This window comes from Cavia porcellus, unplaced genomic scaffold (genome assembly GCF_034190915.1).
Source record: "Cavia porcellus strain 051 isolate PalLab524CR breed Dunkin Hartley unplaced genomic scaffold, mCavPor4.1 scaffold_8, whole genome shotgun sequence".
In the NCBI taxonomy this organism is placed as follows: Eukaryota; Metazoa; Chordata; class Mammalia; order Rodentia; family Caviidae; genus Cavia; species Cavia porcellus.
Window position 1 is genome coordinate 16,193,002 of NW_026947491.1, and position 141,367 is coordinate 16,334,368.

Genomic DNA, 141,367 nt, shown 5'->3' on the forward strand with positions numbered 1-141,367 from the left:
CAGCTTAGCTACACCAGGGGGTGGATTGCGACCTACACTTACAGACTGAGTGCTTCAGATAGAGCTCCATCCTCACTCTGTGCCTCTCTTCTTGCTTTTAATGTGATGCTTAGGGACAGTGAGAAAATTCCGAAATCTGCATTTCCACCAAGGATGTTTTGAGTTCATCTAACACTACAAACTTTATTGACCTCTTTATAATTGCTTTTTTATTGCTCCTGTGCTGTGATAATGAGTATGGTTGCAACTTGTCACTCTGTAGCAGTTTGTGTTTTGGTGGAAATGGTGATTGCACAGCCTAGACTTCTCCTGTGACCTGCAAGATCAGAGTCCTGTGTAATTCATTACAAAACAGTGGGTTTCAGCAGGATGGGGTGGCGACAGTGGGCACAGAGCCCAGATGGAAGAAATCTTAACTTCTGGATGGTAGAGCAGCTGTCAGCTGGCAGGTAGCACAGCCAGCATTGATGCCGAGAGCTAAGAGTGAACACTTTGACATATTAGAGATGGGAGCAGAGACCACAACTAAACACTTACAAAGCTAAGAGTGTTCATGATCTCATTGATTTTTCATAACTTTTGGATCTGGCCCACCAGCAAAGGCACAAGGCCCCTCAGCATGAACAAACATAAAAAGAGGTTAATGAGGAGACATAAAGTTAACTAAAGCAGCGATGACGGGACCAAAAGTTCTATTTTTGTCATCTGAATGTGAAATTTGATTTTAGGAAGCTTTCTGTGATTTGATGCTTTAGCTTGCTTTTGAGACAAAATAAGACTGTTCAAAGGCAATTTAAAAAAAAAGTATTTTAGAACATAAAAGTCAGCGTCTATAACACAAGTGCCTTTAGTTCTAGCCAGTGGCTCCCCAGGTTTCGGAGGGGAAGAGCCTCAGCCTGAGACGGTGTGCAAGAGCTGTCCCACCCCACCCCACCGTCTGCACCTCAATACCACATGCAGCCCCTGGCTCACTGTACCTCATGGCTCCTTTGAGGCCTGGACCCCAACAGCAGACTGCACCCAAGAGCGCCTCTGAGCACCTTGTAGACTAGCAGCAGTGACCCCGTGGCATGCTGTGGGCCACGCGTTATGTTGGAAGCCCCCCAACATGGGGCTTCCAATCCCCATGGGATTTATAAACCATCGAGGCTGCAAACTTGCTCTTGGAAGGGCTAGGCGTGAGGCTTGGGGGAGGGGAGCTTGCCGAGCACGCATGGGTCCATCCACAGTACTGGGGAAACACAGACAGGGTACCCTGGGGCCCCAGACTTGCTGACCACCGTCTCCTGTGAGGCTGGGGAACTGCAGCACAGGGGTCTCCAGAGCCTTGGGGCACAGTTTTGTGCTTTGCATCCCATGATGAATATTGACATCACAAGTGCCTTGGCCTCTGGGGACATCAGGGGACTCTGCCCCTCCACTCGGGTATGTGGACCAGGCCACTGTCACTGAGGAGGAAGGACCGACAGCAGACTACTGTGATGAGGTTCAGCTGCTGGCTTCTGGCTTGTTCCCCCCAGGATTCCTCTAGCACTCCCGAGGTGCTCACCTAACATCATCTCTTCAGACTCAAAGGGCAGGGGGTGTCCCTTGGGTGCTGAGTCTGCCAAGCTGCAGCTGCAATCTCTGTGCAGGGAGCTGCCCTGGGGTTTCCAGCATTTTAAGTATTCATGCTCTGGGTTTCTCTAGGAGAGAAGCTGTGTGATCCTGAAGCTGTGTGATTCACTTCTCTCGGTGCCTGGTCCCATAGTGCACCCCATCTTCCTGCAAATGGCTGGACTTGATTCTTCTTTACAACAGCGTAATTACAGAGCAAAAGGAGAAACCTCTGATAGGAAATAGGGTGAGAGATGGAAAAAGGGAAAACAGAGGGAGGGCGGGTAGGGGATGGGTGAAGAATTAGAATGTGTTACGCACATGTACCAAACATGTCTGGGTAAAAATAAAAATTAAAGACTGTCTTATTTGCCAGCCTCACATCCTCCTGCCTGTCCCACATTTGTGTCTGAAATGAATTAACTTGATTGACTATTTAATAGCTTCACATAAAATTATGCAAGGGAACAGTGGGTCAGCCACCTAAATATCTAATTTAATGGTAAGTCAACATTAATTTGTATTTCTGGACTGTCAGGAAGGCTGATTGAAAAGGAGGCTTAGGCATGAAAATCGAAGAGGATTACAGATGGAGATGAGGTTTTGAACATTCGTGTGTTAGGATGTTTGTATATAATATAGGGGGCTTGACAGGGGAAAATACTCTCAATAGGAACTAGTGGAAGAGAGAAGAGTAATTCAAGGACTTGAAAAATAGTCTGGGCAAACAGGCTGGGAACCACGGCCCCAGCAACAGAAGCAGTGCAGGGCACAGTTTCCTAAAGGCCAGTTGTGTCTGGACCCAGCACCCAGCTGAGAATTGAAGAATCAGAAGAGGACTTCACTGGGAGGAGTGTGCGGCCGTGCCCAGGTCTGGAACCTGCCGTGTGGAGAATGCTTTAATGACCAGTTCATAGCTCAGGAGTTGCACCGCTTAGTTCCATTTTCTGTATTGCTGTCCTGAAAGGTGAGATTGGTGAGCGGCCTTTGTGAGGGCTGGATGGTCATCTGACAGGGGAGACGGTTCCTGTGCTCCTGTGCCCAAGAATGACACTTATTTGAACCTGAAATATCAAAATCCCCCAGTTTTGGGCTCAAGAGATAGGAGGGGAGGGGAAAAGCCAGTCAGCAGGCACTAGGATACCTGGAAAAGGAAAAACAAGTCTGGGGTGGGATTGCACAGGGGAGCGGTGACAGCGTGACGCAGTGCATGTCACTGAAAGCCTAGAAGAAAGGATTCTGAACATTTTCACTGGGTAGAACTGGTGTCTGAGGAGACAGACATGCTGACACACTTTGTAAATGTATCTAAATATCCCATGGCTGCCTATAACTATGTGCAATTTTTGTGTCAAAAAATAAATAAGAAGTTAAAATCCTAAGATCCCTATTACTATTGTGATGTCGGGCAGATTCATCTTCTGCCTGAGTTTTATCCCTCCAAACCATGGGGGCACCAGAGGCTGTGGATGTAGGAGGATGAAAGAACCTGAAGTGAGTGATCCCTGGGGAACACATGGCGGCACTTCCTGGGCCAACAGGAAGTGAAAGTTAGCATACTGGTAGATAAGTTCCAGGACCCATGGTGAGAAAGTCATGAAAATTGAATTATCTTAGAGTGTGGCCCACCTGCATGCTTTGTGGGAGAGTGAGTGAAGGGCCGTCGAAGCAGAAATAGCATTGCACATGGCAAACAGGCAAGAAGGGGCCACGCAGGGTACCACAGCAGATGAGGCCAGCTCGGCTGGAGCTCAGCTCATGAGGGTGTAGGGACTTCCAGAGCTATGAGGGCAGTGGGGGAAAGGAAACCCTGGGGGTGGGAGATACCTTCCTGGTGTCTTCACAGCAGGGCATCGTTCCAGAGCTTGGAACCAGGTATCCCCCAGTGGGGCCACTGCCCCTCATACATGTACAGAGTTGGGGACCCACAAACTCCTTCCTGCTGCAGGAGAGGCCCCCACCCTAGCCTCAGACCCTGAGCTGGTCACACCCCCCAGAGTCAGGTGTCTGTGCATCTGCATGAGGCATGGAGCACAGTGCCCATGGTGGCCTTGCCAGCCTGTGAGGCCCTTTGTCACAGATGCCACACAAGTGACCCCAACCTGTGGATCTGACCTAAAGCTCTGCAGAAGGCGATGACCCATCTCAGTGTCAGCACTGTCCTGAGCAGCAGGCTGGGCAGGTGGCCTCTCATCCCTTCACAGCATGAAGGTGGGCCCTGGGGGCCTCTTCCTGTCTCTGGTCTTCTAGGGAAAAACTGTAAGTCTGTGGCAGTTAAATCTAGAAGATGAGCTTCCTATTCTGGAGTCCCATTGCCCCCTGTCCCCTTCACCCTTGCTGTGGCCCTTGCCTGGTTCCAGCTCAGGGCTGGAGTGGTGAGGCAGGAGATTCACAGTCTCCTGGAAGATGTCTCATTATAATGCCACCCTAGGCAGTCATTTGCTCTCTTTTCTCTTACAGGATAAAATTCTCCTTTCATCCTTGGTTATAACCCATGGCTCCTCTGCTTGTTAATTTTTAAGGAAAAAGACTAAAATCTGATGACATGATTTCTCTGTCAATATGAATTCTAAAAGAAAAGGAAACACAATATACTTTTTGCACTAGAAATTTTTGGATCTTCTTATAACAGATAGGGAAGAATACAGTGGCTTCCTACAGGGCCACTTTAAGTGGCCTTATTCCATATCTGCCATATTCCAGGAAATGAGACAGAAATTTTGGGGATACTAGATTAATATGATTAGTGCAAAAATGATATCTGTCTAGGTGATGGAATATGACTGTTATTGAACTGACATGACATTGAACAATATGTCTAAAAGATTTGCTAAACTGGTTTCATTGTTCTGTGGTCCTATCGTGTAAAGCAGGAGTTTGTGCTATACCTAAAACATCAAAGAGGAGAACTGAGCAGACAAAGGCCACAAAGCTTGTCACCTAGAGGACCCTAACACCACCATAGATAATTCCAAGAGGAGTAAGTCCCAGCCTGTTCCACAGTAAAGCTGATTTTTTATTTTTAAAATACTTCCTGCAATAAAGAAAATTAAAAAACAGTTCAGTCAAATGCTCCCATATGTTTCGAGCACACCAAAACCAATGGTTTTTTTTTTTTTTTTTTTTTTTGTATTTGACTTGTTCAACAATCATTTGACCAGTTAGCCTTTATTGAAGCATCAATCAAGTAGATCCTCCAGGATCAGAATTTAGCAGCAATTATTTGTGTATGTGTTTTTCACTGTGCACAATATAGTGGTAGATCTGGGATTAAACATCTAGTTACAGTATCACTCAGAACTAGGCCATTGGTTTTTCTGTTGCAGGGACCAACACTCACAGTTTAAGGAAGAGAGGTTTATTTGGCTTACGGTTTCAGGGGATGTGGTCCATGGTAAACTGCCCCAAGGCAGGAGCATTATGGCAGAAGAGTGTGGTGGACCAAAGCTGCTTAATGCATGGCGACAGGAAGCAGAGTGGAGAACAGTGCCAAGAAGAAGAGGCAGGGACCAGATACAGAGTTCAGGTTCACCTCTCTGTGACCACCCAGACACTCAGAACTGAGCCCCTACAATCTCTCTCAGGATGTGGTGAGGAGTTTCCTTACTGCGCACTTTCACAGGAACCTCTGCTTTGCATCAGGTCTCAAAGTCCAAGCAGCCATGGACTGAAACCTGGGCAACCGTGAACCCAGAAAAGCCTTCCATTTTTTAAAGTTGTTTTTCTGAAGTTTTTTTGTCACAGGGAAGGAAACTGACTAACTCACATCCTACATAGAATTTTGTTGATTGCTGAGTAGATTCTGCTTGTGTTTCAGCCATTTTTCAACTGGATAATTGGTCTTTTTATTATTATAAAATCTTTGTGAATATTAGAATATTTAGGACTTTATGATATTAACATACTTGACATTTTCTCACTTTTTGTGAATGCTGTGACTTTTAAGATAATAAGTTATAGATTTTGATTTTTTCACTTTAGTTATAGTTGGAAGCATCCTCCAATTCTGACACCATGTGAAAGCATTTTCAAGTATTTTTCTGGTGTTTAGTTTTTACATTTAAATATTTGATACCAAAATAAGTTACTATGTTATAAATTGTGACATATTCAACTTTTTAAAAATTAAAAAAATATGTGTGTGTGTGTGTGTGTGTGTGTGTTTTAGTACAAATTAGAGGGTTTTTAATACTCTGCTTTTCCTTGAAATTAGAAATTCCTGGCCTCACCAATATTTTTGTTATTTCCATGCACAGAACATTAAGATACAAAGGAAAATAGGTTGGAAGTTAGCAGAATTTTCTCCCTATTCGCTAATTCTCGTGAGTGATTTCATCGGTGGAACCATTGTGAAATTATAGAGAAAAGTGAAAATACACCATCAAGGCCTTGGACTCCAGTGCCCTGCTGTGGGATGGCTGGTCTTGTTTGGGGAGACAGCTGCGGCACCCCCTTACTCAGGAGGGGGCGCTCAAGGATGACGCTGGCTCCAGACACAGGAATCATTATGGCAGTGGGACTGGCACTGTTGCCCGCTGTCACCACGGGACACCACAGAAGCACAGGCATGGACAGGCACAGACAGCAGTGCTGTCAGGGAGTTTATGACCCTATTAGGCTCTTGGTGTCCTGAACAGAGACTTCAGGGCACACAAAGGGAGACGTGAGAGCCCCGATTTCTGAGCTGAGACCCGCTCCTCAGGGTGCAGTGGGCAGTGAGGAGAAACCGGGGGTCACGACCTCTGTGCAGTTCCCGCAGGGTGGGGTGGGTTTGGAACCGGCGCTCCAATCAGGGGTACGGGAAAGGAGTAGCTTTGACCCTATGTGGGCCTTTGAGGCGCTGTCACGGCCCCCGAAACCCACTGGGAGTGTCAAAATCAGAATGTAAATGAGATTACAGTTACCCATAAGTGAGTCGGGGGCCCTGTGGGTTGTTAGGATATTCTACAGCACATGGCACCCAGGGCATAGCTTAACCCTTAGAGCTGGGCGGGAGGTGGGGGCTTAGGGCTGGGACCGACCTTTGGTCAGAAGTCACAGGAATCCTTGGCTAATAGATTGGACAAGGTGTCTCCTAAAAAGAGAGGACGGGTGTGGGACTCGGGATCTAACACGACTCCACGCTCAAGGCTCCTGGGCACTGCACATGGAGCCAATCAGAAAACAGTGTTCTCTGTCCTTCATTGTAATCTGGGATAATCTCAGGACCAATCAGAAATGGTGTTCTCTAACCCTCATTTACATATGGGCAGGACCAATAAGAAAACACTTCGTATTAAAAAAAAAAAAAAAAAAAAGGAAAAGAAAACACTTCGTTTACACCTGAGGGAGCTCTAGTGAATTTTTGACAGGACACTGTCCTGGTGCTACAGTCACTGGAGGTGGGGCCAACCCAGGCAGTTTGGATTCTAAAGAGCCCTTGCACTTACCCCTTGGGCACCGTGAGCCTTTCCACGGCCCACCCTGTCTTGCACATGGTGCTTCTTCCCTTTCCTGTCTTCAATTTGCCTACACCCACATGGCCTTCTTTGCTTGTCCTGTCCAATTCTATTTTCAGGGTGCAAAGACCTGGACAGGCGTTCCCTGGGGGCCCCATCAGGTAACCACGCTCGTCGCGGTCTCTGGAGACCCCTAGAAGCCTAGCGTGCAGTGCCCCTCTTGTCTTTCTCAGCTGTGGTCCAGCTCTTGGAGCCAGGCACTGGCTGTGGGTTTTGGAAAAATGCTTCCTGTTTTTCCCTCTGCCCTCAGGCCGCTTCTTCCAGGAGGCCTCCTCTGTCCCTCACGTGGACAGCTGCTGCGTGTTGGGCAGAAGAAGCCGAGCACCAGGGGCTGCAGGCTGATGGGTCCCATGTGTCCTGAGGCCAGCACAGATGGCCTGTGTGTCCCTGAGCACTGGTGGTACCAAGCTGCAGGGGGCAGAGACCCCAAAGGCATCTGTGTGCAATACTCTTCTACGCCATTTTCTGGAAATCTTGATCACTGAAACTTTCTTGAAAAGACCCCAGGATCCTACTCCGCAGGCTACCCGGGAAGGAGATGGGGCGAGTTTAGCATCTAGAATGAGAATAACCGTAAAGAACTCTAAACGCTTGTGTTACATAAAATCCGATGAATCATTAATGATTCCCAACAACACCCAATATCAAAGGAATTCGTGATCACTTTTAGGAGATACTAGGGAAACAACTCATGACTTGGAAAATGGAAGAAAGGAAGAATAAAGCATTTATTTTGCTTTTTGTATAAAAACTGTACCTCTGGGCAACCAAATCCTTGATAAGGAGGATTCTTTTTTCTGTGGAATTATTTCAGCTAACTTAGGAAAAGAATGGAGATGTTAAAACATTGTTTATTTTTTACTCATGAGTAATTTATGGACCTCCTTAGTGGTTACCAATCAATCCTCAATCAGTCACCTTCCTAGAAACACCCAGGGTAAATTTGGAGAAATATTTTGATCTCTTAACTCATCAGAAATACAGGGAACAGATGAAATATGTTTTAAAAAAATTAAACTTCAGAGCTGCGAACCCCAAAACTAGCCAATAAGATTCTAAATGGCCAATGACTCCACCTCTTTATCAAATAAATGGTGAGGGAAATTGCAAAAGAAAATGATGGATGAGCTCAGGAGATTCTCCAGGCAGAACTATTGGTGTAACTTTCTCAGATTCTGCTTTAAATGCACAGACCATCTAAAACTGTCTCAGCTCTGCCAGGACAGTTGTAGAAAAATGAAGGATGGCTGGGTGGTGACAGTATTCACTGGCCTGTGGTTTAGAGACAGTGTAAGGACTTTTTGTTTGAACTTTCTTTGTGTATTTCTTTTTAATCCATGCACGTTTGGAGCACATCATGGCTACGTCCTCATGTGGAATTGGTGCAAACACATAACATGTCATAGTTCTGTTTTCATCCCCTCATCCCTTTTCCCTTCTCTGCCTCTGCCTTGCTCCATCCCATGGGACTCCTTCCCATGTGAGAGAGATCAGTATCCCGGGGCTGGTGACTGGGAGGAAGGTACTCCCTAAGGACCACCCCGCCCACTCTGGGAGCCATCAGCTGAGGCCTCTTGACCACCCTGCATCCCTGTGTCCTGCTGGAGACCCCACAATTAGCATTTTCCTTCTGTTCACTACTCTTTCAGAGCGGAGGGAACTCTGGGACCCCAGACCACCCCGCAGACCATACAGAGATACAAATTGATTTCCTGCCTTATATGGGAAGTCTTTCATCTGTTGGTCAGAAATATGGACAATCATTCACTGCCATTCTCAAAAGAAAAAATGTTTAATCAAAGAAAAAAGTTCATAAATATAGCTCCAACCAACTTGAAAGACTACCGCACAGACAGTTAAATAGTTTACAGATTTATTTCTTTATAAATCGACATGAAATTATTATTTTTTCCAACTGCATTCCAAAATTGGCAGGTTTTTAAGAGGCAGCTATTTCAATGAGGAGTGGTTCAGGTTGTTAATACTGCATAATGTGTTTTGTGCAACTTTAAAATGGAACAGAAAAGTACATTGTAATTTAATTTGACCACATATGCATGAAGCCTTCAAGAAAAAGAAAATTTCTTGCAGTCTTGACAGGGGTCCTTCTCAGCAGTAGAGCTGCAGAAAGGCTCCTTTTGGCTCTGAATGGAGAAGTTTTCATTAGAGGGGTTTGTCGTTTGGATCTGGGGTGCTCCCCAAAGCCTTGAGGGGAAAAGTATGGAAGGTGATTGAATCATGAGGGCATCATACTCATCAGTGGAAGGAAAGAAGGAAGGAAGAAAGAAGGAAAGATAGGATTCAAACATTAATTACTACTTAAGAGTAGACAGGACTAATTCAATTATTTTTTTTTGTACCAAGGATCAAACTCACAACCTCCTGCTTACCAGGTAAAAGCTTTAGCCACTGGGCTAAATCCCGGCCCCCAATTCAATGACAGATTCTACCAGCTTAAGCAAATACATGCTAGCACATGTTGTGTTTTAGATGCCATCCTATCAGTGAGAGATGATTGATGTATCCATGATCACAGTGTTAATAGCATATTAATCTATTATCTCTGTCACAGGCAGATCTCATGTTAATTGGTTTTTCCCAAGGTCCCAGTGGAGGAGGCACACTTGACTCAAGTCTCACGAGTGCCTTCCAGGTGAAGGGCAGGGAAGGAGACACACGGGGATGCCTTCCTCCCTCTGAGGGCAGTGAGGAGGGGGCATGTGCCTCCCTGGGCAGGGCAGGAGAGGAAAAGTAGTGTGCTGAGGGTTGGCATGGGTCAGACATGATAAGTGTTGACTTTGGGGAAGATCCAAAAGTCCCATAGGGCGAGATCTGGTGACTAAGGTGGATGAGGACACAGTGTCATGGTTTTACAAGTTCACCTTTCTGCTCAGTGGTGCCGGGCAGCACCACTCACTGTATCTGTGATCATACCTAATAAAGACCCTCGGGAAAGAGGACTCCAGAGTTGCTGCAGAAAGCAGCAAGGATGATGGGATGGGTGAGTTGGAAGCAAGGGGGAGGATTTTGAGGGGGAATTTCTGGTAATGTATTTATAGCTATAATACTTTTTTATTAAAAACCCATTCACCATATATTTTGATCACCTGTGTGTCTCACCTGCCTGTCTTCTTGTGAGGTTGTCATGTCACCCCTCCTGGCTCTTCGCAAAGCAGCAATACAACAAGGACCTCATTAGCCCTGTACTTGGGTGAAAACAATTTTATGTTTACTTTGCTGGCCATAAAAGTGGAAGTGATGTCTTTCTATCTTTCAAAGTTTTACTTTATGTGGTTATTTGTAAGGTAATTTTGCTTCAAGTATAATTGCTTTATGGATTAATTATCACAATGATCATATGAATATTTAATACGACTTTATGATGTTTACAGAGAGTTTCTTGAAAATTAGCTTCCATGTATTAATGGGCAAATGTGAATAATTTATATTTGCAAATGTGGTTTGACTTTTATTAGCAACAAGTCCTGGGAAATATGTTATCATGACTGAAAATGGGAGCATGGGGAGTCAGTCAAAGGAAGTCTCTGTTTTTATACAAATATTCAAACAGTTTAAATGTCTGAAAATCACTGAGGTGAAATCTCTTTCCTGGTTGATATTTTGGAGTTTCTTTTTTTTTTTTTTAACCATCACTGTTCCATTTCTAGGTCTGGATGTCCTAACAGTGGTTGGGCCTGCGTGTGTCAGGATTCCCGCAAGTTTTAGTGACAGATTTCAGCGCAATGAGCCCCTGACAGGCCAAGACTGGAGGTCTTGATTCCAGTGCTTGGCTCCCACCAACACTTGCGTGCGAGCCTTCTAATGATTTCCATAAGAAGAGGCAGGGTTCATTTGCCTGAGGCTCATTTGCATAGTGAAGATGCCAGGCTGCTCTGTTCCTTGCCTTCTAAATGCTGGAAACTGCTTAGTTTGGGGGAGTCTGCCTGCTGTCAGAGGCCCTGGGATACCTGCTGCATCTCCCCACAACACCATCTCCCTGTAACCCTCTGTGTCCATAGCCTTTGATGCAAAGAAGGTGCTTCTGGCTCTCTGTGAGTCTGAGTCCCTTACTAGTAGTTCATTTTGTTCGAGCACTGTCTTAGTCACTTTCCCATGTCTGGGACAGAATACCCAATACAAACATAAACAAGGAGGGACTTATTTTGGCTCATGCCTCAGTCGGTGGCTGGCTGGTTCCAATGTAGGAAGAGCATGGCAGAGGGCCTGGCAGAGGAGAGCTGCTCACCTCATGGTGCACAGGAAGCAGAGTATGGAGGGGCTGGGGAGGAGCCGTAGACTAAGCCTTTCCAGGTCACGTCCATAGTGATCCCTTTCTTCCATCAGGCCCCAGCTCCTAACAAGTCAGCAGTGAAACCCCATGATCCAGTCACCTTCCAAAGCCTCCCTTTTGATCTCCTGAGCCTTTAGGGGACATCCAGATAGAACCATTATGACCATCATTCATTTGCTACTCTCACCTTACTGGGTAGCACTAGTGGTGCTGGATACATGGTGTCTACTCCAGGCTGCACTAAGGTGAGTGCTCAGCCCAGGTATGTGGACCCCAAGCAACAGGGCCTCCTCCTGTTCCACCCACTCACCTCTCCCTGTGGTGGCAGCTGTCTGCAGACAGAAGGGGCTAAGCCTGAAACACGGCCAGGTGGGGTTGGTGTCCAGGGTCCATTCTTTTAACTTCAGGCTCCCTGCTGTCACAAGCCCAGCTCCCAGCACAAGCAGGAGATGAAAGGGTCTGGAGCCAGAGTCCTGAACCTACAACAGCCATGTTCAGGGTCACAGACTTCAAAGGAGGACAGGCAAGTGCCTGGGACTCACATAGGAAACCACCCTGTGCTCAATGGCTTTTACCATTTTTAGAACATTTTAGAGGCTTCGTACTTCATAAGCAGCTGCAGTGCAATCTTTCTTCCTACTTCACGTATCACAGCCTCTGCACTGACCATGCAGTCATCTCAAGGCCCATAGCAGGAAGGGCAGATGTAGGGGTCTGCTGTCCTGCACACAGGACTTCCAGGTGGAAGCTTTGCTTTTAGAGGAAGGTGAGCGAAGGCCTTGATCGGACTTCCCGTGACCTGTGCATCCACAAGTGGTCCAGCTTTTGTCGCTTTCACTTCCCAGCATTCAGTGAAGGGTGGGTTCAGAGTCAAGTAAGGTGTTTTGCTTAATCTTTGCTTTACACTGGTAGCCGTACCACTTCCATTGCCCTCCAGCTCCGACTCTTCATTGGCTTCGTGCTACTTTGAGAGATGAAATACATTTATAGTCTGTCAAAGGAGCCCCAAGAGACTTAGAATATTTTCATGTGAAGGAGAAAGGTAATAAAAAAAAAACAGACTTAGAGAATTTGACAGTTCCACTTTTACCAGGAGAGATTCTGAGAACAGTGGGGAGTCGGACTTCTCTGTTTATGAGACATCCCCCATGCATGGTCGTCTCCATTACCATAAGGCGGTAATCCTGCTCACACAAACCTCTCCCAGCCAGAGCTGGTGACCCTGGGATCACCAGTCTCAGAAAACCTCCCGTCATCACTCTGATCAGCCCTGACACCAGTGTCCTTGTGCCCATGGACTGAAGGCCTGAAACATCACCAGACATCCAGACCTCACCTGGGGAGCGCTGGGCAGTAGCTTCCGCTTGTGCTTGTAGACGGAAACTTCCTCCTTGCTTTTCAGAGCACCTATCGTATTCCATGCTGGACCTGGGGCTCATCTCCCTCAAGCATGTACACCCTGGACCTGGACCTGTCCTTTCATCTCAAACAGCCAGGATGCTGAGTATTGGAGAGGCTCTGTCCTGGTGGAGATGATGCCACGACACCCTGGCTGCCTCTGTGTCAGGGCCCGGCTTCTCCTTGCTAACAGGAGGACGCCCTTGTGGTGGTGGCCATGTATCAGGCTCATCTACCAAGATCCAGAGATGGACAGACACAGCTAAATAGCAAACACTGCAACTCCTTTACTATGAAGGGGAGGCAGGAGCAGCCCTGTGGAGGCTGTGGGCTCAAGCACCTCGGGGTCCTCACCGGGGGTACAAGTGAGGAGGTTCAAACCCCCACCACAGCCTCCAAGAGCTCTGACACAGGAAGCACTGTGCCTTCTACTCGGCCGGGAGCTATCTACACCACACAACCACAGAGTGTGGATTTTAGCATCCACTGCCCAGAATACTGACTTAGAGATAGCAAGGTGCACCAGTGAACAGGCTGAGGTGACATGGAAGACTCTGGTCACACAGGAGAAACACTTGCTCTGTGGTCCTTACTGGGTGGTGACAAGGCACAGTGAAGGGTGGAGCCCCTGAAGGGCACCGAACGCCAGCAGGGCAGGAGTCTCACACAGCTGTTTGCAGCTGACTGCCTGGTAGAGCAGACCAGCACAAGAAGCAGTGGTGGGCTTGGAGGCAGCATCCGGCTTCCAATGCAGCTGCTGATGACCTGCATTTTTAAAAGAACAGGCCCATGTCTTTCGGGCTGGGCATTGGCAGGTCCCTTTGTACCTGGAACAATTCCTCCTTTCATCTCTGGAGCAAAGCGCATCACTGCCGTGATCCCAAACTGAAGGCGCCTTAAAAGCAAGGTCGTTTGCAGGGACTTCGAGTTGGAAATGTGTGGAGTGTCTTTCAGTGGAGAATTTGCCCTTTATATGCTAATTTTTTCCATTCAAAGACAGCTCAGCTGTTTAAAGTTCAGGAAACAGTTGAGAAGATTTTTAGAGAAACCCAACAGCTTGAAACCAGGCCCTGTGTGCGGAAGCTCCGAGCTGCTGCTTCTGAGGGCTGTGGGTCTGCAGCGTGCTGGGTCCTGGGGCAGAAGGTGGGATGAGGAGTCACTTTGCACCCCTAGTGACCACACAGGACAGACAGTCCTGCCGTGCTGACAGAAACAGCAGGAGCCCAGGAGATTGGAGCAGCCCTGAAATAACTACCCCTAAGCTCCCGCTTTGCAGTGATGCAGTTCATGAAAACCTGTGGCCTCCTCACTGATGACCTGGGAGTGCTGTCTCTCCAGAAAACCAGCCACAGTAGCTCAAAAAGTTGTAGATTCAAATGCTATCACAGAAACTCCTCCACTCACACAGGATGCATCTCTCTGGGCTGCTCTAGAGCTCATGAGAATGCCTGATGCATGGCTCACTCTGGGCTTGCGTCTGCACCTACACCGGAACACCCACGTTTAAAGCTCACCTGTGGCTTTATTACTGCTTTCCAGTACTTGATGCTTCACTGGCTTCATTTTACTCTGAGTGATGAGATACATTCATATGCTGTGTAGCATTGCTAGTTTTCTGTTTTCCTGTTTGTGCTTCTTAGATGTGAACCAGATGCTCAGCATACACATGCACATGCATATACACACACATAACAAACGCATGCACACATGCGCACACACACGTGCACTCACACAGCTTTGGCTGAAATCGCATTTTTAAACACAACACATTCTTGCGTTTGTAGCCTAAGGCACCATTTCACAGAAAGCCACTCTCATTTCTAGCCAGTTCCCGGGTCCTCCTGCTCCACACCCCACAGAGAGGGTGTGAAGGCCAGGACATTCACCTGCCGCACTGCACCTGCTCTAAGGAGAGGCTGCTTGGATCTGACCTGTGCTTTCCACTGCTGTCCATGGCTTGAACTTTCCCTCCTCCCTGACCTTATTCATTTGAATTACAGTGCTTATGTTTACCAATGTGCTTTATGGTAGAGTAATAAGAACTAACACACATGTATGTATGCAACACCTGAATGCATTCAAAATGTTTCTTGCACACTCATTTTGACTCTGGGGAGAAGATGGAAGTCACATAGGGCCAGATCTGGTGAATAAAGTAGATGAGGACACAGGGTCAAGTTTCTATGAGCCTGTATCTCCACTGGACAGTGCTCAGCAGAATTCACTGTTTTTTTTTTTTTTTTTTTTTTGGTGACATCTTGCAGAGACCAGCATGAAAGGGCACTTCTAGAGCTGCTTCAGAAAGTAGGTGCTCTTACAAAACACAAAACAGAGAGAGAGAGAGAAAGAGAGAGAGAGAGAGAGAGAGAGAGAGAGAGAGAGAGAGAAAGAGGGAGAGAAGGAGGAGGAGGAGGAAGAGGAAGAGGAGGAGGAGGAGGAGGAGGAGGAGGAGAGGAGGAGGGAGAAGAGATGATGGGGTAAGTTTGTTGTTTCCTGCATTACATTTAAGAAGAAATTGAGGCCTCCACCATACGTTTCCCTCAGTCTGCGGTTTCCTCAGCAGCCTCAGAGCCAGCCGCTGCTGGGGAGAGGCCTGTGCTCACTCCCAGGACCCCAACAGTGCTCTGCAGCCAGGTCTCAGGAACCCTACTCACAATCTCAGTTGACCCCAACACTTCATAGGGTGCTACCTCAGGGCAGGCTCTCCTCTTGGCTCCCTAGGGAGTCACAGCCCACACCACGAGGAGCAAGACGTGACCCAGACCACGTAGTCTGTGTGCTTTGCACATCGTTCTGTCACCTGATGGTGACCGGCTTTAGCACTGTGACGCTACATTTCTGAGCTTCAGGGTTTTTTTATTTATGGATGACTGATGTGGAGATCGGCAGCAGTGTTAGTACGGGGTAAAGGCTGAGTTGTGACTGAGGCCCCCATCAGCCAGAGGTCACCGCAGCACTAGGTTCCTCAGGGTGGCACAGGGATGCTCGAGTCCCTCTGCTGACAGGAAAAGACACGGTTTCTTTTCATTCCTGGTAATTCCTTGTCTCCATTGAAAATGATTCTAACACAGCACAGGTATCCAGATTCATGTGGGGCTGGCGCAGCTCCGTGAACTGAGTATTTAATGTAAGACCATGTTCGTTTCCATTGTACTTTGAATACTGAAATCTCATTTTGTAATTGAAGGAACATTCCTAAAACACTTCCACATGATAATGTCTTTACAAGCATTTTCCCATCTCTCTCTTTGCTTTGCTACATTTGTTTACCCTAGTGTGTTTTTCCTTTCACATTTTCCAACTCTAGCTCACAAATAAAGTCATCCTAAAATGTAGTTAAATAGGTGAGGTTTGCTTTCAAGTTGCCTGAGTTCAAATCTCACCCCTAGCAGCTGATAGCGTCACCATGGGCAAATGACCTGGCCAGTTTCTATACATGCAGCGAGATGTGGGTGCTCTCGGTGTGGACCACGCAGAGCTGACATCCAGATTAAACTGATCAAAGTACAGAAACACTTAGAGGCCTATGGACACAAAGTAACCACTCAGACTGTCACCTTTTCTAGGGGTATTGAGGTATTACCTGAAAATGAAAACCAAAAACCAAAAACCAAAATAATCTCTCAAAAGCATTGGCTGTTGTGACAAGGGATAAACTGGAACCAAGCGATTTTGAGAAGCAAACACTGCATTCTCTGTGGTGACTGACAGTGGAAAGTCATCGAGGATACAAGTCACAAAGAAGGGTGAGCCACCTCTAGGAGCTGGCTCAAGTAAACTCAAGTAGAATCTGAATTTGTCCTCAGGATAACAACAACAACAACAACAACAACAACAACAACAACAACAAAAAAGACAACTCAGGATTAAAATTCACAGGTTTGGGGCTGGGGATTTAGCTCAGCGGCATAAGCACCTGCCTTGCAAGCAGGCGGTTGTGAGTTCGATCCCCGGTACCGATAAAAATGAAAAAGACAAAAAAAAAAAAAAATAAATAAAAAAAAAATAAAATTCACAGGTTTGAAGTCAGAGAAAGACACACCATGGCTTTATAAATTCTGAGAGTCTCACTACAGAGATAGAAATGAATTTTAGCCAGCAGTGTTTCTCTGTCCTCAATAATCTTAAATCAGGACTGATGTCTGAAGGAAGAAATGCAATAATGAAATGGTAAAATCAAATGACAACAGGGAAAGCCCACTTAAAAATGTAATGAAGAAAGAGCAGAAACAACATGGGTAAAATCAAATGAAAAAGCAGGAGCGATCGGCAGGAAATAAAATTAATAATAAAGCTGGCAAATCTCATTAGACTAGAGTAGCTAGGATTGTATCACTTTTGATTGTCATCATTATAACCAATTTGTTTTTATTTTACTTAAAGAGAAAAACGAAACAAAACAAAGCAAGACAGTAAAAGGCTACAGAATTTCAAGAGAAAAAATATACAGTAAGAATTAACTAGTTAATAGATTACATATTATCATCTCAGAAACAGTTGTCCAGCTTACAAAATTAGAGCATATCAAGTGGACATTAATACAGTGAGATTGCAGACAGTTCTGTTCAATGATCCAACAAAACCTCAGTAATACGGTTTTCTATCCTACACACTTAAATACACTTGCAGTTATATCCTTTAGATCACTTTCTTTCCTCCCTTTTCTATGCTAACAATCACACATTTTGGGTTCCTTTATGCCTACAGTTCTTATAACTTTTTCTTTGAAGAGGAAAAGAAAAAAACATAAAACAAGAAACAAGACAAAACAAAACAGAACAACAACAACAACAAAAAAACCCCAATGTGACAAAGCAAAACAGAGTCAGTTAGAACAGGAGGATGGACATAGTATATAATGCAAAAAGAGATTACTAGGTGATCAACAATGGTTACCAATCTGCCTCTTGTTATCCTAAAAAGAGTTGCCTATATCAGCTGGTATAAAAGAATTGAACAAAACAGTACAGAACAAGACCAATAAAACCCACATTGTAGACCTTACAGGACTTCCAAAGAAGATAAAATTCAACCATAATGGGCATCATAGAGTATCTGGTTGCCTTCAAAGTGGAATTATAACCAATTTTTATAGAAAAATGTTGACTAAGATGAAATTTCCAGCAAATATCATCAGAGATGCTACTCATAATTGATTCAAAGACAGAAAATATTTCCATGGAAGTTTAGGAAAATAAAGTGTAAAGAGCAAGCAACTTCTTAAGACAGAAATATAAAAGCCAAAGACATCTTCTAAGCTGTCTAGCCCCAATTTTGTCCTTCGAATCCAGTATATTTTCTAACAGGGCAGATAACCCAATGTTTAGCTTTTCACCGTGGGCAGCAAGGAATTTTGGTCATTTTGCTCTGTCTGTCTGGTTTTTTATGTCTGGAAATTTATCCTGCAAAGTGCATGCGATCGTTTGGGGAGATTTTTATTGAATTCTTATCAGCGACATGAGAACATTTTCAAGCAACCTAAATAGTTAGAACCTGTGAGTCAGATACACAGCACCATAACTTGCACTTGGGAATCCTGGTCACCCCAGTGTCTGGACCTGCCTGGCCAGCCTGGTGCACATTCCCTGCTCCCACCCATGACGCCCTCTGCAGTGCTATTTGCTGAGGGCAGAAAGCGTCAGCCATGGGCTTGGACCGACTTGGAAGCTACCATTCCCTGTGTACCTGGTTCCGGACACAGCAGTGGAAGTGAATCTGAGCTGGTGCTGACTGAAGTCCAGATCTAAGAGGTGCCACTTCCAGCTCCCCTCTCGGAGAGCGGAGATAGCATATTTGGGAGCTCAGGGTCTAGGGCCAAACTACAGGAGATGTTGGCGTGGCTATTGTAGAGTAAAATCTGTATGAAAGGGGGAGACGGAGGGCACTGTATGAGGGGTGGAAGCGAGGCGTCCCACTCGAGTGACCTGGCTGCAAAGCACTTTCTTATCAGGAATGGTCAGTGTAAACTGGGAGTGCTGGTGCACACCTGTAATCCTAGGACCGGAGGCTGAGACAGGAGGATCCTTGTGAGTTCGAGACCATCCTGAGCAGCTACAAAGTGAGCTCAACACCAGCCTGAATCGCATAGTGAGAGCCTTTCTTAAAAAGACAAGAAAGAAAGAAAGAATGCATTACAAGCAATTTTCTATCAGAATTCTTTATTTACCCATATACTTTATCCATTTCTAATGTGCTTAATACAAGAAAAAAGGATCAGGGGAGAATAATCTCATAATTATTTCCATCACAACACAAGCTGAGGGTAACCCTGGAACAGTGCTCAGATCCCCCTCCCCATGGAAATCCAAGGATCTTTGGGTCGACAAAGTCACCACCACCTCTGTCTCTCTGTCCTCTGCATACTGAGGACAGGTCTGGGGACAGAGAGGAGTAAGGTCGGAGGACACACATTCTCCTTTCTACCTGGAGCCCGTTCTGAGAGCTCAAGAGCAGGCAGGCTGTCTTGGTGCCCGCTAGGTCCTCCTCAGGTCATCTCCAGGTATTCACCTACAGCACAGCAGGCTGACAGGCAGGATGTCACTTGTCCTCGGAGACGGCTAAGGTGTGCGTGAAGAGCTGAATTTATGGACGACACTTCCTCCACTCGGCTCATCAGTGACAGTAACGTGGGGCAGCTGCCTCCTTCAACCTTGAGCTCTGAGGGCCAGGGAGCTGCTGCAGTGGACGCCACACCCCCCTGGTACTAATGCCTGGGGTGCAGGGCCAGCATTTGGTCAATAGTTGCTCATTATGTAAACAAACTACTGAAAAAGGTATCCGAGGGCACACAGTGATAAACTATGCACATCTCTATCCATAAATCAGTGGCGTGGGATTCTGTACTAACTGCCACTGGAAAAAAATTTTTCTTAGAAGAACATCATAGTATCTAAATCTTTATATCTTCACACAGGGTTCAACATTCAATTAAGGAAAAGAAATGGAGGGAGTAAAATAAACTTCCATTGTTTGCACAAATGAGACAAACTCATCTGCAATAAGGGTTTTAAAGTATAGAACTTAAAAACTGAAAGGAGATTGAGGCTCTGAAAGCAGTAGGAGAATTCAGTAACAGTTTCATTTCCCTCCAGGTGCAGGAGGAGGTGGACTGGCGAGCAGGGCTGTGGGAAAATATCCCGACTGAGGGAAAGCGACGCTATGGAAGAAGACCGAGTAATACAGACACTGGGAGAAGCCTCACAGACCAGAGCCCGGGAAGCTTGTATTAGTCGCTCCCTAGAGGCAGTCTCAGAGGTCCAGAGATCTCCTAGACCTAGAATCAGAGAAAAACATGAGCGGAGAGCACGTCTGAGGTTGTCAGGTATGATTACATCTTATAAATGAGTTAATGACTAGGATACGTCTGAGAAAAAAATTCCCATATTCATTTAATGGTAAGAGTTGAGCAAAACATTTCCCACTCCAACAAGCACCCACCAGCTACAGTTTCCAGAGCCTGAAAAATTCTTTTCTTTGCAAGCTAATTAGATAGCATCTTTGTGTATCCCCTAGAGCTCAGACTTCTCAGAGATTATACTCGTGCATTTTTAAAAAAATGCAACTTTAAATATTGATCCGTCCCTCTCCTTAGAAAAATAATACACCGTTGTTTATTGAAGACCCTGCATTTACTTTGGGTCTGCGCCAGACAGGGGTGAGGAGACCTAGTTTTTGTGTCTTAGGAGCTCATCCCAGGGACAGCATTAAGAAGTGAGCGTAGATCTCTGCCGGGTCAGAGACTCTGGAAAGTTCTGCCCTGCTCCCTGCCTGGCTTCGGAGCCGGTCCGCTTGGTCAGGGCTCGCTGGTCCGGCTGTAGCTCAGACGGCCTACGTTGGGCGCCTCTGCGCGGACTCAGAACCTCCCGGCTAGCACAGTTCTGCGGTTAGGCTAGGGTGGTTGGAGCGCACGAACCCCGATTTCTTGGGCCACGGACGCAGCCGCGCCTCGCCTCGGGGAGCACGCGGGACGGCGGGGACCTGTGTCCCACGCTTGACGTCTGAGCACGCGCTCGACCCAGCGGCACAGAGCTTAGCAGCTGGGGCAGCGGGTGCGGGGCCCGGACCCCGAAGTGGGGGATCCTGGACTGTCACGAGCTCTCAGAGGAAGCTAAGGACCAGAACGGACCCCGCGGAGGCCAAGTGGGCCACAACTGCAGGTGCCGAGGAGGGCCGCGCAGCGCGAGTCTCCTCGCTCAGGATTGGGCGGGGTGCGCGGGTGCCCTCCCTCCCTCGCCTTCGGGGGGGGGGGGGAAGGGAATGGACGGGGTCGGGGCGGGGTCTCGGGGCGGGGGCGGGGTCTCGGGGGCCGGCAGACCTCGGACCGGTGGGCGGGGCTCAGGGGCGGAGCCCGAGCCGGAGTCCAGAGACCAGCGCTGCGCGCGGTGCAGAAGCAGCCCTTCGCGGGCTCGGGCACCGCGGGTCCTGAGCTCGGCTTCGCGGGCCGCGATGAGCTATGAGTGCCCAGGGCTCCTGCCCGCCCGCCGCCCCGCGAGGGCGCCCCGACCGCCCGGAGCCCGCGCGGGTGAGTGGGGCCGCCCCTTGTGTCCCCCCATCCCTCCTGTCCCCTATTGTCCTCCTGTCCCCCTGTCCCTCCGTGGCTTGGGGACATCGGCATACCGTGGGGCTTCTACGGGGCGGCGTCTGGGTGCTGCTGCTCGGTGACCCGCCGAGCGCTTGTTGTGCTGCGGGGCTGGGGTCCGCGGAGGTGGGGTCCCGTGGCCGAGGTGGCGGTGCTGTGGACTCTGTCCTTGCGAGGCTGTCGCCTGCGCCCGCCTGCCAGCAGCTCTGTGTCTATTCCGGCTCCTTCTCAAGGAACACCCTCCCCGCATCTATTTTAAAATAAACTATTGATTGACAAACCCAGAAATGCCGCCTTGAATAGACCTGGGAAGTTATGGGAAACCCGCGAGCTCAGCCCAGCACCCAGACAGGAGGGGCAGGGGTGGCTGGGGGTGTGTGATAGGGCTCGCTGGGGACACCGGACACTGTGGGGCTCACAGGGGACTAGGACCTGCCACGGGCTGCCGGACATGCCAGCTGCTTCTAAACTCGGGGCGGCGGCTATCTGCACTGGCTGGTGGATGCGGACACTTCTGTCTTGGGTCCTGGCTGTGCCATTCTGGGGAGGGATCACATCTTTATATGATGTGTGGAATGAGGGTGTTTCCCTATTTTTAAGTACTCGGTAATATAAACACCCAGTGCGTCCACTGCAGGAGGAACTGAAAGCCTAACAGTGACGCTTGGATTCCCTGGAAATAAACTGCACACACACACACACACACACACACACACACACACACACACAAAATCCTGACTTTCTGGAGATCACTGCTTTCTATTTTATGATTGTGGTGATTTTCAGAATGATCCCCTTCTGTGGTTAGTTGTTAGTAATTTTGGGAAAGGAAATTCTTGAGTTTGGTTTGTAACCATTGTAATTATATTGGAAGAATTGCACTTGTTACATTTTATAATCTGATTCAGTTGAGGAGTTTAGGAGACAATTCAAGTTAAAAGAAAATCTACAATGGCAAGAACTCAAGTGACCACACTGAGTGACCTGTTGATTGCTTGCAGGTGCTAAGGCGGCATGCGGCGGGGTCTATTTCGTGCTCTCTTAGCTGTAAGGACCTTGATGACTCAGGCACGCCTGAAACCCTGCTCCATAGGAGGCTGAGGCAGGAGGATGGCAAGTTTAGGACCAGCCTGGGCAAATCAGAGAGATCTTGTCTCACAGTGAAACTGGTGGATGGCGTAGGTCGATGGTGGGGGTACTTGTGGGTCTGATCTCACTACCACAAATGTACATATGAAAGGATTGGGAGGACGTGAAATGGCTCTCAGGAGCTGTACTTTTGGGAACTTTGGTCCACACCAGGGGACTGCCTTTCACCTGTGACACAGAGCAAGCTAAGAGCCGGATCCGGACTTGGGGGTCATAAGTAAAGCAGTGGGCTGCAATGCTACGTCCAGCCTGTACATGGTGAGGTCTGGACTTGTGTTGTTTAGAAGGATGTAGGTCTTGAGTTTGCACCTTTGCCTGACAGCAGTGACCTGCTCAGCCCCAGTGTGACTGTTGCTTGTGGCCTTGTGCATTTTTGCAGAGGAGGCCTGCATGGCCAGTGGACAGGAAGCCTTGCAGAGTTACTGATTTTCTTCTCAAAAGCTGTGCATGTTATCGAACCAGCATGGTTATGTAATAATTTCAGCTAAGAGAATTGGTGCTTCTAATTAGAAAAATAGAGGCAAAACAAGGGCAGACGTTACTGAGTCCATTGTATTTCCAGTCATTTTTTGATACAACATGGTCCTCTTCAAGCCTTCATTTTGGCCAGCTTTGGGGTCTGAGGGTCTTCTCTGGTTCCAGTGAGCATCTGGGTCAGGCTAGGGATGCAGCACAGCCCTGTGTGTTCCAGGGCTTTGTTGGGGGGGGGGGCGCTGAGTGCAGTGTGGTCTAGGGATCCTGCCTTTCCCTCCCACCTTGCAGCTGTGTCCATGGTGTCCCGGCCTCCCCACCCACAAGTGTGCATTGGAGAGGTGCTGGCTGACAGGCAGGATAGGGGATGCCTGGTCCCTTTCAAGGTGCATGTAGTAATGGGGGAGATGGGACTGTGCTGGGGTGAACTTGGGTCTCCTGGGGAGCTGCCCCTGTATGTCATGATTTCCTCACATATGCTTCATCTTTGACACATCTTTGTGATCAGTTGTAGAATTTCTATGGGTGTCAGTAACACCAACTGCAGGATAAAGTCCAGCGTTTTCAAACAGGAAGTGACCGGGTTTTACCAGGAAATGTGATGCATGTAGTAAATGTCTGAATAAGGTTATGAAAATGTTCACTCAGCTGGGGACAGTGGCACAGGCCCATAATCCCAGCACGCAGGAGACTGAGACAGAAGGATGGCTACAAGTTTGTAACCTAGGCTGGGTTACAAAGTGACACCCTGTCCCCAGAAACAGCAACAACAAAACAACAATTAGAAGGGCTTTTTGAAGATATCATATGTTAAAACTGTTATTTTCTGAGTATGTGTGGGGTGACAGCCTGTTCCATCCAGGTGTCTATAGGTTTCAGTTTTTATTGAGATCTGCCTAGCAGGAGGACCTGTGGGACACACTCTGAGAGAGGCAGGTTGCTTGTTAAGTGGGCACATTTGCTCAACACCCAGGAGCCAGTGTGACCGTGGCTTTCCCGTGATGTAGAAGCATTGGTCACAGCAGGGACCTGAAGTCCCAAGGGAGAAGGCACCACCCAGGCATGTGGGGGACTGAGGTCTGCACAGGGAGACCCAGAGACCACAGGGAAGCCCCACACCTGTGCCTGTCCCCTGCAGAGTGTGCGGGGCAGGGCTTGGGGTCCCGAGGGTTCTCAGTGTCTGATCACCCCCGGCGGCTCTCTTTGTACCTGACAGGTTCTAATTGCATGTGTCTGTGGGCAGAATGATGTTTAGATACACGTATATGCTGGGGACAGAGGAAGCCAGGGCATTTGTCATCAGCCTTCAAACCGCCTGCTTCGATGTCAGAGGTGTCTGCAGTGAGAGGAGACAGGGACATGGGAAGAGGCCCGAGGAGTCATCGGCACTGGAGGTGGCCGAGTGCTTTCCTGTGCGCCTGCATTGTCCCTGTCCTCCAGCAGCACTAGGTGTCTCTGCACCCCAGTCCCCATGCAAGCAGCTTAGCCCTTCTATTTCTGCACTAAGCTCCCTGATGCTGACATGATGCCCTGGCGTCCCTTGGAGGAGCTGTCCTTCCTGTGCTCTGTCCCCAAGGAGAGGGCTTCCTGAGCGCTCCCGGGGCTGCGGCTTCCCCTCCCTTGGCCTCTGTATTTCCTTCTGCTCCTTGTGATTGATGCTGTTAGCAGGGCCCTGGAGATCCTGATGCGATTTCCGTTAGGATTTCTCCGTGAAATAGCTGCTTTCAAAGGGGCCTGCAATTTTGGATCCCAGCAAGTTTGTTATTATCCATCAGCTACGTTTTAGTCAAACAAAGAATCTGAGTGTAAGAAAAATTGTCTCTTCTTTGAGCAAACAATTATAAAGCATTGTTACATTTTTAGCATATAGCAGAATCAACTTCAGAGGCCTCTTACTTGGATATCCCTGAGCTTTGATTCTGCTGGGCTGGTTTTGTCTCATCTGTTTCTCTTTCCCCGCAACCTCACACCATGAGGTGTATTATTTGCAGTATGTCTGCGTTGTGTTCTCAGTGAATGGCATTGTTGTAGACGGGCAGCGTTCTGAGGGTCAGCCCAGCCCTGAACCGCATCCCTCTAAATGTGCCCCTATGGCGTTGAAGCCATTGCTTTTGGATTATGAATTTCCTTTTCTTACCATTTTCCCCAGACCACAGCCCTAGGGACCAGGTGCACTGCTCCCAGTACACGGTGAGGAGGACTGTAATTATTTAATCACAGTATAGGAGATTATGTCTACTTTAATCTAGATGTAAAAGTGTTTATATGTGAATGTAAATGGCAAGTCCTGTGTGAGAGCTGAGCTCCGGTCTGGGACGGGGCTGGGGGGGACACAGCCATGGGAAGGTGCTCGGACTCTGCAGCACCTGTTTGCTGATGTAGCTGCTGCTCAGGACAGTAATTCACCCTGGCACAATGTGACACGACTGTTAGCTATCATGAGGAATCATAATGTGTTTTCCATGGAGAGCAACTATTTTACACCTAGCAGAGTCCCACCCACACTGCTCGGCATGGCCCTGCACATGCAGCCTGGTCCCGGCCTGCTCTCGGGCAAGGCTGGAAAAACCAGGGGAAGCTGAACCTGGTCCCCGACTTGTCCTCCAGCCTGGCTGCTGTGGCTTTAGTACTGTCTGATGGATGCCTGCATAGCTACCACATTGGTCTGCAGCTTCTGCGCCTAATGCGTGGACCCTATGGTACACACCAGGGGTGCACAGGTCTGCACCCAGCCCAGCCTCTCCATGGCAGCCACTTCCTCCCAGCAGGTCTGGTTTCCTCCCTCCTTGTCTCCCTGCTCCTCCTCTCCCTGCTCCTCTCCCTTCTCCGCTTCCTCCTCTTCTTCATCCTTTTCCCCCTCTCCCTCCTCCTCTTGTTCTTTCCCCTCTTCCTCTTCCTCATCTGCCCTTTCCTCCTCCTCCTCCTCCTCCTCCTGCTCTTCCCCTTTGGGTTCATCGACCCCCCCCCTTCTGCTCTTAGCGTGACGTGAGGTGCGTGGGTGCTGATTTCCCGCCCTCCCCGGGTTAAACGGCTATCCTGAGCTGCAGACTCCGAAGCCGGCTGCAGCCTGCCGCTCAGGCCTCATGCGCAGCATGTTTCTGCTTCAGCGAGCTCCTGCATGCAGTCCTGATCTTGTACAGTGGTGCAGGGACTGCACCATCCATATGGTAGCCTCTCACGTTCTGCTGCGCCCACTGCCTCTGGCTGCCTGGGCCTTCGTCTTCCCTGGACCTCAGCCCTCCCCAGACAGCCCCTAGCTCCCCATCACCCTGCTGATGCAGCCCCTGAAGCCCGGGGCATGCACCGCGGTCCCCATTGTCTCGGCCTCAAGCATGTTGCTGGCCGAGACTGCACCCAGAGGGCACAGCCATCATGCTGCCCCCTGGAGTGGGAGTTGCTCCGTCTCCGCCAAGAAGGGCCAGGCTGGGGGGTGAGGCTTGCAGCCCCCATGTCCCCTGCTATTCGTAAAGTGCTTCGGGTGGGTCGGGAACCCCGTTTTTGGTTCCTGAGCTGAGGATTTCTACTGTACTCACGATTAGTATTTGGGCCTAAGTAAAATTATGCGTTTTTGTTTTTATCTTAGCTAAATTTTCAGTCTGCACATCATTGTGACCCCTAATGGTGAGGTGTGATTTATTCTCTTCCTCATCCGTGTCCTGAAGATTAAGCTTGGTGATTTTTTTTCTCTCAGGTAATTATGCTTTGCCAAATGGCACTGTTTTTTCATGTTGTAATTAAGTTTGCACTATTTTCCTGGCAATACAGAATTACTTCGTGGACCTTAGCTCCAGGATGCACAGACCCCAGGTGGGTCAGGAGCTTTCTCTTTGGAAATGCAGGCTGGTGTCGACCAGCTTAGTGTGGACTGTGCGCTCCTGAAGGAAACACGAGTGGCTCATTTTCCTGAAACTGTCCTGGACGGCAGCAAAAGAGACCCAGCTTGGTCCTAGGTCCCTGGGAGTACTGGCTGTTTGCTGCCTTCGAGCTGGGAAGGGGATGCGAGGCACCCACAGAGCCGCCCTGGCCCTGCTCCCCAAGTTGTGGTTTTAAGGCGGTGACATCATGCACTCTTTGTAGTGGTGGATAGAAACACATCCTCGTGTGTGCACACAGGGAACCCACAGAGCGAGGTCCAACTCCTTAGGGCCTATCTGCAGGGATGGAATTCAAAGGTGCAGTTCAGGGAGTCAGTGCACTGGCAGAGGCCTGGCCAGGGGACCCTGATAGACCTGAGGTTCAGAACCAGCAGATGGGGGTGGCCCCCTTGCTGGCCCAGATCCCACACCCTGAGCTGCAGGACAGGGAGGTTATCTCTGCCAGAAGCCACTGGCCTATGTAGTGAATCCACAGCAGATGAGTACACGCGAGAGAATGCACAAAAGCACCTACTTCCGGCCCCATCTCCAAGCCGCGGACGTCTGGCTTTGTGCCTTACACACAAAGTACCTGTGGCTGAGTTTTGCTTTGTATTGTGTTGTACTGGTAACTGTGGTAACTGAAGAGTACAAGATTTGCCTGGGAAATCAGACAAAATTTTTAGTTCTCCAATGATATGACATTTTATCAAAGCTGAGCTAGCTGAGCTTTGTGAATCTCCCTAGATTTTATTAAAAGAAAAAAAAAAGGCCTAAAGTCAACATTATTTAAATTAGTATTTAGTATTTGAAATGCAACAGCAACAGGGATTTATAACTAAAATCTGTTATAATCTAAATAAATGGTGGTTTAAAAATAAATGTGTTCATTTAAAATCCAGAGAGATTGAAAAAGTATTGTGATCTTACAGTTTTTCTATTTTTAACTCTCTAGATGTAAAACACGTAAAACAATTTCTTATATACATATAGTATATATATTTTATATTTTGGCATTAATGTAATTTTATGTCAGACATGCTTAATTGACATTTAGGGCTCGGAATAATACAACACAGCCACTGGGTTGCTCTAAAGTCTAGGAAATTAGACTGAAACTGCTAATTACAAAAGATAAGGAAAAATAACAATAACATACACTTATAATAAGACTACTATAAAAATATAATTGTTCCAACAAGCAAAACAAGAAAAAACTAATAATTATGGGATATATAATGCCTTGACAAGATTTACTGATATTTTTGAAAATTAGTTTCTAGGTTGGATAATATATATATGTAATTTTTTTGAGACAGAGTCTTACTATGTAGTCCAGACTGGCCTTGAACTTGCAGTCATCCTCCTGCCTCAGCCTCCCGAGTGCTGGGATTACAGGCATGTGCCACTATGCCCGGCACTAGGTCAGGTAACATTATAATTTAAGCTTATAATTGAATATGAAAATATGTAGCATGGTATATTAAATTTAGTAGTATAACAACGAGGAGAGGCTGGTAGTTAAAAGAGGAGGTGAGGTTAAAGAGCTTCCAGAGGAGAGCAAGATACAAACCACAGGGAAATGGAGCCCTTGGTTTTAGCTTCTTGACAGGTCTCCCTGCTCCTTGCCACAGTGGCTACACTGGAGGAGCCCCAGCAAGAGTGGAGAAGGATTAGAGTTCCTGTGAGGGGGAAAGTCTCCTTTTCCCTGCAGCTTTGCTGGCGTTGGCTATGGGCTGATTTCTCGGTGATGCCCATTCTTTCTGGATCTCACATCCGCCACGATGGATGTGATCATTATGTGCTGCAAACATGCACTGATACAAAAATTAAAAAAACACCCAAATGCCATGATGCTGCCACCCTGAGCAGCTGCTGGTCCCCTCATCGGGCCGGGGGCCGTCGTGCTCGTGGGACTTGGAAACCTCAGTGCTTTCTTTACTATGCTTCTTTGTCATCAGTGCCTCTGCCAAATCCACTGTGACCCGAAGCTTCTTCTGGGGAACCACAGGCTTCTCGCCTTACAGCTTCACCATGCAGGAAGATGGCAGAAAGTTCCCGGAAGCAGTGTGAGGATGCTGGCCCCACTGACCTGGGCTGGGCACCGTGCTACAGTCACTGCTGTGGAGTGCAAAGCCCAGGGTGATGGCCTCTGAGGCAACCCGCATTCCTGTCACTCCTGAGTCCCGTGGTGTTTGCTCTGCGCTCTGGTACTTGCATGGCTCATGGCGTGTGGAGCCAGCTGTGTTCTGCACAGCTGTGATCTCAGCACTGGGAGGCTGGAACGGGAGGATTGCATGTTCAAGTCCAGTGTGAGCAACTTAGCATTTGAAGGAGACCCTGTAACAAAATTAAGAAAATAAAAAGGCCCCGAGATGGGACACCAGTGAGGCAGCAGCAGCTGCTGGTCCAGGAGGTGAATTTCCTTTCCTGTTCTTTCCCAGTGTGGGCGGATCTACACGGGGAATTTCTGAGCGGGACTGTCCCTAGGTGGCTTCGAGCCTGGCCTCTCCCCATTGGTGTGTAGGCTGTCTTGGACTGACCGCGTTGCTCCCTGACAGCTCCTATGTTGAGGTCAGTTACCCTGTCAGAGGAGTGAGTCCTTTTGCTTAGGATGGAGCCGGACCTAGTGGGCGCTGCCTGTGGCCAGGAGTGGGCAGCCAAGAGCCCCGAGGCTTTGGGAAGCGGGTTGGCACGGGAACTGATGTGTAACGTGGCTGGAGATGGCTCCACTTCTACACAGCAGTAATTCTTACCTGTTACGCAGTAAGCACATGGGGAGAAAATCCCTTTTGAAACTTGCAGCTGAAGAAGGCAAACTTGTATGGTCCACCCCGGACTCGCTGACTGCACATGAACCGGACACATTGCCGCTCTGACTGTAGTGAAGGTGAGGTTTTCAAGGTCTGAGGGTGCAGAGCCCGCTGAGTGCTGTCCTTTGACCACATCCAGCTGAGCCTCAGTCGGGGATCCGTCTCCCTATCTGCAGAAAGGCCGAGTTCGAGTCTCTGACATCCGTGAGACCACAGGCACCTCTGCCACAGGAAGCTCATCGAGTGCAGGGAATTCAGCCCCGATACGGGGCAGAGCTCACGTTTCTTGCTCAGGCCTTCCACGCACGATTTCATCCTGCTGTCGGCATTTTAATTCCTCTCTGGAATAAATAGAAAACCATATGCTTTATTCACCATCATCATGTGCAATAATGAAGCCAAATAAAACCAAGAAACCCTGATAAGTAAATTTTAAAAAGCAACAGTTCTTTAACACAATAGTCCTACTGAATTCACCCAGTTAGGCTCTGTGATTCCCTGGCTAGCTGGAAACACAGGCCATCACCAAAAAGGTGAAAAAATAGGCGAATTTAGACAATTTTTGGCACTGAAAACAATTTCTCATGCTCCTACTGTATGTTAAAACTGGTTGGAGTGCCTAATTTGTGTCAGTCTTAGGAGAACACGTATCCAGAAGCTACAATTTTTGCTGATTTATCTTTCATTAACCATCAGACTCTGGTTTGAGATGTTTATTTAAAAAAAAAAACACCATAAATACACTTCATTATTTGAGAAGTGATTGATGTTAGTGTCTAATTTAAAGTCTGTTTCCCAAGGGCGTCCTAAAGCAAAGAGTTTGGCAAATAGAGGTATGCTATGTATAAATCGAAATGGAAGGAGCCAAGAGATTCTGAATTGCATTAAAATAGACTGAAGAGCAACCCTCAGCCAGGTGAGAAAGGCAAACACTTGAAAGAGGTAACTGTAGCCAGTATGGTTCATCCATGTGCAGAGAGCAAGGAGTGGAAATTCTAAAACGGTGAAGAAGGCGAGTGGGTGTGGGGTTAGCAAGTCACCCCCATAGCTGGCAGATAAACACGAAAGAACTAATGCTAATTATTAATTACTTACATTTCAGGATCACACCCACATGTGCACCTTTTTTAAAGATAGAAGTATACTGAATGTGCAAACTAGTTTATTAACTTCAATACATTCGAGCTGTATTTTTTTCTTTTGGGCCAGGGATCGAACTCACGACTCTGAATTTGCCAAGCAGGAACTTTTGCCGCTGAGCTAAACCCCCAGCCTTGTGTTTTCTTTTCCAGGGGAATTTTACTGCCTGGGTGAGTGCGTGGAACATAATAGATGCTCAGTAAACAGACTTTAAAGAAATGGATCCTAAATTATTTTCTTCTCAAACTGTCTCTAGAATTTTAATGATGTAAGTGACAGCTGAGGGTCTTCCTTAGGTGTGACGTCTCCTGCAGGATAAAGAAGCAGAGATTACGAAGTGTCTCTTCTGAACGAAGCTCATCTCACAGTCAGTCCTTTTCTGTTTGCTTGCAGTGGGAAACCTCACTGCTTCCCGTGGGGACAAAGCGTTGTCTGTCATGGAAGCTCCGAAAGTCTCCTGTCCCCCTGTTGTCACCCTACTGGGAGTGCACTGTGTCCTTTGAGGTGAGACAGACCAGGTTGTCTGGACACATACATGCCCTCATTCGTGTCACCGGTGACTGCGTAGACAGACGCAGGACATACTCATCATACCCAGGACTCCAGAGCGAGAAGCTGGGTTTACAAAAGGATCCCTTTTCCGAAGCAATCTTCTCGTAACTGCGTGTGCACCTGTGCAGGTGTCTCCTGTTGCAGGCCCTCAGCCATCACCCTGCTAGCTCCCTGGGGATGTGCGTTTGAGACTGAGAAATGAGTCACAACCTGGCACTTCCTGCCCACTGCCACCGCCAGGTCCAGGGTCAGCTACTCACCTCAAGAGTCCTTAGGAGTTCTGCAGCTAGAGTGGGAAGGAGGGAGCCTCAGGTGTTTGGATGTTGCCCTCAGAACCAGCTTCCCTACCCTTTGCAGAGTTCCCAGAAAGTTCCCGGGTGTGCAGACACACCTGACCAGCTGGCATGGTGGTGCCCCTGGGAGAGGGCCCTGCAGAAGGTGGAGGAGCCCACTGTACAGGGCATTGCCATGGGAGAGCCTGGGGGACATTGACCAGGCCCCAGCCATCGAGTCCCATGATAGGACAGACCCCACCTCCTGGGTGATCTTCCAGTAGTGTCCTCCTGGGTGAGGATCTTCCCTGGGGAAACTGAGGCAGGACGCTGGGCAGCAGGTTCAGACTTTGTGCTGCTTGCTGTAACCAGGGTCTGCTGCCTACACCTGCCAGTCCAAAGGCCCTGGGCACCTCCCATCATGCAGTCAGGGTCACCTTGATGCCATGCTTCCCCTCTCCCACAAGAGGCTGCTTGGGTCAGGTCCTGTCTGTGCCCATGGGACTCAACCTCCTCGGGTCCGGACCCCGCTCCTTCCCCAACCTGGGGTCCAGGAAGCTCTTCTTGGCCCCCATTCCCAACAGTGCACCCCACCTTGCTTGCCTGGGGGAGGAACCCTCACCTGTAGCCCCTCCTGGCATAATGGCTCCATGCCCTGTATCCTGGGCCTCTACATACGAGCTTGGGCAGTGTCTGTGCTCCCATCCACTGGCTGGGTTTGCAGGACTCAGCCAACCCTCGCTTCTCCAATTCTTTCCTCTCCTTAGGTACAATCTAGAGTGGAGGTCAGCCCCCAGCCTGTTAAATGCTGCAGCCACCGGGGGTTGGGGAGGGACAGGGCACCTCAAGTCACAGGCCTCCCACCGGGCTTTGTTGTCCAGGATAGGATGCGGTAAAGGAGGCTGGTGTGGCTGTGCCCCACGTGGACTCCATGACACCTCAGCACAGTGAGAAAATGGCAGGAGAAAGCACATTAATAGCCAACCACTCAGGTGTTGTTAAAAGTCCCTTTTTCCACATCCATGAGATTATTAGTTTTTCATTTAGGCTTCAGTATTGTAATTGTCACCTGGTGCATTTCAGGCATAGTATGGAGAATTTTATTCTTATTTAACAAGGAGCACATCTCAAAAGTTACATTTTAAAAAGGCATCTTACTGATCTGTGACCCGGAGCCCTAATTTACTCAGGGTGGTGAGCTTCTCCGTTGCAGGGTCCTTGCCCTCGGTGTCAAGGCCCAGACTTGGGGGCCACCCTTCCCTGCATGACTTCCCTTACAGGGCCAACTACAGGAGAGGTTGCTGGGCCACAGGAGGAAGGTGAAGGTGCTGTTACCAGCCCCCCTCCCCCCAGGGCAACTTAGGGTCATGATTCTATTTCCCCCACTGGGTGGGGTGTGGCAAGATGGCTGTGTGATCCCAGCCAGAGATGCTGTGGGGAACACAGGAAGCAACATGCTTCAGGGGACCACGCCCACGGTCCTGTCACCTACCCATGAGGAAAGCAGAGTCGGGCTGTGTCCTGTGTCTTGTTCCACTGTGGGCACTCAGTTCCCGTCCTGGGGAGCCGTCTGAGGTGTCCCTAGTGCTGTGGGGCTGCTTTGAGAACACAGAAAGGGCCATACTGAAACTTTCATGTCCCACACCACACAGAAAAAGCAGCCACTTCTCTTTCCTTGAGAGATTCACCAAGGTGTTGCTAGGGAAGCTTCGCTGTGCTGCTGGCTCCCTGCCTCGGGGACAGAGGGCATCCACAGAGGGTGTCGTAACACGGGCCTGTGAGCTGCCTGCAGCCTTGTTCTGGTGTGGGGAAGCTGAGGCGTGGGGAGGCAAAGGCCTGGCACAGGTGAGAGCTGGCACTGCAGACCCAGAATATTAGCTTCTGCCGCCCCCTGTTCCACCTGCTCTGTCACAGCTGAGCTATGCGTGGCCATAGTGATTTTCCCCAGATCACAGCGTGGCCTTCTGCAAAGTACACAAGCAAACTGCTCAAAGAGCTTGACCATCGCCCTTGGTTGCCAGCGTCCTCAGAGTCATGGCAATGGTGAGTGTCTGCTTTTTCTCAGGGCCTGGTACTCACATGGCATTTTGGACACATCAGTAATCTCAGGGTCTCTATTCATATTCACGTTAGAGCTTGAAAAGTCCTTGCAGGATTTGAATAAGAGGACCCAGCAGAGCAGCGGCAGAGGCTGCCAGCTTAAATAAAGTATGATTCCCTCGTCGAAGCTGATATTTGGCAAAGGTTATTAATGAGTTTGTCACAGTTCATTTAAAGGTGAGAGGACAGAAAAACCACCCAGGGGACTTGGGTGGAACCTCCATTGACATCTCTGAAAACAGCCCCTATGTTCCGTTGAGAGTGAGCCAGGCACCCTTTCCCCCTGAGAGAGAATCTGATCTTTAGTACAGGAGTCAGATGTAGCTGTGCTGTAATTAAAATGCAGGTTGTGTTGCTTAAGGAAAATGTCCTTGGCTCTCCAGAATGCTGGAATATTTTAGGAACTCAATAAATATAGCATTTTTAGATTTAACTAGAGAGTGAGTTTTATAGGATATTCATAAAGTACCAGACTTTCTCGTTTGTAGCTTTTTAGGTTAAAACTGAATATCACCTCCATTCTCCTCCTTACATGAATACTGTATTAGGTCATTGTTGTACATAATTTTGGGTTTTTTTTTGTCTTTTTCCTTTTTATCAGTACTGGGGATTGAACTCACAATTGCCTGCTTGCAAGTCAGGCGCTTATGCCGCTGAGCTAAATCCCCAGCCCCTGTTGTACATAATTTTGACAAATCCTCCCCTGACCAGGTTTCAGTAGTGCTGAGTGTTTGTACGACATGTGCCAGGAGCTTTGGGAAATCTACAAGTTGTGGGGCATATGGTGGTCGGCATCCACCTGGGCAGGGGTGACGGTGGGGAACACAGGAGAGAATCCAAGAAGGAGATGGTGTGATCCCAGCAGAGCTGAGAGGAGCTATCCTCATGCTGGAAGGTTGTGTGTGACTTGAGCAATCTCATGGCTGACTGCACGTGTCTGAAGGCAGGAAGAGACTGCACATGGGTGCATTAGGGAGAGCGGTGCTTCCCTGAGATGGATCCTGTCCAAGACCTGATCCTGGCCGGACCTAGGGTCACACTGGCTGAAGCAGCCAGAGTACAGATGTGGGGAGAGGGCAGGACCACTGCCGATGGCTGGTTGTAAGTTTGTGAAGACGTGGACATGATAGAGCTTCTCTCTGGAACCTGCCCTCCTGGACCTCTGCTTCAGATCATAGGTTAGTGGAGTCCACCCTTGCCTTCTGTGCTTTTTTAATGTTGCAATTTAAAAACCTTGGGGGTGTCCACCTGCAGTCCCAGCACTTGGAGACTGAGGTGAGAGGATCGCTGAGAATGTGAGACCAGCCTGGGCTACATAGTAAGATCCTTACTCAGAATAAACAAATAAATAAATGCTCCTCCAGTAATGTTAGTTAAAATCTAAAAGAGTTCAATTCAGATGAGATGGATCTCTGCAATTATTCAAGAGTACTCATCTTCTAAAGGACTTGATTATAAAATATCGCTTATTGGCTGTAGTTTTGAACCACAGAGCTTCGTGTTCAACATTGTAACATAATTAGTTACAAGTGTTCACCAGCTCGGAGAAGCCTGTTAAATCCAGTAATTAAAGTTTATTTTCCCCCCCAAATTAGAAGGTTTTGCCTGATGTAATTTCACAGTCAAATGTGACACTGATGAAGTAGGTGACACATCTGGCAAAGTTAAGTGTCTTACATTTATTCGTTGTGCTTTGCTGCCTGCCGTTTGTTTTTCTCAAATGAGTCTCTATTTGATTGTTTTTTAGATTTTTTAAAAGAAAAGCATCTTTACTCAGAAAATAAATCCTGACAGTTTATTCGTCTTTGTGTGTGTGTATGTATATATATATATATATATATATATATATATATATATATATTGCACTGCCCTACTTCAGACAGTGACATTTCCCTTATATAGTAATGGGAGTTTGTCTTTGACTTTGCTTTTGAAGTCAGAGATAAATTCCTAGTTAGAGAATATAAAGAACTGTTTTGAAACTTCAGCAGGAATCATCTGAGTGGCTGGTGGCTGGATCCCAGCAATGGGAAATGGAACTTTGTTTTGATTGTTTTCATTTCTTTTAGGACTCTTGATTGTGTAAAAGCTTTCCCCCATTTTTGTCTCAGTTACAGTACACTTTAAGCAGCTCAGGCCTCTAGACACTGGCAGTGTCTTGAGGAACCCTGAACCCCCTGTGAGTTCGATCCTGTCATTCAGAGAGTACAGCCCTTTGCAGCAGTCTTGGATCTCCCTGGTGCCCTTCTGCAGGAAGGGAGTCACCCGGCAGCAGGCAGCCCTGCCCTTTCTGCTCAGACCACCACAAAATGGGTCATTACTGGCCAGTCTCGCTCGATTCCCTTCGTGGCCAGACGCAAGCATTTACAAATGATTTTATTCCTGGACTGTGCAAAAGCATAAGCCCTGGTTCTGTGGCTGCCCCGGACTGTGGCTGTGCCTGCCTTGCCATGACTGATGGCTGGGACTGGTCACAGTGCAGTCCCCTGAGGGTGGAGACCTTGACTGTTGGGTGAGAGGCCCTTGATGTGGATGCCCACAGGGGTGTTCATGGGGGAAAGCTCGAGGGCCCTGGATATCACCGCTGTGCATTTCTGCCACCCTCCCACAGCCTCTCCCTCTGCCCTTCTCCTGTTTAGTCACTGTCCACATCCCTGTCCAGCCCACGAACCCTGGCTACATGGGGGCTACATCTCTGCAGGCCGAGCCAGCACTGTTCGAGGCTAATCCAATGGTTCCCATAGGTCCCTGTTGAGGGCCTTCCCACCCCTGACTCCAGGCTGACCTCGCTGCCCAACTCCTTAGACCTGGCTCCTGCTTCCCCGCTCCTCTACTCTGTCCTCCTGGAGCCCACCGTGTGCCTTTCCTTCCCCCTGTGGCTCTGGGCCTTGTCAGCCTGACACCCCCAATCATCAGAAGATCTGAGTTCCCCCTGCGTGGGAGCTTCCGCTAGCCGCTGCCACAACCCATTTCCACTTCCCAATTGGGTTCATCAATGGACGAGCTGAGCACAGGGTTTCCTAACTGTGTGTTCCAAACAAAAGCTAATTATGTATTTTTTTCCCTTAAAATTAAGATCAGACCTGCTGGTATAAAGCACTTCAAAAGATAAGAGAGGGAAAAAAATACCATTTCTGGAGAGGCTAAAAGGTATAATGATGTAGGCAGCAGCATAAATCCTCCTCATCCCACCACTTTGACATCTGATGTAAATTACGCTTCAAAAATACACCTGTGTGTCAGGGCCCAGGCAGGCGGGCGTCAAATGAGTGGTTTGATTTCGGAGTTTGCTGCGTGTTCAGTTCCCTGGTTCTGTCAACGTTCAATCAAGCAAAGCAGGCGATGGCGTGGTAATTTAAATTCAGAGGCCTGTGGGAAGCAAGATCTCAGCAAATCCCAGGATGCATGCCTGCTGTGTGTTTGGAGAGGACGTGGTTTCCTAAGAGCCTCTGCAGATGTGGTGCCTAGTCTGTGTCTCCGGACATTAATCCTGTCTCTGGGTGGCTACGTGTTCCTGCCGGAGTTTCCGGGTGCTTCTCTCCTCGGGATCCTGACCAGGAGAGGATGGCTGGAATTAGGGTCGCCAGTGTGGCTTTGACTTCCACACCTGCTCAGAAAGCTTTCTCAAGCTGTAACAGTAAACTTTCCTTAAACACATTCTTTAGAAAAATATTCAACTTAGTCTTTAGTGCATCTGGAAATAGGTGAAGGTTTCAATTTTTTTCCCTCTTGGAAACAATCAGTTGTTCTAGCACTGTGAGTTTTTATTCCCAACCTTTGAGAATTGGGTTTTCCTTGTACTATGGGACTATCCAGGCCCTGTCTTCTCTTCCTAGGCTTGGTTTCTCTCTTGATGATATAGTGGACACATTGTGTCAACTTGAGAAGTTTAGAAGTTTAAGCCACTCAGCAGGGAGCCAGGGTCCTTTGTAAACATCCTCATCCTGTGCAAGAGGAAGGCTCTGAAGTGGCAAAAGTGCTACACTGCCCTGGAGAGGGGTGGCCTGTGTACAATATAAGGGAGGAGAAGAGGCTTGCTCCCTGCAACCCTTTTGCTCTGACTGCTTTGCTATCTTCTGCTGCCTTGAAGTATTGCCCCAATGCCATGCCACCCTGCCTTGGATACAGCTGATTATGGCCTGAAACCTCCACACACTGTGAACTAAATAAACCTTTCCTTCTTTACTTCCTTCCTTCTTTCCTTTCTTCTTTACTTCCTTCCTTCATTCTGGGTGTTGAGTATTTTGTCCCAACAGTGAGAGAAAAGTAACCAAGACACCTGGCAACTGTACTGCCCACAGCTATAACAACGTCATAATACCAGGTTTCAATTCTGAGATGCCGTTAATAGTAAGATTTGCCATTATTCCATGAAATATTGCAAAGTGCAGATAAGGCTGTCCATGACATTTGAAACAATTGTTCCTATTGTAACATGGAACTCCCATTTACAGATGCTACCTTATGAAAACACAGGCACGCTAGGAATGGAAGACCACCTTCAAACAGTGACAGTTTCTCGCAACAGGCACTCTCCTGGCCTCGTGACTGTCACAGCTGCATGGCTTGCTTTGCAGTGCTGAACATTTCATCATCTGAGGGACCCTCTGTATTCCTCCATGTTCACCTACCAGAGGCCTCTTGGTTGCTTTCTGGTTAGGGCAATTACCGATAAACCTGCTAGAAATAGCCCAGTGGAGGTTTCTATGTGGATTAAGTTTTCAACTCTTGAGTAAATAGGAGAGGACACAGTTGCTGGACTGTGTGTCCCCATGGAAAAGTGTCACACTGTCTTCCGAAGTGGCCGTACCATTTTGCCTTCCCACCAGCAACAACTAAGCATGGCCCCCTGGGTTTCCGGTCCTCACTGGATATGTGGGTCTCCCCTGGATTTGGGCCATTTTGAATGGCTGGTGCTGCAGCGTTCTGATTTTGGCTTACAAGACCTAAAGCTACATTTGTTGGGAGTCTTTCCACAGCTGAGTTGCCAACTGGGCCTTCTTGGTGCTATGTGTCTATAAAACTTTAATTGTTTCATTGGGTTGTGTAATTTCTGTGTATAACTGTGACTCTTCACTTGTTTTGCTCTTGAGTTGTCCTAATCTTTAAATTTCCTGTGTGTGAGTCTCCATCAAATACCTGAGATACAAGTTTGTGTATACATGAAATGAAAGGATTCTCATTCTTGGGATTCCTTTTTGTTTTCTTAATAGAACCTTTTAATGAACAATTTTTCTATTTTATAATGTGGACTAATTTATTCATTTCTTCTAGTTTGGAACATTTTGTATCCCCTTCAAGAAATCTTTATCTACCCTAAGTTTATGAAGATATTTTTATTTGCTTTCACTTAAATACTTGATTTACCATCCTTATTTACTTGCAAGCTCAGTTACAATTGATTTTTTTTGTATCACGAAGTAGGATTTAAGGCCCGCATTTTTTCTTTTTATTGTAAAGATTATTCTTTCCAAACTTTACTGCAACATCACATTTATGTCAAACAAGGTGGATGTCTTTTTGGGCTCTGTATTCTCTTTATTCTATTTGGCTATTTATTTGAGTGAATTCTGCCTTGGTCTAATTGCTGTAGGGTTATAATAATTCTTGATATCAGCAGCATAAATCTTAAGCTTTGTTTTTCTTCATGATTTTCTTGCACGTATTCGGTACCTTAGTTATTTTTCTCTCATTGATGGGACAAAATACCTCACGCCCAAAGTTTAAGAGGGGAAAGATTTATTTAGCTCACAGTTTATAGAGGGTTAAGTACCTATTTGGCTGGCTCTAAGGCAAGATACTACGAGGCAGAGGGGTAACAGTTCATGACAGTGGAAGATACCAAAAGCAATAAGAGCAAAAAATGGGGAGCAAGCCTCTTTTCCTCCCTGTACTGTGTGCAGCTACCTACCCTAGGACAGGTGTAGTACTCACTCTTTCATCCCAGCACAAGGCAATAGCCAATCACAAACTCTAGATTCAGCTACCTCCAAAAGCCTGCCCCCTTGACCGCAGGAGGCTTTGGGGGGACATCCAGACATGAGCCATAACACTTGACAATCTCAGCAGGAAGGGTTCCAGTAATTCAGGGTAGCATGTGACACATACTGTGAGTCTTATGGGACATTACTAGAAGGGTAAGGAAGTTTCTTTCAGTGAAGTCTTTACTGTGAATGGATAATGCATTTGTTTAGGATCTTTAAAGTTCCTCATGGGCCTCTGGATTCCCCAGCTGGTCTGTGGTGTGGTTACTGTCTCTCCAGTGACCCTTGTATCCATGCTGTGCAGAAACTCTGGTGCTAACCCCGGCCAGGCTCACAAGCCAGGAGTCCTTGGTGAAACCTCCCCCAGACTCCCAACTTTCACACACTGTTGTCACCAATGTTCATTTTGGATACTTTATTCTACATTGGGTCAATATTATGTATTATGAGTTACACTGACTTTCAAACTACGACCTCCTCTTATACTCCTTTTTTCAATTACTGTAAAACTATTTTCCTGGATTAGATTTGATGATGTTTTCTTTAGGATTTTTATGTTTTATGCTCAGAAAGGTGATTGATAGGGCATGTTACTTTATTGCTTTCTGTTTGTTAGATTTTAATTGATGCTGGTTTTGTAAGTGAGTATAATGAAGCTGTGTATTTTCTATTCTCTGGAATAATTTGTATGGTGTTCATTTTTCCTGAAATGTTTGGAAAAATTCATTGACGAAAGCATATGAGCCTGAATCTTATGTCTACAAGGATTTTCATAGTAAATTCGCTTCTTTACTAGGTGCAGGAATATTCATAGCTTTGTTTCCTGTTGTGTGAGTTTTGGGAATCTCTGTGTTTTATAGAGTTTATCATCTGAGCACAAATTGTCAAATGTGGAGAAATGCTATCCCTGATTATCTCTTCCCTTTGCTGTGTGCCCAGGGCCCATTGCGATTTTCTCCTGTCCCTAGTGCTGGTACCTCCTGGGTCTCTCCTTGTTTCTTGCTCCTTTCAGAGAGTTGTTTGGCTTTGCTCCTTTAGTTAATCTCTCTGCTATTTTGTCCATTTCTATTCTCACTACTACGTCCATTCCTTGCTGTTACAAGAAACTTAAGATCAGAGGCCTGCAAGCTGTTTTTACAGCCAGCTGGTCCTGTGGTCTCTGCTACTAAGCCAGTCCTGCGAGGGCCATTGGTGGAGGGTTGTTTTCAGGTGTGGATAAAACTTTATTTAAATGCACGGATACTTGACCTGCATGCTGAGTTCTCTGTCATGGGGCTACATCATTTCTTCTCAAGTATAATTTTAGTTTCAGTTTTTTACAGTCAGATATCACTTCATCCCAGGGGCACCATCTTGAAATGCCCTGTTAGGTGACTTTGTCACTGCAAGACCCAACATACACTATATTTGTGCAAACCTGGAAGGCTACCAGGTGTTTAGATTATACAGTTTCTGGGGACCTCTTTGGTGCATGTGACCTGTCGCTGACTCTAATGGTATGTGATGCATGACTAATTACCAATGTGATTCAGGCAGTGAATTTTCCCTAAAACAGTGTTCTAGCTGTGTTCTATGGCTGTTAAAAGCTATACTTTCACTATCTGATCAAAATATATTCTGGTTCCGGCTGTGATTCTGCAGCAGAAGACCCCTGCCCCTCAGCCAGTATATTTCAGTTTGTCAGTTGCCCAGGTAACAGTTTCGGTCACAGTTTCTGTTACTTTTGTTTCTCAGAAACAGCTGGTCACTGTGATGCATAGCTTGTCACTAGGGTGCACATTGTATAAACCAATCCCCAGTGGAACTGTCATTCTGCCTCTACACTTCCTGTCTGCTTATCCCATATAAGCCCTGGACCACCAGATATTGGGGCCTGATATTCTGGGAGTGATCCTGATCAGTGCCCATTGACGTAAATAAATCTGCCTTCAAATCCTGGATGTCCTTTTGGTGTTTCTGTTTACTGTTGTAATATGCCTTGCTGATCTGCAATAATTTGGGAGCACACTTTAATTTTCAAGCAGAGGTGATTTCCTGTTACAACGTTAGCTCATTTCCTGTTGCTGCTATGTGGCCCTGTGCATTTCTGTGGCCCATATGCCCCACTCTGTGATCTGCTTTGGCAGGTACCCCACATGTTGTCTAGAGAACGGGCATCTCTCCTGTTGGGTATGGATGTTAAGACCAATTTGCATGCTACATCAGGAATGATTCTCACCTGGTCACAATGCATATACTTTTTTGTGCATTGTCAAGTTTGGTTAAACATTTTATTGAGAATTTTTTGTAACAATGTTCATCAGAGACACTGCCTGTGCTTTCTTCTCTTGGAATCTGTTTGCTTCAGGTGTGCCAGTGATGATTTCCTTAAATTGTTTTGGAAGATTCCTTCAGCTCTGTTCTGTGGGAGAGTCTGCACAGTAAGTACTGGCATCACTTCTTTGTACACTTGGTGGAATTCTGCAGTGAAGCCATCTGGCCCTGGACTTTTCTTTGTAGGGGGATTTTAATGACTGCTTCAATTCCTCATGTGTTATTCATTTATTCAGGCTTTGTGTTTCTGTCTGATCCAGGCTTGGTGAGCTGTGTTTTTCTAGGAACTTACTTCTTCCAGGTCTCTCAATTTGTGGGCACATTTGTCGCTCATAGTAATCCCTTATGTCCCATTTTATATCCAAATCCAAGGCATCTCATAATTCCTCGACTTTTGTTTCTACTTTTATTTATTTGAATTTGCTTCCTTTTTTTGGCTTAATTAGGGATTTGTTGTTTTTCTTTTTCCAAAAGAACCACCTCTTATCCCGATGGATTTTTCTATGGGTTTTCTGTTCTCTATTGATTTATTCATTGTCTATTCTTTATTTTTCCCTTCCTTCTGCAAGCTTTGGGTTTGTTTTCTTTATTCTTTTCATAGTTCCCTGAGGTACAGTTTTAAATGTCTTTGGGAGCCTCCTTCTTTTTTGATGATAGACTTTACTCCCTCTCGGAGCTGCTTTGGCTGTGTCCTGTCTGTCTTGGTGTGTGGCGTTGCCATTTCTGCTTGTGTCTGGAATTTGAGAAGTAGTGATGTGACACCACATGTAGGTGGCAAGCCCTGTTTTGGAGGACTGCTGGCCTTCAGTACCAGCAAGGCCACTAATGAGATGTCTGGTTTTCACAACTTCTTTTGGATTTGATATTTCCAGTTGTCTAAAGAAGATTATTTACAGGTTATACAAATAATTACAGAAAATCGGGCATATTAAGTGCCCTTTATAGTGGTCACTCAACAAGTTGTAGCAATAATGATTTTATTCTGGCATCAAATGGAAATAATTTTGTCTGATTACCAGTCTATGACTGTGTCATCACTAATGTGTGACATTTTGCCCTGTGTCCCTGTCTTGCTACATCATGCATTAAAACTTTACACAGGGTGTGGATCTTAACAGGGGCTGATGTCACAGCTGTGTTGAATGCTACCACGAGAAAACAGAAATGCCATTGTAAAAATCCATATGATCTGAAAGGAGCTTGACCTCCTCTCCTAAGCCTTGTTCTGTGAGAGCTCCTCCAGGTTCCACAGCTTGGAAGCGAGAAAGCCTGGACACCAAGAAGCGCCATGGCCGGGGAAAAGCCCAGAGCATCAGGAAGCCTGCCTGTTCCTTACGGATGGAAAAACCAAGTCAGAGAAAGCCAGGGGACATCACACAGTGGGTGAAATAGTTGTCCTCTTAAACCCTGCGAGGGCGGAGCAGCAGTTCTGGGAGCAGACTCAGGAGACTGGCATTGCAAGCCCAGGAAGGCATCAACATACCTTCCCAGTGTGGAACAGGACTGCGGAGCTGGGGTTTCCATGGCTTTGGGGTGACCCTGAGACCCCCTCACACCCCTAGAAAGCCCGATGTGCTGTCTGTGCCTGCTTACTCTCCTTCCCTCAGAGGTGAGAGTGACTGCCTCTGGGGCTTCCTCCAGCACCCTGAGGCCCTGGGGTGGGGGTGGGGACAGTCAGGGGTGAAGAGCAGGGACTCTCAACAGGGAGAGGTGCTTTCCCATGGATTGTCTTAGCCCAGGGCCCACGCTTTTGTCCATCACTTGTTTTTAAAATGTTTTCTCCAAGTTGAGCTTCATGTAAGTGTAGATAAATGCACACCCTTTCCTCCTGGGCAGCTCTGCAGCCTCTGCACACAACAGGCAGCAGCAGCAGGGAGAAGCCCTGGGCAGCAGTTTCCACATGCCAGACATTTGCAGTGGAACAGAGGGGCTGAGTGATGCCATACTGGAATTGCTAGCCCTGGAGTTTTCAATGCCTGAGTTTTTTCCTTATATGCTTAGTCTAAGAAATTATTAGTGGTAAAATACTGAAAAAAAAATCAAAAGCATGTAAAAAAAAAATGACAGTAATATGTTCTAAATTTTATGGCTGTTTTACACGGCCACTTTCATTCATTTACCTTCCACTAGGTTTTAGCTCCAAACTTCATAACCAAAGCTGGTTGAAACTGGCGCATGCCATAAATTATTCCCTGAAAGTACAATGAAATGCTCAGCACCGCACTGTAACAGGGAGACACTGCCGAAGGATGGCAGTGATCAGTCATCTCTAACCAGGGTGTGACGGGCTGTGTTTACAGCACTTAAACACAGGTCTCATCCTCAGGGTTGTGTGACTTCAGTGCTGGGAATGTCAAGGCGTCTCTGTCATTGGGGGGGTGACAGAGGCGTGAAAATGCCAGTGTTTCCTCATGCTGAAAGTATCAGGCCAAAGACCAAATCAAAATGTGCGTTTCAAAAGACATGATTTATAATAACGCCCTTTGAATGCCTACTGTACAAGGTTGATGGGGGTGTCTTGGTTACTTTTCTCTCCTTGCTGAAACAAAATATCTAACAGCCAAAATGAAGGAAGGAAAAGTTTATTTAGCTCACTGTTTCTGGAGGTTTCAATCTGTAATCAGCTGGCTCCAAGGCAGGGAGACATGGTCCTGGGCAACACTTTAAGGTAGCAGCCAGCAAAAGCAGCCAGGGAAAAAGTGGGGAATAGGCCTCTCTACTCCCGTACATTGCACACTGCCCCTCCAGGGCTGGTGTAGCATTCATACCACCTCTGTGCCTTCTTCTTGAACAGGACCAGGATATTTACAAAGAAAGAACCCTGGCTCCCTGCTGAGTGGCTTAGTTACTTCTAGACTTCTCAGGCTGACACAATATATCCACCATAACAGGAGAGAAAGTGCTTCTTAGAGTTGATCATTAACAACCTATCAGTATTTTGAATTTCAGTTTAATATTTTGTACAGTATTAAGTTTGCTAATCCCTCGGGGCAGTAAAGGTAGAGATTCACCCCTGCGCAGGACTACTGTTTTGCCATAAGCTAGACATACACGAATGTTGTCAAGATAGATGTGGCATTAGGATCGTCAGAGTCTCTTTTTCTACGAGAGGAAAAGGATCGTTATCTTCTATAATTCCAAAGATCACTTGGCTCATGCGAGTGGGAATTAGATTTTCTCTGGGATCCTGCTGGAGAACAGCTGGCGCTGGTGATGTAGAACAAGAAAAAAGCTGTCACTGAGACTACGGAAAGCGGGTTTGTGCTGCCCCAGCCCTGAGCTCTGTCGTGGGGGCCGAGCTCCTCCTGCTGCCCCAGAATCAGGAAGTCAGCCCTGCACTGGCCACTGTCCCCACCAGCTGTGGTGGCCCAGTGCAGAGGGGAAGACTCTGGAACCTGCTGTGTGATGTTCGGGGCTGGAAGTGGTGGAGGCATCATTATCTGATAGAGAGACACAGCCGAGGGGAGACCGGGACCTTGTGAGGGACTTTCTCTGTGCCAGCAGGGAGTCCCAGACACACGATGAGCATTCCTTAGGCTGCAATGACTTTGTCTTTACGATTTGACAGCGAGGCAAGATCACGAGACTGGGAAAATTACTGCTCTCTGTGAGGGGACATAAGCTCCAATTCAGATGCCCTCCCTCATCCAGGGAACCTTGATATACTCCTCTGGACACTCAGCTCCTTTGCTTCTAGGGAGGCATGGTTGGAATCATCCTCCTGAGCTTCTTAGCAGAGTTCCCAGCGTAATCCATAATGTTATGTTAAGGGAGGCGTTGAAGCTGGAGATTGATCACGTGTGTGGGCTAAAACAAGCAACCCCAGAGAAAAGAGAGACCAAAACAAGCTATGTAAACAAGCTGTTTCAGCACCAAGAAGACAAGGGGCCCAGGCCTGCTAGGCAAACAAGTTGCTAGGCAGTGGGGTTGAAATTGACGTTAATCTTTGGAGGGTACAAATAAACATGCTGCATTGGTTGAGCAGTTCCTTTCCTCCCATCAGGAGGATAATGGGCTCCAGCTGACCCCAGCTTTGTCTTTTATTTTTCTCATCCTCTAACCCCAACAACCTCAGGAGCCACATTGGGTCTCGGCAGTTATGATCACACGATGGGCCCATTTTCCATAGAGGAAACTCAGGCCCAGCAGCTGACCGTGTTCCCTGTACCCAGCAAGGCAGAGGCTGGAGAGCAGGACCCATTCCCAGGTCTCCTGTGCACCCAAACTGCATCCTGGGATGTTAACACATCATGTCACCTCTCGGGGACTCCTCAGCCTGGAGAGTTCACTCGCATTCCAGCCCCACAGAGCGAGTGCCCTGGCCCTGGGCCCGAGAGTGTCCGTGTTTTACTGGTGTCTTAGGGTGTGGAAAGTCCTTTCCCAGGGCCAGGGCCCAGGTGATGCACAGCTCCCATGGTCACTTCTGTTTTGTCCCATGTGCATCCTTGCGGCCGCTCCTCTCCTACACCCTGAGCCTTGTCCCAAGTACTGGGGACTCCGTAGTGGCCACAGTGGTGGTCACAGGTTTCCAGAGTTTGCAGTCCAGTGTGGAGAGCTGGACAGTGAGGCCGGACACACTGGTGGGGAGCTGCATTGCCAGCTGGTGCCGAGAGCCCCTGCACTGTCAGAGGAGTGGGGCTGGGAGCCTGGGTGTGCCGGGCAGTGATGGCACAGGGAACTGAGAGGTGACCAGGGACACTGTGTCCCCAAGAGGCCCACCTCATCTGGGGCCCCAGGAGGTGGCCTTGGACCCTGGTGCATCCAGAGTGGCAGGAGTGGTGGCCTGGGGCGCTAGAAATTGCCCATCATGCCAGCCTTCGGGATGAGGCCCAGGGGCACTGCGCTCAGCCCTTTCTCCTCCATAGTTGCCAAACCTTTGTTTCCATTTTCCCTCCTATTCTCTTGTTGTTTCTTGTCCCTTCCTCCTTTTCTCCTCCTCTTCCCTTGTTTTCCTTTTCATTTGGACGTTTTCTTCCCATTTCTCAATATCTATTACATTTTGGTCCTTATTTACAAACATTGGTTTCTCTCACTATGGAAACTATGTGATACTTAAACATGTGTGCCTGATTTATTTCTCTTAAGAACATGGTCTCAGGGTGTATCCATTTAGCTAGAAATGTCTCAAGCCTATTCTTCTTTATGGCTGAGTAATATTCCATTGCAGAAAAATACCACATCTTTATCCATTCATTGGTTGATGGGCATTTGGGCTGTTTTCAAGATTTCACTATTACAAACTCTGCCCTTATAAACATGGGTGTTCATATTGTGGTACTGTGATGCTTTCAATTCTTGTGGGAAGATACCAACAAGGGAAATTCTTGAAATAGTAGTAGGTCAGAACCTCTAGTGAAATCTTGAAATAGTAGTAGGTCAGAACCTCTAGTTCTAGCTTTTGGGGAATCTCCATACTGATTTCTACAGTGATTGTACCGGTCTGCACTCCCACCAGCAGTGGAGAAGGGTTCCTCTTTCCACACAACCCCTCCAGCATGTGTTGTTGGTTAATTTCTTGATAATAGCCTTTATTCTGGAATGAGATGGGATCTCAGAATTTTTAAAATTTGCATCTCTTGAAAGACGAGTACTGTTGAACACTTTCATGTAAGTATTTGCCATTTCTGCTTCTTCATCTGAAAAGTATGTATTTATTTCAGATGCTTATTTTTGAAGTGGGTTTTTAAATGGGGGAGTTGATTTTTCTTTAGTTCTTGGTATATTCCTCTTGTCTGAGGTACAGCTGGCAACCCCCCCCCCCCCCCCCCGCGTATTGTCTCTTCACTCTGTTGGTGGTTTCTGTTTCTGTGCCAAAGCTTTTTATTAAGATGAGATCCCAGTGAATTCTTTGCGATAGTTCCCCTGCCGCTGAGGTTTTTTTTTTTTTTTTTTTTTTTTTCCTGCACCGCTGTGTTCAAGAGCTCTACCTGTTCTCTCTCCCAGCGGACTCAGTGTTTCTGTGTTCCTATTCACACCTTTGATCCATCTCGACTTTAGTTTAGTGCTCGCTGAGACACGTAGATCTGGTTTTAGTTCTCGGTGTGTGGAAGGCCGGTTCTTCCAGCACCGCTGACTAAGGGGCTGTCTTTCTTCCATCGAGGGTTTGGGAGTCCTCTCTCCTGAGGGTCTTCAGCTGCGCTGTCCTGGCTGCCTTGATGTCCTCCACTGATAAAGAGCGTTTCCCTCCCGTGGTCATTTTGATGTCCCACGGTGCCAGATCCAGTCAATCAGGTGGATGAGGACACCGTGTCATTTTTATTTGATAGAAGCGCCGTGAACATTTTAGTGTGTGTTAGCCAGGCTCCACAGCGTGCCTGCGGCCACCACGCCCACGCTCAGCCCAGCACAGTGCAGCCCCATCTCCCCCCCCCCCCCCGTGGGTGAAGCCTTTCCTACAGTCTGCTGGCTGTGGGTCCTCGCCTCCCCCAGCTGTGGCTGCGGGATGGGTCTTGACTTCCCCAGGGCTGCTCCTGGTCCCTGCATTGGGTCCTGAGGGCTTTCAGTTGCTCTACAGGGAACCGCGAGGCTGCCCCCGGAGGCAGAGTCCAGCCTGGGTTTGTCTGGCATCTGGGCGTGGTCAGTCCCACTTCCTGTGGAGGCCCAGGGTGTTTGGGTGAGGGCTGTGCAGGACTGTGGCTTCCTGGGGTGCACTCTGGCGTGTGCTTGGATGCGACCTGGGAGCTCTCCTGCGCCCTGCTATGCTCACACCACCTCACCCTGTGTCCATAGAACAAAACTGCCCTCGCCCTGTGGTACAACGAGGGCTCTGAGAACGCCTATGACGTCCGACTGAGGCTGACGAGGGAGACGCTGACCATTCAGCAGCAAGACGTGGTCTGCGTGGGTGGAGCTCATCCTGACGCCAATGTAAGTGCATGGGTGAGAGAGGGCTGTGGCCTGAGGTCCTAGGCGGAATGTTAGCTGGGAGCCTGCCTACGGGAGTGGTGCAGCTGTAATCCCAGCGTGCTGGAAGGCTGAAGCGGGAAGTTTGCAAGCTCAAGAACAGTCGGGGGGACGCAGGGAAACCCTGTTTCAAAATTAAAACGTAGGCATTGGATACAGCTCAGCGGCACAGCACTTGCTTGACAAGCAGGAGGTCCTGAGTTCTATTCCTGGTACAAAAACTTTAAAACATTAGAAAAGAGCTAGGAGTTCAGTCCTCAGCACTGACTAAAAAAGCATGCTTTCTGCGAAATGGAATATACTCGTTAAGGTTGGTACATTGACTTTCTTTAAAAAAAATTTTTTTTTTTTTGGTATGGGGATCAAACTCACGACCTTGTGCTTGCCAGGCAGGCGCTTACGCCACCAAGCTAAATTCCTGGCCTCTGACTTTCTTATTTTCTTTGCTAATATATTTCCTTTAAAGAGCGTTATGTTACTTACAAAGAAAATGACCCTCAGTAGTACAGTTCCTCACTCACGGAGAACGCTGTCTGCGGGCGGGATCCGTAACAGTAGTTGCCGTGGGGCACTGGTTTAGGGAAGACTTTTGGGTAGCTTTGCTTTCAGAGCTTCATTGGCACAGGCCTGCAAGTCCATCGTCCGCATGACACCTGCAAGCTGGGTCAGACCCTGGCTTTCCTCCGAGCAGCCTGCGGGGCTGCACTGCTCCGGTCTCCCAGCGGGCCTCCCCTACACAAACCCCTTAGCCAGGAAGCAGCACTGCAGGGACCAACACAGATGGAAGGGAGCCATCTTGAAGTGTTTGTGAAGTCATCCCTTCTGGTTCCAAGTCCAGATTTGTCTGCTTTGGGAACTTTGCTCCGGAGACCCTGACTTATTGTTTTCCTTGTCTCCCATTTTCACCTTGGGAGTGAGAGGATGGGAGGCCCAGGGTTGGAGCTCGTGCAGTCTCAAGAAAGTCCCCAGGGTCCTGGAGCATAGCACAGAGCGCTGCCCTTGGGGACTAGCTGCCCCGTGCTCCAGCCCAGTCTGTTCTCCCCTTTCACCCCAGCCGTGTGCACAACCCACAGTGGCCCCTGAGCTGTCTCGGGTCCCCTGAGGCTCCAGGAGGCTGTAGGAGCCCTGTGCTCTCTGCCATGTCCAGCCTCGTCTGGCCCATGCTGTGTGATTCTGGGTGTCCTGTCTGTTGCACCTCACCAGCCTTTGAGGTTCCCGTCCCTAGCTCTGGGGTCCAATCCCCAGCTGCAGGTGTGGCTGCTTGTCCCTGAACTTGTCCGGAATCCCAGAGAAGGGTGGCACTAGGGAAGAGAAATCCGTGATGCTTTTGTAAGAGTCTATAAACTACTATGCTTCATGAGAGTTTTTTTCAGACTATGAAAAAGCTCAAACAATAGAAGTGGGGGCAGGGCCTGGTGGCCTAATGTCACAACAGCAGGCCTGAGTTGACTGAAATCTGTCTGGAAAGTGCAGAATTTAAACCCGGCAGTGGTAACAAATTTCAGTTCTGCACCGAGTTCGGAGGGGAGGAGTGCATGCCACACAACCCCCCCAGCACTGATGGGCAGTGCTGCAGAGGAGCAGGACAAGAGGTCCAGCCTCCGCCCATATTACAGGAAACAGCCCCATCTCAAAGCTCTGGCAGCCAGGAGTCAGTGTGGAGAGAGCTGGGTCCTATCACTGTCGTGATGCTTCCAAGATACAAGCTTAGGTGAGGTATCAGAGCACAGTTTTGGATTGAGTGCTAAAATGCAGAGTATTTTCAGAAAGACTTTATCTCATTTGTTGGTGAAAAAAGAATTGAATTTGGAAAACCTGACTGACAATGAGCGTGGATTCTGCAGTGTCCTGCATGGTTCTGCAGGGCCCTTTTTCTCTCCTTGGATTGGCCACTGAGGCTTTGGATGTGTGGAGTGACCAGGCTGTGTGTGCTAGGTGGGCACCCAGATGGGACATCGTGGGGACCTGGCCATGGCCAGGCCTCTGCCCGTCCTGCATCCGGCCTTGAAGCTCATGGCTCCTGACTCCAAAGGCTGGCACCTAGTCGTGACCTGGAACTGTGGGGCTCAACCAGAGATGCCTTTTCCCTCGTTCATCTCTGTCTCAGTGACTCTCCCGCACACTGCAGAGACCATGAAATAAGAGGGTAGACGCCAGCTCAGCAGGAGGGGGATGGATGCCAGCCCTGCTTCGGCATGCACAGTTTCAGGGGGAACCCTTGGAAGCTTGGGTTCCTTCGTGAGGTCTCACTGTCCACCGACCTGAGAGGCTCTCATGTCAGAATCATTTCAGAGCCTTAACAGTCACTGGATGCTCATTTGTGAAAGCATGAAGGCCTGGGCTGGCTCAGCCTCCTGTCCAGCTCCAAAACAGTAGATGCTGGATGCTTGGATGAGGGTTTGGAAAACAGTGGCTTCCCTTAGAGGAGACTAAGCACTTTGATGCTTTATGAAACCTGGTGTTTCCCAATGTGCAGAGGCAGAGAGACAGAGAGGGAGACGGACAGGGAGAAGGGGAGAGAAGGGGGAGAAGATGGACAGGGAAAGGGAAGGCAGAGAAGCAGGGCAAGAGGGGCAGGGAAGGGGAAAGGAAGGAGAAGGGAGGAGGCTGTCTTAGAAGCACAGGTCATGTGACCAGTGACACCAGGAGAAGGAGCAGGTCGGTTCCTTTGGTTCCTTTACCTCATCCCCTAGGTGTCCCTTGACATCGGGGAGTTAGAGTTTATCTGGGGGAGGGCGGTGTGAATGACTGACCTCAGTGTTGTCTTTTGCCTGTTCATGCTCACTGTGAATGTTGAGTTTCCATATTTTAGGAGAGAAGTACCCCGCTTGTGCTGCAAGGAACACCTCCCTTCCCCACCGAGGGTGGCTTGGGACACTCTGCCCACAGGGTGGGTACTCTCTGCTTTATTGAGGCGCAGCTGCAAATAAACACTGTGTGTGTTTAAGGCACATGGTGTGGTGATGTGACACGGGCAGCTACTGTGAAGCGATGACCAACGTCGAGCTGATCAACGCATCCTTCACCCAGCGTAGTTTCTGCAGCGCCTGTGGTCTTTTGAGACCTGCTGTCTCAGCGAATGCCAAACATATAGTGCAGTATTGTTAGTGATTGGCATTGCACCGTCATCACTGCAAAACCAAAACCTATCCAGCCGAATGAACATTTTGCACCCAGACAACATTGCCACCTCCTCACCCAACCCCAGTGCTACCCCTACTGTGCTCTTTGCTCCTATGAGGCCCTCTTTCAAATGTCAGGTCCCCGTGAGAGGACACAGTGTTTCTTTCTGTGTCTGGTTCACCTCACTTGCCGTAATGTCCTCCAGGTTCACCCAGGAGGCCAGCCTTTTTTTAAAGGCTCAGTAGTATTCCATTGTTTTTACGTATCACTTGTCATGAATAATTTGATGAGGAACGAGTTTGAAGTCCTGCATGCTGCTGCTGTCCCTGCCATGGTGGGCCCAGTGATATTTTTTGCCCTTCAAGTAAATACCACGTGTGTCCAGTAGAGGCACAGGGAGCACAGGCCTACGGGTAAGACCATGGTAGCCACAGGTGGCCTTCTGAGGCCCACAGTCTAGAAGGCAGTGTGAACAGTTCCTCCTGGGCGGGAGCCCAGCAGGTGCCCATGCTCTGTGTGTGGTCACAGAGAGTACTGCACCATCAAACGTGCCATGTGCTGAAGCTGCCGCATGTCCAGCCAGGAGGCCATGTACATGCTCCCCTGCACGCATGTCGGGGTGGGTGGACATGCTCCATTTGGCTGGTCTCCACTGCATGTGCTTTGTGTCCCTTCCTAAGACCACACTTGACCTCCTTGGTGGCTGCTGGGGCTGAGGGAGGCACACAGCCAGGCCCGGGTCCTTGCCTTCCCTGAATAACAGGGTTCCTTAAAGGCAAAGGTGCTGTTCACTGAGCTGCTCAGTGAAGCCTGTGGTCCCAGGTACTCAGCAGAGTCCCTGAGCTTGATTCCAGATTCGAGAGCCTTGCCAATCTTGCCTGCTATTGGCTTTTGTTGTCTGCTGTGATCAGAGGACATGAAGAAGCCTCTCTCTCTCCCTCTCATACTGGTGACTTAAAAATGGGTGTAAACATAGCAGAAGCTAGGATGGAGAAGGACCCTATTGGGAATCAGTGGGAAGAGACTTGTTGTATTGGATTTCCTTCTTTTCGTTTCTGCGTATGTCTGCAGTTCCCTGTAGCTGCCTTCCTTTGGGGAGCTTGGTACAAGGCTACAGCAGCCGTACTGGTCCCCCCACCCCAGTTCCCCACCTCCCTCTCCTCTTCCCCCTGCCCTGGGCTTCTTCTCACTCCACCCCGTCTGCCCGCTGTTCCCACCGCCTCTTCCGAGCTGAACGCTCGTGTTTATTTCTGTTCTAGGTTTCTCATGTAAGAGAAACCAAGAAACGCAGTTGAGTGCAGCTCGAGGCTTCCGTCTTTAGTGTTTTGGAAAGCCAGGCCCGGTCATTTCTCTTGGGGTTCTGTCCTCATGGCTAAGCCGGGAATGACGCCCACTCTGGGGAACTTTTTGTGGGTTCCTGGTAATGTACGACATAGGGGTACATTTCTTTCATCTCAGTTTCCCTGCGTTCTGCACCCCATCTGAGGATTAGGAATAGTGCCGAGGCCATTTGGAAAGACACATTAAAGACTGTTTTGGTTAAGAGGTTTCCACGTACAGCTTGCATCTACTTTCTGACCATGCATTTTAACCTAAACTTCTTTTGTTTTCTAAACTTCTTTAAAGCACAGAACTGTGACACTCCGCAGACAGCCCGTGGGTGGCCTGGGCCTCAGCATAAAGGTAGGGGGTATTTTTCCCTTACCCGAACCTCTTTTTGCACACCTGGAGAGTGCAGGGCAGGTTAACAATTTTCTTCTGCTGTTTCTGTCTTCCAGGGAGGTGCTGAGCACTGTGTTCCTGTTGTCATTTCAAAAATATTCAAAGACCGAGCAGGTAAAAGTCACCACAGCGACCTGTATGTGCTTTGCAGCTCTAAAGCGTTCCAGCTAACAAATGAGCATTTCACTTCAGCATTGGAACAGCTTTTCAATTTCGTAACTGGGTGTTGTTTGAGAGGACGCCTTCTGTCCCATGCATGTGCTGCCTTTGTCATTGCTGCTAATCTGTCCATCCCTTGACAGAGGTACTAAGTCACCCTTGGAGTACCAAGGCCTCCTTTGAGTAGATTGATAACTCCGAGTTTGAACACTGAGTTTCTTAAGGTCTGTTAAAAATTGGAGAAAATAGAATAGAGACAAAGAATCAATTGATGGTGCCTACAAAAGTCTCTGGTATGAAAGCCCAGGGGCACCAGGTGACTGGTCCAGCTGGCCAGCTGCTCTGTGTGCCCGGCTTCTCTGGACTGGTAGGCTCAGGTGAAGGATCTGGCAGCCTGGGGCTGCTGGTAGTCTGAGCTGCAGAAGGAAGTGTCAAGGGCAACTGGAGGAGGGAGGGGCTCCGTGAGCCTGTACACCCTGAGCAGAAGAATGAGGGGTGAGGGGGACCAGCCACAGCCAACTCCCCACCACGTGGCCTCCACCTCTGTCGGGATGGGCAGGTTTGGGGTGAAGACTAAGAACTTTCTTATTCCCTCCACCTGATTTCACCCAAACTTTGAAGCTGACATGCAGAGAGAATGCCCTGCCACCCCATCAAGCTGTGGCAGGACCAGGGATTCCCTGTTAGGGGACATCCTGTTTGCCCAGCCTGCTGAAGTCTAGGGGAACTGCTGACGGGGTCAGCACATGTGGTGGTTCTGCTTCCTTGTGGTGACTTGATTGACTTGGGAGTCAATCTGGGATTATTAGCAGCTCCTGCTCCCCAGTGTGTCTGTGGTCATGCAGGGGTGACTCTGGCGCTGACCCCTGTTCCCTTCCGCCATGGTGTTCCACCCTTGGAGTAGCTGACCTTGGACTGAGTCCTCTGAAACTGTGAGCCAAATTGTACCTCTGCTCCTTTAAACTGTGGTGTTAAGTATTGTGTCCCAGGGGTGGAGAAGGGCTAACACTGGAAGTGTGTCTCCCCAGAGCCAGCCCCAGCTTGGCTAAAGTCACAGAAGAGGGAACAGCACTTTACTATAGCAATGTTTGAGCATGGAAGGTGAATTTCCCAGTGGGGCAGGAATCCCACAGCAGCTGAGTGTGTTTGTCGGGGAAAGGAGAGGTTTTGGAAAAACATTTCACAATGACATTTATATCTATGTGAATCTCCACTTTCACAGAACCACATATATGAGCAAGTACAATAATACACTTTCCTCCTTTTGGAGCAAAGTTACAAAACCTGCTTTCAGGAGACAGAATTGTATTTAACTGAGGACTGAGGGTCAGGGAACCCCTAATAGGGCTGCTGGCTCCAGGGCAGGAGGGTGTCTTCCTGGGGAGACCCACCCTGTCCACACAGGTCAGGACAGACAGGAGTGCAGGGCATACCTTAGCTTTTCTTCTCTTAGGACCACAAAAAATTCATTTTGTACGAAAATAGAGTTTCAGTTGGAACCAGGTCGCAGGAAAAAGAGCTTTGCAGGTTCCTGAATCAAATGATCATCTTTTCTGAGGTTTTTAAAGCCTTGTACACCAGACTAACGATTTCTTGTTGCACCTCAAGGGTTATAAATGTATAAGTGACGAGCTTGGCAGAAGCTCTGGGCTCTTGTGCATTTGAAGTGAAATTCTGTGAATAAGCTCGTGAATCAGCCTGGTCTTGCATTACCCCTGTTTAATTTCACCCATGGCTCTGTAAGGCTTCTACTTGGCTGGTTAATAATGAGAGAGACAGGTCCCAAGTGTGTCCATTTCTGTAGGTCTTCTGTGTGAACATTCTCAGTCCTTTTTCATTACCATCTCATGTTTTTATTTGGGAATATGAATTTAGTCTCAAAGAAAACAAAAAGACCAGAGAACAAGGGAGTCAGATTAGCCAACCGGTGAAAATCCATGAAGAATTTTCTGTTCAATTCTGAAGGAAGATTTGTTTTCCCTGTGGGGTGATGCATAGTCAAGAGGGCCTCATGCGTGGAAAGGACAGGAGCACATGAGGCTGGGTGTTTGGAGGGGCTGGAGTGGCCCATGGCACCCTGCACACCTGGGAAGCTGAGGCGAGGGACTCAGCAGGGCCAGAGGGATCAGAGTGTGGAGTGGGTGATACAGAACCTTCTGCTTCCCCCATTCAAGGCTGGGCAGTGACCCAGTGGGTCAGGTCTACTGTGACCACGGCACCTGCTGCCCTGCCCACCTTGGCCGTCAGAGGGCACTGTGGACCTTGAACAGGAGTCTCAGCTACTTGGATGTGTTCAGCACGGCCTCCCTCTGACTCTGCACCCTCAGGACCTGTGCTCCCTGCTCCCATGGGGCTCATCCTGTCCCGCACTTCCATCCCAAGGCACAAATGCTCATGTGTCTTCTGCCTTCTGACTCTCTACCCAGACCCCAACCAGGCCCGTCTGAGACATGTGGGGAATAAAGTCACCCTGGGCAGTGGCAATCACTCGCGCTCTCCCTGAACTTGGGACTCAGCCCTTCCTTTCCTGAGACTGAGGCCTCTGCCCCCCTTCAAATGGACAGGCGTGGCAAGCTCTGTCTGGGGTGGGACACCCTGGTGGCTAGGCCTGGGTCGTCATGTTTGTCACTCTACCTGCTGTTGAGACAGGTGTGCATGTATCACTGTACATAATGCCTTAAGTCTTTCCAATATGGTCATTGACAAACAAATGAATAAAAATGTGTCATTTACATGCAGTAGACTACTAGGCTGCCAGAAAGGATAAACGAGTTATTTGTAGAAAAATAGATGCACCTGGAGACCACACTGATATGTGAAATAAATCAGACCCACAACTTAAATATCACATGATTTCACTTATATGTGAGAAACCCAAAGTGTCAGTAAATCTAAGATCAAAGTAAAGGATCATATGAAACGGAGACAGATCTTCTGTAGAAGGGCAGAGGACCTAGAGAAAGAGGGTGGAGAGGAGGGGAAAGTAAACCTGTGTTACAAAGCTACAGCCATCAATACCGTTTTGTACCGGTGTAAAATAGACCAGTGAAATAACAGAAGAAACACAGAAGTAAACCCAAACTCAGGCATCCAACTAATTTCTGAGCAGGTTATAGGAGCGGATGTGAGACAGGACCAGTGTCTTTGACGGGTGAGGTTGGGAAACTCAGATTTCCGCACCCCAAAGAATCCAGATCTGAAGGGATTCGCGGTGGCATTGCCACGCACGCCATGCGTGTGCTCTGGTCGTCATCCACCAACCCCTTCCTTCCCCTCCTCGACCCCCTAATAGTCCTTCTTTTCCAAGTTCGTTCTTTCTTCCTCCCTTCCTGTCTCAAAAAAGACAAAAGACAAAAGGAAGAAAGGAAGGAAGGTAGGAAGGAAGGGAGGGAGGAATAGCGCCCCTCCGGAGGCTTTTCCGTAGCTGGTAATGCTTTCCCATCGAGCAAGATTTCCTCCAATGGACATTCAGGGTGGGGTCGCGGGAACTCGGGTGACACAGATAAAGGCAGTGAGAAGCAGGGACCAGAGTCGGGAGGCGGAGGAGGCGGGGACAGATAGGGGAGCAGTGAGGATAGATGAGACAATATCCTTGCACCTACATAATGAAGTCCAGGGAGACGGGTGGCCACTGATTGGTCAGGGGCGCTTGCAGAATGGATGAAAACCTCTTCCAGGCTACTCAACAGCAGCGCCTTCATCGTGGGGCTGTTTTATTCTCACTGTATCTCGATGCTGTCAGTGACTAGAGATGATATTGACAATTGACATGAACTCTTTAAAAAATCTTATGTTTTAAAGAGTATTCCAGTGTTAAGAGTATTACACGTTTCCCAATATTTAACCAAAGACCTATAAAATTAAACCTGTGTAAAGGAAAAATGGGGGGAAATTTGCTCAGTCATGTTGCAAGGGGCTCTCTGGCCCCGTGACAGGGGGAAAGGATGGGAAGTGGCAGAGGACCGGGAGATCACATTTGCTTGACTGTGCAAGGCTCTTTGCCTTTGTTACGCCCAGGAACACTCCTGAATCTAAGCAGGCTGCATGCTGGTTAAAGAGAATGGGGAGGATATGCTAAGGGGCTTTTGGGGTCCTTTTTTACTGTGTCGGTTGAAAAGTGTGAACCAGACTTTCCATTAATGTGAGGAAGCCCTTTAGGAGGCGGTGACACGTGTGCCTTGGTGTATCGGGTCTGGAAAGGGGCTGTCTTAACATGCTCCCCACAGGGGCCCTGTGGCTTTGCACAGCCGCTACTGCTTTGTGTTGTGTTTCACACACACACACACACACACACACACACACACGTGTGTGCATTCCAGGCATACACATCCACATGGACTCCACACACATACATGCACACACGCAAGCACTCACATATCATCATCCACATGCATACACACACGTGTACATGCAAAGCTGTGCACACTTGCACCAACACCCTCGGGCTCATACCCATCCCCACACAGGCCCCTCTGGACATGAACATACATGTGCATGTATACCTCCACCTCCAGTGCACCTGCTCCTCAGTGTACACACAAGCACACACACACCTGCACAGACCTATAAGCACACACTCATGATCGCGTGTTCATTGTGTCAGTTGTGACAGCCTGAGGCCTCTGCTATGACCGAGTGTGGTGCTGCTTAACTGTTCTGCTGCCTTTCCATCCCCTAGCTGACCGCTCAGGGATGTTGTTCGTAGGAGACGCTGTCCTGCAGGTCAGTGCGTTAGACTTCCGGTCTCCACTTTGCTGCATTGTGTTTTAAACTTGTCTCCATCGATTGCTATGCTCAACACTCTGCATTTGCCATCCACCAGGTTAACGGCATTCACGTGGAACACGCAACCCACGAGGAAGTGGTGAGTCTCGCATGTTACAGTTTTCTTTCTTGTTAGATTGTTTCTGTTCTCATTGTTGTTTGCTATGTGTTGACACTTTCTGAGTGTCCTCCCAGTCTCAGCGATGGAGGAGGAAGCGTGAAACCCTGGGAAGTCACACTGCAGGGACCTCTGGCTGCTGTGTGTCACTCTGCAGACAGGGCTCCCTGTCTGGCCACACACCTGTGGAAGGCACATGCGCTACCCCACTTTGCATTAGAAGGCACTGCAGTGCTGGGGCACTTGGCTCAGCATGTCCCCAGGGGGTCACCCCAGTGCCAGAGAACTGGCTGGTGCTCTCTCTGTGCAGCCTCCTGGCTCACACCAGCATGTGAGCATATGCTGTGCTTGGGGGTGACAACTCAGCAGGACCTGTGCTTGACAGTCATGCAGAGTGACCTGGCTCCGGTTCCCCCTGCATCAAGCTTTGGAGGTGTGCGGCCTCCGTCTCAGCCCAGCCTAGTCCTGGGGACTCTCAGTGTTCTGGGGAAACACTGAACCACTCTTGGAAAGGGGAGAGGGGTCTGGAGGGATTTGTTTACTTCTCAGCCTGGTCCTCTGCCATGTTTATCATGCTGCTTGTCCCGAGGCAGGTACATCTCCTGAGAAATGCTGGGGACGAAGTCACTATCACTGTGGAGTACCTTAGGGGGGCGCCGGCGTTTCTAAGGCTCCCACTAGGTAAGTGGGCAGGAACGATTGGAGTGGGCCAGGCACGAGTGGGTGGACGCCACTTCTGGAGATGGTTTCAGGGGCTGCTAGTGCGACCTGGCGACTCTGCTACTCTCAGATGGTACTCTCTCAGACACACACACCTGCACACACATCCCTGTGTGTGCAGGCAGGGATGCAAACACCCAGGTTGGCCCAGGAGCTACCTAGACCCGGAGATGGAAGTGACAGTGAAGCCAGGCTACGGACTTGTGGGCCTGGCGCCCTGGGTAGGCCAGCATGACAGGTGAAGTCATGGTGGGGAGCTGCTTGGCACACACAGCCCTGGGACCTCACTCAGCCCCTTACTTCCCTGCTTTTGTGAATTGGCCCAGGCGGCACCCTCCCTCAGGGCTGGTGTGTGGCCCTGTCCCCTGTGGGCACCCTGATCCTGAAAGCCCAGCATGCAGCTGGTGGTCACTGACCCTGTCCTTCCTCCCCACCTCAGAGCCCTGCTCCTACCCCGTCTCCTCTCGTTGTCCTCTCTTGTCACCTCCTCCTTCCTCACCTGCCATTGCTCTCAGGGCTGTTCTGACTGCAGGCTCAGAGCCCATGGCAGGGCTGTGGGGCTCCAGCCCTCCCTCACTGTGTCCCATTTGTGTGGAGTGAGCCGCCTTCAGGAGACCAGGAGGGGTGACCTTGTTTAACAAAGCAGCTATGCGCACACAGGGCTGAGATCAACATGGCTACTTGTGAGAACCAGGCCTCAGCACTGCAGCAGGGGTCCCAGGGGCTCAAGAGACAGAACAAGGGCCCTGTGCGAAGGTGTGCAGAGACACTGCATAGATCTGACAGGCTGGGAAGTGTTGCAGATGGTGCAGACCACGGGACACAAGGACTGGAGCATTCTGGAGTTTGCAGATGCTGGGAATCCGGGAGCAGTGATGAGATGGCAGGAGGCCATGGGGACATGCTCGAGGGCCACCAGGGAGCTGCACCCTGTGGGACTAACATGCCTGAGCCATGGCTTCTCCTGCATCCAATGCGCTGAGTGGGATAGAGCGGGAGATGGGGGCTTCAGTATTCTGAGTGCAGTCAACCATGCAGGCCAGAGGAGGAAACCAAGGTGTTTCGGAGATTTCAATAGAGAGAGATGGAGACAGACAGAGATGTAACAGACTGAAAGAAAGGAGGGCAGATGAGAACAAGTAATCACCGAAATCACTTCAGACCCTTGCCTCAAGGCCAGGGTCCTATGGGCCTCAAGGCTAGCAAAGGTCATGGCTGAGCACTGCTGGCTGGAAGTGGGGGTCCAGCGGTGAGCAGGACAAGTATTCGAGGCTGAAGGAGATGTGGGGATAAGCCAAAGCTGTCACCTGTGGCCCTGGGGACAAGCTGGTGGTGAAGAAGGAACAGTGTCTGCTTTTTTTCTGCCTCAGGAAGGACACCAAGGAGAAACAGCAGTTCATGCAAGAAGGACAGGTCCAGTTCAGCTCATGGTTCAGAGGTGGCTTTTTGAATTTTCTTCTCACTTCTAGCCACACCTATGACCCAGACACCTGGAACACTGCTGGGCGGTGGGACTGGGGCGCCTCTGGGGATTGGACCAAATGACCTGGACAGTGGAGACTCTGCCCATGGGGTACTGGCCATGTCCTACTGCTGCCAGGCTTCGAGGCTGTGTCCAGGAAAGGCTGTGGCAAGGTGCTAGGTCCCTTTCCAAGTGTGCCCCATTGCAGGGCATGTGGGGCAGGCTCCAACTCACACTCATATCTCGCATCTCCCAGAAGTCCTGTCTACTCAGTGAGCCCCAGAGGCCATGCCCATGTGTGCCCTGGTGTCTGTGCCAGGCAGACCAGGGATGCTCACTTGGGCCACTGTACCTTCTCTTGCAGTCAGGGACTCCCAGGGCACAGGGAGATGGTGAGGTTCCCAGGGCCATCAGCCTCAGAACCCGGAACTTAGGGTTAAGGTCACAGCAGAAGCTGCCAGGTTACAGGGGCTCATGATTACTGGGTCGGCCCTGTGGTCCTCAGGCAGGTGTGCAGTGCCCTGAGAGTCCAGTGGGGGTCCTGGGCTGCCACCATTGCTGGGGAGTGGGTAACCCTGGAGCTACTCGTGATGTCCTGTGTGGAGCGAGGCTCCCCCAGCTGTGTCTCCCTGACAGCTCGGCTGGCAGCAGCACTGCAGGTTCTCGGGGCAACCAGGCTTGCAGGCTGAGGGTGGCCAGTATGGCTGGAGAGCAGACCACATGTGCTGGAGTTCCTCCTGGAACTCAAGAAATACTTCTCCTTTTGTGTGGTTTGTCCTCTAAGATAGTGTGTTAGTCTTAGCATCTAAAAACATTTAAACAGCCCAGGAGGCTGAGGCAGGAGGATTTCAGTAAGTTGAAGGCCAGCCTGGTCTACATGGTGAGTTCAAGTCCAGCCTAAACCATATAGTGAGGCCATTTCTCAACACATACATATACACGTGCGTGTGTGCACACACACGGACACACACATAAAACACACACAGGGAGAAGGAGAGATAGAGACAGAGAGCACTGCTGTATTCTTTCCTAAGATTCAGGTGAAGTGCATACCCAAAAGGTAAGACTGCTTCTGCCCAACTGGACTCCATGCACTGGGTCACCTCCCTGCCTGACCCGGTGTCTGTCCAGAAGCAGAACTGGCGATGGAGGGGATCTCATGACAGATTCATGCACACTGCATCCAGCCCTGCATTTAAGGAATCAGATTAAAGGGAACTCAGAGAACTCTCGAGATCCAGCCCGTGTCGCCAGACATCATCTCCCTTAACTCGGATTCTCGGTCTTTTTGTGAAGGCACAGCTCCCGTATGGTGTGGCCCACAGCTCGCTTTGCACAGGGCCTCTGCTGTCTCGGGGTCCAGTGCTTTTCTGTGCACTGAGTGTCACTGCTGCACAGCAGGAGAAGCCCGTGCCTGTGCGTGCCATTCCTATCTTTATAATCACTAGGACTGGAACTCAGAGCCTTCACATGGAACTGCACTCCCAGCTCTTTTATCTTATTTTACTTTTCTATGAGACAGGATCCTGCTAACTCACTAAATTGCCCAGAGTGGGTTTGAATTTGTAATCTTGCCACTTTAGCCTCCTGGAGTGGCAGGATCATAGGTATGTGCCACCACACCCGGGTTAAATCAGAGATATTGTAACTGGTCAAATTTCCCTTTTGAGGTATAGATTAAAAGTTACCCATTCATCAGTAAGAAATGAATCAAAGTGTAGTACCTGTGTCTGAAAGTTCAAACGTATTCACCTGTTCTCCATCCCTCTGGTTTGGGTTTAGGTATCTCCACAAAGTGGTCATAGGTGGGGCTGTTGCGATTTAGAGTGTGTGATGCTGGGTTCCTAAATTGGTCCGCTGATTGGTTTGGCAGCACACTCATCCTGGTAGCCCAGACACGATGTCAGGGAGAGAGAAAGGCTCATCTTCTCCCTTCCTGGTTGCTTCTGCTGACCTCGGCCACCGTGAGCTGCTTCTCTGCCCCGCTGCTGCCTTGCAGCCAGCCGATTATGAGCTGAAACCTCTACAAGCCGTGTACTAAATGGACTTGTCCCCCTTTGACTTTGGGTATCAGTATTTTGTCTCAGCAACAAGAGAAGAGTACCTGAGACAGTTCCCTTTGTAAGTCACATGTCTCCTTGAGCTTGGAGTCTGTCACCCCAGGGAGTTTTTGAGAGGAAAATGCAGGCTGTTAAAAATGTTGGGATCTTGCTCTCAAGTTGGTGATAATCTGATTACAGACACACGAACAGCAGGTGCTGGCCAGAGCAAGTAGAGGTAGAGGACCCCTGCAGTGCTGGAAGAGCAGAGAGGGTGCTGTTTCTAAAACAGTGCTCTGTCCTGGAGGTCACGGGGACCTGGGTTGACTGGGCGTCATGCTGGGCATCCAACAGGATGCATTCATAACAATCCAGGGGCAGAGAGGGGAGCCTCAGCTGTCTTGAATGCTGCTGATCAGTAGGCTCTTTCTCCCCGGAGGCCCCACCCCTGTTCAGAGCTTCTTTTATCCTCGGGACTTGGCAAAGTGTTGCAGAGATGTCAGTGCTCAGGGGCAGCACATGGTGGGAGGCAGCCAATGGCCATCCTGTGCAGAGGAGGAGCCGAGGAGAGTGGGGTCTGTTGAGTCCTCTTGTCCCCAACTGCATCCCTGGAGGGCAGCACAAGGACAGTGTGGCCTGGCAGACTGTGCCCTGCAATCTCACCTATCTCAGCCCTGCAAGGCGTGGAGGTAAGGTCTGGCCCTGCTGCTCTGCCACAGGCCCTGGCGCTGTCATGATTCATGGCCTGCTGGTGACAAAGTCTGCAGCTCAGAGGACCCCTTGCAGGGGCCGGGCAGGGTTGGCACTGTGACTGCACCTCAGTGCTTTCTCTTTCTGTGGGACCTCATCCCTGTCTCACCCTCTGTGCTTGGTTATTTGTGATTGTGCTGCATTTGAACAAATGTGAAGGCGCCAGGTGCTGAGTGACGTGGAGAGCACTCAGTTGATGATGCCAGAGAGAAGATGATTGGGGGCACTGCCCTTGGGGCCTTGGGAATGGCAGGAACCCTTTGTGTCCTGTGATAACTCAGGGTTGCCATGAAGCATCGTGGTTTTAACCTAAGCCTAGCAGAGCTGGGCAGCTCTGGTGGCAGCCTGGAGTTTGCAGGGAAATGATGCTCGCAGAGCCCACTTTGCCTACAGATGGGAACCTCTTGCTGTGGGCTCTGGGGAAACTCCATGAGTCCCTTGTGGGCATTGTCTCCACTCACAGCAGAAGGACCCGGAGGTTTTCTGAGTCTGCGAATAACCCATCATGGAAGAGCCCTGCTAGGCATGGTGACCAAAGCATGGCAGGACACAAGTGCAGGGCTCTGGGAAGGGCTGTTTCCTCCCACATGATGCGCCTTTCACTGTGGACCAGGCCTGGTCTCCACATGGCTGGAAGACCCTGTTGGAAGCTCAGCCCACAGTGCCACAGGTGTCCTCAGGGTGACCCCACGCTAGGTAATGGCGTTCCTTGTGCTTAGGAGCCCCATAGGTGGTCATGGCAAAGTCAGCAGTGACTCATATACAAGCTGCCAACACCTCTCATTTCCTCACAGGGTCCCCAGCACCATCCAGCAGCCACAGCAGCAGGGCGTCTTCACCCCTGTTTGATAGCGGCCTGCATCTGAACGGACACTGCAGCCACGCAGTAAGTATGTGCATTCTCAGTGACACTCGAGGGTGTCCCTGACTGGCTTGGGAATCCTGAGTGGATTAGTTAGATGCTGCTCCATTGACCCGGACTTGCCAAAAGTCCTACCCCAAAGGGTGCTCGTGGTGGGGCTTGCGGCCAGCCATGCGTTATGGCTCCACACGCAGGCGTGACCCTTAGTCCAAGGCCAAATTCCAAGCCCCTGTTCAGTGTAGCCTTGCATGCAGGAAATGCCAAGGTGATTTTTAGAGGATTTCTATAAAACTCCGATGGTGAGACCAGCCCCCCTCTCAGCGAAAGGATCATTACCCCCAGAGCCCTAGTGCATGAAGAGGATTTTAGCATCCTCTCCACAGTTCAGAAAGAGCTTTGCTGTTAATCCTAGCCAGTCAGACCAGTGATTGACCCCTCACCCAGCTGCAGGCAGAGCCCGGGAAAAACATCTGCGTTTATGCAGTGTAAACTTAAAATCATTGCTTCACCTGAGCTGTTTAACAGAGTTCTTGATCCTTAGAAATTGTTTGGCTTGTATGTGAGTTATACTTCGAAAAGTAATGTCCAAGAATTCATGACTCATGTCAATAGTTAGTCTTTTAAAAGGTATATTTTATTAGTGCTTATTAACCTGGTTTGTTTAACCATAGCACAATTTAGGCTCAACCATAGGAAAAAGGATGTTGGATGCTTTAATATGTAACTCGTTTTTCATCTTTGCTTTTTAGGTGCTTTTTTCCATGTAGCAAGCACTGATAAATGACTAAAACTGTTCTGCAGATAGTTATTTAAGCCATTTTGAATTTCTGAAATATGTGATTTTTAGAGACCCATGTATTTTTTTAAGCCCTAGAAGTGTTGACCCATAATCTTCTTGGTAGTTTAGAAAATTCCGAGGGCTCTTAACTAAAGGTCAAGCTAGTGTGGTCCCTGGTTTGGCCATCACAGCTGTTTTAGCCCTGCACTTTGGTCAGGTGAAGACCATTTAGGAATACTCTTGCCCGTCTCTGAACATTGTCATCCTCAGAGAATTCTTACTGTGCTTGTGATCTGCTAAGGGATGACCTCACTCCTGAGGCTGGGTTTGTTCCCTGTTAATAAAAGCCACTATGGCACCGACCACAGTGGGTACTGGTATTACTCTGCAGCTGTAGAATTCTGGGTGACAAAGTGTGGCATCTCAGGGGCAGGGTGGATACTGGTGCCTGGGCTCAGGAGCAGGTCCTCCCGAGGTGACCTCCAATGCAGCCTCAGCACCAGGCCTGGAGCCCCTGCTCCTCTGACCGGAAGTGTCCAGGCACACAGTCACTGAGGCCGGGGGCATGCAGGCTGTCAGCCTGTGTCACCCTGGACACGGAATGCACTGCTTGGAGGGAAACCTGCAGTCAGATCTGGTGCTGACCAGGTGGCAGCTCTTGGAAGCCAGGGTACCCCTGGCTGTGGTGCAGGAATGGGTCTCTACCCTTCACCATCCAGCTCTGCTCTTCTCTGCCTTGGGAGGTTCTGCTGAGGATGGAGAATCCAGCTTGGTGCTCTGTACTGACCATGACAGTGTGTTCCAGGAAAGTGCCCGGGTCCCTCACCTGCTTGGGTGAGAGTGGACCGAGGGGCTGGAGCAGGCCTTTGAAGGATGAGAGGGTTGTGGCTGTTACCAGTCAGCTTTTCTACTGCTGGGTCTCAGTATATGACACTCATTGTACAGAAGGACAGATTTAGTTTGACTCATGGTTTCAGGGGATTTAGTCCTGGCTCCAAGACAGGAACATCTTGGTGAATGGATGTGGTAGAACAAACTGCTTAGTTCATGATGGCCAGGAAGCAGAGCAGCACCAGAAAGGAAGGGGCCGGGCGTCACACCTCCACAAACCCCCCAGACACACCCAGAAGAGGTTCTATCAATCCCAGGGTGCACTGAAATACTGTATATTGGATACTGGGTTCCACTGTGGAATCCTAAGTGGTATCTTTGAGTACTCTAATCTGAAAAGTGAGAGCATATTTTAGCTAGTGTGTTAGCCCCAGTGACAGGTGGTACAGAGTACTCAGCAGAGCACACAGAAGCATTAAGGATGAGAAGACCTTCTCCAGGAATGCAGTACTGTAAATGCATTTACTGGGGTTTGAATGATAACCAGAACCAGGCCACAGTCTGCAGTAAGTCGTGATGAATTCTTATGCTGGTTGCAGCAGCCTGTGAAGATAAATGTGTGTTTTGGCAAAGCTGGTGTGAAATTTGTAGTGAATGGTGCATCTGCAGGTTCTTCAAGGCGCTGCTCATGGGTGCCCCAAAGCATAAGCTTCCTGGAGGTTGGACCCCAATGGCAAAGCGTACGGGATGAGGATGAATCAGTGTTAAATGTTACGTCACTGCCCCTTGGCTGTTGGGCTGTGGGCTGTGCATTAGTAATTCAAACACAGGGCTCTGGGGGGTCAAGCAAGCCACTCCTCTGTCTTTGTTGTTGTCTAGGTGGGGACTTCAGTGTCCAGCCTCCCTGTGCCCCAGTTTGGTGAGAGGCTTTCTGTGTAAATTCCTGGGATGTGGATGCAGGGAGGGCACCATGCAGAAGAATCAGAGAGGTCTTACAAAGCAGCAGGAACAGCAGCTCCATTGCCACACATCTTCATGCCGTGCCAGCACTGTGTCATTGTGACTTCCCTCTGGTCATCTTAGTAACCCTCCAAGCCAGCAGAGCCCCTGAGGATGCCTGCTCAGATGGGCACATTGGTGCTTGCTGGATGATTCAGGCTTCTGGGCTCAGAGTGGTGGGGAGGCTGGAAGTAGCTCACTGAGCAGGTCTTGGTGCTCTCCCAGCCAGGGCCCTGTGATAGCTTTCGCAATGAACACGCGTAGGGGGCCCAGCTCTGCCACTCCTCAGGGAGCCTGGCTGTGCTCAGGCTCTCTACTGCCTGCAAAGAGCTCGCTTCCAGCCAGGGCTCAGAATCAAAGGCTACATACAGTCAAGGAACACAGAGCTTAGGATTGGTGATTGGTTTCCTGCGGTTACTGTAATAAGTTACCATAAACTCGAGGGGTTAAAACCACAGCAATGTCCTCTTGTCATTTGGGATGAAAGTGAGGGCCTTCCTGCCTCCCTGGATGCCCCCTGACCACGGCTGCATCTCTCTCATCTCTGCCTCCATCCTCAAGGGCTGCCCCTTGTTTTCGCTGCCACTCCCTTGGCCCCTCTTGGAAAGACAGAGGTACTGGCAATTAGCACCACATGGTCTGGGACAAACTCCCATCTCAAGATCCCTGACACAGTCAGGGCTTCTGTCCCATCAAGGTTAGCATCTCTGGGCTCTGGGACCAGGATCTGGCTTCCCAGGTCTCTGAGGGCAATGTTCAGGCTGCCACAGGTGGACCCAGCACTTCAGCCTAAGGAATCATCGCTGCGCCTCCTAGGGCAGGAAAAGACTAAAAGATTCCAATCTATGGATGTTGCATGGCTTTTTGCTTTTAAGAAGCACATTTCTAATAGTTATCATTCTTGTCAGCACATTCTTGTTTTCACCAATAAAACCTATTTTCTACTTTCTGAACGATAATTGTTAAAGCTCAGTAGCTGATTGAAAATGTAGGACAGAGGTCTGGCGGGGGGCCTCCTGGTGTGTGACACTTTCTGATAGAACTTAAGGTGGCAAATCCAATTCCACTGTATCATTAGCACTTGGCAGGATGCATTCTTCATCACACGGGACTTGGTTTTACTCAGGAACATGCAGGTGAGGGGATGACTGGGTGCCTCCATCTGTTCCCACAGCGTGGGGGGCTGTGGGGGTCCGGACTTGGTGTTCCTATAGCCCACTCACCCAGTCTGTTGTGGGGGAGCCTGCCTGGCCCTACTGTGACCACACAGTGGTCTCCAAGGTCGGTGGAGGCTTCTTTGCCCCAGTGTGACCTCCAGGGAGGCAGGTGCTGTTTTGGGATCTATGCCTAGAGGCCGCCCAGCCCTGCTTGGAGACCACTGGGGGAGCCCAGATCTTGGGAGTGAGGGGCCTCCTAGATCCCCAGAGCCTTCTGTCCCCCCCCCTTCCCTCCTCCTAGAGGCTTCCGCTTTGGGTCCAAGAGGAAGCCCAACATTCTGCATCAGAACCAGGTTCTGGGGGCCAGGGGCCCCACATAGAGATGCCAGGGGAGACCCCGAGGGAGAGTTTTCACCTGGTCATTGGGGCACTCCTGTCACTCCACCCCTGTGTAGGACACTGGTCGGCAGCAGCCTCTGCAGACGCAGCCATCAAGGCAAGTGGTTCATGGGAAGCGAGTGCAGTTCCTGCCCTGCATTGGATCTGAACTCACCAGGCCCCCAGCCGAGGCTCCTTCCTCCCTGAGTGTCCTGCCCTGAGTATCTCTGCTCTCACCTGACACCTCCTGCCTTGTGAGGAGGGTGCTGCATTTCCATCGGTGTGAGTCCAGGCGGCCAGAGCTCTGCCTCCAGAGGCAAACCATGTTGTCAGGTTTAGCTGTTCTGTGGTGAATCACAGGTGTTTAAGACTCAGCATCAGGACATATGTGTCCACTTTCACCCCATTAACAAAGGTCCCCCAGTCTGCCTGTCTAGAGGCTCTACCTTACACGGAGGGCATGACCTTGATGATCCTGAAACCCAAAGGTTATAAGTGGAGAGATCACTGTCTCAGCCTTTCGGCCATTCGGGGTGTCCATGTGGGGGCTGGGGAGTCCACACCTGCTGCTCCTGGTGAGCCAGGTCCTCAGCCTCCCTGCAGGACCTGGAATGGGCACTGTGAAAGGTCCTCTTGCCTAGAAGCCCATTCCTGAAGCTGTCCGGGAAGCAGGGGTGTCCTGTCTGGGGGCACCCTGTTCTGGGGCTCAGGCTTTTTCCCAGATATCTTCCCTGCAGTGACCTTGAGGAGGGCACTGTCCTGTGCCTTGGCTTCCACATAGTGCTGCACCTGCTGGGTGGATCTCAGGGTCGTTGCCACTGGCCAGTGATGATCTGGGACCTGGCACCCTCCAGGATGTAGTGGTCAGATGTGACCTGAGACCTGGCGTCCTCTGGGACACAGTGGCCAGTGGTGACGTGGGACCTGGAGTCCTCCAGGATGTGGTGGCGTTATCTTGCCCCATGACCTGGCCCTGTGCCTGCTCTAAGCTGATGACCTTCAAGCCAGCTTTGTCCACTCGCGTGTCCCCATGGTATGGCCTCCCATGCTGTGATTCTTTTTCAAATACTGTGTGTGTGGCTTCTGCTCCTCGGGCCCTCCTCCCTTAGCATGGGGGAAGACTCTGACAGTTGGTACCCAGTAGCCTCTGCTCCTGCAGGAGTCTCCTCACGCATTTTCCCCATCTCCCTGGGTTGCTCACATCGGCTCCTGCCCGTGTTCCTGACCCCGACTCCCGTTTGTTTTGCACAGGCGCCGTCCTTGCCATCCTCTCCCACAGTGGATGAACCAAAGTACGAGAAGCACTGGGTGGACACCCTGTCCGTTCCCCTCTCCATGGCTCGGATCTCCAGGTACAAAGCCGGCATGGGAAGCCTCAGGTGTGTGACATCGTGGGGAGGGGGGCTGGTGAGGCTGTGTACTTCGCCAGTGCCCTGTGGTCCCTCGATGGCTTCGAGGTCAGCCTGGGGTGCAGGTGCCCCTGGCTGGTAGAAGTCTTGGGTTGGGGAGCAGGGACAACAGGAGGAGGATGGATGGGTCAGGACCTAGCCTAGGGCCCCCACCCACCAGCTCTGGCAGCTATGGCCACGCCCTTTGGGAGCGAGACTGGTTTCCGGGTTTGTGGCAGGACCCCACCTGGTCTGCCCTGGTGGGCAGGGCAGGTGCTATCCCTGGGTGATGGGCTTCTCGGGCCTCACCCCCGCTGCCTGAGTGCACCTGGGGCTCAAGGCATCCCTGTACGTTGGTGACTGCAGAATTACTGTTATTACAGGGTCCCACATGCGGGCTCTGATTGTGCTGTCTGTGAGGCCACCTGGTCTTTTCTGAGTAACTGGACCAAGGGTGGATGAGGTTTCTTGCTTGCTAAAAGCTTGTTTTTGAAAGACTGGGTATGTGGGTAGAACCAGCTCTTTTCCACTAATTTAAGGCCCAAAGCCTCTTGGGGCAAGGAAGACTGGTTCTGTTCTCATCCCTCTGGAACTGGGTTTCTCAGGATCCTCAGGTAAAGTGGAAATTGTGTAATACCAACACAGACCACTGGAGAAGAGGCAGTGCTTGTGCAGAAGGCTCCAGTTTGCATTAAAGGTTTATCTATTTTCCATCGTGCAACACATTTGTGCAAACCAGCAGCCACCCAAGACAAGGGCCACCGGCTCTCAGAGGGTCAGAGGTCACCTGACTGGGCCAGTGTCCTGCTCAGCGTCTGAGGAGGCTGAGGTCACAGAGGCAGCAGGGTTGGTCCCATCTCGAAGGTTCACCCTGGCAGTGGAATTCAGGTCCTCTCTACCTCCCTTGTGTCGCATCTCCTGAGCTTCGACTTTCAGGCTCTTTCTGTCTGACCTCAATTTCCGGAGGTAACGGGCTCATGAGATGAGGTCAGGCTGCCTCTGTCATTGCCCTAATCCAAGGTGACCTGATCATAGTGACCACTCCCCAGCAGTGCCTTATCTAGGGCACAGGTGTGTGCTGAGGAATCTGGGAGGCTGCCCTGCATCCTGCTGGCCACAGAGACTGAACCAGGGTTCCCCCCGGGGAAATCCATCCTCACTCGAACCTCCTTGGAAAGCTGGTGTTTTCAGGGCCTTCCATTGCCTTTGAAAGCTCTGAGTGAGGCCTCTAGGGTCTGCATTGGATCCTCCAGGATCGTATAAAACCAGGGCAGGTGTGTTTTATAAGATAGAGGAAGAGGCCTGTCCTTAAAATCAGGGGCATTTATGGGCCTGCTGAATGTCCACATCATCATAGCAACAAGGACACTTAGATGACGCCTGAGAAACATCTTGGGCACGGGGCGGAGAAGGAGGAGGAGCACCTAACCCTAACCCTGGAGCCAGCTCTGCCTGCGGGGCCTATGATGGGCAACCTGGCCTGGTACCCATGCTTCTGAGGTGGTGTGGCAGCTGTGAGGGCCCCTGAGCAGAGGCGGGGTTTCAGTCACTGAGGTGAGAACAGAGTAAAATTTCAGATCTGAGCGATTTTCCCCCAAGGAAGAGACAAGGAGCCAAGTGTTCACATCGTCCCAATCCCTCTGGCTGACTCTATCCTCTCGTGCGAGGCCCTATCTTTATTTCCCCACTCAAACCAACCCTTTCCTTGCCTGTATCTTATGCTGGCCTGGGGAAGATGGAGAAATCACTGGCTTTGTGTTTTTCTACGACGGGGAGGAAGGCGAAGGAGAATAAGGGAACAAAGCTCCTTTAACTCCCGCACGTGTCATAGTTTTGAGAACAACAGTGAAATTAAATTTTGTCACTTGCAGTGAAATATTGTTTTGGTGGGATTCATCTTCTTTTAGAAGAATACGTCCGCAGAGGGCCAGATGGGCTGCATGGTGTGTACAATGCAGATCAGCACATTTTACCAAGTGATACTACAAGTCAAAATCACCCTGCTAAGTGCTCTGATGTGTTTCTGCAAAAGATAGCATCGTGTTTAAACATTAACACCATTTTCAGAATGAGATCCTCCTCTTAGTGTATGTGCAGATCTCAGGGCCTTCTTCTGCACAGTGCTGGTGGAGGCCCTCAGCAGGTGGGTGGCTTTCTGGGCTCGGCGTGGGCCTTAGGGACCCATGGTCATTCCATCCTGCAGGTGGAGGTTGGAGAAGGGAGGAGGGAAGCAAGTGCAGGTCCAGGCTGCCCTGAAGCCATGACACCTGCAGTTAGCACTGGGCATGCGCAGGTCCCTTTGCAGCAGGACAGTGTCTGCTGTTGTTCTTTCAACCTTGTTCCATGGTGTTCCCTGGAGGGTCCCTCTCTGAGGCAGGCAGTCTGCATCCTTCTTGGGTGTGTCAGGGGACCCCACAGCCTCACAACTGGTGGCTGGCAGTTGGGAGGGATGCTGTTTCATTCTTGGTTCCCAGTCCTCAGAGACTTTACTCTGGAGACAGAAAGGTTAGGGCTTTTATCCCTGTGTGGCACTGCAGCACGCTGTGCACACCCACAGGACAGCATGCAGCTGGGGTGTCCTAAAGTGTTGAGACTCTGACACTCCTGGGATTGTGTGTCCTGTTGTGAAAAGTGTGTGTATATTCTTTGCAATCTGTTAGACCTGTATAGTCCAAAGGCAGAAATAGGAGGAGGGAGACATGGAGCTTTGGGGATCCCCCTTCCCCTCAGCCTGTAACATTGATCACATTCCAGCCAGAAAACATTGCCAAAGGCTTTTCAGGGCAGAATTTAATAATCATATGGACAAAGAAACTATTGCAAATATCTGTCCTGCCCAATATCCAAAGGAAGTGGGAAAACAAAAGCGACCAGAGGAAATCTGTGGCCCTCAAGCTGGTAAACCCATGCTCCAGCTGCACACACTCCTGGACAGTGCCTAGTTTGCGGGTGCACGGTGTCCAGTGACAGCAGTTGTCCTTGGTGCTGGAAGTAGAACACACACTTGGAAGTGTACTCAGAAACCACTGCCTGACGTCTTAAGTCCATGTGCTACAGTAGAAAGATCATGGTGAATAAATGATAACATGATTGATGTCACATATTTATTATGCAAGGAAGAAAGATAGTTGAAAAACGAGAAATGTGAACAGCACCTTTACTCACTGAATGAAGAGTTTGCCACCGTGTCTGCCGATCAGACACAGGGTGGCAGAGAGGCCGATCAATTTTCACTCAGAGGAAACCAAAGGGATCCTGGCATTGTCACTGGGATTTTTGTTGTTATTGTCTTTTTGAGACAGCATCTCACTATGCAGTTTAGGCTGGCCTTGAGCTCACTTTGTAGCCCAGGCTGGTCTTAAATTTGCAGTGATCTTTCTGGCTCAGTCTCTCAAGTGCTGGGATTATAGGAATGTGCCATCACACCAAGCTCGGGTTTTAATGTGAAGGTGAATCAGCATCTGAGAACTGCAGTGTTCTGTGTTGCTCAGGGAGGAGTGGTCACCCAGAGTGTCCCCCAGGAGGGTCAGCTTCCCACCTGCACTCAGCAGGTGGAAACACAGTGACCTTGATGGCCCTACCCAGCCCCAGATGGCAGCCCAACAGGCTGAACGCTCCACAGAGAAAGGCACTGTAGATGGTATGTCACAGAAAGGCAGCCCCAGCAGAGCTGGGAGGGACAGACAGGGGTAAAAGGCTTCCTTGATACAGGTGAAAACTTCAGGAACTCAAAGTACACTGTCCACGGAGGAAACCATCAGGCAGGAATTCAGAATCCAGCTCCTTTGAGGACACGACCCTTGAGACATGACACGGGGATTTGTTGTGTTTGTTTTGTGTAACCATTGGATAAACCTGAAATTCTGTTACTCAAAAGTGTTATAAAAACTCTACTGCAGGTCTTAGAGTCCCACTGGATTTAGCTACTTGATCTTTTACAATGTTTTATTCATATAGACAATCAATGTATTTCTCTGTGCTGGATTTAGAGTATCTCAAATTTGTTACAGGTCACTTCATTTGTCCTGTAAAGTGATCTCTGGAGGTGAGTGGAAAATGTGTCATGCTTTTGCAGTGCAAGCTTGGGTTAAACACATTTGTAACCTTTTGGTAATACCTTTAACAATCGCAGCAGCTCGATTTTCTGGACTGAGGAGATACGCAGCCTACTACCTTCCCAAGATAGGAGAGGAGGGCTGCTTGCGTGTGCTCGGGAAGTTGACACTATCCTTAGCTGTGCATTTTTAATAAATGTAGATTTTTTTATAGAGTGCTATTTTATCATCACAAGAAAAGGCTATGTGTGTGTGCTTATTAGTTCCAATACCCTTGATCATGCTCTTAAAAACAAAGGCACGAAATATTTTCTATTACTTATGAAATATCTCTGAAAACAAAACAAAGTTCAGAAAACTCACATTTGTTTACTGAGCAGAAACTGAATCTTGGGGTGTGTGTGTGTGTGTGTGTTTATGTGTGTGTGCGTGTGCGTGTGCGTGTGTGTGTGTGTGTGTGTGTGTGTGTACTTTCCAAAGGCAGAGGGATGTTGTGCTTAAGGAACACACAGGGTCTGGATGAGCTGGATGACACCCCCTAGCCCAGGATGCTGATGTCCTCTTTCCAGAAGTCAAAGAGCCCACATGTATGCCCTGCCCACCTGCACTCACCTGCAGCATAAGTTCCAGCCCGTTCAGTCTCCTCAATGTCCCTGAAGTTCCTGGCTCCTCTATTTTCACACAAGCTCAGCAGGCCCACACAAGTTTAGAAGTCAGCCTTGGTCACCATAGTTTGGGGAAACTGAGGCAGAAAACATCCCCTTCCTCCACGTTTAGAATGTGGATTTCCTCAGCTGTTACCATATTTAGGATGAGCACGTTGACGTTTTTCTGTTTAATCTGATGTTGGGTTGCCCTAATAATTTTGCTTCCACAGGCTGAGGTCACAGTCCGCTGAGTATGTACATGTCTTGTAATTTAGTTTTTGAGTTGAGATATTTTGGCAAATAAAAATTTGCAACTCTGCCCCCTGTCTGGCCTTGCAGGTGTTGTTTGTGGATTCTGGGAGGGTTTGGTGGCTGTGTTCTTGGCCAGGCCCCTGTGCCTTGGCTCCTTGAGTATAAATAGCAGCTGAACCCTGCCTGTGTGAAGGTTACAGCACCTTGGGGAGCAGGTGCACGTGTGTAACACCGCTGAATTCCGTTTTAATCCCCATTCTTCAGTCTCTAAATCCCCTCTTCCTTTCTCAGTCTTAGTGTTATTATTATTTTTTTAGTTCATGTTTTGGACATAGAATGTTTACATTTCCTGTGCGTGTTTGGGATGAGCACATGACACATTTTAAATCTTTTTACTAACCTTACCCTCCCACATCCCCTCGACCTTGGTCTCCTGGGCAGCTTCCCGTGTGCAAAAGATCCATCTCTTGGTTTTCTCCTGTCAATCATTTTTTTTTACTCTTTATTAGTACTTTGCCTTACTCAGATGAGAGGAACTACATAGTATTTATGCTTGTGTGTCTAGTTTATTTCAGTTAGCATTGTGTTTTCCAGATGCATCTGTTTTCCTGCAAAAATCTCACGTTTATTTTCCTTTCTAGTCCACTAATGTGTCGGCCCTACATTTTCCTTACCCATCTGCCTGCTGTTGGATGTGCAGGCTGCTTCCAGGAATTAGCTCTCAGGGCTGAGCTGCTGTAGATGTAGGTGGGCCGCCCCCCTGTGACATGCAGTCTTCAGCTCATTTGATATCCTTAAAAGGACTGCAGGAGAGGGGAAACTGACTCCTGAGCTGGAGACTGAAGTGGTTGCTGCTGCTCCAGGCTCCTGATGGCTGAGCTAGGGAGGCCTCAGGAGAAGGGAGATGGGGAGCCCTGGGTCTGTTAGTGTCAAGGCTGAGGTGCCAGGTCATCCTCAGCAGCAAGAGCTTTAGATACCCCAAGGCAAGGGGCCTTCAAAAGAATACAACACAGTCCCCCATAAAAGAGCAACTCCAGAATCTCACTAAGACCAAGGCTCTCCCCTGTGACCACCCAATTAGAACAGCTTTTGTTAGAGAGGAAACCCCAGGTTCCACCTGCATTTCAGCCAGCCCAACCCCTGAGTCATTGACTGCAGTTTGGGTGGTGATGTCTCTCCAGGGAACAGAGGCCCCGATCATCAGGACCTGGCTGGGTGGGGGAGGAGGCGCTTCCCGCCCTGACAAAACTCTGGCTGCCTGTGGTCACTGAAGCTGCCCTTCCCACTCTTCCTGCAGGTCCAACGCCTTCGAGGTGCTGGCGCTGGGTGGGGTGCGCTCTGGGATCCTCCAGTTCTCCACAGCCCAGGACTGTGGCGATTGGCTCCGTGCGGTCTCCACCAACATCGGCCTCCTCATGCTGCAGAGTGTGAGCATGCGTCTGCCTCCCCAAGCCCCTCTGAGTGGGTGGTCAGGAAGGTCTCCCTATTGCCACTGCCCCAGGGGGAGCTGCAAAGAGAAGTGAGTGCAAGAGTTCAGTAGACCTCCTCTCTGACCGCAAGAGTTAAAGTTCAGGTCATTCAGGTGTCTCCAAATACAGCAGTGCAGGGTGACACTGGGGACCTCCCAGATCTCTCTCTCTCTCTCTCTCTCTCTCTCTCTCTCTCTCTCTCTCTCTCTCTCTCTCGGCACATACACACATATACACACACAGCAATGTTTGTATGGGGCAATTATATATGTATTGTATATGTATAGTTTACCCAAATGCATTGATACAGTGTGAAATGTTTATTTAGGGAAACAAGATAAAAATATAATTTCCCTGAAATATTAAAATTTATAAAAAGGCATAGCTAGCTAAATATAACATCTCAAATTTTTACTGTAGATATCTTGGGCAGGAAAAAAAGTTCTGTGTTCTTAAGTACTAAGTTGATGTCCAAAATCAATAGGATTATCTTTTTCTTTTTAAAAAGAAAGGACTAACAAGAGCTAGGATGGGGGAGGAACACGCAGAGCGAAGCACCCCGGAATGCAGCAGTCCTGGGCCTGGGCCCCTCAGCCTCTTGGGAGCCCTCGTTTTTGCCCCTACCCCTTCCCTGGCCCTGGCTGTGCATCCCATGCCGGCCTGGCCCCGGGTAGCCCAGCGACTTGGGACAGAGGCACAGTCAAACTGCAGCCGCCTGTGCCCTGCTGTCTGCTCCTTCCCACCACCTGACTCCGCCTACTGCTACGCGGACAGGAGTGGGACACTTTGGAACCTTGGGGAAAGAGTGATGAGTGAGCTTTCCACCCCAAAGCCTGAGAGCTGCCCTTTGCACAGCTAATCAGTGAGGCCTTTCCCTAAGGGCTTGGTTTGCAGATGCAGACACTGGGAGTTCCAAAGCTGGGCCTGTGGAAGAAGTTGATGATTGCAGAAATGCTTCCGAGGGCAAAGCTTTCTCTATTCAGGAGATTTCCATAGATTGCTCCCTACCCAGCAGAGCAGATTAGGAGAGCAGAAATACGGGCACAATATTTGGACTTCAGCTTCCTCATCGGTAAAATTTTGTGACATAAGTCCACTGTGGTGATCCATGCCTGTAATCTCAGCATTCAAGGAAGCAGAGGCGTGAGGATCACAGTGAGTCGGGAGCTAGCCAGGGCTGCACAGTGAGTTCAAAGCCAGTGGGAATACATAGAAGACCCTGTTGACTGGGAATATAGCTTAGTGACACAGTGCTTGCCTGGCAAATGTGAGGTCGTGAGTTTGATCCCTGGTATCAAATAAATAAATAAATAGTGCTATTAAAAAGAAGAAGAAGACCCTGTCTCAGAAAACAAAAACAAAACAAAACAAAAGTTTCCCAAAATAGCACTGACCTGTCGGGGCTTTAGGGAAACTAATGTGAACTGTGAACCCTGTGGTTGCCTAATACTGTGTAGAGCAGAAACTCTGTCTCACTTTAGGATAGAAATGCAAGCCCATTTGTCCCATAGCCACACTGCCATAAGAGGCTGATGTCTGAGAAGAAATCGTGGGGATGTGCACAAATCCTGAGCTTCTGCTGTTGGGAGTACTGCTGCCTTGTGCTTATAATTAGCCCTGTTTGGTTTGCAGAGGACAAACAGTCACAGAAGAAATGGCTCTCTAAGCGTGGGTGTGAAGTTAGGCAGGTAGGAAGCTCCTGCCCTGCACATTCCTGTGGCGCTGACTCCATGCTGCCTTTTCTCTGCAGATGAAGATGGCAAATAAATGCTGCTCTCCTGGCGACCAGGTAGGACTTGGATTTTCAGCTGACTATTACAACAGGGCTCCACAAGCAATCGCTTCCCTTTTTCTGAAATTTGAACTGGAAATTGTGGTAGAAGAACACTGAACTCCCAGGCTGAACTGGGTGGTCCCTTCTCCAGTGTTCCCTTTGGAACTGTCTGTCTCTGTGAAAATAACATAGGAGAAGAATTCTGATGGTGCTTGCTTGCTGTGGATAAATGGTTAACTGGTTGGCAGTTATATTTTATAAGGAATCTGGACTTCGTGATGCGGCTGTGATTGTGTGGGTTGAAGGTTATCTGATGGACTTGTGTCTTGGTTACTTTTCTCTCCTTGCTGGGAAAAAATACCTGACACCCAAAATGAAGGAAGGAAAGATTTATTTAGCTCACTGTTTGTGGAGGTTTCAGTCCATAATCAGCTGGCTCTAAGGCAGGGTGCATGGCACAGGGGCAACACCTCAAGGCAGTAGCCAGAGCAAAAAGAGGAAACAAGTGTCTTCTCCTTCCTATTGTACACAGGCCACCCCTCCCCCACTCCAGGGCAGGTGTAGCACTCACAAAATCTCTATGCCCTCCTCTTGCACAGGGTGAGGATATTTACAAAGTAAGGAACCTGGATCCCTGCTGAGTCTGGCAGTAAAACTTCTGAACCTCTCAAGTTGACACGATGTATCACCCATAACCTGTATGTGTAGGACATTTTCTCATATAGCATAAGAGGATGTCTTGCTCATAGGAGGCCTTAGACTCAGCAGGTGGTGATGCAGGTGGGAAGGATCTGGTCAGCCCCAAACTCGGGAAGGCTGACCCCCTTGGTCCTCTGTTCCTCCCAAGACCAGGTTAGCAGGAACAGCAGCCAATCCTGTCACATCGTTGCCTCGCTACACACCTGATTTTCTAATACAAAGATTGCCCACTGACCAGCTCTGCTGTACTAGGACTTAGCAGTACTCTGTTATAATCAGGTTGTTTCAGAATCGGACTAGTAAAGCTTAAGCCACTGTACTATTCCATTTAATAAAGTCATAGTTTGAGCTGTAATGGGAGGGCCTGCGACAGCTCACTTGTTGAAACAGCTCATTGATTTCCCAGTTATACTACATACAGATTTAGGAAACTGCATTATGGTGTCCAGTCAAGAAAGCTGGGAACCATATGCTCAGTTTTCTTTAAATGGTGACACAAATACTCTTTAAATGGTGCTCAGAACCCAGAATATCTGGTTTCAAGACGGAAACCATGTGACAGAGCAAGTCTTTGCCCATCAAGTGTTTACTGAGAACCATAGGAAATCAGCCCTGTGTTTTTATTAAATACTTCTGGTCAGCATTTTAAGATACAATGGGACACTAAGAAAAGTTTTAAATATAATATTTTTTTAAATATCTTTCGGAACCGAGCAGCTCTTTGAGTTTTATGCAGCTCAGTGAGGGGTCAGCTATGAGGAACAATTCCATAAACATCTTCAAAGGCTTGCAAAGCAGTGTTTCCCTGCTGCCCCTTGTGGTTTTGAAGGAGAAGGCTCCATAATCCTATCCTCTTAAGTGTGCACCCCTGTCTGTGGCTTCCACATGGATGTCACCTCTTGCTTTATTTCTTGCTGGGGGATTAGCAAGTCAGCCCGCTGCTACAGCATGTCAGTCATTTTCTGTCCAAAGCTGGGTTTCTGTCTGCACAGTGCAAATGAGCAGAACGTCCCGTGAGAACCCGTGTTGGGCGAGCCAGCCTCCACCAAGAGGGCCAGACTCCAGGTGTCTCCAGGCTTGCAGGCCTCTGCCACCCTGGCCATGCCTGAGGGGGAGGACTGTTCTCTGCCACGTACCAGGGACTGCAGTGACCATAGGAGCTGAGCATTCATGGTCATTGGCTGCAGGCAACAGTGAAGACCCTGACAACAGGAAGCCCATTCTGCTGGAAGCCACAGTGCTCATGGGGATGGAACTCGATCCAGGTGGAACAACTCAGGTCTCCACAGTCTGCAGTCAAGCCTGTGCTTCACTTTGGAATCCACCTTCTTGTTATTGCTGAATCAAATGCATGGGAGCAGAATAAAATCACAGACCAGGCAAGCTGAGGACCTTCTGAGGAGAGGAGCTCCCAGGATCCAGATGATAAGCGAATGGTTGTTGGCAGGCTTCAGATGTGGCCCTGGGAGAAATTCTACAATGCATCAGACACAGTTTATGAGACACAGTCCTAGCTGCCTTATGCATCTGAAATCCACATTTAATCACAACCAAACTCCTGTCTGGGGTATAATTCCAGCAAATTAACTAATGAGCTTTCATTTCTTCAGCCATACAATAAGATAGGGTATTGGGCAAGCTGAGTTCTTCTTTTACACAACACGGCTGGGCCAATGGGAATGTCTCTGAGATCTGAGTCAGTGTGTTGGGAATTCCAAGGTGGACACATGGCTACGGGCAGATAAGGAATTAGCCTGGCCACATCTGGAGGGGCTGTCCCAAGAGGGTGATGTCACATTTTTCTCCAAAATGTGCACACTTTGTGTGTTTTGGGGCCCTATGTTATAGGGTCCTTCAAACATGGAAAGGGTTTATTTTTCTTACTCTGAACAATGAATTGATTTTGGCATGTAGCCAAAAAACAAATGAACAAAATGAGAAGAAGGTAAAAGATTTGACAGCTACCAAAAGTGCCAATCCCAAGCAAAAGAAAGCAGAAAGATAATGCAAAAAGAAATATGTGATGTGATCAGAAAATACAGTGAATGCTTTAACTTTAAAAAATGTATCGGGACTTCCAGGAAGATGGCAGAGCAGGAAGCAATAGAAAAAACAGCCTCTCTGAGAGTCACTGTTTAGAAGCTGGAATTCAGCATCATGCGGAAGACAAGAAGGAGGGATATAGGTCCCAGGGACCTGGGAAGACTCTGAAGTGTGAGCTGAAGCCCATCGAGAGTAGAAAGAGTAAAAGTAAAAATTTCATGAAGAAGAAGGCGGTAGCTGGTGGCTCCTTTGTTGGGAGCTGGACTTACTGCATGAGAGGAATCTGGGGACGCATGGTCACAGTGACCGTGGTGGCTGGAGACCGTGGAGGCCTCTGCAGAGAGGTACAGCAGTGGAGAGGAGCAGCGGATGTGGAGGACTGCACAAGCCAAGAGGAAGAGATAACAATCATGAATATATATGCAACAAATAACAGTGCACTCAGCTATATAAAGCAACTACTAATGAACATGAAAAATCAAATAAGCCCTAATAAAATTGTACCGGGAGACCTCAATACTCCACTTTTGCAAAAACACAGATGAACTAGACAAAAATCAATAATAAAATATTAGAATTAAATCAAACTTTCACACAAATGGACTTACTAGATGTCTATAGGCTGTTCTACCCCACAATGTCAGAATACATATTCTTCTCAGTTGCACATGGGACATTCTCCAAAATAGAACACATACTGGCTCATAGAACATGCTTAAGTAAATGCAAAGGAATTGCATTATCCCCTGCACACCATCAGACCACAGTGCAATGAATTGGAAATCCATGCCAAAGGAAACTACAGAATGTCATTAACACATGGAAATTAAATCATACCCTACAACCAGTGTGTCACAGATGAAATTAAAGAAGAAATTAGACAGTTATTACAGTTAAATGATAGCAACAACGTAACATACTGGAACTTATGGGATACAATGAAAGTAGTGTTAAGAGGGAAATTTATAGCAGTAAATACCTGCATCAGGAAAACAGAGCAAGCATGTATAAACAACTTACTGTTGAACCTCAAAGTTCTAGAAAAAGAAGAGCAAAAAGCTTGTACAAGGGAGGAAATTATAATGATCAGAGCAGAAATGAGCACACTAGATACTAAAAAAAAATTAATGAATTGAAGAATTGGTTCTTTGAAAGTTTAAATAAAATTGACAAGCCCTAACCAACCTTATCAAAAAAAAGCGGGGGGGGGGGGGAGAATCAAATCCATGCAATTGGGAATAAAAAGGGTGAAACCACAACAGACCCTGTAGAAACCCAGAAAATTATCTATATCTACTTTGAAAACTTATATTCTAACCAGATGGAAAATAAGAAATGGACAGATTCCTAGATATATATGAATTACCAAAGCTGAATCAAGAGTCCTAAATAACCCAATATCAATAAATGAAATCAAAGATGTAATTAAAAACCTGTCAACAACAACAACAACAACAAAAGCCCAGGCCTGATGGATTTACTGCTGAATTCTACAAGAAATTTAGTGAAGACCTAATACCACTGCTTCTCAACCTCTTTAACAAAATTGAAAGGAAACAATACTCCCAAATTCATTCCTGGAAGCAAGCATTACTCTGATTCCAAAACCAGAGAAGGACCCAACTAAGAAAGAGAATTACAGGCCAGTCTCCCTAATGAACACTGATGCAAAAATCCTCAATAAGATACTGGCAGACAGACTGCTGCAAATCATCAAAAAGATTGTACACTATGATCAACTTGGATTCATTCCAGGGATGCAGGAATGGTTCAATATACATAAATGCATAAATGTAACACACCATAGTAATAGAGCCAAGGGCAAAAATCATATGATCATCTCAATAGATGCAAAAAATGCTTTTAACGAACTGCAGCACCCATTCATTTAAAAACCCTACAGAAAATTGGAATCACTGGTCTGTATCTCAATCTGATAAAGACCATCTATGATAAACCAACAGCCAACTAAATGGACAAGAACTGGATGCTCTCACAATAAAATCAGGAACAAGACAAGGATGTCTACTGTCTCCACTGGTATTCAACATAGTCCTGGAAACTTTAGTTGGAACAATTAGACAAGAGAAAGAAATAAAAGGAAATAAAGATAGGAAAGGAAGAAGTTCAAATATTGTTATTTGCAGGTGACATGATACTCTTAGAAGACCCTAAAAACTCTACCAAAAGTCTTCTAGATTTAATGATCAAATTCAGTAATGTAGCTGGCTAAAGTCAACACTGAAAAATCAATAGCTTTCTTGTACACAAATAACAAATTCACTGAGAGAGAAATTAATAAACAATACCTTTTATAATAGCATCCAAAAAGGTGAAATACCTAGGAATCAATCCGACAAAGGATGTAAAGGCCTCTGCATTGAAAACTACAGTACTCTGAATAAGGAGATTGAGGAAGATACTAGAAAATGGAGAGAGATCCCATGCTCTTGGTTAGGAAGAATCAGTACAGTGAAAATGACCATACTTCCAAAACTGTTACACAGTTTCAGTGCAATCTCAATCAAAAATCCAATAGCATATCTCACAGAATTAGAGAAAACAATCCTAAAATTCATATGGAACCAAAAGAGACCTAGAATAGCCAAGGCAATCCTGGGCAGCAAAGACAAGAATGAGAACATCAGAATCCCTGACTTGAAATTATTCTATAAAGCTACTGGAACAGTGTATAGTGGAAAAAAAACAGACCCAAGATCAGTGGACTAGATTAGGAGATGGAGAAACAACTGCAGACACACAAAGCCACCTTATCTTTTATAAAGGTGCCGAACACATTCACTGGAAGAAAGATTGGCCCTTTAATAAATGGTGCTGGAAAAACTGGCTCTACACATGCCGAAGATTAAAGCTGGACCCACATCTTTTCCCATGTACTCATCCCATCATATTTGTTGCTTTCTGGAGCAGCTCTGGAGTCTTTTCCTGAGGGTCTTCAGTTACACTGTCCTGGCTGCTTGCTGTTTTGGCTGACAGTGCTAAAAAGCAATCCTATCAAATAACCTATGCAGATTGTTAGTGCCTTGCAGTGCAGAGCTGGGATTCAGTCATCGTATGTTGAGTTCATGTTGATTTAAGAATCAAGCATCCATGAAACTGCCTGGAAACATGCAGGTTTTAGCAGTGGAGGCGGAGCACATTTTCTGATTCACAGCAGTGTTGCTGCTGGTGTGACCACCAACTAATGAAGATGCACCTCTGCAACCCCACCTGGACCAACCCAACCAGACAAGAGGGGAAGAAGTCACTGCAATATTTGTAAAATATCTTTGAGTTTGACTTCAAATCCAGCAGATGTGCAGGAGTGAACTGTGGTTGGTGGGTTTTGCAGAGCATTGATGCTGTCTGAACAGTGTGTTCCTTATCCCCTTCCTGGTGACACTGGGACAATACTGAACTCTCACAGTCGTCTCATGAAACGGAGTGCTCTGTTTCCACTGATGATGCACAAAGAGCTCATGTCCAGGGTCACACATGAAATACAACTGTGTTCCCTTTTGCTCAGTAACGGGGAATGAGCCCAGCACCTTGCTGGGTTAAACGAATGCTCTAGCGCAGAGCTACGTCCCTAGAATAATCACTGCATTATCAGGACACCATCAACGTATCAGAGTGACCAGACTCTGTTGTCGTTGTGGACATGAAGAAAAAGCCCCGTGAGAAATGCACAGGATCCCATGAAAGATCTGGGTTATCTGTGCAGCTCTGTGTATCTAGGACAGGCTGAGAAGCAACATGAAAAGATTATGTTTGGTCATCTGCATCCCCCATCCACGGCCTTGGTCACACTGTCTGTCAACTCCCCTCAGAGCACTGTCCTGGCGGACCTCCCACAGGCACGAGTGGGAACCCTCAGGGTAAATCCGACCTTGGTGGAGGGGACCCTGGGAACATGCCCAGGGCTGTGGCATTGCTCATGAGCTCCCCCTCCTGTGCTTGGACACAAGGACCACAGACCTGAAGGTCATCTGGGTCACATCCGATGCTGTGTGTGGGGACGGTGCCATTTAATAAGAAAGCTGGGAAAGCTGTGTCATCTTAAATGTCTCACGCACCATGGCTCTGTTAAGGAATTGCCTTTTTCTTGAAATATTGAAATGAGAAAATTAAAATTAAATTCCTCAGCTACTTACTAAAAATGTATGTGTCTTCGCATGTTAGGCATCGAGTTCTCCTATTGCTATTTCTGTCATGTGTTTGTGTCAGATTGATTTTTATAGTTTGTGTTTCATCTCGTGAGATTAAAACCTTTCAATGTCAGGCATAAGAGTCTAATATTTCTGTATTATTTAATGGATGTTAGGAAGTTAAACTGTGAGGACAAACTCAGTCATTTTTGTACACTATGTGAACTTGTATGTTTACTATAGGTCCCAAAAATGTAAGTAGCTGTTTTTGCATCCCCATAGAACACTCTGAAGTGCTAGCTCCTGGTACAGTGCAATCCAGTGCTATGTTTTTAAAAGGACATGTTGCCCTCAGCTGAGCCCATCTAGAGCCCTGGCTGGAACCCAGCCCTTAGAGAACTCTGGGTATTTAACCAGAGTGAAGCCACTTTTTACCTCACACCTTTCTTTTGGGTCTGCGTGACCTGGAGCCTTGGGCTTGGATCTGGGTTTCCCATCTTCTGGTTCCCAGTGTGGCAGAGCGGTGGGAACCTGCTTGTTTGATGTGTGTGGTGTGTGCCCCTCAGACCTCTCATTAAGACCTGGTTTTTAATCTTCCAAGGTTTCCCTCTGCAGGTGGTGCACATGGGCTGGGTAAACGAGAGACTGCAGGGACCTGACGCCCTCCAGGCCCTCAGATCCAAGTTCCTGGCCCTGAAGGGCTCTTCCGTGTACGTCTTCAGCTCTCCTCCGGTAAGGACTTGGACATGGGGAGTGAAGCTGCTGTCCTTACCCTGTCAGAGATGCAGGTTACCTGGGGCTGTTCCCTGACATGGCTGGAAAGGTTCTGTTTATGAATTAATCACTCATTTCCTCTCCAGACTCCTTCAGGGATCCGGTCCTCTCTTCCAATTCTAGCTCTGTTAAGATGCTGCAGTTTTTCCTGAGTGAAATGCTCAGCTGGCTGGTAGGTGGGCTTCAGGAAGCCCTGATCTCAGCACATCAGTTGTGTGGTTGGGGAATCCAAAAATAGACAGAACTAAACTGAACCCTTCTCTATAGACATTTCTGAGGAGCCAATAATGAAATTTTGAAAATATCTTTTTCTTCCCACTTCCAAGTTCCATTAAAATCAACAAGCCTGCTTTAGAAGAATCCATACTATGAATGTAAGGTTGAATGCTCTTGTCTATAATTTTATTTTCCAATTCCCAACCACACCATTCTCCCAAAACTGTATTATGGAGCCCCTGCCTGACGGCTTATCATTTAAAGAACTGCATGAACCTGCATGTGAATTCTGGCCATTAGAAGCAAATAAAGCAACGCTCATGTGTCCGACCTTCAGACAGAGGCCAGTGATATATTGCAAATTTTCATTGATAAGTGTAAACTTTTAAATAAGTTATTTTGGAATACTTGTAGATTCTCAGGCCAGGTCCCTCCCTTCACTCCCTGTAATGTACAGATCATACGTAGCCCTTGGATGGATGCAGGCAGTGAACAAAGGCATTCTTTGCCTGGAGAATGGGTGAGCAAATGTGCACCTGCCCTGCAAATACGGTTTTCCTGTTCACAACTGTACTTCCTCTCTCCTTTCTTTCTCCCTGACTCTCGGCAGCTGTAGCTCTTTGTGGCATTGTTTCCTCACAGTCCCCCTAGGACATGGCCTGCTCTCCAAGGACATTGGTCTGAAGCAGATCCTCAGACAGTGGTCTGGGGTCACCTGAGACCCAGCCTCTGTGCAAGTTCCAGAGGATGTCAAGTCCTTCCTAATACACCAGTGGTTAGTTCTGTCAGACGTTAAAGTCAGGGTTATGACCTGTGATGTAGCAGTCTGCCTCAGGGTGAGCTAGGTAGGTGGCTGTGGTCATTTCAGACTGGGGGATTACACAGTGGCCCGGGAGAGGAGACAGGTGAATCCCACAATCTAGAAAAGGCAGGGTGCCAGCTTTAACTTAGAGTAGGACTCCAAAGCAGACTAGGGAGGAAGCATGTATGCAGTGCAGTGGAATACTAGGGTTCAAGTCCTCTGAATACACCAGTCACAACTCTGTTAATGTGGCTGATACCTCGGAGCTGTCTACAGTGTCCAGCCCAAAGGCTGTGCTGGTGAAGACAATAGATCCCACACACTGAAATGCTGAGCAGTCATGAGAATTTTATTCCTGAAAGAAATGATGATGGGGGGATAACGCTGATACCACTACATTTTGAAAAGATGGGAACAGTGAATATGTATGGTGACTATTTACAGCAACAAGTCAGCTCCTGAGGGAGGACCTCTCTGGATGGTGCATTTAGCCATTGTCGTTAGGGGTTCTTTAGATTTAGATTCTTTGTAGTTTTTTAGACAAGCAGCATTGCCGTAATGGGAACGTCAAAATGGTGCTCATTGTGTATTTATTTCCCAATAATACCAATAGTCCCCCAGCTCTGCCAGCGGGAGGGACCATAAGACTCAGTCCCAGGGACTCGGGAGTTGGCTGGGGATCTGTGGCACCGACTCTGAGCTCAGCTGGTAGGTTTGGAAGGGTCCTGAGCCCTTGGGGTTTGGATCTGCCTGTTGGTTAGTACCCTAATCACGATGCTTGCTTTAAGCTGTGCTTTCCCCTTGTGTTTTATTGTTTAAATCACTGTGGGAATGAGCTGGACTGGGAGCAATTACAGACCACAGACGGAATGCAGCACGCTGGTGTTGCTTTCTGATGCCTGCATCAGGGACACCCTCATCATGGTGACTCAGCAATGCCCACCAAGGCTCCAGCATCTTCTCTGATAAAAGAATCACGTGGAATTCACAACCGATTAACTGTGGAATAGCTTTGGTGCCTCCAAGTCATGATACAGTGAAGTTTGATTATTTTTACTCCTTGAAAGACTAAGGGCAGAGCTTGTAGCAAAAAAATCCACATTGGCTATACTGTGGACTGTATCAGCTTTTTCCTACAGTAATTATTTTAAAGTAGAGATAATATATGTGAATATTAATTGCGAATCCTAAAGCATCCCTCCCAACTTGAATTCCTTTGTCATTATTGCTGAGATAGTTGTGAGCTCCAATAGGTCAGCTCAATCAAAAACAGGTTCAACAACAGCAAGTAATTAGTGAAGTTTTTATTCATTTCCGCAGCAGAACTCAGCAGTAAGAAGCCCTGCGGAGCTGTAAACACAGCCCTCTCATACCCTGGCAGATTCAGAGACGCATCTGCATTCACGTGCAAGCTCATCTTAAACCCTCCACGCTTACTTTAATATTGGACCTTAAGTTAGTGTAAAAAGAATTTAAAATGATTTCCCCAGTTGTTGCCCCCTGGGGTATCCTAGGTAAGTCACTGCCTGGCCAGTAGTTATCTCCATAATGGATCCACTGTGGTCACATCACAGCTGGGCATGCTGAGTCATGCCCTCACAGGCAGGCATCCACCAGGCTCTTGGGCTGAGCCTGCTCCGTAACTGAAGGTGGCTGAGGGTTCACAGTGTTTGGAGACACACAGGTTGTGAATGTTCACCTGCACCTCAGGGCACTGGCCTCTCCTTATGCACCCCTCATATGTTTCTTGCAGGTGAGCACAGCAGACTGGCTGCAGGCGGAGAGCGTCTATAACCTCTGTGAGGTGCTATTTAAAGTTCACAAGGTGGGTGCACCCAGCTGCTTATACTTCACTAGAAATTCGGTGCCTTCAGCTTACAAAGTGGGGTGACCACCTTGTTGTGGACTGATGAAATAGCAAAGGATTGTGAAGCCCTTCTGAATCCACCCTTAGGATGGTCACTGTGCTGGGCATCATGAGGGCAGTGGAGGGAGGGATGGGCAGGTGGATGGATGGATAAAGAAATGGGTGTAGATGGAGGAATGGAGGGAGAGATGGAAGGATGGATGATGGAGGGATGGAGTAGTGGAAGGATGGATGGATGGAGAGAGATGTGGAGGGATGGATGGATGATGGATGGATGGAGAGGGTGGAGGAAGACTGGGTAGATAAAGAAATGGGTGGGGATTGGAGGGATGGAGGAGAGATGGAAGGATGGATGATGGAGGGATGGGCAGATGGATAGACAGTATGTACATGTGTGTGTTTGGGGGGGGGAATTATGCTTTAATATTTCCAAATAGAGTGATCTATTCCAGGAACTTTAGTCATTGTCATTGGTCTTTTTTGCTGCTGCTGCTTTTGTTGAGGATGTTTTTTTTTTTTTAATTTTTTTTTTTTTTTGGTCTTTTTCGTTTTTATCGGTACCAGGGATCGAACTCACGACTGCACACTTGCAATGCAGGTGCTTATGCCGTGTTGAGGATGTTTTTAACACTCAAGTATAACTCTGAATGCTAAAAGCTTTTATTTAAGTCTGAACTAGACTGACCAGAATAATTAACAAAAAGTGTCCCAATCCTGTTAGAGGAAGGGTCCTCAGTGACTAATAAAGGGCAGTTTCCTCCCTAAAAGTCGCACCAAACTTCCAGGTCACTTGACTTAGTGAATTTGCTGCTGCAGAAGCAGTCTCCTAGTCTCTGGGGGCCTGTCTTCCTGTCCTGTGGGATAGCAGTGTAGGGGTAACCCGAGTCCCCCAGGAAGAGTCTGCAGAGCTTTCCTGCCTGGTGGCTCAGCCCTGGGCTGATGGGCTGCTGGGTCTATGAGAGCAGAGGCCACCAAGCTGCATAGGCGGAGGTGCAGGGTGATTTCCCTGAGGAGTCCTGGCAAACCTCTGGTTTCGTAGAGAATTATTTATGATACAAAGCTGCACAATGAATTTGGACTTAGAACCTGAAAGGAAAGTGTGTGGGAAAGAAATGACAGTCTCCTCACACTGTTCCAGCCCAGCCTTGGAGGAGCAGGGGCCTCACACCAAAGTGGTAGTGATGGTGGGGGGTCTGCTGGGATGGAGCAGAGGCTGGCGCTCCTGCTGCCAGTCTTCGGAGACCAGAGCACATGGGCCTGGCCTTTCTGGTGCAGCTGAGTCAAGGTCCCAGCTGCAGGAACCTGAGACCTAGTGCAGTGCCCCAAACACACAGCCGTCCTCTGGCTGGTTCAAGCCCAGGCACCAGAGACTCAGTGTCAGTAAGCCTCAGTTTCCTCTTCTGTAAAATGGGAGAGTTGTGCCAAGCAGGATGGTGCATTCCTGTGATCATGGAACTCTAGGAGGCTGGGGCGAAAACATCACAAGTTTGAGCCTCGTCTAGGCTTCCTGAGACAAAAATTGTGGAAAAAAAAAAAAAAAGCTGCAGATGCAGCTGTGTGCAAAGGCCAGGGTTCAGTCCTTAGGACTGAACAACAACAAAAAAAGAATGATAAAAAGAAAACCCTTATATCACTGTATGTAATGCTCTCTTTGTGTGAGTGCTGTTCACTGAGTGGGAAAATGGCCCTGGGTCCCAGCCACAGCTTAGTGCTCCCTACAAGCACCTCTCTGAGCCACTGGGACACCTTTCCTGACCCTGTGGCCTGGGCGCTGTCCTTTCTAGCATCTCAAGGCCAGAGCAGCAGAAATGCAGTGACTCTGATGACCCAGGTCGCTGGGGGCTCAACATGAAGTAGATGGGGAACTTGCACTCATTAGCCTTGATTGTGGTCCGTTGCTGACTTAAAGGCAGCTGCTGGCTCCTCGGCGAGGAACAGGCCTTGTCCTGACCTGGAAATTCCAGTCTGCACGTTCAGGGAAGCTGACCTTGCCCACGCTTGGCTCAGGAGAGGACTGCCGCGCCTCCCTAGATTCTTCCCGCTGCTTCCTCTTGCAACTGCGGGGCGAGGCTTCTCAGTGCTGGGAGCAAATCCCTGAGTCGCAGCCCCTGGCTCGCTTGGTTTCAAAGCGCCTCTCCGGCTGCTGTAAAAGGCGCCCCCTGGGGTGTGCGAGACCCACGCTGCGACTCCTAACAGGCTCTGTGCTCCCTAGGGCGGCTGCTTGGATAATCCCAGTGCACAGAGCAAGGATCGCCGCAGAATTTTCCTAAAATTATAGCTGGAGTCAAACCGCACTGAAGTTAAACAGGCAGAGGAGCCCCCATCGGAGAGTTCGGGGGGGGGGGGAGGCGGAGCCCGTCCTTGGGCATCGCAGGCTGGGGTGGTATTAGCAGGAAGGTCGCAGGGGCTGCTCCGCCCCGGCCTCGACCGGAGGAGCACCGGGTGCCTCCAGCAGTGGTGGGCTCGCGCTCTGCAGCCAGGCACCCACCAAGGCCTGAAACACAATGCTGAGCCGAGCCCGGCCCTGCTGGCAGGGGGCGCCCTTCCCAGCCACCGCCCCTTGCTGGGCTGCAGGGAAGCAGCTCTTGTCAGACTGGGTGACAGTTAATGGTGCAGGAGCCGAAGCCGGGAGCCAGGAGCTGAAGACTGGAGGTGGTGGAGACGAAGATGCAGAGACAGGGGGAATACAGAGATAGGGAGAGAGACAGAGAGAGATGCAACGACAAAGAATACAGAGTTGAGAGAGACACAGAGATGCAGAGACAGAAAAAGCCCACAACTAGCAACTATGGTTCACAGTGGTGACAGCCAGGGATACCCAGGCTGCCCTCACTGATACTGTGACCAGTGAGGCTTGGAGTTGCTCCCTGCTCCTGTCCCTGGGGCTGAGGACATGGGGGTACTGCTGCACTGACTGACCGGACCTGGCTGGCCTGTGTCTTCTCCGCGGTGACTCTGCTGTGAGACGCTTTGTAGTTTTTGGTCAGGACCTTTGTACTCACATAACTGGACTCTGCCTGAGTGAGAGTCCTGCTCTGGAGTCTTCTGTAGGGAGCCTGAGACCTGTCATTCCTAGAGACTTCATGCAGCCGAGAGCCCTGAACCACACCTCCAGCCCATTTTTACTCTGAGACAGGATGCTGCTAAATTGCTAAGATGCCTACACTGGGTTTGAATTTCCAGTCCTCCTGCCTCAGCCTCCTAGAGTGCTGGCATTACAGATCTGCACTGTTGCAGCCAGGCTGGTTGTGGGTTTTATGTTAACTATGAGTACAGAAATATCAGGACGTCTATCTTTAAAATGAATGTAGAAAATCGAGGTGTGTATACCAGTATCTTAGCAGGGACTGATAATCAGAGGTCGGACATCATCTAGTGACTGCAAATATGCTGCTGTGAATCATGCCTGCAGGGTGTGATGAGTGTGATTGCCACCGGGGGAAAGGGACCTGTTCCCCAGAGCACTGCTGCATGGCAGTGGGTCTCTAGTCAGGCCTGAGCCCTGCAGCTCTGACCTGGTTCCCATCCGCCTGTTTTTCAGTTCTGGGTGATGGATGACTACTGGCTGCAGGCCAATCTCTATCTTGGGCTTCGGGACTTTGACCTGGAGGACCAGAGGCCACACTGCTTCAGCCTCCTGGCTGGCCAGGGGAGGAGCCATATCTTCACGGTAGAGCTGGGTGCAGAGCTGGCCATGTGGGAGAAGGCGTTCCAGAGAGCGACGTTCTTAGAGGTGCAGAGGACCGGGGTGAGCTGGTGCATGGTACCCAGGGCCTATCGGTTAGGATACAGGGAGCAGTTATGTCAGCATGAACAGACCACGAGTGGGAGGAGTCCGTCGGTACCGTCTTGTAGTTGTTTGCATTGCATTGCATTGCACTAGGTGCACTGGGGAACAGGAGCCACTGTGTGGCGCAGGAGGACACGGGGATTTTGCACCAGCGTCTGCACCTCAGGTGGGGACGGGGCTGGGGCGCTTTCTACCTGGTGTCATCCCCTACCAGGAGGTGAGACTTCTGACTCTGCTTCCCGGGACAGAACCATCACCTGCAGGGAGCGCATGTCATGATCTAATGTCATCTGTTATAGTCCAGAGGGGAGCAGAACAGCCTGTGTGTCTACATTGCTTCTCCCTTCTTCAGGGCAGTGTATAAATCACTAAATTGAAATGCATATTGGCTGGAGAGTTCAGGGTGGGGGATCCTCGCTGGTCATCATGGATGGAGAGTGGGAACCTTAACCCCCGTTTACTGCTAGAAACCAGCATGAGAGGGGACAAATGAGAGTGTGTCACCAAAGGCCTGGGATCACTGCTGGCCTGGTGGTGACCACTCTGGAAGTCTGAACTCAACAGGGGCAGATGGCTGCTGTGTTACACACACTGGGCCTGTTTAATGTTCAGATCCGGTGCCCCCCACCTGCACACCAGCTGCCAGGGTGCAAGCAGGCTCTGGGATGGACTGAGCTGTGACTGCCTCACTGATGCTGTCCTGGGTTCGTCTGTGTGGCAACGTTGCACCCTCAGGTCCAGGGGACACAGAGACCGGCTCCCCTTGCACTCTCCCAGTTGTTACCCCACTCGAGGACTGGGGCTGCCCCTCGTCCTCTTCTCAGGGACCTGCTCAGAGGCACAGGAAATGTCTGCCTCCCTGTGGGGCTGCTCACTGCAGGAGCAGGACATCCTGTGTCACTTTCTTTCCAAAGACTGCAGTGACCACTTCGTTTCTAACTTGCAACTAGAGACTTGTTCCAGGTGGCAGGCAGAGGCAGCCTTCTAGTAGGAACAGTTGAGGAGCAGCTGGCAGTTGGAAGAGAGAGAGTCCTGACACTTGCAGGGGACAGAGAAGGCATTGAGGTGCCCACATGGATCCTGCAGAAAACACTTCCAGGATTCAGCATCTGGCTTTGGAATGAGCTTGGTGGCTCTTGGGCTGGCCAGGTGGACTTACGGCTCGGCTGTTTCTTTTATCCTTCCATGAACCTTGTGAGACAGTGCCGCAAACAGCAGTGCAGATTCTGCAAATCGAGGACTGTAATACACACACAGCCAGCAGGGCAGCTGTGAGAATGACGTCCGTGCTAATCAATATTCCAGGTGTCGTGCAATTGCACAGTTACTCAGCTGTAAACGAGGTCTAAGAGCAAATGCTGATTTCCTTTCACTAATGAGACAGCTTGGGTTCAGAAGGACTGTGTGACTTCTCCAGGATGACCTCACAGTTAACCCACTGTGGTGTTCTCTCTCCTAAGAGTTTCCATTCTGTGGGTCACATCTTTTAACTGAAATGTGCAGCCTTCTGAGTAGCAGAGGAGGAAAGGTCCAGGGTCCCTGGAACAGGGCTGGCCAGGGCAGACGCAGTTAGCCTGAGCTTTCTTGGGAGATTTGCGAAGCAGGTTTCTTTTCTCCACCTGCCATCTCTGTTTGTCTGTTTCATTAGTTTTTTTTTTTAAACTCCACTATATGCTGACTTTGGTTTTATTTCAGTTCAAGACTGAATTTAAGGTCTCCAGAAGATTCAGAGGTTCCAGGTCGGTGACGCTGACCACTCGCTGCTATGGCCAGGAATGGTCATTTTCCTGCCCTGGCAGCTCCTCTGTGACAACTCCTGAGCAGTGGCCCTGTCCTGCATTCATACCAGGGACACATTTCTACCCCAGTAGTGGGCAGCTTGGAAGCTCACCTGACCATGGACATCTGAGCAGCATTATTGTAGGCAATGGGATTTAAAGTAATACCCAGCAGCCATGAATACACCACTGGACCTTCGTCTTGCTGGTGTCTATATAATTGCTATTTCATCTCTTTTGGAAATTTAAAGAATTGATGTTTAAAAGCACTTTTCATTGAACTGTGCAAAACATAATTTCCTCAAACAATAAAAATTAATTTGAAGATAAACTTTTAAGAAATATCAGTCCTAAAAAAAAAAAAAGAAATCCCAGTCCTGAATTTTTTTTAATCCAGTGCTGTTCCTGAGAGGATATATAATACCATGTGGAATGCCACAAAGATGTTTTATTGCTGCTCCTGAAAAAATAATAAATCAGGAGGAGCTAAGAGAAAGTCACTGAAATATTAAGCAGTGCTCAGATTAGATTTATGGGACTCATTAAAAGACAATTATCAATTCCCTACCGGACGCTCCCATTTAATTACACAATTAAGTCTTAGATTGTTTTCATTATGAGCATGAAGCATAATGAAACTTTAGTTTACCTGGTTGTTTTCAGATAGGATTTTGGAGGCCAGGTTTTTTGGAATTAAAATCATCAATATAATCAGATTCCACCCAAGCCCACCCTCGGTCCTGGGGTTCTGTACAGAGTACGGGGGCATTGAGGGTGGCAGAGTGAGGAGTGAGCGGACAGGGCATTCCAAGGTCTACCGTGCGTTTGGGGACAGCTTGGGGAGCACAGGTTTTCTGGGGCTGTCACATTCATTCATTGTTAGTGAAGCAGTGCCTGCCTGGACATAGCCTTTGCAAAGCTGAAACATCCACCTAATGCCACAAAGCAAGAAGGGACTGGCCCAAGATTGGGCATCTTTACGCTCGTACGGGGGTTTGGGGTGCCCCGTTTTGTACATTTGGACTTTAAAAACCCATCTTCTGACTGAGGGGGTTAATATGGTAGCTGCCTGGCTAGACGGAACTCTTCATGTGATTGCAGAATGAATGCTTTTTTCTAGTCGAAAACATACATGTGCAGCTGGCAGGGGGAAGAGCTGGGCTTCACTGTGGACTTTGCTCTGGGATTCACCTGCTTCGACAGCAAGACGAAGGTAAGATGGGGGCTCCGTGCAGGCTGACACTGGGGGTGCATCTCACGGCCTCCCCAGGGTGCCAGCTGCCTGGATGGTGCTTGGTGACTATGGTTCCTATTGAGGTGGAGATGGGGGAGGAGGAGGCGTAGTATGGGTTTCCTTGAGCCCCTACAGGGGAAAGACCCAGGGCATTAAAATAAACCCTCTGAAAGGAAACACTGACTGTTGCTGGCTTCAAACCTGGGCATTTCCAGGGTTGTCATCCAGTACCCACATACATGGTAAGGTACATCCAGCGCTGGTCCTGGGACCTGGAGTCCAGCTGTCCCTGGTCTGAAGATGCCACTGCAAGTGAAGGCAATGCCCTCACTGTGCACGAGTCCTCATTGTCACAGACATGTTGGAGGAGCAGAGACCCAGATGACTTCCATTTCCTGCTGCCAGAGCATGCATACAGTGGGAAAGCCCCCATGGGAGAGATGCTCCTGTCAGTGAGTGGAACCTCACCTCACTGAGATTAAGGATCTGACGAGCTTCTAGGGCCAGGACTGCACTGAGTGGTATCTTCTTCACAGAGCACAGGTTGTTTCAGACTCTACTGCGTTCATGGCAGAGGCTAAAATAGCAGCACCCTCATTTCCAGGCCTTAGGCTGCCAGTGCCTCTTCTGATTGGTTGCTGTGAATCTCCAGTTTTTACAAAAATATGGTCTGTTGGGGGATTTTATGTGGAGATTTAGAGACCGTGTGGGACCTGGCAAGAGTGGCTCCATTTTGGTCTGGTATTTAGGGCCTCAGGCTAGAATTTGGCCCCAAATAATGACCTCAGCCAGGTGTGGTAGTGCACGCCTATGCCCAGCACTTGGGAGGCTGAGGCAGGAAGATCCAAGTTCAATGCCAGCTTGGACAACATAGTGAGAGCTTGTTAAAAAGAAGGAAGGAAAGGACAGGAGAAGACAAAAAATACAAAGAAAGAAAGGGAAAGGAAAAGAAAGGAAAGGATCCTGCCAAAATAGTATCCCCCCACAAAAGTCACTGAACACCAGCTTGGCTGCGATCACCACAGTGCGCATGGGATTTCTGCTGCCTGCATTTTCTCTGACATCACAGCCGGGTCCAAGCACAGCCTCAGCCTTTGCTGGGGTCCTGTCTGCACTGAGTGAAGCTTCTTGTCAAGCCCCTGAAATCGGAGGTCCATCTGAAGAAACTCGGTGCCGACTCCCTTGAGCTTAGGGCTGCAGCCAGTACCTTGAAGCTGACCCTTGTGGGACATGGGCCCTCGCTTCTGCCTTCTCCATTCTGGGAGAGCCAAGGCTTCTGCCAGGATAAGGGCGGCCCCTAGGGGATGTTGGGAGTTATCTAGACATGTTTGTGTTCTGGTTTAGGGGGCATTTCTCCTGTATCAGGGCTTATGGTAGGGAACCAGGAAGGTGCTGCTTGGCACACCAAAGTGTACAGGAACCCCCCCCACCCCAGAGGCTGAGAAACCCTGAGCTAGATCGAGAAATTGGTTCCTCTCCAGAATTCTGGGACTAGAAGATTCACAAAGGCCACTGAGGTTTTACTTGCAGAAAAAAAGTTGCTAGGGTATTTCCCACTAGGAGACACATACCGCATTTGAAAGTGTTTATAGAATTTGTAATAGAAACATGGGATTTACAGTGCTCACGCATACTGGGTAATCAGCACCTCACTGGTGCACGGCGCCATGGAGTCAGACGGCTTGTGTGTTGACTCTGAGCCATGACCTGACATTGCCCAAAGGCCTGTGAGAAGTGCCTTGCAGCTAGTATGCAGCTCCGAGGTGCGGGCTTGACTCGCACAGCTGAGCCCCTGGCTTGGCGCGCTTGCACCAGGGAAACACAGAAGTTACCCCGGTGACTCGGATCTTGCTGACTGCCCACATGGTCATGCTGGGTATCTACTCAGGTCTAACCTCAGGTGCACACACAGGTCCCAGTTTGAAAATTCCCCATTTCTGAGCTTACCCAAGAAAGCCACGCAGTCCTTACCAAGTCCAGTTCACCCACTGCCAACTGACTGTGTTCAACACCAATCAAGAGGACTGAAGCAGGAAACGACCCACTGCCTGCATTTATGTAACAAGGGAGAAGCCACTCACTAATTCTGCATTTAATATCATTAACCAAGGTTGAACTAGAACCCTGCTCTAGCTGCCAGAAACAATAGACACCGCTAACCAGAGGAAGACACTCATCTGCCGTATCCAACTGGGGGCTGGGACACTCAGCCTCACATCTTCTCTAGCTGTCTCTGTTTGGTCTCACAGACGTCCTGTTTCTGTCATGATTAAACCAAAACAAGAGAGAAGCTAGAAACAGAGGCAGAGCTGGAGAAGGAAGGAGGGATGGCCCGTATGGGGAGACTCAGCGACCAAGAGGTGACGATACAGGATAATTTGGAGGGACAGGAAGAGCACAGCTCCTGTAGACCCTAGAGCCAAGGGGAGTGCCCCCATATTACTGACTAATGGGGGGCATTTTGAGCAGAGACCCTGCACATTGCCTCCTATCTCAGATTTTCTTCTTTCTTTCTGGATGAGTGCTCCCCACCCAGAGCAGCAAGAGCACAGCTTCATGTCCACATCCATCGGGGATGTTGGATTGTCATGTGAGCCTGAAGCTGGGCTCCACACTCCCAGAGCCTGGCCCCTCCCTTGGCTGGGACCCCCTATTCCCATGGGGCTGAGTCAAGGCCTCTGGGGTGAAACACAAAGACCAGTTTGGGACGTGATGAAAAGAAAGAGAATTGCATTTCTTGTAGGAAAGCAAATAAAGGGTTGGTTTGTTTGAATGGGCAGAATAGGAGGGTTCTCCAGGCTCCCCAGGAAATGCCGGGAAGGGACACTGCTTGAATAAGGAGCTCCTGGCCCCAACGATGGATTTGAATCTTGCCTGCTGTTGCCAGGACTTTAAAAACACATCTTCATCACAAGGAAGTGAGCATTGATGATCATTTACAGCAGAACCACCAGCATGCTTCACGTCACACAGGGTGTCTTTAATCCTATTCTTTAATTCCTAAAACCTCAGAACTTGTGTCAGTCTTCCAAGACTGAGAACTAAAATTGGGGTTCTTTCAGCCTTTACTCATAGGGTGGGATGTCCTCAGTCCCCCTGTGTTTCCAGTGACCCAGTCCTCTTTTAAGAAGGGCCCAGGTCATGAAGTTAAGCTACTAACCAGACGCCTTCTGGCAGAACATGCAGAAATTATGTCCGCAGTGGAAACCATGTTCTTTTCCAAAGAAAAATTCCTCTACAGTGTTCACATGGGAGGAAATTTCAGGAAGAGCGGAGACCGGCCAATCCCGGATACGTGGACAGACAACTTAAGAGAGCGCTGTCTTCCCAGGGGTTTTTATGTCATCACATTCACTGAACATGGCTCAGGAAGGGACAAGGCTGAAGGCTGTCACCCATGCTAATGGCACCCTCGGCCTCTGAACCATTTTGTAGCAAACCCCAGACTAGGAGGAGCTGATGAAAGTTCTGTCTGCCAGGGCTGTGGAATATAATCAGAAGTTTATCACAGGATCCAGCCAGGGATGGGCTTGTGGTTCTCACCAGGAGGCATTTTCTGAAAACAGCCACACTGAGAAGTCACCGAACACAGTCACTGTTGAGGACCTGGGACTCAAGGAGCGGACAGGTCCCTCGCACAGGTATCTCTGCCCCTTTGTGTAGAAGGTATTTTAACAGCTGCTGGTGGCACTATGGAAAATGCTGCTTTATGCAAAGGGAGACCACACTCGAGCCTTTTCCTCCATAACCCAGTTCGAACCACACACTTGTTCCCAGGGTGGTTTGGGTGTCCTGTGTTTTGTAAGGAGCACAGCAAATCTGTGTATCCAGAACTTCTCTGGCTTCCGATGGTGACATCCACAGGACCACAGGCTCCTCCCAGGAAGCTGGAGAGTAGGTAACACCAGGCATGATGGTCCCAGGTGTTGCCAGCCTTCAGCTGTGTTGAGTCACTGTGGGGTGGGATCAGGTGTGGACCACAGTGGGAAGCTGTGGGGACAGACGGGACTCTGATGTGATGGTCGGCCACCTTTCCCCACTGCTCATCCCTGGTGATGGCCTTTCTGTTTGCTGCTGCTGTTTCCTTCATTGCCCCAGTGACTGACAGAAAGGTCTGTTCTAAGCCAGATGTGGTGAAACACACCTGTAATCCCAGCACTCTGGAGACTGAAACAAAAGGATTTCCAGTTTGAGCTCAGCCTGGGCTAATTATTAGCTCTGTCTCAAAATTTAAACAAACAAATAAAAGGGTCAAGGAATGTGGCTCAGTGGTAGGGCACTTGTTTTGATGCTTACCTTCAACTGCAGTGGCTCTGATTCTTAAATTCAGTGCAAAGGAAAGAAAGATGTGGTCATGAGTCCTGAGGTCTGAGAGTGAGCACAGAATAAAAGAGTCAGTGGTCAGGTGTGACTTAGGTGTCTATGAAATGTCTCCCTTTGGCCACACCCCCATCCTCTGTGACACTTTGAAAAAATGTTTATTTCTTGAAAAAATGCTTTTCCTAGAAACTCAGCCTATACCTTGCTAAAAATAACTGCCTTTTTGTATTGGAATTTTCCTGGGAAGATGAAGATTTATTATAATAAAAGACTCCTTTAGAGAAGACACTGCTAAGCGGTCATTCACCTCGGCCTCACTGGGTTAGCATGGGAATGCCTGATGAGCCTCTTGTCTCTAAGACACCTTCATTGCTGAGTGACTCTTGTGGTGGTGACATAGGTGGCATGACCCATGTGTAGCAGCATGCTGGCTCTCAGAGCCTGAGGCAAGTGCTGCTCTGGAGCCATGGCTCAGGGGGTGCTGATCACAACTAAGTCCTCATTTGGTCTGCCATCTGTGTCCCCTAGGTCCGCCAGGCCCAGGCCTGACAGTGGGTGTTTGGAAAAAAGGATGAGAATCTTAGGGTGCTTTCAGGAAGCTGAGGAAGGCAGAGGAATGAGGACTGTAGATGGTAATGTGTCCTTGAGACTTGGAGCTAGGGTGGCAGTCAAGGGACAGCCAGATGCTGCAGAAGGACCAGCAGCAGATGGGGGCTTGATGCCTTCCATGCAGAGGTAGACCAGATGGCTATAGAAGATGGCCTTTATCTAAAGGTTTCTTAACCATTAACAGATTTTGTTTGAATAAATAAGCTCTCTTTTGAGAATCACTAATTCTATTCCTTTACAGAAGGTGCTCTGGAGATTTAAATTCTCCCAGCTGAAGGGGTCTTCAGATGACGGGAACACTCGAGCAAAGCTGCTATTTCAGAACCCAGACACCAAGCAGATCGAGATGAAGGTAAGGAACTGACATACACAGACGTGAACAGGGAGTGTGCAAATGTCCACATGGGCACAATCAAGCCAGTCCTAAAGTGTGAGCCTTCCTTAAAAGTCATTCAAAGGTCATGCAAGACAGCCGCTGTCTCCTCTATAGTGGCTCTAGTAGTTTATGATGGTGATCAATGAAACTGGTCATTTGAGGCTACTGAAATATCACAAGTTTCTTAGTAACTGTTAGCAGGAAATCCATAAGAGTTCAATACTTCGTGGAAGAATTGTATGAAATGCATTGAGGATTTGATGCTTGTCTGTGACATCAAGAACAAACTTCTTCATTCAGTCAAAGGACTCTCACTGTAACTTCCCATTCATTGTACTGTGATGTCACCAGATACAGGAGCCGGGAGACAAGGCACCGACAGCCAGAACCCAGGACAGGCAAGGAGCAGAGGGAGACTCCTATAGTCATTTCCTATTTGGAATTTTACCTGCATTGACCTCGCCAGCCTGGGTGAAGTTAGAACTTTCCTCTGGGGCTGGTTTGACCAATCACTGAGGATTGTGGCAAGGCAGGGAATGAGGTGTCACCTGTCCTGTGTCATACCTGTCACCCTATTCATCCTACTCTGTGTGAAAGCCTAGGATGTCACTGTGGCCCTGCAGATTTTGTGTCAAGGGTTCCCTGGTAGCTTCTGCAGAGTACTGTTGTCCTTGGGCACAGCTCTGGGAACATGACATTGCTTACTCAGCCTCGGAAATGTCCTTCATCCAGCCACGATTGCTCATTCTGGTTAGAGGTTCTGTCTGCTCTTCAGCAGTCAGCCAGGCTTTGGTGACCTGCATTCACAAAAGGGTTACAGGTATCAGGCAACCTAGACCAAACAGAGTTGACAGGTGTCACACTAGTTTGCAGCATATGCTTCTAAACAGACTTAACTTCTTTCTGCTGTTGAGTGAGTTTACAATCGAGTGGGTAAAGGAAGGAAAGACCCAGAAGTTATGGATCCCCCAGCCATAGATCCAGAGCTAAATGTTAAAACAACCAATGGGGAAGATGCAAAATTACAAATACAACAACTTGGCTTCAAGTAGATGTGAGAATAAAATAGGTGGTATCTTGATTACTCTTCTCTCATTGCTGGGACAAAATTCCCAACACCCAAAATGAAGGAAGGAAAGGTTTATTTAGCTGACAGTTTGTGGAGGTTTCAGTCCATAACCGGGACAACACTTCAAGGCAACTGCCAGCAAAAGCAGCCAAAGCAAAAGAGGGCAGAGCAAGCCTCTTTTCCTCCCTTATATTGTACACAGGCCACCCTCTACAGGGCCTATAGCACTCACAAAATCTCCATGCCCTCCTCTTGCATAGGATGAAGACATTTACAAAGTAAGAACCTTGGCTCCCTGCTCAGCCTCTTAAACTTCTAAACTGCTCAAGTTGACACAATGTATCCACCGTAACAGGTGGCTACATCCCAACAGACCTAAGTCCTGACCTTACCAACCTTATTCTCCTCAGACTTCAGGTGTCTGGGTTCTCTCTGTACTAGCACAGGGCATGAGCCGAGGGATCTGGCTAGGGACAAGTGGCTACCTGGCTGCAGAGCAAGGGCTAGGGACTCCTGTGGGCCTGGAGGAGTCTAAACAGGTGAGGAGCCCTAAAGCCTCAGCATGAGACAGGAGAGACCCCGAGGAGGATGAGGCGACTTCCCATCTGATCCAGAAAGGAGAAGGGGATCATAGCACCCAGGGTATAAACCACATAGGTTGTTTTAAGAAGTGATCTTTACCAGCCGAGGTTCCACATTTGTTAGAGCTCCCAAGAGGACAGGGAAAGTTACAGCCATGAGAATTCTTTTTTTTTTTTTTCCTTTTCTTGAAGTCAACACCTTTCTTAAACAAAGAGCTCAGAACCAAATTCTAAGTTGAGAGTCAAAGCTATTGCAAAGGTTGGATGCGAGCCAAATGTTGTCTTTATAAATAGTAAGTTTTTGTTACTTTAATCTATCTGCTCACCAGGAGTTTTACAGAAGATGATGTGTCTGTTAGTTGAATTTTCCAGTTAAACAAGTGGTAACCAGGAACTGTCCAGTCTTTTACTGTCCTGTTAAAATTGCTTTGATACTGACTGGAACACAGCTTGGGGAATGAGGCCAAAAAAGTTGGAAATGTGGGAGGAGTGGGGGTTGTTGAGGCTTTGAAAACCCAGAGAAGAACGCTGCACACCAGTTGCGAAACTGAGACACGGTTTAGGAATTCGAGCCGGTTTCACAGTGGTTCCAGTGGCTGGAAATTGGCGATTGTAGTGTTTCTTAAAGTACTTTTTTTTTTTTGCCTTCCTTTTTCTGTTTCTCTGAAAGGAGCATATTGGCCTTGGTGTGAGTGAAGGATTTACCTTTCTGCTGCACTGCTGAGTTGAGTGTGTTACCTTTATGGCTTAGCTTGTATGGATAAGGGCTGGGGCGTGTGATGGGGGAACATGGCATTCACCCCGGTCCCACAGCCGTCTCCTGCTGCTTTTGGTACGGGGCTCGCACTGTAAGGTTTCCTGAGATGGAGCCTCCTACAGGTAGCCGTGTCCCCCAGCTTTGATCCTCAGCAGAAAGTTCCATACCTGTGTGTGCTTAACAAATGTGTTATAAATCAGTAAATTCATGACGTGGGAGGAGACCAGGACATCAAGTACTGCCTGATACATCACAGATTCCTCCATGTCCCGGGGAGGAAAACGTTCCTGCCGTCCCCAAATGACACGCATCAGTCAGCGTTGAGCTGCTGACATTCCCGTACCTGGGACAGAGTGGGTCAGAGTCGAAGCCGCGTCATGCTGAGTGGGTCAGGCCTTGGTGAGACAGCAGCATGCGGCTTTCACTGTGAGGGACTCAGGATCCTTTGCTCTGCGTTCCATGTCAGGATCTGCACGACGTCCTGAACAAAACATGGCGTGGGACGTGTGAAAAGCGCCACAGGGTCAAAGATTTATTTGTTCAAAGCAGTGTTTTAGAACTGCATCTGGTCCGCCAGCAGAACTGCTGTGCATGTAGCCATGGTCCACCAGAAGCTCCTCAGTTTTATTTCTTTGTGGGATTCCTGGCTCCTGTACTCGGAGAAGTGCTCTCCTTCGCAGATCTTTTTTCCCTTTGGCACCATCATCAAAGCAAAAGCCCTGTTCCTTCTGCTCAAAGTAACATCTTCATCTCTTCACACATGTAGCCACAGAAGCGTCCCAATCCAGCCCTCCCAGCGCAGAGGAAGAACCTCGGATGAGGTGGAGATGTCACTTGTGCTGGTTTTGTCACTGTAGTAACAAATCACCAGGACCTGGTGGCTGTGGAGCACGTGTCCATGCTCCTGTGGGACTGCGGTCGGGGTGTGGAGGCCCTGGTTCCTCCTGGATGCACTAGGGGAGGAGCCATGTTCTTGGCAGTTCCAGCTTCCAGAGGCTTTGTCACTTGGCTCTGTCCCTGTCTGGCCCCCAGGAAGCCATTCTACCCTTTCCATTGTCAGGGTCAGGGATCCTGTGTGGGGACCTGGACCACTGGCCGTCCCGCCCTGCTGGATGCACTGGACCTGTGTCCTTCTCACCAGCATCCCCGCCTGGGCAGTGGAGGTTCTGCAGGCTTGGTTTGAACCTGCCAGTTCCCAGAGGTCCCAGGCATGGGAAAAGGGGGTCCTTGGCCTTCTACTCACACAATGAAAAGCCAAAAATGTTGTGGGTTTTTTCTTTGCTTTTCTTAAGTAAGAGCTGTCCCTAGGGAGCATTCTTTCCTGCTCATTACAGAACTGAAGACATAATCCACAGCCCGCCTGAACACAGAGCTCACCAACTGTTGTTCCTTGGGATCCCTGGACTCCAGCTCTGTTGCCTGAGGTTTCGTGTGGGCTTGGTGGTGTCCCTTCACTCTGTTTCTGCCAGAGCTTTCCAGGATTTGGCCGTGCAGTGTCAACCTGCAACACTAGAGACAGTTGCTGCCGCTCTTGGGTTTGTCCATCAATGCTAGTGGCCATCAGCTTCTCGATTTAGTGTGTTGTGCAGCTACTAGATAGGTCTTGGAAACTTGTATCACAATTTCCAGTTTGCATACATCAGACAAAGCTACCAAAGCATACACAAGGGGATGTCATGGCTTCTTTTCCCCAAGGGCCCCCTTGCAAAGGCCAGCAGTTACTATTTGGAAACATACAGAAGTTGGATTATGGTTTGTGTCAAGTTTGCAAGAATCCTGTGTTTCTTCTGGAAAGTGATTTGGTTTTTTTGTCTTTGGAGAAAGAGTCACAATGAATCAAGGTTTCCAGTGTGGTCTCAGGATGTGGGGAAATCCGTGGGCCCAGCTTGTTTTAGTATCAGACACAGGGTGGACAGCTCCTGAATTTCACAAATGACAGGGCAGGTGACGCTGCTGACCTGGATGCGTTTTTGGACTGGTGCCCCTGAAGACCTGGAACATTTCCCCTGTCCTCACTCAGAGGCAGTCAAATGGGGGAACTGATGGTGTATCCAGCGAGATTAGAATGCCTTCACCTGCAGAGCTGCAATGCAAGTTGGCAGAAAAAGAAAAAGGAGGCCTGGATCCATGACTGGAAGGGCAAGCTCCAAGCACAGCAGGAAGGGATCCCTGCAGGGTCCTCTTGGCAGGTTAGCATTTGCTGAAAGTCAAGAAACAGGATGTCAGCCTGCTAGCAGGCATGTTAAAGGGAACTGGATCTTTCCTGGTCCCACTAGAACTTTGTTATCCTGAGGTGAAGGAGTGACTAATCAGGAGAATGTGTTAAATGCCCTCTTTCTGCCAGGTAGGATGAGAGGCAGAATGGGAACTCTTTGTAACCCACAAGCAGGCAAAACTGCTTCCCCCAGCAGCAACCCGACCTTTAGAAGCAGCATAGCCTCTGTTTGGGCCTTAAAGCCCATTGTCACTTTGTTAGTTCAGCACGGGGACTTACTGTGTGAAGTTTGTAGGGAAAGGATGATTCCAGTTGGGGTCATTTTTGCTCTTAAATAATATGATTCAGGATCCCTGAGCTGGGCAAGTGAGAGTCCAGGAGTTTCACTGTGTTTTCTTTCTGCCTTTCTTAGGTGGGGGCATCACCCTCTCCTTGAACATCATTTCTGTCTTCCACATTGGCATGGAAATGCAAGCAAGGAGAACCCAGGTCTTTGCCTCTTTGTGGTCCTTACTCTAGGCTCACTCAGGGCTGTGTTAGTCTTTCCAAAAATGATCTTCTGCCTGAAGCATGTTTGCAGCCAGAGTGAATACATGGTGGCCCTGTAAGGTCACAGATAGTACAGATCTGTGGTGATGACAGCCATGCCACTGTGCCACCACGGCACTGGCAGGAGCTGTAAACACCATGATCACAGCACAGGTCTGGCTTCAGCCCCAGCCACTTGAGGACATAGTCTGGGCTCGAGAAGACAAGCAGTTTCCACAATCAAAATTAGTGTAAAAATACCCAGGGTGTCCACACTGACAGTCACTGTCCTGTCTTGCTACCCTATCTCTCTCTTTACTGCACTCACCTCCGTATGTGTCTTCACTTTCTTGGAAAATCTTTCTTGGGCTCCCCAAGTCCAGAGCTTGTTATTTTTTGCAACATTCCCCTCTGACACCTGTAACACGCATCTGCCCTTCTCCTGCAGGAGCTGGAGTTCCAGGACCTGCCTGCTGTGCTGCACTGTGTCCATGCCTTCATGGCCTCCAAAGTGGCCTCCCTGGACCCCGCGTTTCTGGACAGCCACAGCCTCACTGGAAGATACTTGCACAGCAGCTAGAGTGGCTTCTGCTGAGCACTGAAGATTAAAATTATTTTCTTAAGATATGAACCTTTCTGCACCTCTGTGTGATTTTTATAACGAGCCCAGAGTTGTGAGACCAATAAAACACATTGCTAGTTTGCAATCCTGAGTCTCACTTGTTGAATCCGGGGTGCAGGTCTCGTGTAGGCAAAGCCGTGCTAATGGGAGTGCAGAGCACTTTGCACCTGACCCATCTAATGTGAACTTTAAATACTTTCCACACTCATCAGATTCAGCTTGTGTTTTAGCCTCCTTGTTCCTCATGTTGTTTATGACCTGTAGAAAGGGGCACGTTCCATTTTTGTAGTTCAGGGCAATTTACTGGAATTCCTGAGTTTCCTTGTAAAAGCAGAGATAGATGATGGTTGGGGAAAACCAGGGTGAGGGACTCATTCTCGAGGCTGCAAATGATGGAGACGCTAAGAGCAGAAAATACGGAAGCTCAGGAAGTACGTCGTGCCCCTGAAGTGTGCCGTGCCCTGGAAGTGTACCATGTCCCAGATGGCTTGACCGGAAGCTGAGTGCAGTTGGCAGGTCAGCTGCCCATGAAGATCTCAGCCATCATCGTGACTGTTACTGGACATCCATTATCTGTTCTGGGGGAGAAAGGACGCATTTCTAGTATGACACATGCTTATAATCATTTCTTTTATGTTTGAAAGCTCGTCCTCTTATCGAGCCATACCTCTATCCATCTGTGCATGTATTTTACATCAGTCCTTCTAAGAATCTCCCTCGACCCCACCCAGGACTGAAGACTAAACCCAAAGACTTCACACTGAGTTACTGCCTACCCCTTTGTATTTTTTATTTTCAAACAGGGTCTTGCTAAGTTGATGACTTGCCTAGGCTGGGCTCTTGCCTCAGCCTCCCAGAGTGCTGGAAGGAGAGATGTGCATCACCAGCCCTGACTCCTCTCAACATTTTAAGGCTCCCTCTGGAGCTGAGACTTCGGATCAGCATGTTGTGATTGTCCCTGCGCCATTGGCATCCGCGGCAGATGCTTGTTCTCTTGTTTTAACTCAAGCCTCCTATTAACAGGAGTGTTGGCAGCCACAGGGCCTGGGATTTCCCCAGAATTCCCCACAGAATAGGTAAAGTGAGGTGTTACTGCCCTCTGGTTCCTCCTGCCCAGAGATGATGCCCATAGCAAAAGGAGCAGGTTTGCATTTGCTCCCTGGGGCCACAAAACCAAAATGCACTGGAAAGAAGAAATTTCATTTTGCTTTTATTTAAAACTTCAATTTTTTAAAAGTAATTTTACTGGACAACAATAACAATAATACCTTCCCAAGGAGATTTGATAGTAATGTATATGGGGGAGATGCAATTCTTTTTCTAAAGAATGTACAATTTTGGGGGGAATACCAGGGGTTGAACTCACAACCTCATGCTTACCAGGTAGGCACTTATGCTGCTGAGCTAAACTCCAGGTCCAAAATTTTTAAAGTTAACAAACATTTATAGTCTTTCATTTGGGGACAGTGCATTGTATCACCTGATAACCCACACACACATTTTTGGAAACAGGGTCTTGATAATCACTAAGTTGCCCAGGCTGGATTTGAACTTGTAATTCTCCTCCCTTAGTGCTGGAATTATAGGTGTGTACCACCCCACCTAACCAACAGCCATTTCTTATAAAACAGGTGACAAGACACCCACTGTCCACCCTTTTCATACTAGACCCAGGCTCCACATACAACATATAAAAATGTAGACATGTAGCTAGCTGTGGTGGTGCATGTCTGCTCTCCTACCATCCTGGGAGGCTGAGGCAGGAGGATCCCAAGTTCCAGCACAACCTGGACAACTTCGTAATAATTAAGACTGTAGGGTGTTCCCTCCAGGTAGCAACCCCTCTCCCAGCTCCATTCCTTTTGTGCTGATGAGAGTGAGCTCTGCCTTCACTGCTTCCCAGATAACCCCAGAAAGATGATCAGGACAGCTAAAAGTGCCTTTCGAAACCCCAAAGCTCATCGCGCGCGACGCTCACATGGGCTTCGATCTGTGCTCAGGGCATATCCAGGAAAGCAGGGCCGTGACCGCTGAGTGGAAGAGCCATTGTCTCTGAGGAGAAGGAGCGCACACAACGAGAAGGTCCCTGAAAGCCTTTTGTGAGCTCGCACCTTTAATCTGGTTCACAGCCGACAGGGCAGTCAGATTCCTTTGTGTGTCTTTTCCTAACAAAGGCTGAAGTGCCTTCTTGGATTTCCTCTTGAGAATGTCACATTTACTTTCTATAAATCTCCCCAAATACTTTATTGTTAGGTTGTCAAGCAGCCTGGTGAGTGAATGGTAGATTTCAGAAAAGTCAGGTGGGTACTTGTTCATATTTCTCCAAGCATTAGGTTTTAACGCTCAATAGAGAACCGAGTCTAGGCCTGGCATAGTGACACACACCTGTCATCCCAGCACTTTGGAGGCTGAGACAGGAGGATGCTGAGTTAAGGCTAGCCTGAACTATATGACAAGATCCTGTCTCAACAAACAAAAAAGAAAAAAAGAAAACTGAGTTTATCAGAAAGCACAATATTCCACTATAGTTAGTCACTGATATTTCTATTGCCCGTTAGAGTCACTTAAGTTGAGTAAAAATAATTAAGCAGCTACCACATGCCTCCCAAGCCAAGAAGACTGTGTCTGTTTGAAATCCCTGTTTTTGGGGCTGCACCGCAGGGTTCATGGAGGGGCACCTCACGCACGCGCAGTTGGAGATCCAAAAGTGGAGCGTTAGAGTTCCACGAGCACGAAGACCTAGGTCTAGGATTCTGTTTATTCTCATGGTTGCTGGGCTTGGAGACATTCTGGGTCCCTTGGGGGAGTGTGACCCTGTGGTGAGACGGTGACAGGGAACTCTGGAGAGCTCCGGAGAGGAACGCGGCGTCCTTCCCGCTCCGCAGAGCAGACGAGGAGGCCCTTGGTGAGTCCCCTGACGTCAAACGGCAGGTCACTTTCACGGTCACAGTTGTGCTGAGGCTCCGGAGGCCCCGTGTGAGAGGGGCGTCGGCACTTCTCACGCTCCAAGGACCTGAAGGGCGCGGGGGCAGCAGTGGCCCAGCGTCACCGGGGACATCGCAGGGCACAGGGCAGCACCCAGCCCACTGGGCACTGCCGGATCCACATCTTCTTTTCCCGCTGAGAGGAGCGGAGGCTGCAGGAGGACCAGGAGCTGGGATCCTGCTGACCTCGGTGAATCGGCCTCTTCTTTCTGCCCGGCAGGGACCCTGGGCAGCCTGGTGTGACCGTGACAGGCAAGAGCATCCTGCGGCCACCCCATTTCCCAACAACTGGCGTGGGCATCGGTGTGGAGAGTGAGTTTATATGGCCATGGCCAGCAGTCAGGCTGCCCGCGGGTCTCTGACGCCGAAAGGGAGAAGAGATCTGGTTCCCAAGCTCTGGGCTTTCATTCCCTAGAGAAATTGATCAGGAAATGGCACAGGAGTCCGAGGGGCTCAAGGCACTGTGCTAGGTCAGCCCAGGAGCATCCATTCCCAAGACATCCCTCCTCGCACTGGTCGTGCTGCCCTGAGCTCCAGGCCTGGACCTCCAAGCCAGCTGCAGAAAACCCGGGCAAAACAGGCAGAGGAGCTGCCCCGACGTCTCTGTGTGGAGGCTCTGGGTTCTTGCAATCCCTGAGGACAGGAGGGCTGTGAGAAACTTGAGGCTGGGGATCAGACTCACCACTGTGATAAACGCTAAATTCCTACTCTGAGTTCCTGTCCCTTGTGGATGTATCAGGGGAAACAGATTCCTTTACTCCCAGTAACTATTCTTCATAACGTCACCCTGTTTGACACAATCTTGGGTTAAAGTAGGTAGTTACTGAGATAGCTGGCAACAGAGCTGTCAAACGGGGCAGGTCCAGCTTCAAGTCAGTGCCCACTCAAGGTCTGTCCAGCCAGCACCCCATTGTGCCCCTGACAAAGGGCGAGCACAGGCACCCCCAAGTGGCAGTGGCGGGGCGGGTTTTGAGCTGGCCTCTTGCAGCCATAGGGAGCTTGTGCCCTGTGTTGCCTGATCCAGCCTCAGGATGAGGACGGGTGCATTTGTGGCCGTCACGCTGCTCGTGGTCTGCACTGGAGTTCTCCTCCCTTTCGTCTTGAGAGGCAAAGGACTGCTCTGGGGTGAGTAGCAATCAGAATTCGATCCTCTGGCCTTGGGAGGACAGTTGCATTTCCCATTTGCAAAGGGAAGATGTAATGGTAACTCCTGAAAGTCTCTGAGGATCTTTTATTACCTGTTTTGCTTCTGTTCTGCTTGGTTTGATCCACATGTTGAGACAGGATCTCCCTTTGTAGCCTAGGCTGGCTTTGAACTTGTGATAAAACTCCTGCCTCAGCTTCCTGAGTGCTACCACCACACCTGGCTCAATAATCTCATCTTCACGCATTCATATATGTGAATATTTTTTCTTTGTGTTTTTCTGCTTTGTTCCTTCTCCGTTTTTCATTCATTAACATCCTCAGTGTATATTTGGAATCAGTGTGCTAATAATGTGAGATTAGCCTGGGAAAGCTACCTACTGAAATCCATTGGTTAAAATAATTACGCTTTGTTTAAAAAAGAAAAGTCACAAACCTTGCAAGTGAGCTTTCCTCAGGCTGAGCACTGGTGGGGTGCTGGCCCCCTGCAGGACTGCGCTCAGCTTGTCCCCTTTGTCCTGACCCCAGGCCCAGGCTCCTGTTGGGTAGGGGCTGCTGGGCTCAGCCCTGGCCATCCTCCACGCCCAGCCTGTGACTCCTGCTGTGCCAAGCACTTGGTGGCCCTGTTTATAACCCTACCATGTGGGACAGATTTCCCTTTCATTGGGATATTATGAGGCCATGTCAGTGCTTGTTTACTTTGTAGTTTCTCATGTGCAGCAAAGATTCTGCTGTGTTTTCATTTAACATTTTTTTTTTAGTATAAGAAGTTTTGTTTATATAATTATTTTAACCAACTGACAATAAATCATTAGCTCATTTGGGACCGCATAAGTAGTATTATAAACTTCCTGAGAAGCATAATTTTCATCAGCTGCATTGCATCACAACTAAACGTAGGTGCATGCAGCAAACACGCTGCCTGGTGTTTCTGTGTATCGGGGTTCACGGCTCCTGTGCCACAGGGTCTGGGCACCCTCTCCCCACTATGTGGACGACCCTGCCACCAGAGTCCAAGCACAAAGAGAGAAAATACTCAGCATCTGAAAATTCCACAATAAAAAGAATTAAAAATGAAAATAAGCATTTCCTGTTACCCAGAAATCCTACACATGGGCCACTGTATCTCTAGAGAGATGCGAGATGAGTCCCTTCTGGAGGACTCTGTCACAGCAGGGACTGGGAGCGCTGTGTCCTTCTGTATCAGATTGGCCTAAGACACGTTTCTAGCATTCGTGCAGAATCCAGAGCCAGGTGCAGAAGCTCATGGCAAATGCTCCAGCAGGCTGCTGCCCTGAGCAGAAAAGGAGATGCACAGAACAATGGGAGCAGGGTGCAGGAGGCACGCCCAGGCCAGGGGGATCTGTTTAGAAAGGAAGGCTGGCAGGCATCCTTCCAGTTCACTGGATCTCAGTAAACAGACATTCAAAACCTGGCCCTACATTTGGCTCCAAGCACCTCAGATTTGCTCAGAGTCAGCCAAGGGTAAAGCCCAGGAGCCCGGCGAGGCATGTGGCTTGGGGAAGATCTGGGCTTCTTTTTCAGTTTTGATTCATGTATATAAACACTGGTAGAGTTAAGCAACTTCCTTCTTCATCCGAAATGTAGTGCCTTCTCGTATAATAGCGTCCTGGATCCCTTCTCATTCATGTGCCACAGATGAACTTGGGGGAACTTGGAGGCTCACTGCTCCCTAAAGGAGCAGAATCAACCTCCTACGGTGCAGTCGCTCAGGGAGAGGCAGGAGTGGGGGCGACAGCCCCTGATCTAGGAACTGAGTCAACCTCCCTTGGGTTCCATGTTCAGTTCTGGAAAATAAACTGGAGGGGACAGGCTGAATAGAAGGGTATCACACAGCGGTGGCAGGTGAAGTTGTGCCCCCAGGCACATGTGGGGTCTGAGCTGAAGGTGTAGCGAAGAGGTGGGTCAGGTCTGAGGCCAATAATAATCTAAAGCTTTTCTTTAAAGATTCAGTGATGGCCAGGAATTTAGCTCAGCAGCACAGTGCCAGTGTGGCAAGCATGAGGTTGTGAGTTTGATCCCCGGTACCAAAAAGAAAGAAAAAGAAAGAAAGAAAGAAAAAAGAAATTCCGTGAAATGTTTGATAATAAAAGAACGAAGGGAATAAATGATATGAGATCGATGAAGCTTAAGCAAGATACATGAACAATGGCCCACAGCAAATCCTGTGCGACACCTGACTGACCTGGAGATTTGGTGCTGGCACTGTCACCTGCTGAGGGTGACACTGGGCATCACTGCTGGTGCCCTGAAACCTGGAAAGAGGTGTGACCAGGTGGCAGGGGCCTGAACTCTGTCTTAAGGAGCTGCTGTCGCCCTGTGGAAAGCAGGGACCTGAGGGTGCTGTGATGGACCCAGGACTCACAGGTCTGTTGGGGAAGACATCTCGGCCCCAACTCCACCACGAGACTCGGGGGGTGGACGTGGGAGCCGAAGAGCCTTTCCCATGAAAGGGGAGGAATGGGCAGAGGCCACGCAAGCTTTTTGGTGCCACTTGACTCAGTTGAACATTCACGGGAGGAGCGCGGGCCAGGTGGAGGGTCAGGGCAGGGCTCGGAAGAGAAGTTCAAGGTGAAGATGGACAAGTGGGAGGGGATGGGACAGGGGACATGCAGAGGAGATTGGGAGAGGGCGCTGGAGGCTGAGGGCACTGCCTGGACCTGAAACCGTACTCACTTCCTAGATGATGACTTGGAGGCACACGGCAGGGCTGGGGTTGCTGGGTCTCCCAGATGGGATTGGAACCCAGGCCTCCCTGCCGGAAGAAGGTCAGAGAGCTCCCCACCCTTGGCAGTGTTCCCCCGCAGTGGGCCCTGCATCATCGCTCAGCCTTGGAACTTAGGGTCCTATGTGTTACAGCCTCTGGCCACGCTGTCTCTTCTTGGGCCCCCGTTATCAGAAAGTGTTTAGGAAGTGGCTGCTGCATCATCACGTAGCCTGGCAGGGCTGTTGCGTGGACTTGGCATGTTCCCTGGAATATCAGTGTATCGCGATGTTTCATTCCAGAAATGTTGAGATTGGCCCTTTCTCCCTCCTTCCTCCATCCTTCTTCCTCCCTCTCTCCCTTCCTTTCTTTTTGTACTGGAGATTGAACACAGGATCTTTGCACTAATCTACATCCTCAGCCTGTTTCATTTTTATTTTGACACAAGATCTTACAGAGTTGCTAAGTTGCCCAGGCTTTGATCAAACTTGCCATCCTCCTGCCTCAGCCTCCCAGAGTGCTGGGCTTGCAGGTCTGTACCACCTTCTAGGGTGAGATTTACCTTTTATAGAATAGTTTTTATTTCAATGTAGATATTCAATGCTTGTACCATTCTCATAGTCTATGTCCTTGTAGGAATAAATGCATTTCTTTCAGTGAAGTCCTGGATACAGAAAAGCTGGCCTAGTGACAGAAGCAGGGTTCATCTCCAGGGGTCCCCATCACCTTCCTAACATTTGTCTGGACCCACAGGTGGGGTCCTGACCTGCCTAGCAGTCTAAGTACTGACAAAATAAAATCTGACAACCTTGATCTCAGACACTGCAGGTGTATTCAAAGAGTTCATCTTCCATGAAGGGCACAAACAAACAGGCAGACGCGGGTATGAACGGGAATATTCAGAATGCTATTCAGGGTCACAAGAAGCAGTTCAAGCAACTGAGAAACAGTGAAGACACATCCCTGCCTGTTCCAGGCTCGCTTCATCTTAGGGACCATGTCCACGGGGTGCAGGGGCCCCCTGGTCCCCAGAGTTGCCCCTACCCTTGCTGGACTGGAGGGAGATGACAGAGCTACAGGCACGACTAAGGCCTCTTACTGCACGCTGCTCCATTCTGCAGGAGATACCAGAGACTCTCAGGTTCGTAGCATGCTGGAGGCTGCTGTACGCTCGGTGGACGAGGCCATCTACGCCTCCCTGCAGAGGTAACCTGGCTGAGGGAAGGGGAAACAGAGTCCTTGGTCATCCATGGTCCACGTCGTTACCGCCCCCCCCCACTCTTCACTATCACCTCCTCAGCTGCTTGCAGCCCCATCGGAGAGCCTGGCTCTTGGGGATGAAGTTACTTTCCTGTGTCAAAAAAACATGAAATGAATCTCAGTGCTCATTTTAGCAAAACAGTGAAGCCACTTTGATCCGACCTGTGTAATTCCAGACTTTATGGTTCAAAGAGACTGAACTTCTGATCAAAAGCCAAAAGCACAACCCTCCTGCCTAAGACTTAGTGCAGAGCAAGGGACAGGGGCTCTGAGGCCCCTCCTGGGTGTCAGCTGTGATGGAGTCATGGCCCTGCCTTGCTCTTGCGATACTGAATTCTGTCACTGAGTCTCACCCCATCCCTGAGAGGCTGGCGGGATAGTACAGAGTCACTTAGGGAGGGCTTCTCAATAGAGCACCCTCCACTGACTCCAACCTTGCCTGCTCTGACCATGGCCAGCCTTGTTTTTAGGGTACCCCAGGCATTTCTTGGGGTGCACTGAGACCCCCCCTACAGTGCTGCAGCTCTGGCAGCCATTGAGAGACAGGTGTCTGGAGTCCCCCATCCCGCTGGGCCTGGCCTTTGCCCATGTCCCTACATCATCTAACATCTGTGTCCCATTCCTCCACTGACTCCAGAACCCTGTGGGGAGAAGTCATAAGGCTTTCATCACTGTTATTACCCGATGCCCAGTTAACTGATAACTAAGAGCCAGGTGGCCACGTCGGTGTGTGTATTCCTTTCTATCTTCTTCGTACGCCTAGGAACCTCAGAAAGAGGGATGTCACTTCATCTCAGCTGCTGGCTTTTTCCAAGTTCCCTGAACCATCGAGCAGAGCAATTTCCCGGGCTGCAGAAATCACGGAAGCCTCCATGCAGGCGCTGGGGCTGACGGGGCAGCAGCTTCCTCTGGGTGAGCACAGTACCCCGAAGCTCAGGGAGGGTGCACTTGATCTGGGAGGGGGCCGTTGGCATTTGGGGGTGTTTCTAGGCCAAAACAAGCAGGATGGGTTAGGACACAAGCAACTCTTCTTCAAGATACTTGAGAACAGTGCCAGTTTCTGGTTCCCGCTGCTCTGGCAAATTCTTATTCTCTGCTGTCTGGGTAGACAGGGAGAAGCAGATGTGTTCTCTTGTGTGAAATGACTGGGGCATCTTCCCGTCAGCTCCCCACCCACTAGGAGCTCGTGGGCTTGGGGTATGACGTTGAAAGGAAACATGTTTCCCTGGAGGGAGCATTCTAGCCAGGAAAGGGCACCACCGAGCCCAGCCCCACCTTCCCAGGTGATGGTGGTGGTGGGGTACTGGGGGTGGGGTGGGGAGGTGGGGGCAGATTTGGTGATCCAAGGCTGTTGCCAGCCAACAAAGAAAGATGGGGTCCTGGCCACCTGAGTGGATGGCTGCTTCAGGCCCCATGAGGAGGAGTGGGTTTCCTAGGTCAGGGTCTGCAGATTCAGTGCAGAGAAACCGGAAGACAACAGATGCCCTCAGAGACATATTTGTACCCTCACAGGGTGGGTGCAAGATGTAGGATTTCTTCATCTAGGTCTGAGTCATGAACAAACTATTCGACTGTACCAGGGTCAGCCAGAATTCTCAGCTCTAAATTCAACAGTGAAGTTTAAATGATTATATAGGAATAGGATGTGTGTGTGGGGGGGTGGCGCTGGGGACCCAACCCAGGGCATTTGCACTGAGCTACAGCCCCTGCCCTTGTTTTATTTTTTATTTTCTATTTTGAGACAAGGTCTTGCTAAGTTGCCCAGGCTGGGCTCACACTTTCAATCTTCCTGCTTCAGCCTCCAAGAGTGCTGGATGATAAACATACTACCAAACTCATGGGGCTGGGAATTTAGCTCAGCGGCATAAGCGCCTGCCTTGTAAGCAGGCAGTCGTGAATTCGATCCCCGGTACCGATGAAAAGGAAAAAGACAAAACAAAACAAAACAAAACAAAACATACTACCAAACTCAACCTGAAACTAGTCTCATTTCAAATCATGGTTGGAAAATCTTGGTAAGGACATCGGTGTCCTGTCTTGTTGTGGGATTGGCTAGGGCCACGAGAGGGAAAAAAATGACAAAGGGTATGGTATGCTCTAATGCCTGAGACTTGGGTCTCCTGGCTTGGACTTTAGCATCTCCAGGCCATTTTCCCAAGTCAGGGTATAGACATTTAGGGGAAATAGGCTGATGTGTCTGGTCCAGGCCATGATGCAGAATTCAAGAGCCCCATCCTATAGCATGTTTGAAAATTATTCTCTTGAAAGCACAGTCAACCTAGAACATTTGTAATGTAAAAAGGTAAAAGGACCCCAGAGGTTCCTTTCAATCACTTCAATCACAGTAATAACTGCTGCCTCCTGGCTCTGCCGAGGTGGGTTTTGTTGTTTATGTGGGTTCGATCCCCTGTCTGCTTTAGAGAATTTGTTTCACTGGGCTACAGCTGTGAGACAGGCATAGCCACCTCCACTCCACCCCCCGAACTGAATGCAAATGGTTTGGAGTCTCGTTTAATCGTTCTCATTAATATACCTTAGTTGCCTTTCTTATGAAGAGCTTGCTTGATTCTCTTCTGTTTGAAAGCAGAATGCATTCCTTCTTGGCTTTTTCTTAGTGAATGCCTCAATTTCATTGGCATCTGATTAATGATTAATCAGTGTTTTATGGTATTATTCCCAAAGATTTATTTAAACCATCTTGAGAAGAGAAGCAGTGATTGCTTCTACTCACGGACAACAAAACAGCCCTTACTTTGATTTGTTGAATGACATAAATAGTGACAGAATTGGCAAAAAAATAAAAATGAAAGAGACTGCTTTCTTGGGCTCTAATTTAGGGAGAGAAAGACTCCAAGATCAATAAAAGGAAAATATCTGGGGTTTATAGAGGAACAGCTGTAAATTATTAGCAAACCTGACCAAGTCTAGATTTAGTTTTAATGGGGGGGGGTGAAGGCCACGTGTGCACTGTCCTCTGATAGCTGGGTACCGCTGGACAGGACAGGGTGCAGGTGACCCTGCAACTGGGGCTCGGGGACCCCAGACCAGTATCTGAAACATCACAAAATAAAAGACAAAACAACATTTTACATCCCTAACAAGAAAGAAGCTCAAGAGAATTAAACGAGGGAGTGCTAGATTTCAAAATGGAATGCAGATTTTCTCCAAAGACTGACTCAGATTCCTCGGGATCCCCAGCTCTGTGGCAAGGCTGCTTCTGGGACAGCAGTGGGAAGCTGGGTGTCTGCAGGGTTCACTGTCGCCATTTCGAGCAGAGCGCTGAAGCATTGTTCTTTGTTCTTAGACATTTTATCAGAAGATCTGCTGAACATGATTGCAAATCTGTCTGGCTGCCTACCTTACATGCTGCCACCAAAATGTCCCAACACTTGCCTGGCGAACAAGTACAGACTCATCACGGGCGCCTGCAACAACAGGTATGGTTTGCAGAGGCTCCTCTCCTGCAACCTGGAGCCTGGACCACCAAGGAGGGTTGCCTGCCACCCCACCATGGCAATCCCCCCGATCTGGGCCTAGGGAAGATGGCATGTACTCTAGTACACTATCTAAAAAAAAGATGGGGACCATTGCCCAAATTCGGGGTGAAGGAGAGGCGCGGGTGGGGGCACAGAGGCTTCTGATGAACTTCAGTAGCAAATCACAGCTGGATGTGGTGGTGCGTGCTTGTGCTTGTAATCCCAGCACTCTGGAACACAGAGGCAGGTGAATTCCAAATTCAAGCCCAGGGTTGGGAATTTGGCAATTTACCAAGCTCCTATCTCAAAAATTTATAAAGGAACCAGGCATAGTGGTGCACTCCTGTAATCCTGTAATCCCACAGCACTCTGGAGGCTGTGGCAGGAGGATCATTGCAAGTTCAAGATCAGCCTGGGATACAAAGGGAGCCCAAGGCCAGCCTGGATTGCATAGCAATAGTGACCCTGTCCTAAAAAGACCAAAAAAAAAAAAAAAAAAAAAGTTAAAAAGGGCTGGGGACACAGTTCACTGTAAAGGTCCCCTATCTCTATTACCATGCCCTGCCCCCACCCTGAGTCTTGCAGAGGGGTTCCGAGGTCACCTGGGCAGCACCTGAGGGCATATTGAGCAGCCATGCGTGGAGCAGCCGTGGCTCTGTGACAGCGCCCCGCGTGGCTTGCAAGGGAGCTGCAGCGAGGAGCGAAAGTGGCTCTGGTCTATTCTGAATGCCTTAGCTGCCTTGGTGGGAGGAAGAGGATCGGATGGCGGCGATGCTCCGTTGCTATAGCAAAGGCCGCTTCTGGGCTCCCAGAGAAGCCAGGATCTGGCGGAAGCCCTGAGCCGGAGGTCACCCCAGCAGGTGACCCCGAGGAGATGGGACGTTTCCAAGCCATCTTAGGAAAAGCTGCAGCCTCACTGTCGGAGGTGGTTTCTTGGATAGCAGGTGGGATAGAAATATACATGCTGAAATCTTCCAAAGAGCATTATGCCCGTCCTAGTCTGCGCCCTGCCCTCGTCTTCACCTTTTCGGGGCTCCGTGCAGCCTCTTTTCTTCTTACTTTCCCCTTCCACACGAATTGAGTCATAAAACTGACATGTTTGTCTGTTCAACTATGCTTTGATTTTTAAAAATTTTACTCTAGATATTAAACATCAGGCAGCTCAGTGTTTATCCTTAATACCCCGGAGGAGGGTAGCAGGGCTCTGCTGAATGAAACTGCGGGTGTCCCCGGAGCCCCAAGGGGCAGCGTTCCCACAGCAAGGCCTTGTATGAGGTGGCAGCGCTCCTGAATGAACCCAGCAGGTGGGGTGTGGACAGGGACAGCAGTCCCTGTGTTTCACTGCTCGCTCTGTCATCTCTGTGGAGCCCACGTCCTCCCTGCCACACTCCTGCTGACGCCCCCTGTATCCTAGGTTCTGAAGAAGCCTAGGGAAGACACCCCGAATGGCACAAAGACCAGGAAGGAGTTCAGGGCCCACAGTGACTATCCCTCAGGTCCCCAAGCCCCAGTTAGCTGTGATTCATAGTCAGCTCTCAAAGCAGGATGCCACAAATGACAACAGTCCTGATCTTAGCTCTGCAATTTCCATAGAGATGGGGCAGATGTCGAGTGGCCCTCTACCTTCTGTCCTCCTGAGCTGTCTCCCTGACAGCAGCAGCTGCCCAAATGCCACTCTAGCAGCTGTGGGCCTTGCCTGTGGCTGACTGGAATTTAAGGGAAGCAACCGAAGTGAGTTTGGACCAATCAATAGGCTTGAATCAGCAGGCTTGAATTTTGACCAATCAGGAGACCTGAGTGTAAGGCAGGAGTAGGACCTGACTCTACCAGCCTCTAACCTTCTGCCAGCGAGATGCTGCGTGCAGCAAGGAGCTCGGCTCAGTATGGAGGCTGCCATCCGTATACATAGGGTAAGATAGGACAAGGAAACTTCCAGGTGTGGGGAAATCTGGAGCCACCCGAAAAGTTACACCAGCCACTTCAAGGACTTTGTCCACTGAGGTGCAACACCACCAGTGAGATATTTGAACACAGATGTTTACTAAAATCTTCCCATCTAAAGGCCCTTGCTTTTTTTCAATCCCTAGAAAAGGGAGACATTTCCCTTTGTTTCCCATAGATGATCTTTTCTCCTTTTGTCTGCCTTCATCCAGGCACAATAAATTCCATGCCACTTTGCCTTAACACAAGTCCTATGGTCTCTACTCCTCTAGCAGGGCATTATATTACACTGAGTTTGGATCAATCAGCAGCCTTGAATTTGGGCCAATCAGGAGCTTGAGTTTGGACCAATCAATAAGTTTCAACTTGGACCAATTAGCAGATATAAATATGGGCCAATCAGCAGATGTGTATGTGAACCAATCATAGCCTCAAGCCTGGACTACTGGCCAGTGTGCTGCTGTCCTGTAAATAGCATTTTTCTTGCAGGCAGTCAGTGCCTATGAATCCTTCAGGCGTCTCCGCTCACTGTCCCTCGTTTTGGAAAGCTTCACAGTTACAGCTGCACCTTGAGAGCAATGGATGCCTCTTGTCTGCTGACCACCCCCCCCACCCCTCCACCCCCTCTCCGCGCAGTTGTGAGATTTGCAGCGAAAGGATGCTGCAGTACTTGGCCTGGGAGGCCACGCCAACCCTTGGTTGCCCATGTTGCCTGTGGTCTCTGTAGCATATCGTGTCTCTCCCTCCCGTGTGGAAAATCCAGGTACAGAAGTGAAAGGCTGTATCTGTAAGGATGACAATAATTTAGTAATAAAACTACCGGCTTTTTAATATTTCTATTTCCAAATACTCTTAAAAGGTTTAAAAATCATTGTTAGCTCCTCTTCATTTTTCATGTTTTGTAAGTGTCTACTCACCAGACACAGCCAGGAAATTGTAAACGTCTAGGTCCCCGACTTTTCCAATCCAAATGCTTCTGCCGCAAAGCTCCGCAGTGCTCCCACCCGGCTGTCACCACACCGGCTCCACGGGACAGGCGCGATGCTCTTATTTCAGTGTGGGTGTGGCAGGTACCTTCGGAAAGCGGATACTATCACTGCTTCACACCCAAAACAATCCTTTTTTTTTTTTTTTACTACCAGAAAATTCTCGCTTATTTTCTTTTTGATCTTTTAGGCTTGTACTGTAACTCGTCTATAATTTTTCTTCCAAATATAACAACGTTTTATTCTTGAAAGGCATACATATGCTCTGCCAGTATGTTTATATTTTCTATATTCATCTTTCTTTTATACATTTATATCAACTTATATGTATATTTTGCATATTTATATTTTATAAATCACAATTTCGTAGTTTAACAGTTTGCAGTAAGCATAAGGATCTGCATGTTTATTTTCTTCAAGACTGAACTGTTCTTTACACTCTTCCTTAGGACTCAGTTAATGAAATCACCAAAATTAACACTGACATGTCAGCCATTAAGAGCATGGAGAGAACTTCTGTTGGAATTCACTCACTGAGGAGCAGGAGGGCAGGGGGTCAGTCCTGTGTCAGGCGATGGCATGACCTATTGTTGGTGTCTGCACCCAGTATCCCCACAAGGAGTACTGACGACTGCAAGTGGTCCCGCCCTCACTGCTGGGGTCTGGCCTGCGTGGAACCCCTCTTTGAAAGGTTCCTGCACTAGTATAAATTACTGTCCAATTATGGCAGTAGTCTAATATGGTGGGAGGCCAAAGCGGAAATGCTTACCACTTCCTGCTTCTTCTTCAGTCCTATTGCAACTGTCCTTCCTATTTGCACACACAGATTCCAATCAGTTCCTCCCACATCATCACTATCCACCCCATGCACCACTTCTGATCAGAGGTCATATAACCCTCTGCTTCTCTGATTTGGTTGAAGGAGAAAACCCAACTGCCATATTTGTTCCTTTCCATGTCCTCAACTCAATAAACCTGAGTTTATTGAGTTCTTTTCATTTTGTACTTTTTGCTTCTCTATTGTGCCAGAATACTCTAATATCTTTACTGGCAGGTAGGGCGGAGCACTGAGGGACCCCAGAGCCTTGGTGGTGTGAACTTGCATTTGGGAACAGAAGTTTGAAAAGGAACTTTGTTCTCAAGATGCCTTCTGCCATCCATAAGAAATTAACATATGATGAGTTACTGGTAAAATGGCTTTTGTGGAACTATCTACAAGAACTCAAATCGGTTTTTCAATTTAAAAAATCTAGAAACTGGAGGCACCTGATTTTCACAAGGACTATAACCAATCATTAACATGTCTTTCTGTTTCCAGAAAGTGCTCCCACACAGAGCAAATGACTTTTCATTAGATCTCTTCCTTCCTACTTAGAGGTAGTTTCCCAGTATTCTCAGTAGTTTGAGAAATCGGAATATTATTAATAACATCTTTTCCTTAGCATATATTTTAAATGTATTTTTTGCCAAGAGAGATTTTGAACAATAAAACTTCAGACTGGTGTTTTATAAAAAAAATGTTGACTGTTCTTTCTCATAGTCAAAAATAAATCAAACAAATGAGACTTACTCTCAGAAAGGGCCTAAGTTTTTCTCCCTCTCCTCTCTCATTTTCTCTTTCTCTGTCTTTCCTCTTCTTTCCCCTCCAGTCTTGGATTGAGCCCGGGGCCTTCACACTGAACTACATTCCCAGCCTGTTCTCCTTTTTTGCTGTTTTTTGTTTTCAAGACAGAATCTTACTAAGCTGCCCAGGCTGGGCTCAAATTCGCAGATGTGTGCTGGCACAGCCAGCCTGACTTTATTCTTAATTCCTATAAGTTAATGCCTACTATCTTGATGACCATCTGACTTCTTAATTTAGAACTTCCTGGTAAGTCCCCGAGTGCCCTACTTCTAGCAGAAACATTTTTCTCGAGAATCGGGTGTAGGTAGAAGAAGGCACAGTGCCCAGGTGGACAGATGGGGCCTGGATTAAAGCCACTGCTGAGGACAGGACCACAGACTCCTTGCAGCAAGCAGCAGCCACTATCTGAGCTTGGGAAGTGCCACTTCCAGGGTGTTCTGGAGGGATGAAGGGCCTGCCTTTATGAAGGAGGCCGAGGCAGGCTACTATGAACAACAGTGGGGAGGATTCCAGAGGGCAGGTCATGAGGTGATCTGGCTCAGGAAGGGGTGGTGGACTCAGGCACTGGAAACCACTCCATTCTAGACACCTCTGCCTGGCCTCCCCAGGAATAGCTGTGTGGACCACAGCATGCTGGGCTGTGGGGCTCTGTCCTCTCTTCCCTGAGTGTCTAATGCTCCTGCCTTCCTCCCCACAGGGATCACCCCACCTGGGGCGCCTCCAACTCTGCCCTGGCCCGATGGCTCCCCCCAGCCTACGAAGATGGCTTCAGCCAGCCCCGGGGCTGGAACCCCGATTTCCTGTACCACGGCTTCCCGCTGCCCCCGGTTGGTATTTCCCCTGGGGTTGGGCTGCTCCCCCATGGTGCAGACACGTCCTCCCCCACACCCCGTCACCCCAGCCTGTGCTTCTCAGGGCTCCTATTCCTTGGTCCTGAACTACAATCATGTCACTGTGACCTTAGGGACCCAAGGAGGTCAGGCAGCTGGGCAGAGAGAAGCTGGCAGCTGGGTTTTCTTCCCTCTCCCATCTTTCCTTTGGCTGTGCACCTCACTGGTTTTATATGAATTTGTTTCCTCATCAGGTGGAAGACCAGGTGATTCACCAGTCACTGATCCATTCCCTCCCTGGGTAAAAAGCAAGGGAGACACATTCTTCCTGGGGGCACCTTTGCCTGTGAAACAGGCTTGTACCTGTGATCAAACATGGCCCGTGTCACCCCTGGTCTGACCACCCGTGCCAATGGCCGACCTGGCCTGTTAACCTCTTCCCCCCATGCTGACATTGGAACCCAGGACCTTCCCACTGAACTACACCCCCAGATCTATCTATCTATTTATTTATTTATTCTTGAGGCAAGATCTCACTAAGTCACTAAGTTGCCCAGGGTAGACTCAAACTTGTAGCTGTCCTGCCTCAGCCTCCCAGGATGCAGAGGTCACAGGCATGTACCACTGCATACAGCCCATTTGCTCTTGTGTCCCATTCCATTCTGGAGCCTTCAGATACCTGACCCCAGGCACTGGGCCCAGAGAACACTTCGGTGTCAGGGCTGCCCAGGCCATCACCATGTGGTCCCATGGAGACGGGCCTGGCAGAGAGGGCTTTTCCAGAGTGCTGCTGAGTGAGAGGACAGGTGTCCCCAGAAGCTGAGGAGGATCAGTGGATATAGTGGATACGGAGACCTGTCACTCACCCTCCATTTTGCCACCCTTGGGGCCCTCCCGAAAGTAGGATGGACTCTCCTGCATGTCCTGTGCTGGGCCCCGAGTGCTGAGTGTCCTGGCACTGTGATTCCTACACCCCTCTTGGCAGGTGCCCCATTCAGGTCTGTCTGCTCAGCAGCTCGGCTCTCCCTCCCACACCACCAGAAACAGGGCTGCCATTACCCTAGACAGGAATCCCATGGAAGAGGTCGCAGTGCCTCTCCTGGAAGCTACAGGGCCTTCCTGGGTCTGATGAACTGGGCTCTGCCCATCAGGTGCGGGAAGTAACGAAGCAGATCATTCGAGTTCCAAACGAGGTGGTGACCGAAGACGATCAGTATTCTGATCTCCTAACAGCGTGGGGACAGTACATCGACCACGACATAGCACTCACCCCGCAGAGCACCAGCGCCTCCTGCCAGCAGACCTGCGAGAACCAGAATCCCTGCTTCCCCATACAGGTAGCGCCCAACACCTGGATTCTTCCTCGGAGACGAACCAGGACCATTTGAAAAATCACGATGAAGTAAGAAGTCTCACCTAGAGACTTTGTCCTCCAGGCTGGAGCACACTTGTTGTGTGGCCCTTGGTCTGTACCCCGTGGGAAGAGCGTGATGTTTCCTGCCTAACCTTAGAGCAAGGGTGCATCACGGATGTGCATACCATCAAGGTCTTAGAAAAATTTAAATCAGTATCATCGAATGCAGTCTGACTCTGGTACTCTCAGACGTCAGTGCAACATCAGTGATGTTGTAAACTGATACACAAATGGTAAAGTGTCTCCCGGACTAGAAAGTGTGCAGGATACTCTCCCATTGCCCCCTGCAGGGATCCAGCTGGATCTCTGTGCTGTAAGGACAGGATGGGAAGTACTTAGTGAGTCTAAGGCAGATCCCAACTTCTGAGTCGCAGTGAAAACCAGAAAAGGACCCTCACGCTTGCCAGGATCTGGGTTTGCACTTTATTCCCAAGGTAAATGCCCAGTGGCTGCATGAGACATCCAACATCTGGCTGGTGCTGTGACATCTGGGCCTGAGGAATCGCCCTTATCCTCACCTAATTCTGGCTCTGCAGGATGGGGATGTTTGAGCCACCGCAGCAGGAAGTGCCTGCCTCAGTGAATCTAGATACACAGGAAAGCAGATGTTCAGGCCACACCAGGTGTCTGCACATGCGCTGTTCCAGCTCTGCCTTGGTCACGGCCCTCAGCAGGCTTGGGGGGGGGGGTGTCTCCTGACAGACACCCCATGGCGCCTGCAGCAGTAGGATCTAAAGGTGCTGTCACTGATCACTGCCCAGCAGCCCTTAACATTAACTCAATACCTGCTGACCTGATGGGCCACATGGGTTTTGTGTTTCATGTGATCACTGAATGGAAGTAAGCCTTCCTGTCTTCTTCAGCCTACTTTTAAGTTGTTCTGTTTTTGTATTCAGTCAGCCACACACCACTTAGCTGGGAGGAGGAGTCTGAAGGTGATTCCATGACCTCATCACCGCTGCCAGCTCTGCTCCAAATGCGTGGCTAGAGCAGCCTGCATTGTCATTGTCACATGGCTGCACATGGAGTGGGAATATGCTCTGCGGGTACTAGAGCTCGGTCCTTAGTTACACAGCATTGCTTGCCTTTTGGTTTTGGTGCCATTTTGCATAAAATAAGAAATTTTGATAGGTTATCCATGATTGTCATCTATCACACATGTCGTCCCTAACTGAAGGTCCGCCAGACTGCAAAGCAGAGAAATGGGCTTCGGCGTGGCTGGGCAGGCCCGGAGACGCAACGGGATCTGAGCCAGGGCTCCCGTCCCTGGCTGCGCTGTCTGGGCGGCCGAGCCAGCTGATAGGGTCCCCCTCTTTTTCCGCAGCTTCCCGCCGACGTCCCACCCGGGCCCCGGTGCCTGCCCTTCTCCCGCTCTGCCGCCGCCTGTGGCCTGGGACTGCGCGATGCATTCCCGGGCAACCTGTCCGCTGCAGCGGCGCGGCAGCAGGTGAACGCACTCACCTCCTTCCTGGACGCGTCCACGGTCTACGGCAGCTCCCCTGCCGCGGAGCGGGACCTGCGCGACTGGGCGGACGCGGCAGGGCGACTCCGGGTCAACGCGCGCCACCACGATGACGGTCGCGCTCTCCTGCCCTTCACGCCGCCCCGCGCGCCCGCCGCCTGCGCCCCAGCGCCTGGCACCCCCGGCCCCACCCGCTCGCCTTGCTTCCTGGCCGGGGACGGCCGTGCCAGCGAGGTCCCGGCGCTCGCTGCCCTGCACACGCTGTGGCTGCGCGAGCACAACCGCCTGGCTGCGAAGCTCAAGGCCCTGAACCCGCACTGGAGCGCCGACACCGTATACCAGGAGGCGCGCAAGGTGGTGGGCGCCCTGCACCAGGTGCGCATGGTTGAGACCAGGCGCCCGGATGGATCCCCGCGGGGTCACCCTGCGCACTGAGTGGGTCCCCACAAGGTTGCCACTGGCCCCTCAAGAATGGGGGGGGGGGTCGTGGTGGGCACCTGTGGCTCCACGTCCTCACCTTACGGAGCCCCCCCCCCAACCAGCACTTCTGGGTCCCTGTCCCTACCTGGCAGTGTCCCCCTGCAGTGCTCCTCATCTGGGTGACCTGAAGCGCAGGGCCGTCACGGGGCGGGGCACTTCCCTGGCTCTCACTGTAAGCCTCTTCTGCCTTGGGTATTTACCCCTTCCCTGTCTATAGATCATCACCCTGAGGGATTACGTGCCCAGGATCCTGGGTCCCAACGCCTTCCGGCAGTATGTGGGCCCCTATGAAGGCTATAACCCCACTGTGAACCCCACGGTGTCCAATGTCTTCTCCACGGCTGCCTTCCGTTTTGGCCACGCCACCATCCACCCACTGGCGAGGCGGCTGGACGCCACCTTCAAGGACCACCCGGACCTCCCCCCGCTGCTGCTGGGGGACGCCTTCTTCAACCCCTGGAGGCTCATCCAGGAAGGTGGGATCTGACCTCTGTGCTGGCCATGATGTGACCTGTCCCTGGTCCTGCAGCTGGCGTGGTCACCCTGGCGCCAGCACAGGGTTTCTGAGGCTCTTTTGGCTGATGCTGTCTGGGTTATTAGTGTCCCTGGGGGTAAAACGTGTTCCAGACTGCTTAAGAGGTGAACTGTGCATCAGAGACATCCCTGCCTGTATTTCTGGAGTTCTTTGGAATTCTGGATAAGTCGTCTCAGGTGCAGGGGCCTCTCCTCTGGGGTGGCTGACACTGGAGTAAGAGGAAGCTCCTCTTATCACAGTGCATGACCCCTGATGCCAGTCTTGCATGACCACCAAGCACTGCACTGCTCCCCAGCCAAGAGTCACCCCATTTGACCCAGGCACTCTTGAAAGCAGAAGACATTTTAATTTCCTGGTTTAATTCTGGAGGGTTATTGTCATCTTTTCTTTTTGTGCCTTTCCCCATGTTCTTCCTGCCTGTCTGAAGTGTTCAAAACTGGTCACTTCCTGTCAGGGGCTTCTGTGAGGAGTACCTCAGATCTTCCCAGGTGGCGACTGGGGTCCCTGGATCCTTGACAGCTCCCAGGCCACCACACATCATTGCTCCTCATTGTTTCCCACAGTGGCATCCAGCAAAAGATCAGAAAGTCTCTCCTGCTGAGAACCAAGGAAAGAAAGCAAGATAAGGGCCGCTTCTAGGGTCCCTGTGACCCTGAAAGGTTGTCCCCAGTACCCAGCATGGTCAGCACCTGCTAGGTGGCTAATCCACTGCCAGGGCAGCATCCCGAGGGGCTCTGAAAAGAAGGAATCACAAACAGTGACTTGAGAATTTGCACAAAGGTGTTTTTTTTTTTTTTTTTTTTTTTTTTTTTTTTTTTTTAAGACCAAAGGGCAGTACTGTTGAGAAGTCACTGTGATGTTTCTCCCATGCACAGTGGGGACTCAGCTGTGTGTGGCCCTGTCCAGGTGGTGTGGATCCCATCCTGAGGGGCCTTCTGGCTACGCCGGCCAAGCTGCAGGTATCTGAGCAGCTCATGCACGAGGAGCTGACTGAGAGGCTGTTTGTGCTGTCCACTCCCGGCTCCTTGGACCTGGCCTCACTCAACCTGCAGCGGGGCCGGGACCACGGCCTGCCAGGTACGTGGCCCCTTTGATGATGTCTCGTTGGCACACGTGATGGTTGGGCTAGAAGCCTGACCTTTGCGAAACAGGTGGAAAGTGAACTCTGGCTGCAGACCCACCGCCAGCCTCTGAGCTGTGCATAGTCAGAGGCTTTGCTTCCTTCATCAGAGGAGGCAGCCCCAGCCTCTCCAGGGACTTCATCCACTGGGCTCCTGCAGAGTTCAGCTGCCTGCCATCCTCAGTGCACTTTCAGGATACATTTATGCCACACTTGCTGAGTGCCCACTGCATATGGGGCACAGGATGAAGTGGAGGCGGGGTCTTAGCATGAGGCCTACAGAGGGCAGGATGGAGTTAGGGCAAGGAGCAGGGTGTAGGGAGTGGGGAGAGCTGGGCAGAGGAGACCTAGGGAGGGAAGGAGGGAGAGACTGGGGCACAGAGGGACAGGGAGACAGAGGGATGGGGGGACAGAGGGACAGGGAGTTGGAGAGATGAGGGGGCATGGGGCAGAGGGTCACAGAGAGGGAAGCAGTTCGGGGCAGGTATGAGAACCTCCAGGAGCTGCCCAGAGCATAGCCAGAAGCCCAGCTAAGCCTGAGCCATGGCAGAGGACTCAGAGGCAGCAGCTAGGACACTGGTCAGGGGCAGAGGAGGACAGCAAGAGAGGCCAAGCACTGGACCGCAGCAGGGCCTCTTTGGCCCAGAAGGGGAGGGCACCCCAGGTCTTCAGTGCACTGGGCAATCGGCCAGCCAAGGATGTGTGCAGTCCCATGCACATGTCCCTATGTGGGTGTGTGCTTGGGAGGGAACTGTGCCCCCCATGCGTATCCAGGGCCACTTTGGCACAGACAGTCTCCAGAGTGAAGCCTGCACCAAGGTGCTGTAGAGCACAGAAGTACTGAACACAGCAGCGAACGCCCCACCCCACCCGGCCCCCAGCCTTGCCCAGCTGGTGTCCCCCCACCCATACCCCATAGCTTGTGAAACCAACTCTCCCAGAAGGAGAGCTGAGTCTGCCATGCTGTGGGAGGTCAAGCAGGTACAGTGTGGTGCATGCCTAGGAGCAGGACTCTGACCCGGGGCTTGCAGAGCCTGCAGCCCGGCTCCTTCTCCCGCACAGGGTACAACGCATGGAGGGTACTGTGCAACCTGCCCCGGCTGCGGACCCCGGCTGAGCTGCGCGGGGCTGTCGCCAACAGCAGCATAGTGGACAGGCTCCTGGCCCTGTACGGGCACGCAGACAACATCGATGTGTGGCTGGGCGGCCTCATGGAGGACCTGCTGCCGGGGGCCCGCACTGGACCGCTGTTCGCCTGCATCATTGGGAGGCAGATGAAGGCCCTGAGGGACGGGGACAGGTGGGTGCCCTCGAGATGGCACGACTCACACTGGCAGAAGGGCTGGGGTCAAACGCTGGCTACCATGTTTAAGGCTTGGGGGCCCAAGGGTCACTTCTTGGGTGAGTGCAAGGTGAAAGGCACACAGGCTTCCTGAGAATATAAAAAGCATTGCTGACCTCTCGTGTTTCTAATTGCACACACAGGTGTCTAGTAAAATCAAATTGCCTTTCACTGCTCATTGATCACCTCTGCAATCCATTCCTGGGGGTCCTAGGTTTACACAGAAGGAGAGTGTGTTACCAAGCAAGCTTTGGGTGGCAAAGGGAACTAAATGCTTGTGGGCCTTGGTCAGCGGTCAGTGGTCCCAGAGTTGCAGGAGGTGGGGGCTGCAGGGGACCCTCGGGCCTGACCAGGGAAGCCTGTGGGACTCCCTGTCCTTGAACTGGATTGGTCTGCTCACCGGTGCCTCCTTCGCAGGCTGTGGTGGGAGAATGGCCCAGTCTTCACCAAGGCACAGCAGCAGGAGTTGGCAAAGCACTCACTGGCACGGGTCATCTGCGACAACTCTGGCCTCACCCACGTGCCCAGGGATGCCTTTCAAGCTGTGCAGTTCCCCCAGGACTTCGTGTCCTGTGAGCATGTCCCCAGCCTGGACCTGGAAGCATGGAGGGAGACCTTTCTGCAAGGTGACGCTGAGTCAGAGAGTGTGCACTTCTCCAACATCAGTGTTCACCCCTGCACCCCTGACACATCACCCCTAGCTCGGCCTCCCCCCTCACCAGCCTCCCCCTGCCCAGACAGGAAAGATGGGAGTAACAGCCTCAGGCCCTGCCCATACTCAGGCCCTGGGTGCTGTATTGCACAAGGCACCCCAGGCCTCTGTGTCTGCACACGGGGTAGTGCAGAACCCACAGGTGGACACAGGTGGTGCCCTGAGCAGTACTGGGGACAGTGCATGAAACTGCAGCTTCTTAAGGGCACAAACAGTGCTCAGCATCTGGCCTCATAACAGATGCAGGGCCAGCTGGGAGCCTCCGGGCTTGGCGGAGCGGATGTCCTGGCCTGGGTTCCTCTCTGCACTTGCTCACAGCAAAGACCACAGCACACCCCACCCCTACTCCACCCCAATGCAATACCTGCTCCTCTGACACTGTGGGACACACAGCTCCACACAGGTGTGAGGTGCCAATGCCTCCTCCAGAGGCTGGGACCTGTTTGCAGAAGTACACACTCAGGTACACACAGGCATGCACCCATGCACACATGGCACGTGTGCAACTTCACTGCATTTCCATCCTAGACAAGGATATGGAGAGCAATCCCTACCCCCCAACAGCCCCTCTCCATGTTTTGTAGTTTGGGTGCAGGGACCTGGCTGGAGCATCTTAGGGGACATTGTCCGGTCCGTGCCTGGGACACCAGTTTGTGGCTGTCCTTCTGCAGCTGCCTTCGTTGTGACCTCGCTGTTGTGTAGATGACAGGTGCAGCTTGCCAGGCAGGGTGGAGAATGGGGACTTCGTACACTGCGAGGACTCCGGGCAGCGTGTGCTGGTGTATTCCTGTCACCATGGATACGAGCTGCATGGGCAGGAGCAGGTCACTTGCACCCCGGAAGGATGGGATGCCCAGCCACCCATCTGCAAAGGTCAGTGGGGTTCACATCCTACTCAGGCACTCAAATCCTCACGCATGAAAATTCTAGAGGGAAATCCAGCACTGAATTAGGACGCATGTTACCTCCAAGCTCTAGTGCTGTGGGTTTTGGCAGATGGAAACTGTGCTCAGTGGGCTTTCTCACTACTGTCTGGAGGTCAGCACAGGGGAAGCAGGCAGCTGCTCTGTGTCTATCTGTACAATGCACAGCTAGCAGCGCATGCTGAGAGCAGAGGACATCTCTGCAGCCATTTATGTGGAGATCTGGGGTCACTGTCTTGCTCTTCTTGGAAATCCCAATTCCAGTCAAATGCACAGATCCTCCCTCTGTTCCCACCAACCGGAACTCTGTGGACATGCCGGCCTCAGACTGGGTTCCTGCGGTCTGTGAGAGCATTGTCACCCAGCCAGGGTGGGCTCCTCCCCTATGCCCAGTGCTGCCCGAGCCGAGGAGACTGGAGTATGTTGGTCCCTGACAAGGGTTTCCCTGAGGATAAACAGGTCACAGATAGAGCACCAAGGCTGCACTGTGACCCCCAGAGAGTGGGTGCAGCCTGGACCCCTGGCACCACAGAGGGTGCCTTCTTACAGGCATCACTAGCTGTAGTAAAGTTCTCAGGGTGGCCCTAATCTGAAGCCCAGCATCCTTTGGAGATGGGAAAGGGACCCAGGGGCACAGTAGTGGAGTGGAGTGCGAATGGGATGCAAGGACAGTGATCTCTGATGCTGGAGTGGGTGAGGGAGGGCCCTTCAGCCCCCGGCCGTCGGTGGCAGCACCCTCCTGTCCACACCTTGGTTTCTGACTTCCGGCACCCAGACCTGAGAGGACCAATGTTTGAGCCACCAGTTTGCTGTGATTTGTCATGGTGCCCATGGAAACCTACGAGAGGGTAAATCTGAGCCCAGTGGGGTGAGACGGTCCCGCCACAAGTGCACAGCATACCTGGTAGGGTGCCCCTCTCCCCAAACCAAGCCTCTGCTGTCTCTGCAGATGTGGACGAGTGTGCAGACCCAGCACGCGTGCCCTGCCACCCCTCTGCGCGCTGCAGGAACACCAAGGGTGGCTTCCAGTGCCTGTGCTCCGACCCTTATGTGCTGGCTGAGGACGCCAGGACCTGCGTGGGTGGGTGCTGCCTTCTGGCTGCAGGCTGTTTCTGTGAAGGAGCTGTCAGCAGGGGTGGGGAGCACAGTGTTCCCTGCGATTGGGAACCAGGACAGGGCTCCAGCTCCACCGTCTCTTTGTCTGTCCAGGTGTCCTGGGCACTCAACACTCTCCTTCAGGACAAAGGGAGGCCTGACCCAGTTTCCAGACCCCCAAAGTCTTTTGGGGTCCAGGGGCCCTGGGATAGGTCTCATACAGGGTGCTCTGTGCCCTGCCTGGCTGGGCTGGGAGGACTTTCCTGTCTCTGCCCCACAGCTGTCTCTGAAACCCTGCTTGTCCAGGGGTCACCTCGCCCACCTGCCCGCCCTTGCCCCCCCCTTCAGTGAGCCCAGGCTGCCCCACTCAATTCCTCCTCCTCTGTTAGACTCCGGCAGGCTCCCACGAGCATCCTGGGTCTCCCTCACCCTGGGGGCACTGCTGGTTGGTGTCTTGGCAGGCATCACCTGGACGGTGATCTGCAGGTGGTAAGTCCTGTACTCCTTGATTACTTCTTACACACGGGCAGACCCCACCCCTCTGGGCATGACCAGTGACAGAGCTGCTTGGGGTTTCCGAAGCCAGTGGTAGTAGATGACTTGGTGGACACCACAGTTTGACACCACAGTGTAGACACCAGAACCCCTAGACACCACAGTCTTGGGGTTCTGGGTGGTGCTGATGCAGTGGAGGTGAAATGACAGCTCACAAGCCTGGGTGCTGTCAGCTCTTCGGGCACAGCTCAGTGGTGCTGAGTCCTTTACTGCGTGGAGATGCTCCCTCATGGGGATAAGAGCTTCTCAGGAGGTTTTACCTGAGAGGAAAGCACTGTGTGCGTGGCAGTTCTCCACAGACCGAGGTTACATTTCCATGTTGAAAGTGGCCCTGAAGTTTAGTGTCCCACAGTCAGTCCCAGGATTTCTGTTATTTACATGTTCTCTGCATAAGCCACCTGACTAGTCCTCCCCAGGCACAGTTTCACCCTAGCTGCAGAAGGAGCCTCAGTTTACCCTCACTCCCTGCTGCCTCTCTTCACAATACTCTGAAGAACCAGGCTTTCATGCATTTCCTAGTACACAATACTTCCCTTCAATGGAAAGGATTAAGACAAACAGTGGTGTAAAGCATAAGAAGCCATAGCTGCCCTCACCTGGGCCAGAAGGAGAAGAATGAAGCAGCCTTAAGGCAGGTGTGGTGACACATGTCTGTCATCCCAACACTTGAGAGGCTGAGGCAGAAAGATCACCTGAGTCCACAGCCAGCCTGGGCTGTCTAGTGAGTTTAAGGCCAACCTGAACTACATGAGAGACCCTGTCTCAAAAACAAAACAAAAAAAGATTCTTCTTAAATATTTCAATCAGAATTATGCCAATACTGCTGTATTTCATTGAAAATCTGTGATGCAATTAAGTGTATTATCAATCTTTTTTATACTACTAAAATATACCCAATTTTAAATACTTTGTTTCACTGAAATTCTTTTCACCAAGTTGAATTATTTCATGTGCAACTTCTTTATTTGATTTTTTTAGTGCTATGCATTCAATCCAGTTTGGTTTTATTATTTTCTTATTGGTACTTGTTTATAGTTCATAATGTTTATATTACCCATGAGGAGCTGGTGCATGTGCATAGCACATCTTAATTCCCTTTTCACCCTTTTTCTCTGCTCTCCCTCCATCTCTTGATCTCCTTCGAATCTGAGAAGGATCTGTCTGTCTACTTCGTATTATCTTTTGCTCTTTATTTATATATTGGGTTTCTCCTGTGATGTTTAAGCTTATATGTCTGATTTTTAAAATTTAAGATCATGGTTTCAAGGTGCATCCATTTCTTACAGATGGCTCATGCTGAGTAGTCCTCCGTTGGGTGTAAACACATGGTTTCTTTATCCATTCATCTGTTGGTAGTGGCTGCTTCCCAGATTTAACTGTTATGAGCTGCTATACACATGGGTAGGCATGGAGCACTGCAATGTCTTTAAATTGTTTGGGAAGATACCTAAGGGGAACTAGCTGGGTCAAATGGAATTTCTGTCTCAGCTTTTTGAGAAATCTCCATGTTGATTTCCACAGTGGTTGTACTAGTTTACATTCTGAAAGCTGGTTCCCCAGTGGCCCATGTCTATTTTAGAAGTTAGACCCCGGGCTGTGGAAAATTTCTGTCTGTGCCTCTATTTCTTCTGGTGCAGATTTCTTAGATCAACATCTCCAACCTAAACTCATCCCAATCCTGTTTGTTCATCATTAGTTCACGGAGAATGTAACTCTGTACAGTTCCTGCCTTGCTCTACTTTCTCGTTACCCTGACACTAATTTCTCTTTATTGTCTTCAGCTCTGGGGCTCCTGAGATGTGACTCTGTCGTTTTCTGTGTGTAGGAAACCATGCGGCATGCCTTTCTGCTGTTCCCAGTTGTATTTCATAGCAGTTATTCCACCTGATAATGTGCATTATAAATTCAAAAGACAAGGGGCTGGGGATTTAGCTCAGTGGCATAAGCGCCTGCCTTGCAAGCAGGCAGTCCTGAGTTTGATCCCCGGTACCGATAAAAAGGAAAAAGACCAAAAAAATTCAAAAGACAATGAGCCCTGTCGGTGACATGGAGACCATCACAAGAACCCTGGGCAGTTTCCTGCTGTGCCCCAGGCAGCCTTTCCATCCTGACTCAGCACTAATGGGAAGTCTGCTCTGCCATGTTTACTATGCGGTGCAGGCATGAGCCTGCCGATGAACCCCTTAGACCTCCGTACCTTAGAATCAGGGCTTCTCAGTGCTGTGAGCCTGGACTCAGGCTGAGCCCAGGGAGCTGGAGTCGCAGAGCCACACCCTGGCTGCAGTGTGGGCTTTGGTTCTGTTCTCAGGTGAAACACACCTGCATCCAGCAACCCCAGCGACGTGTATCTGTCCCCGAGGACAGCAGGTCAGCTGGTGGGAGAGAAGCATTTGCAGCTCTGAAGGACACTCACACTGTCACGTGTTCTCTGGACAGCATTCCTGGACATGCTGAGAGTCAAGAACAGAAAAAGGGGCAGCTCACCTTTGTAACACTCTAGCTAGGAAAAATACTCTGTGTTCATTTGTTTCCCTGAAAATTGGAGGCTGTATACTTCCTTTTGTCAAATTGCTTTTTTCAGGGAACATGTACTCCTACAAAGATCAGGTCATGTTTGTTAAGCATAGTTGTCCTCACTTATTAGACACATTCTGAAAAGTCCAAGATGTCCTCGTGTGGTGGTGTCTGTGAACAAGTAAAATCAAGCACAGTTAATAACACAACCTTAGCTGCTGTTTCCACCAATCCCATGCAGGGAGGTAATAACAATAGAACTGAGCATTGAATTGTAATTCGCAGAATTTCATTAAACACCCAGCAGGGGGCAGCTTCTTCCGGCTGCAGATTTGTGTCCTCACCAGGCTGTGTTTGTGCAGCACTGTGAGGCTATAGAGAGAAAGCCAGTGCAGAGGCCTCTGTGAGGTCAAAGAGCCAGGGTTTCCCTGCCCACTCTTCGCCCTGCTTCTGCTGGCTGAGCCCCCAATCTCTCCGAGTCCCCAAGTCTGTGAATAAAGCACTATCATGTCTACTTTGCACGGCTGCTTTAAGGGTTACAGGTATCTTACTTACCTGTAAAGCCCTTCGTGTGTGCCTAGCGTAGAGCATGAGTGTGCAGGGAAGGCTTGTGTTGCCCAGCAACACAAGCTTGCACCGTCCTGACTGGCCCAGCTGTCGCTGCTAAGAAGAAGGTTCACTGTCTTGGAATACTACGACTCTATGGTATCCATGAACAATCCATGGCCAAGGGAAAAACTCGCCTTTTAAGAAACAGATACTCAGGCCAAAGAAATCACACATAAGCAAGAAGTTACCAAATAGCTTTTCGACCCATCATGGGAAGACAGCCAGTATTTGAGGTGTTCCTTGATGAATAGGATGTAAAAGTGCTCCCTCCTGAATGCACTTCTGCACAGTAACAGCTTTAGCAGAATTGGGTTAGTTTATACATGCAGTGTATTTTATCTAAGTCTGCATCAAATCCTTAGGATTTAAAACCCGTCTCCCCTTTTTCAGGCTAAAGTAAAAAATAAACGTTTTGAGCTCTTTTGCTACTTAAAACTATTATTACTTCATAATGCTTCCTACAGCCAGCTTCAGTTGGGCAGCTCCTTTATGAATGCATTTATAAATTCAGTTAGTGTATTTGATTATTTAATTATTAATGTAAAACCTGTAATTAAATAAAATTGTACAACTTGGTGGTGCTTGTTAGCCCAAACTGAGGATACTGGTTGAGGATACTGCATGGGCCTCTGAAATGCCCACAGGTTCAGTGAACAAGTCTGTGCATGACCTGTTATAAATAAAAATTTAAAAACTTGAGCAAATATAAAAAAGACCTGAGGGCTTGAGAAGCAATGAGGATGTAATAAAGTCTGCCACTAGGAATGTGCAGGTGCCGCTTCATTAGGAAACCCGACAAGCACGTCAGGGCTCGTCTGTTTTACAGCAGTGTTTAATCTCAGCCCTCGATTGAGGTCAGGACCTCACGCTTGTCAGTAATGAAAGAAAACCACACCGAATCAACCCTCAGCTATGACTTAGCTGGATGAGATTAAAAAGCACAGCAATGCTGGGAAGGGCAGGTGAGCTGGCCATGGCCCTGCTGGAGACCTGTGACCTCTTCTCCCTGGGACAGGTACCAAGACCTGTTTCCCCCAGCAGAAAAAGTGTCCCAGGCAAAGGCAGGGCTCTGATCTTGCCCCACCACATGGGTAGAACCACAAGAACATGCCCTCCATATGAGTGTGAGAGACTGGGCCACTCCCTCAGCCAGCTGGGGCAAGGTCAAGTCAGCCAGAAAGAGCAGACGCAGTCCAGGTCGGCAAGTGCAACTTGACAAAAGCCCCCCTGCAGAAGAAATCAATAAATTGAGTTTAAGGAGCAGGCTTGCATTTCAGAATTCCATGTCCCCTGGCTGCCCCTATGAGCTGATGCTTGCATTTCTTCAACAATTAAAAGCAAGAACCAGGGCAGCATGGCCTTAGGGTGCCACGGACTCTCTAGTCCTGTGCTCCTCTGCCTCCTCGGGGTGCTGTGGTCATCTGGCCCTGACCAAAGCTGCAGCCTCGGTACCCGCTGGGCTGAGGTGCCATGCACGTTGAGGACAGGATCTGAGGGAGGCCCCTGAGCAGCTTCCAGGACTCCAGCGCAGAGGAAGCACCCCTGTTTCCATTACAGCGGGCACAAGCCTGGGGTTCCTCTAGCATTGGCAATGTGTGCTTATTCACAGGACGTGCTCCGCTGCAGCATCCACGCTGCCAGTCACTGAGGGAGATGGGAAAATCCCCGCTCAGCCGGGATGTAGGATGTGTGAGGAAGCAGGGACCTCGATGCACAGCACCGCAGCTCTGGACCTGGAGCAGGTGGGTCCCCTGCGTTTCATTTAGGTGACAACAGGCAAAGCTGTTTCTCACTAAGATCTAAGGTATCACTGAAATCGCTCAGCTGTTCTCCAGCTGCACTCAGGTGAGGCTGTTTGGGACACGGTCCCTGTTTAGTTCTGTACCTTCCTCCCATCTTCCCTGGTACAGATTGTATTTATAAAGGAACAAACATTTGTCAAAAACTTGAACCAGTTTTAAAAAACATTTAGACAAATTAGAATCACTAAGGCAGACAGAACGTGGTGAAAGTAACTCATTTCTTCAAACCAGTTACAAAATGAGCTGCTCACCTAGGGGTGGGGCGGGGAAGGAGAGAGGAGGAACTGGGGTCCTGCTGTACCCCCTCCTGACCTGGGCCCCTCTCGTAGGCCCATTCCTGAGGTTGATTGGAACTGGGGAGGCATCGGGCTCACCCCACCTTCTCTCCTGCAGGAAGCGGCCTATGGGTCACAGATTCCTCTCTGCCTGTAGCAGTCGAGCTCCGCTTGCAATCCTGGCCTTACCGAGAGCCCAGTGCAGGGCCTGTCTGGAGCCTGCCACATCCTCACCGGCAAGGTGGCAGAGGACAGCAAATCTCAGCAGTTTTGGGGGCGACTCCTGTGTCAGGTGACTCTGCTGTGTGAAGCCTGAGGCTCTGTAGAAGTGAAGTCGGACATTGCTGGTGTTTTTCCGAAGTTTCATGAGGCAAAGGGATGGGAAGACTCATTCACTACTAAGTCACCTGATCAGGACTGGTGGCCACAGACTCCAGACACTGCAAAACAGTTTGCAGCAAATGTCTCCTTGGAGGCACATGTAGTATCACGGTCTGCTTATTCTAGAGCATGCATGAATAAATGCCATGACCTCACACTCATCTTGTCCTTCCTTGTAAACATTGCCAGACATGTTCCTCCTGGGAGTTTGCCTTTAAAATACATTTACAGCTAAATTCGGTGGCCTACACTATAATCCCTGCAATTGGGGAGGCTGAGACAGGAGGTTTGAAAGTTGGAGTCTAACAATGTAGCAACTTAGCAATACCCTGTTGCAAATTTCTTTTTAAAGGGCTAGGTTGTAGCCCAGTGCAAAGCTTGTGTGTATGGAAGTCCTGTCAGATCCTTGGTCCTTGGGTGCCTTGGTCCCTGTGTGTGTGGCACACATATCTTCCAGTTAACCAGGACACAAGAGCCATCTTATAAGAGTCTTAATACAGGTGCAGTGGCTTGTGCCTGTAATCCCAGCACTCAGGAGGCTGAGAGGATGCAAGGTGCAGAGAGGAGACGCCATCTGACAGTGGCATTTCTGGGTGGAAAGCCATGAGGATCATTAGGTCATTAGGGCACAGCCTAGACCTAGTGGCTTCATCAGAAGAGTGAGAGAGAGACCTGGAGATACCGAGCTATGCCAAGTACTGGTTTGTCCCCAAGGGACACCACCTCTGCTGACTGCTGCCAACCAGACGGCTGGATGCATCTCCACCTTGGCCCGGAATCGTCAGGCAAAATAAACCTTGTTACAGTGAATGCCCAGTTTCAGGTTCCATGGCAGTAATGAATATCTGGGCTAGGGCCAAGAGAGATTTCAGTGGCAGACTGACCCTGGCCGTTGTGATAGTGTGGGAATAGTTTCACCAGTGCTCGGGCAGGTTGGAAAACCGGTGACTCCTTCCTGGGCTTTCCCAGCAGCTGTTCCTTCCAGTTGTCACGGGATGAGTGTGTGGAGTGAGGTGATAACAGAAACCTCCCAAGGCTGCCCCACACAGCCCTGATCAGAGAGAGGGGTGGTGCCTCACATCTTTCCACAGATCAAAGTCCAGCAGACCTAGGGGGGACCACTGTGCCCCACCGTGGGAACAACGCTACTTTCTGTTCACCAGAAGCTGAGAGGCTACAGTTGTCTTTTCCCCCAGGAAGGGGGTGGGGGGCGGGCTGCTTCCTTCCTAATCTGCAGGCATGGATGACCCTGGCCAAACTGATGAGACAGCGTCACCTGCTGGACACACAGTGTGCATCCTGCAGCACAGTCCCATTGTTTGAAACCAAGGGCTTGCCCAGATAGCCCTGAGCTATCTCATACGGATGTGATCCTGAGTTTGCACTGTCCTCAGTGTCCCACTCAATGCCAGCGTCTTTTGTCCAACAGTGCCACCCTCTGGAAACTTTGGGGGACTGTTAAGAGTCCCATCTAACCTTCCGGCTTTTGTTTCATCTGCAAAGCACACGGAAGCCTTTTCATTTTACTTGACCTTTGTTTTATTTTTGCTCAGAGCTAAATATGGCCAGTTCCTTAATGGGCTGCAGGAGCCTGTGGGCACTGAGCATGGAATAAGTAAACTTCGAGCTGCTCACGGTGCCCACTGGCTTTCCTAGGTCACAGACCCCAAAGGCTGAGTGCACCCATCTTCCTTTACCCCTTGTACCTGGTGGGGACAGAGACACAGGGAGATGACCAGAATGCCAGTGTCTGCCACGCCCCAGCCTGCAGCTCCACACTGGCAGGATCCACCTTTCCTCCTCTGCACATCTCACATCTGGGGTCCACTCCATTGAGTGAAAACACCCACGAGTCACTGGTGGATGAGGGGTGGGTGGGCCAAGGACCCCATAGCCTTTATCTGCAGCTCTCACCCTCAGGGACCACCTGCTGCAGGGACAAGCTCAGAGGAGGTGGCCTCTAAAGCTTGTGAAAGGACAGAATTGTCCAGGGTGAATTTAAAGGGCCAGAAAATCTAATATGGTCTTAACCTTGGAATTTTTAATTTTGATTGCTGGGCTTCTGTTACATATGGAACCTGTCCTGATTTATTAGCAGTTTGATCCAGTCATTCCTCATTTTAGCCTGGTCATTTTCTCCTACATATAGCAGCTGTCAGTCATCTCTTACTGACATAAATTATTTGTTCCTGACTCCTACAGCGGTCCCAGAGACCTGTACCTTTTCCAGGTAGATGTCTGTCCCAACCTCAACAAGCTGGAATTTGAATCACGCAGCAAGTTGAATTTAGGCCAATAAATGGGCTTGGATCTAAAGGCATAAATTTGGATCAATCAGCAAACTTGAATTTGGATCAGTCACAGACCTGTTATTGGTATATAAGCAGCATTC

General features: G+C 49.4%; 2 protein-coding genes and 2 long non-coding RNA genes across 9 annotated transcripts; 2 read left to right on the forward strand and 2 right to left on the reverse strand.

Annotated features, from left to right (window-relative positions):
• Window positions 1-18,914: 18,914 nt before the first annotated feature.
• Window positions 18,915-21,912, reverse strand: LOC134477246 (uncharacterized). Its single transcript, XR_010049161.1, has 2 exons — window positions 21,400-21,912; window positions 18,915-20,056 (listed from the first exon to the last, which is right to left on the reverse strand). It is a non-coding gene; the product is annotated as an uncharacterized LOC134477246 (long non-coding RNA).
• On the forward strand, window positions 21,111-106,872 carry Sntg2 (syntrophin gamma 2). 4 transcript variants are annotated; one of them, XM_063254437.1, is made up of 17 exons: window positions 21,111-21,304; window positions 48,739-48,876; window positions 53,662-53,718; window positions 53,814-53,871; window positions 58,595-58,638; window positions 58,739-58,780; window positions 59,392-59,479; window positions 64,564-64,655; window positions 70,026-70,153; window positions 76,414-76,543; window positions 78,336-78,374; window positions 85,865-85,981; window positions 88,795-88,866; window positions 92,450-92,641; window positions 95,597-95,689; window positions 100,881-100,991; window positions 106,614-106,872. In XM_063254437.1, exons 1-17 carry the CDS (start codon window positions 21,236-21,238, stop codon window positions 106,743-106,745), a joined length of 1,602 nt encoding a protein of 533 aa, XP_063110507.1. In that variant the 5' UTR covers window positions 21,111-21,235; the 3' UTR covers window positions 106,746-106,872. The 4 variants fall into 4 exon arrangements, with proteins under 4 accessions (XP_063110507.1, XP_063110506.1, XP_063110508.1 ...); XM_063254436.1 differs by having other exon boundaries at window positions 21,113-21,304; window positions 92,450-92,656; XM_063254438.1 differs by having other exon boundaries at window positions 21,113-21,304; window positions 70,026-70,126; window positions 92,450-92,656.
• A 2,713-nt stretch (window positions 106,873-109,585) lies between these two features.
• On the forward strand, window positions 109,586-139,132 carry Tpo (thyroid peroxidase). Of its 2 annotated transcripts, none has more exons than XM_063254440.1 (17): window positions 109,586-110,083; window positions 110,796-110,896; window positions 114,761-114,845; window positions 115,663-115,811; window positions 118,204-118,336; window positions 123,624-123,753; window positions 124,908-125,093; window positions 126,495-127,007; window positions 127,330-127,588; window positions 128,554-128,724; window positions 129,830-130,067; window positions 130,527-130,735; window positions 131,524-131,694; window positions 132,694-132,825; window positions 133,229-133,328; window positions 138,127-138,259; window positions 138,713-139,132. In XM_063254440.1, exons 2-17 carry the CDS (start codon window positions 110,803-110,805, stop codon window positions 138,749-138,751), a joined length of 2,742 nt encoding a protein of 913 aa, XP_063110510.1. In that variant the 5' UTR covers window positions 109,586-110,083; window positions 110,796-110,802; the 3' UTR covers window positions 138,752-139,132. The 2 variants fall into 2 exon arrangements, with proteins under 2 accessions (XP_063110510.1, XP_063110511.1); XM_063254441.1 differs by having other exon boundaries at window positions 109,586-110,023.
• LOC134477247 (uncharacterized) lies at window positions 114,453-126,770 on the reverse strand. 2 transcript variants are annotated; one of them, XR_010049164.1, is made up of 5 exons: window positions 126,632-126,770; window positions 121,234-121,390; window positions 115,581-115,885; window positions 114,932-114,990; window positions 114,453-114,854 (listed from the first exon to the last, which is right to left on the reverse strand). It is a non-coding gene; the product is annotated as an uncharacterized LOC134477247 (long non-coding RNA). The 2 variants fall into 2 exon arrangements; XR_010049163.1 differs by having other exon boundaries at window positions 115,581-121,101.
• Window positions 139,133-141,367: the final 2,235 nt, after the last annotated feature.

What these genes read in the sequence shown, in the direction of transcription:
- Sntg2 (XM_063254436.1), top strand. Translation starts at nt 21,236, where the DNA reads ATGAGTGCCCAGGGCTCCTGCCCGCCCGCCGCCCCGCGAGGGCGCCCC. An exon ending in GCCGGCATGGGAAGCCTCAG is followed by an intron (nt 70,154 to 76,413) that starts GTGTGTGACATC and finishes CTCTTCCTGCAG; the next exon opens with GTCCAACGCCTTCGAGGTGC. An exon ending in GCCTCCTCATGCTGCAGAGT is followed by an intron (nt 76,544 to 78,335) that starts GTGAGCATGCGT and finishes TTTTCTCTGCAG; the next exon opens with ATGAAGATGGCAAATAAATG.
- Tpo (XM_063254440.1), top strand. Translation starts at nt 110,803, where the DNA reads ATGAGGACGGGTGCATTTGTGGCCGTCACGCTGCTCGTGGTCTGCACT. An exon ending in GCCCTGAGGGACGGGGACAG is followed by an intron (nt 130,068 to 130,526) that starts GTGGGTGCCCTC and finishes CCTCCTTCGCAG; the next exon opens with GCTGTGGTGGGAGAATGGCC. An exon ending in GAGGGAGACCTTTCTGCAAG is followed by an intron (nt 130,736 to 131,523) that starts GTGACGCTGAGT and finishes GCTGTTGTGTAG; the next exon opens with ATGACAGGTGCAGCTTGCCA.